The 121,896-nt window shown below is 41.2% G+C and overlaps 8 protein-coding genes and 1 long non-coding RNA gene across 22 annotated transcripts; 7 read left to right on the forward strand and 2 right to left on the reverse strand.

Annotated features, from left to right (window-relative positions):
* Nucleotides 1-8,712: 8,712 nt before the first annotated feature.
* LOC133161254 (uncharacterized) lies at nucleotides 8,713-15,208 on the forward strand. Of its 2 annotated transcripts, XR_009716034.1 has the most exons (4): nucleotides 8,713-8,808; nucleotides 12,987-13,181; nucleotides 13,512-13,594; nucleotides 14,800-15,208. It is a non-coding gene; the product is annotated as an uncharacterized LOC133161254 (long non-coding RNA). The 2 variants fall into 2 exon arrangements; XR_009716033.1 differs by having other exon boundaries at nucleotides 12,987-13,594.
* A 27,032-nt stretch (nucleotides 15,209-42,240) lies between these two features.
* Nucleotides 42,241-50,952, forward strand: LOC133161149 (diacylglycerol O-acyltransferase 1-like). Its single transcript, XM_061289418.1, has 17 exons — nucleotides 42,241-42,616; nucleotides 43,024-43,111; nucleotides 44,185-44,225; nucleotides 44,447-44,532; nucleotides 45,330-45,382; nucleotides 45,536-45,641; nucleotides 48,036-48,164; nucleotides 48,294-48,362; nucleotides 48,475-48,578; nucleotides 48,664-48,702; nucleotides 48,777-48,818; nucleotides 48,901-48,945; nucleotides 49,035-49,147; nucleotides 49,392-49,457; nucleotides 49,981-50,068; nucleotides 50,177-50,239; nucleotides 50,369-50,952. Exons 1-17 carry the CDS (start codon nucleotides 42,384-42,386, stop codon nucleotides 50,516-50,518), a joined length of 1,515 nt encoding a protein of 504 aa, XP_061145402.1. The 5' UTR covers nucleotides 42,241-42,383; the 3' UTR covers nucleotides 50,519-50,952.
* Nucleotides 50,953-53,903: 2,951 nt separating this feature from the next.
* On the forward strand, nucleotides 53,904-56,459 carry gpr20 (G protein-coupled receptor 20). Its single transcript, XM_061289664.1, has 6 exons — nucleotides 53,904-54,125; nucleotides 54,197-54,463; nucleotides 55,104-55,348; nucleotides 55,417-55,501; nucleotides 55,570-55,695; nucleotides 55,875-56,459. Exons 1-6 carry the CDS (start codon nucleotides 53,913-53,915, stop codon nucleotides 56,058-56,060), a joined length of 1,122 nt encoding a protein of 373 aa, XP_061145648.1. The 5' UTR covers nucleotides 53,904-53,912; the 3' UTR covers nucleotides 56,061-56,459.
* A 690-nt stretch (nucleotides 56,460-57,149) lies between these two features.
* Nucleotides 57,150-65,737, forward strand: slc45a4b (solute carrier family 45 member 4b). Of its 3 annotated transcripts, none has more exons than XM_061289609.1 (14): nucleotides 57,150-57,315; nucleotides 58,396-58,671; nucleotides 58,884-59,147; nucleotides 61,010-61,198; nucleotides 61,260-61,439; nucleotides 61,762-62,408; nucleotides 62,492-62,650; nucleotides 62,731-62,997; nucleotides 63,072-63,191; nucleotides 63,587-63,686; nucleotides 63,775-63,855; nucleotides 63,929-64,059; nucleotides 64,164-64,232; nucleotides 64,303-65,737. In XM_061289609.1, the coding sequence occupies exons 3-14, from the start codon at nucleotides 58,934-58,936 to the stop codon at nucleotides 64,576-64,578; spliced, it is 2,433 nt and encodes an 810-aa protein (XP_061145593.1). In that variant the 5' UTR covers nucleotides 57,150-57,315; nucleotides 58,396-58,671; nucleotides 58,884-58,933; the 3' UTR covers nucleotides 64,579-65,737. The 3 variants fall into 3 exon arrangements, with proteins under 3 accessions (XP_061145593.1, XP_061145595.1, XP_061145594.1); XM_061289611.1 differs by having other exon boundaries at nucleotides 62,749-62,997; XM_061289610.1 differs by having other exon boundaries at nucleotides 62,495-62,650.
* Nucleotides 65,738-66,385: 648 nt separating this feature from the next.
* Nucleotides 66,386-70,454, forward strand: tbrg4 (transforming growth factor beta regulator 4). 2 transcript variants are annotated; one of them, XM_061287998.1, is made up of 11 exons: nucleotides 66,386-66,467; nucleotides 66,961-67,449; nucleotides 67,511-67,831; nucleotides 67,987-68,161; nucleotides 68,262-68,419; nucleotides 68,489-68,599; nucleotides 68,764-68,908; nucleotides 68,979-69,212; nucleotides 69,290-69,401; nucleotides 69,481-69,595; nucleotides 69,930-70,454. In XM_061287998.1, exons 2-11 carry the CDS (start codon nucleotides 67,045-67,047, stop codon nucleotides 70,029-70,031), a joined length of 1,878 nt encoding a protein of 625 aa, XP_061143982.1. In that variant the 5' UTR covers nucleotides 66,386-66,467; nucleotides 66,961-67,044; the 3' UTR covers nucleotides 70,032-70,454. The 2 variants fall into 2 exon arrangements, with proteins under 2 accessions (XP_061143982.1, XP_061143981.1); XM_061287997.1 differs by having other exon boundaries at nucleotides 66,399-66,607.
* A 612-nt stretch (nucleotides 70,455-71,066) lies between these two features.
* On the forward strand, nucleotides 71,067-80,360 carry nacad (NAC alpha domain containing). Its single transcript, XM_061287996.1, has 10 exons — nucleotides 71,067-71,429; nucleotides 73,010-73,296; nucleotides 73,370-78,113; nucleotides 78,178-78,405; nucleotides 78,915-79,000; nucleotides 79,179-79,247; nucleotides 79,324-79,470; nucleotides 79,542-79,676; nucleotides 79,748-79,870; nucleotides 80,220-80,360. Exons 1-10 carry the CDS (start codon nucleotides 71,351-71,353, stop codon nucleotides 80,232-80,234), a joined length of 5,913 nt encoding a protein of 1,970 aa, XP_061143980.1. The 5' UTR covers nucleotides 71,067-71,350; the 3' UTR covers nucleotides 80,235-80,360.
* A 94-nt stretch (nucleotides 80,361-80,454) lies between these two features.
* glipr2l (GLI pathogenesis-related 2, like) lies at nucleotides 80,455-97,961 on the reverse strand. Of its 10 annotated transcripts, none has more exons than XM_061288003.1 (7): nucleotides 97,818-97,957; nucleotides 97,484-97,563; nucleotides 91,552-91,621; nucleotides 86,264-86,372; nucleotides 82,519-82,622; nucleotides 82,036-82,113; nucleotides 80,455-81,018 (listed from the first exon to the last, which is right to left on the reverse strand). In XM_061288003.1, the coding sequence occupies exons 1-7, from the start codon at nucleotides 97,843-97,845 to the stop codon at nucleotides 80,843-80,845; spliced, it is 645 nt and encodes a 214-aa protein (XP_061143987.1). In that variant the 5' UTR covers nucleotides 97,846-97,957; the 3' UTR covers nucleotides 80,455-80,842. The 10 variants fall into 10 exon arrangements, with proteins under 10 accessions (XP_061143987.1, XP_061143986.1, XP_061143991.1 ...); XM_061288002.1 differs by having other exon boundaries at nucleotides 86,264-86,420; XM_061288007.1 differs by lacking the exon at nucleotides 97,484-97,563 and having other exon boundaries at nucleotides 97,819-97,961.
* On the forward strand, nucleotides 97,075-104,131 carry LOC133160397 (metalloreductase STEAP4-like). The gene is made up of 10 exons (XM_061287999.1): nucleotides 97,075-97,375; nucleotides 97,898-98,005; nucleotides 98,921-98,991; nucleotides 99,054-99,141; nucleotides 100,303-100,581; nucleotides 100,657-100,751; nucleotides 100,814-100,924; nucleotides 101,584-101,626; nucleotides 101,712-101,876; nucleotides 103,525-104,131. The coding sequence occupies exons 1-10, from the start codon at nucleotides 97,169-97,171 to the stop codon at nucleotides 103,774-103,776; spliced, it is 1,419 nt and encodes a 472-aa protein (XP_061143983.1). The 5' UTR covers nucleotides 97,075-97,168; the 3' UTR covers nucleotides 103,777-104,131.
* Nucleotides 104,132-105,608: 1,477 nt separating this feature from the next.
* On the reverse strand, nucleotides 105,609-112,705 carry LOC133161581 (metalloreductase STEAP4-like). The gene is made up of 9 exons (XM_061290166.1): nucleotides 112,071-112,705; nucleotides 111,887-111,994; nucleotides 111,612-111,682; nucleotides 110,959-111,043; nucleotides 109,008-109,286; nucleotides 108,854-108,948; nucleotides 108,631-108,784; nucleotides 108,378-108,548; nucleotides 105,609-106,527 (listed from the first exon to the last, which is right to left on the reverse strand). Exons 1-9 carry the CDS (start codon nucleotides 112,305-112,307, stop codon nucleotides 106,267-106,269), a joined length of 1,461 nt encoding a protein of 486 aa, XP_061146150.1. The 5' UTR covers nucleotides 112,308-112,705; the 3' UTR covers nucleotides 105,609-106,266.
* Nucleotides 112,706-121,896: the final 9,191 nt, after the last annotated feature.

Genomic DNA, 121,896 nt, shown 5'->3' on the forward strand with positions numbered 1-121,896 from the left:
AGTGGAAATGCGGCTAATTATTTTTCCATTTTTTTTTGCAAAACAATTAAAATCCATTTTTCACTGCCTCCCTCCCTCCCTCTCGCCACGCTGAAGAAAATATAGACCGCTTAAATTCTGTTTTTGTTATTGGATTGAGTCGCTCGCCAGAGTGATTGTCTCGCCTTTGCGAGATGTACAAAGCTCCTGATAAGATGCTGACAAGCTGTGACGGATGCTTTTATTCCTCCTCATATTACGCTGACGTGCACTTTCTCTGCAAAGTATCATGCGTCTATTGCTCAACGCAAACTCGAGCAATCGGTAAACAGACACACAATCCCGCTGCATTCAAAGTGCCAATTTGTGCAATGTGTCCCTTTTTCCTCTCTTTTTCTTTTTTTGCAGGACTCTGCCTGTGTAACGCGCACATTAGGAGATGTTTTATGGAGCCCACTGGGCCTCTTTCTCTTTACAGCTCATAACTTCACTGTCTGGCAATATTATTATTTTTTTTTTTTTGCGACTCTAACAAATACCGGCAAAGTTTAAAAGAAAATACTGTATTGATGGATAAGTAGCTGACACTCCAGGCCACTAGAGGGCAGGATATTACTAGAGAATTCCAAAATCCATGCTATCTGTCACTAAAGAAGTGAGCAATTCATGATAATATACAATAATAATAATAATAATATTAATTTGAAATAAATATTATAAATAATCAATCAATAAATAAATAAAATAAAACAATTCAATCAACAAGCAAGTGTCTGATTTTGTGTCTGATTAAATAAAATACATTTTGGGTAAAATATTGAATTTTTTATTGATTTACTGCAACTCTACCTGGAAAGAAAACTTGTTGTCTCCATTGCATCAAATAAATGGCCTCAAGACAACACATGCACGCACATCTCGATGCCGGAAGCTCTCCTTATTGCCTCCGGGCTTCCTGTTCTGCTTGTCACCGCTCATCTCTTTTATATTTGATAGCGTTACTACCTTCCTGATGCATATTTTAAGAAGTTCAAACTCCTGCCATGTATATTCCTCACCGACTCGCTGTCTGCCACACACCCCACATCCCTTGTCTCTTTCCCTTTCCTCCATCCTTGTCATATTGCCGTGTTTATGGAGTTTAAATATGTCTACCTGGAGAGACGTTGGATCTCCTTGCACTCTTCTCCCGCCACCTGTGTCTCTTCTTAGCGACAGATGATTCAGAAGAGACGGGAGAGCCTGTCTCCATCTTTACGTGTGTGTGTTTGTGTGTTACAAATGTGTTGGTATTTTTACCCGCATTTGTGTTCTTGCTAATTTGATTAATGGGGGGAAGCAAGTTAAGCAAGTGGTAATGACAAGCAAGAAGCCTGCTGTTGTAGCCAGTGGGCTTCTTCTGCTGATTACTATCATCATGAAAATAAACCCATGGAGCTGTGGTGTTATGCGGTCAGTGATGCATATCCTTACAGTGTGTGTGTGTACGTGTGTGTGTGTTGCAGTCTCTAATCTTTAATAGCTCCCAAAGAATGACAATATGCACTGCGCAGACCTGACAAAAATCCCGCCATGAAAGAGTGACAGTAAACAAGCTCTCCATCTTGAGATCTCAAAATGTCACCGCACAGATGTGATGCTGCTTTTGCCAATTTTTTTTTTCTCCCCTTAAAATGGTGACGGAGTTATCACTGTTATCGGACGACAAACTGTGTCACGGGATGTTTTTTTTTTTTCCCCCCCTCCCAATATCCTCAGGCTCACTGATGCTCCATTTTCAGTTAACTCTGCTGAAAGATGAAGAAAGGATAGATTATTTTTTCATCAAGGTGGACTTGCTTGAGTTTCTGCAGCCTGTTGTCTTGAAATACCAAAATATATCATAATTTGGGTGGCAAAATATTTTGCATTTTAATATACCTATGTTGTGTTTCTGTGCGTTATAGCAGGTTCACAGTATTTTTTTAGCCAATCCTGTCCATAATAAGGCTTGGTTGCTAAGCAACCAAACAGGAAGTAGCCTGGTGCTTTCTCCAGCTGCAGAACGGCAACATGCGTTCGTTTCCGCGACAAGTTAAATGTCCTGAACATTTAATCTGGGAGTGCATGTCAACACGTACCTTGACAGGTGCTTCTGTTTTGGTTAGCAAATGGCTTCAAACATCTATTTAAGGGAGTGGTTTTCCTTCAATTCTAAATCGTCATACCTCACCACTGGATGTCTCCTGCCGAACCGTCAACATATGACATCATTTGAAGAAATGTTCGATTCGCCGTCATTCACCTCCCCGCTAATCTAATCAATAACAGGTGCCTGCATTCAAACTGTTGCTGAGCACTCTGCATGTATAACCTACTTAAGCAGTTTCATTGGCGGCGGACTCCAATTCTGACGAGTTCCACAATAAGCTCCTCCGCTCCCCTATCGGCTTTCTGCTCAGCATTTGTGTTCACGGGCGCCGGCGTGCACGCGTGCTACGTCCAAAAGGCAGCCATGAAAGCTGACAAGCAGGGATGCGAATAAACACTCGCGCACGCAGTCACACGTCGGCGCGCAAATACACACACACACACGTGCAGTTGGAATGCAACTGGGAGGCTGCTCCCTTGTCTTGCCTGGAGAGGGAAAAGCTTATTATGGAGCCTTATTGAAGGCTTCAAAGAGTTTAAATTAGGGTGGAGCGGAGGGATTAGAAGACAAGCAAGAGAAAGAGGAGGAAAGTGAGAAGAAAGAAAGGAGGCAGACGGAGCGAAGGAGGAAAGCGGTATGGATGAGGAAAAGAGGCCATGAGATGAGAGAAGAATGTGGAGGGCAGAGGAGGAGGACACAAAAAAGGGTTTGCTGGCTCAAATTGATCTGTGACTCGACCGCATTTGAAGGCTTCTCAGTGGTTAGTAAGCAAGTGGGAGGCGACACTTGTGGAGGAGAGACTTGAAATGAAACCAAAACAAAAAATGTTTTAGCCCCACAAATTCTTCACAAAAATCCTAATTACCATTCTGCAGGGGATGGGGGGAAAATGTGAATAAGAATTCCTGGGGAAAAAAATAAATACAAATAATAAATAAATACAAATAATAAATAAAAATAAATGCAAATAATAAATAAATCATAAATAAATCAATTCAAAAATTGCAATGAATAAATAAATAATTTCCCAATTATCTGGCTTGACACCTAGCGGGGTCTAAGTATATTTTGGGGGGGATCAGTGCCCCCGTACCCCCCCCCTAGTTCCGTCAGTGGGAAGGTGTTTACCTCACAGTGTCTACTTTTCAGCTTTCTTCAACCAAGTCTGTATTATTAATCCCCAAGACCAAGATGAAACAACCTTTACGCTCTGTTGTACTTCGATCAACACTGACCTTTCCCACATATAGCCAACATGTTTAAAAAGGCTTTGGAGCAGTGTCGGAATCCATCTTTTTTTTTTTCTTTAATTAATACAACTTTTGTAAATAAAACCGAGAACTGTGAGTTGGTTGTTTATCTTTTCAAACCAAATAGGGCACTGACAAAATGTTGATTGCAGAACTTAGAGGAAATAACATCCAATTTGCTCCTAACCTGACTGAACTGAAAACACTGTCGATTATGCACATTATTCATTTTTATGGAAATTCAGCGTCCTTGTTTGGGTTTTGTATCCAGATGAGCTGTGTTTTGTAATAGCACCAACTGCCTTGAACCAGAAAATGGGCGCAAAGCCTTGGAAGATTTCCTTATTCCTGGCACTGTACATTTAATTGATTTGTTTTAAATAAAGAAGAAAAAAATCCAGTTGCCAATTTGTGCTGATTGTTTCATGTGGGGGCCTGTGTGTGCTCTATGAGGACTTGGCAGCACACATCACTTGTCTTATCAGTGTCCCTGTTGGCCAGATGCATCACATTGTTATGAAACAGGATTGGCAATCAGCTCAGGGAGGAACAGAAATAGCAACTTGACTAGGAGGATGTTTGCAAAAGTAAAACATCATTGATGATGAGGTTTTGATTCATTTATCATACATGTGCTGATGCTTGTTGTTTTAACTTAATCATTGACCTGTAGAGAGTCCACATTTTCCATCCTAGTGCCTCGAGTAGCCTCATTTCCACATCGCTGAATATTAAACATTGATGTGATGGTATTGTAAAAGTTGCAATTTAAAATGTTCACAGTGAGTGACCCCGAAAAACTTGTGACTAACAACGCAAATTATAACGCGGACTTTGGAGGAACTTGCTGAGAGTACAGTAAATGATTTTCAGCTCTTTTAAAATGTTCCAGTCCTGTTTTAACATTGCAATACTGCTGGTTGATTTTTTTTTTTTTTTTTTTAGCTTTCAGTCGCTCAGCTTGACTCCTGTCAGACTTTGCATCTTGAGTTCCCAGCCTCACGATTGCTTCCCCATAACGGCGCAGAGGCCCTTTTCAGCCTATTTCTGGGATGATAAAGAATTCTTATCCACATTTTGATGATGCGGTGTGACATAAAGGTGATCTACACATCTCAGGCTGTTTGATTGAGAAGAATTTTGAGGAAAAAGGAAGACTGAGAAACAAAAAAAGTTGGGTACTAGCAAAAAAAACCTCCCAATAAGTTCGTGTCACTTCTCACACTGCACATGAGGACCTCCAGTTTCAGTCTGTCACATCCACATTTAAATCAGACTGCTGCAGTGGGACGATTTCATTGCATGGTAGGAGGGGGGGGGGGGATTAGAGGGGGGTTACCGAGGGAAAGATGGGGGGGGAAATAAGGAAAGGAGGAATGGAGGGGGAAGGCACAGGATAAGCAAGATGGAAGAGAGAAGACACCAAGGAACAGGACTAGTTTTTCTTGCCAGACACACTCAGCACAATCAAGTGTTGTTGTTTCACCATCAGACCGGTCCCCATGACAACTGTCCTGGATTCTGATTTGTGCCATCTCTTAAAACAACACACATCGACAATAAAGCAACTCCAAATCAGACATGGCATAAAACAGAGCAGTCCAAATCAAACGTGTCACATTCATAACACTGCGAGTAGATTTCCACTAGCCCGAAGCTGAAAAAATTCCACTTCATGGTTTCTGATTGTACGTGTTAAATTGGTGATTCTTAGAGAATAAAATAACACAGGAACCCGACTCGCCGTGTGTTCTGCCAAGTTCTCCTCACTCTGATTCCGTCTTACACTTAACACGTTTGTCTCCAACATAGTTGCAATATCCCCCGAAAGAAAATAACACAGACGCTACAGTCTGTCTATAGCCTCCAGCTATAATAGAGATCTAATATAATAATATTAGAAATGATGCCACTGCAAACTCCAATAACAACAATTTCGGTTCTTGTATGAGTTTTTTTTTTTTTGTAAATTCTTCCTAGTGACACATCCTAGAGACAGCAAGTGCCATGCATGATGCACATTCCATTCAGGTGATATCTCCTCCTTCATGATATGTGACATTTGCATTGTCTATGTGCGTTTGTACACTATGAGCGTGCGTAGGTGTCTGTCACATCCAACAAGCTTGCGCGTGGACTGGCCCCCCCCCTCTCAACTCGCCCGTGTCTGCCGCTCGCTCTCCGACTCTCTAACCAGTGGTGACGGCTGTTCTTTTTAAAGCGAAGCCGATCGCGATGCAGGCGGGAGTGGCGCTTAATTATGGATGGCCTGTTTATCCTCCCAGGAGCACCCAGGGAGGGAAAACATCCATTCCAACTTGGCCCTGTGACGCCTTCACGGAGCTGATACAGTATGACGAGAGTTCCCGCTCTTAACGCTGCCTGCTAACACCTCAAAGCAGGAGACCCATTGAGCATGGCTAATGCTACAAGGACGTTGGCACATCAACATGAACACAATTCCAACCGGAGTCAGTTCATTGCTAATGATGTTTGCAACTAGTAGACAGAACTGATACCCATAAAAAAGCACCAATACTGGACAACTGATACTATTTCATCAGCCTGACCAATAGACTTTATCAAGAAGCAATCCCTATCCACCAGACGATGTTAATCTTGCGACTCTTATTTTTTTTCTTTGCCTCTAATCAATGCACAACTTTTACATTATAAAGTGGACCTGAATTTATTGATTTATTTCTGTATTTATTTATTGAAAATATTGATTTATTTAACTATTTATTGATTTGTTTATTTATTTATCAATGACCTCGTTAGCAAACAAAAGTGGTTATATCATATCTTTTCTGCATTTATTTCGAAACTTTAAGAATGGGTCAATTTGACCCGCATAGAAAAAGGAGAATTGAATTGCAGAAAGAGCAGCGACAATGCTGCTGTCTTGCATCTCCAGCTGCCATTCAACCACTTGGCATTAAATAACGTGTCACAGAGTGCTTTAAAAAAAAAGAAAAAAAGAAAAAAGAAAGAGAAATCTTGCTTTGCCTTCTGAGAGAAATGTGTTTCCTGAGAGTGCCTATCACGTCCACAAAAGCCCAAACCAATCAAGTCAGTCCTCTGACGACTGAGGCTCAATTAGCTTTTTCCTGATTGGCTCTGGAGGTAAGAAAAGAGCTGAAATGGCCCCAGTGGGAGGTTAGAAGACGGCACTTTTCAACTTCTTTATATGTTTCTGTTAATGTCCTGAAACTCTTCAATGCGTACGAGTGTGTATGCGGCGAGAGCTTCTGTGAAGTTTTTAATTAGCAAATGCTGTGACACATTGTGGCAATGTGTGGTAGACAGAAAGCAGATGTTTATTGTTTTTAATAGTTTAATGGCGGGGATCTCCGTCGGTGCTGCACGTTGCCTACTGTGTTTGCGCTCTCAACTACACAAATGACGCATCTCCTTGCTTTTGCTCTCCACTGTGCCTAAGACACTTGAATTCATGTCCTTCTGCATACGACTTGAACTTATACACCACTAATTGCCTCGAGAAGATGCTATCGTATACTTGATTATACTGGTCATATTTCTTTACAGGCAGTGGCCAGTAAAGTGCAATTAAGCACAGCTAGCTGCCGCAGAATTATGAAAATAGTTGAACAAATCACGTTGGTGAACGTAAAACTTCTAACCGCTCGTTGGTGTATTCATCGTAACCAACTCGGTGTAAAATAGCGTTAGAGTGTCCATCTTGCATCTTTTTGCTTTACGTTTTGCGGAAGTACCGCGGAAATGTTCAGCGCTATGCTAGCTAGCACGACACCAATCTACGAACATTGGCTGGGAAGCTAATTTGACGAAACTGTCGTTTCATGATGAAAATAGTTTTTCTCCCCAGGTAGTTGTAATTCTTTCCACATCTCAAAAAATAAATACCTTAGCTTAATTAAAGTTTGTATACAAGTGTGTATTGTTTTTCTTTCGCTGATATTTGCCCAAAATTAGCCTTCAACTCACCATTTAAAGGCCGTTTAAAAAAAGCAATATATAATGAGAACATACTCCATCATCAGACAACAAATTATTTTGTTTGGGGCAGGTCATTTTGTATGTCGTTTTTACTTTGTCCTATTTGCAACAAGAGTTAGCAAAACACACACACACACGCACACCTTTAGGACACAGGAAGAAGAGCAGGATGTGGCTACAGGCGTTGGCCGGTCACTCTATAACAGCAGAACCACGGTAAGTTTGCCCACAATGCGCACACACAGACACACACACGCACATGGATTGTGTTGCCATAGCGCCTAGGGAGTTACACCAGTAGTGAAAGGACACTGGGAAGGACTGCACACACACAATCAGACACACACACGCACACACAGTTTCTCGCATACAGTACATTCATACACAGGGGAGCAGGATAAAAATACAGTGCTGACAAGTCAATTAATCAGATGTGAAGGTGCTGAGCAGAACAATCCTTTACAAGGCCGCACTTCAACACACACCGAGTGTGTACGCGGTTGAGAGGGACTCTGGTTTTAGTCGCACGCGCCATAAATTGTTGATTGAAAAAACATTTGAAAGTATATTTTATTGTGGTGTTGAAAGGGCGCTGAAAATGCGATCATAAATACCAAGTGCTCACGTGATGTCGTTGGCATGTGAAATTAATGAAATGTACACAATAAAGCAATTTTATTTTGCGTAGACTGACAGTTTATTATTATTATTATTATTCCGTTTGGTTTAAGGAGTACATTTTCACGAGGAAAGTTAACGACCACACAAACGGTGATCAATCATTTATTGAATTTTTCAAGTTCTCGATTACAGGCAAAAACAATGTAACCTGAGGCTTTTGGGGCTATAATTTCTCAAATTCCTTATAAATTGGGTCTGTTTACTGAAAGCATGAAGAAAATGCAGACTTATTTCAATATATTATTTAAGTATAATCCTCTTTGTGTTAACTTTGTGTAAAGAAATAAATAGCTTGAAGCAAGCACATGCCATTTATTTTTTTGGTTGAAGAACTGCCTGCTATCAGGCCAATATCGGATGTCGTAGTATCGGAGCATCTTTTTGAGTCAGAGTATAGGCCAGCCATATCTGTATCGTCTCAAGTTTGTGAACAAATGCACAATATATGTCTAACCCAAGTATTGGATGTCATTTTGAAGGATAATAAAGGTATTTATTTTGCAAAATTAAATATACGATTTCCTAATGATTAATTCAAACAAGTCTTAATTGATGCAGTATTACAGAGCTAAATTCTGCAACTGGTGGTATGTACCTTTTAGTTCATAGGTCATCGAACGTAACCGTGCTACAAACTGATGATTAAACAATAATAAAGTGCACTTAAGCGACACCAAGTGATTGCACCGAGTCAGTGTTTAGTCTTTGGTCTCCTGAGCACTTTTAAGAGCAGTCCAGGAGCTGGAATGACAGAGCTGTGTGCACTCCTTTGGGAAGAGCTGTCAGGTCAGTGGATCATTGCTACACTGACACACAAACACACGCACACACATGCATGCATGGTGAGACAATACACTGCTACTAAAATATGCGGTGCTTTTGCATGTGCACACAGTGTCAAACTCTCAGACAGTTGAGTGTTGACACACTGGTGTCGCTTCGGTACTGCTATTCATTATGGATCCTTTGCAGTGCATTGACACACAAATACAAACACTGCTAAAGTACTTCTTTGCATCTACTCAGCTGGATTAGAAGTGACACTGTATTTCAATAACATGAGAGAGAGAGAGAGAGAGAAAGTGAGAGACGATCTACAGTATGGGTCGTAACACTAGGCTGCGCACAACTGCAAGGAGAGAACAGCTTTTTACCATTTGATGGATGCTTCCTAATCCTGTTTGTTGCAGCATATTTGATGTGGACACTTTTCGCACGTTGGGTCCCCACACGACAACAGCGCTAATATGTTTTAAATTGGCTTGGGCCCTGGGGTAGGAAACTAGACTTGCACTGTTTGTTTGGGTTGGGGTGTGACAAAAGAACTATTTTGTGATAGAGGACTTTCGACCACACATCATATTGAATTCACGCATTTATGGCTAAAATGTTTACGGAAATGGAGGGGGGGGGGGGGGGAAACTTTATATATCAAATATTAAATATTACATAAATATAAATATTTAAAAATATATATATTTATAAACATGTTTAATCAAATACAATTATATATATATATATAATATATATATAATATGTTCAGAAAATTTTGAAAATTTGTGAAAATTAAATTTCAATATTCCAAGAAATAAATTCCAAGAAGTCCAGCTTTAAACGTAAACGCAGTTTGCTAGAGACCACCGAGACGAGCAAACAATCGGACAGGTTGGTACGACCTTTTCTGATGCCCTTTCATATCATCCGGGGAACATAGTTGTTTACGAACAAACAGAAAGCGTTCAGACTTGTTTACCAATTAAACAGTAGTGACAGATGTGTTTACAATCAACAAACGCTGCCATCCTCTGATGAGTTTAATATTCATATACCTGCTCTCCCTGGGGGGGAAAAAAATGTGTAGAGCAGCAAACTCACTTTGAATACTATGAGTATTATATATATATATTATTATACAAAATGAGTCTGGATTAGAAGACAATAGAGTCAATAATGTCATTTTTAGTCAAATGAAGAAGCGGTGAGGATAATCTCCTTCGTGTTCATCTTTAATTGTTAATTAGTTAATTTTCAGACACTTCAACAGAGCGCGCATGTCATTCTCATTGCATCGTTAATCAAAAATTGTGCATAAACAATGATCACACTCGCGGTGACACGCTAACAAAGACTACAACGTAGAGCGAGAGCATTCCCATTTTAAATGCAACGCCTCGTCTGTCTGTCACGGGCGCGTGTTTATGTGCGTGTGAGTAATTCAGTGTTGGCGCGCCGACTAAAGCGTGTTTGTCAGTTGCCGTTGTTTTTGTGTTGTTTTGTTTCGGCAGCAAACGCCTCAACGGGCTGTCTGTCTCTTTGGATGGAGCTTGGCATGACAAATTGACAGCTTCGCACACGCATAGAAATACTATATGAACCGCCGCCTGCGTGCTCGACATGCAGGTGGAGTGTTTAACAGACTGAGTGACAGTTTACTTTCAGAGGCGTGCACTTGATGCTCGAGGATGGAAAAAAAAAGAGAGTCCACTTTTGATACTGAACACGCGCACGCATGCCTGCGTCCAATGTTGCATTCAATGACGGAGCCGCTGCGAGTGTTGGGTAAACAAAAAAAAAATGAGCAAAGGGAGGTCACGGGACCGCAGCGGTTTGAGATGTGGATTCATCATGAAATAAACATACACTACATTGCCGAGCTTTGTCTAGACGTTCGTGTGGGCGCTTTGTGTTTTTCCGGTTTTTGTGCATGTGATGGGAATATTTGCAGAAGCATGTCTGGCTTCATTACCACGAGATGCTCTGTGCCTCCTTTAAGTTTCTTCTCATTAGGCTAAATATGATACACTGAGGCCTTGACTCATAACATCTCAAACCAGCTTTCTTAAAAAGAAAAAAAAAAAAAAATCTGTAGCATGTTTTAAATAGCAGTCACTTTATAAAATAAAAACAATAAAAATAAATAATAAATTAAATTGCTGAATGTTGGTGGACCATGATTTCCTGTACATAAACAAAATGCGTTGTGCTGCTCCTTATGGTGTGCACACCTTGGCCACCAGGAGGCGTTATAATACATCCAAAAACAGAAGAGGAAGTTTTTCAGAGGATAAAGAATATACGTATGCGTGTAAGTTTTGGTGCATGTGTTTTGCTTGAGTTTAAATATAAGTTGTTTTTCAGATTTATAATTACTGCATACGTGGAGTGGCGTGAATGACGCTTTTGCAAAGTAGCACAATCTCCGGATTGACCAGCCAAGTCTTTCAAAAGAGGAATAACCAAAACAGTTTCAGATCCTCCAAAGCCATTAAAACACAGCAACTCTAACCCGGCACATGATTGGATTGATTGTCATAGGAAAAGCATTTATCCCAAATTAATAGTTGGCGTTAAAAAAAAAAAAAAAGAAAATATAAAAAATGCAGCTTTGATCATGACTTTAATTTTAAAGCAGATCATTTGAATGGAATCGGGAACTCCAGGGGCAGAAAAGCGGTTAATTAAGATCAATAGAACCGGCAACATGTTCCAGTTTGTGAGCACGGAAAACACCGCAGTATCATTTCAATGAGCGAGGAAGAAGAAAACCCAATGGCTTTTTTTTTGCGGGCCCACACTGATGCTTTCTCTCAAGCTTTATGTGACGGTAGGTGGTCGACCTAATCCAATCTTTAGCGCGATGGCACACACTGGACTTTTTTGTTTGGAAGGAAGGAATTAAATACATTTGAAATCGTAGAACAAAAAGCCCACGTGGAGTAGAGAGCAGCGTGGTGGAATGGATAGCGGTAATTTCTTTTTTTTTATTGGGGCTGGATTAGTACGGAAGACGTCTCACGGTAATGGATAGTTTTCTTTCAATTTATTTCTTTAGGTTTTGTTATCATTAGGAACAAAGTGAACTAGAGTTTACCCCAGTTGACAAATTACCACTTGTTTATCACAGATAACTCAAATTTACAAATACAGTTTTGATATGTAGCCGACTTAAACGTCCCCCCCCCCCACATTCGAAATGGATGGCTGACTTCCCATTTTTCTACCGCACAAAACCAAGTGACCATGAACACCGGTGACAAGGCCTCGAAAATAAAACATCAGCACCGGAGAGCCGAGGTCTGAAAAGGTTCAGACAACAAAAACAATTGGATTCTCACAGCTGCCGACGCATTTACATTAGCTTGTCAAAAAAAAAGAAAAAAAGCCCGGCGCAACACGTCCTGACCTCCCGACGTGCCTTGCACACCGACCGCTCTTGCCTTGCCGACCTTGGATGAGAGAAGAAGAGCAAAGAGAAGAGCTGACTTGGAGCTTTTCTCTTGCTCTGCTGTGTCGTCTAGTGTTACAGAGGAAGGAGGATGGCGACCCGACCTTCAACCCGCACTCACGTCTGTCCCACCTTGGATGAAGGTTTCTCCAGGCTAGATGTCGTTTCCACTCTGCTTGGTTTCTCCCCCCCGTCTTTATTCCATCCCCCTTTTTTTTCCACCTCCTCAGGCTACGTATCACATACATTACCCTGCTTCTCCTCTAAACACACTTGCTCTCATCAACCCCCCCCCCCCCTCCCTTCCTCCATATGACCGCTTACCCTCCACGGTACTTTTTTTGCCTTCTCTGGCTCCTTCTCCTTCCAGCTTGTCCTCTATCTCACTCGCCCCCTCCCCCCCTCACTCGTTCCCAGTCCCAGGGCTCGTTTAACAATGTCCACATTCACCTTACATGATCCTCAGAGACGAGCCAATAAAGGTAACAGTACGCGCAAACCGTCGCAGGCTCGTATAAGATTGAATATTCACGGGATCCGCGGCTTTGGGAGATTAATAAGCGAGAGTAACAGACACACAGCGATGCGCACATATGGCGAAATGATTCATTTTTTACTTTATTGCAGGACTGTCGTGTTTCCCTGCAGATAAATTGTTATTCAAGCTGTTGGTCTCCAACAGTCACCAACTTTTCCCTTCACTCTCCTAATTCCTTTTTTGGGGTCTGTTTGTTTACAGATCTGTCGCAGCCATTTTTTTTTTCTTCTCTTCCCACTCTCCCGACTCTCACTCCGGCTGCTTTGAAGTCGGCTCATACCTGCTGTCACGTACCACCTGTTTCGTTCCCAGCCGGTCAGCGCCGGATTAAATGGACGCGGGACGGAGCTGAACTGAGCGGGACCGGCCTGGAGAGATGATGAAAATCTTATTGACGTGATTATTCTGTTTGGGTTCCTGGGGTGCGGAGAAACTGGATTCATGGGTTATAGGGGTAACTTTGGGTTCAGCTTCAGACTTTGTTAATAATAATAATAATAAAATAATAAATCTTGTTATGCCATATTTTGCTATGAGCCACATTTAAAATCATTTAATTACCTAAAAAATTGACAATGCACCTTATAATGCTCGGTTCTGATTCACCCTGACAGATAGTCATAATGAGAAAAAGTATATTTACAGAGATCTATCTATGATGCATAATATGTTTGATATATGATATAATGAATTCACATACAACTTTTTGTGTGTCCGTGTTCACAGGTTATTCTTTAAAAGTTCGCATCATCATTCATCCTATCTGACATCATTCGACTTCTCCTGCTTCCTCTGATCCAAAGCAATAGGTGAGTTGAAAGGTTAGTTCCTCCGTTGACCGGGACAACTCAAGAATCCTGAGCAGAAGCCATGAACATTGCAACACACTCAAGTAAAGGCCGGTGTGTGGATGTGTGTTTCCTCCCAGGTGATGGGGAGAAAGTGAGAAACTTGTTTGATCCTTAGAACAAAGCGAGATGGGGATGGAAGCGAAGGGAGCCAGCAGGAGAGCGGAGAAGAGAAAAAAGGGAAGAGCGTGATGGTTAGCTGAAAGATGGGCGAGAGACAGACAAGACACAGCGAGCGAGTGAGCAAAAGAGCGACGGAGATGGGTTGAGGGGGGATCAGGCCTTATGAGAAGAGCTTTGTTGAAGTGGCTGCGAAGATCACCCGTGGCTTTGTCAAACCAAGCGAGAAGGAAAGGAACAATCTGTGCCGTTAACTGGTGCCTGCAACGCGTGGCTTCTTTTTAGACCGCCGTTTGTTTTCAAAACAGACCTGCTAGCTCGTCTGTCCTTGAATAATCAGCCCATTAGACGAAGAGGCTTATGCAAACTAAGCCCTGGTTCCACAAGCGGAATGTTTGTCGTCCATCCTTGCGCTCAACTTTAGCTTCCGTAAGTGTATTCACAAAGTCACATTATTATTTTGTCCTGAACAATGTGACAAAAAGCTGACAACAGCATATCGTTTTGGAAGACGGGATTGAATTAATTCACTTAGATTGTACCGAGTAAGAAACGGTGATAGACGTTAATGCAGCAAAATATAAGCTAGGCTGTCTGCCGCCCCGAAGATAATTACAGGACACGGGTGCATTATGTTGTTTTTATAGAATGGAAATGCAACATATGCATAGCGCACGGTGGAGAGGAGGACTTATGGTGCATTCGAGACTATGGGGGAGTCCCACTATCCCCACTCGGAGTTCACGAGGGCAAATGAAAACAAAAAACATGGCTGACAAACGCCACTTTTTAAATACAGAGAAGATAAAGGGATCTTAGCTGCAAAGCAGGTTGTGTTAAATGAGTATAGCAATATAATTCAATATAATGTATGAAGTCTTAGTGTATCCCACTCTGGTATGATTTAATTTCAAAATGCATGTCCTCACGGGCCGTGGATGGGCCACGGGTTGTAGTTTTCCCACCCTTGCCTTTTTGTACTCTAAGACCCCATCTTTGTTTCTATTTCCAAAGCTTGTAATTGCAAATTGCTTATCTTTTTTCAGAGGCGACTGACTACAAACTGTCCACCTGCAGGCCTCCTATGCGGAATAAGCAGTTTGGATAATGGATGGATGCGTACTTGCATAATAATGAATGTATCACACAACTATTATTCGCAGTTGTCATCAATCATGCCGCGTGACGACCGCGTTGGATTCTTTCATTCCCGCAACACAGTGCGCATGACATTTTACTGATGCAAGTGAAATCATTTTACACGGAGGTCTGCGATCAGCAGGTCCCGCTGTGAAAAGCTCTCCAAAAGTGCTGAAACAAATAAAAGGAGGCAGCCGGAGGAGACGAGAAGGCGGGAAAGCGAAGGAATCGGAAAGCTCGAGGTCGAAGCGGCGAGCTAAAAACAATCTTTAATCTTTGTAAAGCGCAATTACATTGGTCTTCTTGAACCTGCTGTCTGGATTTTTTCTAAACATCACAGGCTGTTTATGTGACTCGGAAACCTTTTTTTTAATGGTATCATCAAATGTTGATTGAATTCTTAGCTAGCAAAGAATTTTAGTCCAGTGATGATCATAAAAAAAAGTCCAATTTGAGTTTGGTGATTTTCTCAAACTTGTTGCTCTAAAAGAAAAATTTCCAAAGTAGCTGACATTCAACACCAGACATATACGAAATGAATCGCTAGGCCGATCACTTTAAACTGCTTAATCCATCCAGCTTTATAAAAATGTCATTTCTTTTAATAAGAAAAATATAAGAACATTTTTCTTGTCAGACTCGACTCATCTGAGCTTAAAAATTCCCCCGTCCTCGTTATTCTTTTTTTCTTTTTTTTGAAACTTCCTTTGAGAAGCAAGATTGCATCACCGTATTCAAACAAGCAATCCCGCTGCTATTAATTCTGCGGCCTTGCGCTGCTTTCTGCTGTCTAGACTGGTTGTCTGCCTATAGTTCAATCTTTAATTGGGTTTTCTGGTCCAGAATGCTTTGGTCAGCCCAAAAAGACAGAAATATTGTGTTATTATTTTTGTAATTAGCATATGTTGCATCATCACAACAAGGCTTGGCGTTTGGGAATAAACTGCAGGATGAAGCAGATCAGTTTTAAAAGCAACTCAGAATAATCGAGCACCTCGAGGAGGTCACATGTCCAGTCTGATGCCTTCAAGAGAAGATCTGAGCCACATTATGAGCTGAAGTCGAACGAGCACAATTCCATGTCTTGAGCGTTTTACATAAAGTTCAGTTCAGCATGATACCGCTCCAGTGATTGTGACCCCGTGGTGCCAAAGTATGTAAGGAGAACAAAAGCAAGATGATCATTAGAAGGGGCTTCCATCAGCGACTGGGACAGCGTTGCCTCCCTGTCAGACAAGAGCAGTCGAGTGCGGAATACGATCCGGGAGCGTGGTGAGTCAGCCACCGGCTTTACATTTAACACATGCCAATGCTAGCGGGACTGAACAGTAGCGCGGCGGGAGGGCGTTCCTTCCCGCGCCGTCTCTGCCGGCTTCTCTCCTCTCACTACCATTCGCCGCTTCTTATTTCAACCAATTACACATTACCCCCCCTCCCTCACAAACGACCCCCCCCCTCGTCCTTGTTCCCGCTCTGAAGTCTCCCAGTGGTCTTGCTGAGGGGCATATGCTGTTGCACAGAGGGGGGAGGGGGGGGGGGGAAGGGATGTCAGCTCGGATTTCAGCACTGTCACAACAGGGGGAACACACGTGCACATAAACACACAGTGGCAAAGGAAGCAAATGGCCGTTATTAAATACTCGCTCACGCACGCACGCGCACACAAGTGCACAGTCGCAAACACGAGCGTGAACATGAATCACGCGGCCACTTGTACAAGGCGAACGAACACATACTGAGAAAAGAGGCTCTCCGGGGTGTAAAACGATGCTTCTCGGTAAACTGCCGGACAGGCAGAAAAAGAGTCCTTTTCAAAGAGGGGAGGAAATTGGGGAGAGGGAAATGGAAAGAGGGCCTTTTTGACCTTTAACAAACACTTGATTGGTTCTATTTTGGTTGAAAAGGAAGTCATAGAGTCAGTAAGTACACATTTGTAGACCCCTTTGCTCCTTTACATTAGGGATGGAGAGCGAGGGGGGGGAGCCTTTTAACAAACACTTGGAAATAAAGCTTTTAAGGAATGAAAAACTGATGAGGTTTTACGTTTTGAGTCCACTGGGAGTCGATTTTTTTCCTGAAAATAAGAACCATATAGAAAGTTTATGAGTGGTGCTATTCAAAATCGAAAAAAAGATCTCCCATTGTGTCGAATAAAAAGGAAAAAATGATGATTTGACGTCATCCCTTAAGAGATCATTAAAGGTAGGCAGTAATTTAAAAACCGAGAAGTGCTCTTGTAAGTTTTAACAGGAGTTCTTTGAAGGGTAAAAGGAACAACAAGTGATGAGAAAAGAAAACGGATAACCCCTTGTGAGTGCCAAAGAGTTCTAATTAGATCCGTTACAGAAGAACCAAAAAGTTTTGCTCAGATGCAAGACAATATCCCCCCCGTATGAAATAATGAAACGAGAAATAATCGTGTTCCAAGGTCAAACTATCACTGTCAATTTTAATGAAAAGGCCAAGCGGTACCGGGAAAAAGATTCCCAGAATATTTCTACCTGTTTGACAGAATAAATTAAAGCCTGTCAAGATTATGACATCAGAAATAGCATTTCACATCAATTATGGATAAACAACACACAAAAAATAGCAGCTGTGTTTTTCTCCTTCTGCCTTCGACATCCAAATCCCGCCGCTATTCGCAGACATGCTAACAATGACCTTAGCCCAGTGCGGCGCGGTCACATGGGCCTGAGCCGAATCCCATTACTGACACCCTTCATGTGTAACATTACATCTCCGACTATGCGTAGGACGCCGCTTGTATACATGCGTGACATTGCCCTTCCCGCCATTATTACAAAAAATGCAAAGAAGACCAGCGCAAACAATTTCAATTGACACAGTACGGAAACAAACCACACACACACGTACACAAACCGGTTGCGGAATTACTCTGTCGTTATTGTTAATCCCTAACATCTTTTTTTCCACTTTTCCATCTGGGAACAAAGCTGATTAAAACAGCACTTGTGTGGGTATATTTGGGTGGGGAGACGAGGGGGGGGGGGGGCAGCCTCTGAAGCAATCTGCAGCCTGAGTTGAAAGCGGCGCTAATATTTTTATGAAGTATGTATTTCTGTCTTCCATCACACATGAGGTTTTAAAACCCACAGATGGAAGTGCAATAACAACATTTGCTGTAGTTTAAATGCGTTTATTGCCGACGAGTGGCTTCTGCTCTGAGGTCACTCGGGGGGGCGGCGGCGGCTTGACTCCTTGCATTGGAATGATGAATTATGTTAATCAATAGTTTGCTATTGCCTTTTGCATCAATTTTACCCCCCACCTCCCAAAAACATATAAATTATATTTTTTTTAATCGGAAGACTGCTTTGTAACCGCTGCTATGTTATTTTCTACGTGGGATGATGATAATTGAACAAATTGTGCTCGTTCCGCATTTTAGTCCAAATAAGTTTTCACGGTGGGTGTAATGAACTTTGCGTTGATAATAAAGTTAACCGGGAAGCTGAAATATTTAAATATCATACGCCGACACGTTTATTAGAATGATGTACGACCACGTCAAGAGACTTAATGACTGCGACGTTGACTTTAATAGAAGAATGATTGTGATTTTATAAGCTGCTGAGGAAAACCTGAATCAGCCCTATGACGGCCATCTGCGTTGTTTTATAGGGCCAGACGCGACGATGATTTAGTTTGTGGGAAGAAAATTCAGATGGTAACAATGAAAGTGAACACTGGGGTTGTGATGAAGAACATAAAGTCTAACAGGGAAGATAAATATATATATACATATGACAAGGTCATCCAGAATTTGTTTTTTTCTCAAAGGATGTTTCCACTTTAGTAAATTCAATATATTACATTTTATTTGACTCATCAGGACAAATAGAACTAACGTGCAGAGCTAGCTTCCGTCAATTCGCAATCAAAATAATTACACTCATCAGGAAAAAATAAGCGCCGAAACAAGCAAGTCTCTGTTTGTCTTTATCGCTAGTGCTGAAGAACAGCGACGCAAATTTGTCCTCTGTGTGTCTAATGGGGAAAAAAAAAATATTTGTGCTGAATGTTTTGTTTTCACTATTAATAGGCTTATAATGGGCCAAATGTTGGACATTGATAGAAAGTACTCACAGAAAGTAAGACGTGGGCAAACAACTCTTCCAAGGACTAATTCATCCCAGAGTTTGTTCAATGTTTGTTCTGAATTTAAGAGGGAAGGATACAATCATTTTTGTGTTGTCATTTTATAGTAATATTGAACATCAAATGTTGCATTTCCTTCAAATATTTACGCATATCTAAAATAAATGAGAACTATTTGCATCGGGATATATTTGAAAGTTGAATGTTAAGCGTCATGTTTCAAGACAAGAAAATAAAGGCAACTTCAAAAAGAAGTGAGCCAAAAAGCAACAGTGGAATGGATAGATGAAGCAAAAACACAGAAGCAGAGGGGAGGGAGGGGGGGCGTCGCCAGTTGGACAGGGAGGGCGCAGAAAGGTGTGATGAAAGACCCACGATGAGTCTCTAATGAGTTTTTTCAGCTCAAACTTTCAGTGGCTCACAGTGACCTTAATAAACCGATGGGATACACACACACACAGCACAGCACAGTATGATGAAAGTGTTACCTCAGCATTTTCCCGCTAAATGTACTCATTAGCCTAGTTGCACATGGCTGCCTGGGAAAACAACAAAGTCAGCTGCAGAGAGCAGCGAGCATTCATCTGAGAGGCTGTCAGAGATTGTGACAGAGAGCAGAGGTCTCATGGCTGCATTATTTTTTTTCTCCAAGACTGACTTGTGTAAAAGAAAAAACAATCACTCATGAAGACAGCAACTTTACAGTTGACATGCTACGTATGCATCCGCAAGCTAACATCTACATATGAATTGATTGTGGATTTTTTATTTTTTTTATTTCAGCTCGTATAGTTAATGCAATTAGATTCCGCCAGCGCATTTAATGAAGTGGTCAATGAGTTTGGATATAAATAACGAGCCGTTGGATTTCAACTAAATGACTCACGCTCGGCAATTAACAATTAGCCCCAGCTTACTGCAGTGTTAGTGTAGCCGAGTGCAAGCTTATAATGAGGGTTGCGCTTGTTGACCTCAAGGCAAAGTCGCACTTTAAGCAGGAAGTGACCCGAGCAGCACGATGATTACAGTTCATTTCGAGTAAGGACCTCAGGGAACAAGCCCGTCCAATTCTAATGCTTGCTAGTTGAATCAGCAATGTCACGTAGATAACAGATAATGTCCACTATGTGCACCTTGGAAAGTAAATGTCGATGTATCTCAATGTATATACATATATTTTTTTTATAATAAGTAAAATGGTCAATTGAGGTTTTGCATCAGCAGTCTAGTTTACTGAGTGATGATATCACTTATCTTTAACATCACTGTGTACATCGCTCATTACAAATCTAAGATGTTTTAAACTTCACAGCAAGCAGAAGTTTGACAGATTGTTAAAAATTCTTCAGAATTTTTTTTTTCTGGAACAGATTAATGGCATTTCAATTCATTTCAATAGGAAAAAGTGATTTGATGATATGATTTTTTTTTTTTATCCCAATGGAATTTGGGAGTAAAAAACAATATCAAATGTAAAAAATATTTGGGGTTGTAAATATTTAGATAAAAAATTATAAAATATAAGCATAAGCATTTTTATATAAAATATAAAACAACTAGGTGTTTTTTAAATAATTTTATGAGGACCAAAAACACAAACAGCCAGGTACCCTTTAACACCTCAAACAGACATCTTTGTTGATCTTTGTATGTCACTCGAAGGAGATACTATTGCAGCATGTCCCGCTCCGAGGCGTAGTACGTATGAACTAACCCAGCAAAGCCGTTTGAACTGCCCTCTCCCTGCAATGTGTCATCCACTCCCCCAAGTCCAAAGGGCACAGAGAAGATGACAAAATCAAAGGCAGAATCGAGAGGGTGGAGATCTTCATGAGATTCCCCCTTCTCCAAGCTTCGGGCTCGCGTGAGGAGTCACGACCCTCGCGCTTTCAAAGGAGACAGAAAGCGAAAACACAGGAGAGACAAAGATGGTGTTCGCCGAGAAGCTTCGTTATATCGGCTGCGGTTTCACCCGCTCGGAGTGAAGGTGCAGTAGAGCATCGCATGACAGCAAATGAGGTCCTGGGAGATGCGTCGTCCTTCAGTGTGTTAGCGAAAGGCTGATTTGGGCAACAGGGGGGTTCTCTCATCCAACTAGTGGCTGAAGGCTTCAATGACTTTAGGGCTGGACCGCTTCGACTGTATTCTGGGAACACTTACAGGTAGACTTTGAAAAGTTGAAATCCTCCGGGGACCAACGCAAACATAATTCAGCTTCACAGCGAGACACTTTTGATGTAAAAATAGGAGGAGGAAGAGAGGCGAGTGCAACACAAACTGGCCTGGAAGTGAAGACAGACATACTGTGTAATCACTTTGGCTGCTTGTTTTTGTCTGCAACCTGCTCGCCTTCTGTTTCCACACAGCCTCCTCCACAAATATTTCCAGTCACGCTACGTTACACTTTGGTAAATCCATTTTTGCCAGTTTTATTGTAATTAAAAAGGGACTTGAATCATTTGGGGAATGTGGGAATTGTATTTTTAGGATCAAAAGTTAAAACAAGAAAATAGTTTTCTGATTTAATCGAAATATTTTGAGCCATAAATTTTTATTGAATACCCAGAAAAAGATAATTGACAAAAACATTGTATTTTTACATATTTAAAGTGTCTGTTTTTTATACATAATATTTTGATGCATATAATATACAATCCAATATATTGTCAGATTATAAACGTAATAATTAACTTTTTAGCTTAATGCACGATTAGTGCGCAATGAAAGATCATCATTAGTGCCACGGGGAAGAATCGAGTTTCAGAAAACTATTCTTCAATACCATATAAGTATATTTGCTCATCTAGCTACACTCAGACAATGTGCCAGTCAGAAAATCAGTAAATAAACCATCTCCAACACTTGTTGCATTGTTTATGCTATTGTCATTCTCATCATATGGGGTGACATTGAACGATAAGAGTGAGAGATACATTTGTACGTTTTTCTCTGCGACTGTGGAGCCAAAAGGACATTTTCAGACTCGGAAAAGAATTCAGAAGTTTCGTTTATACATATTCATTTTGTCATAATGTGCTGTATATATCATCTATGAGAGCTGGAGATACAAACAAGCTCCTTGTGAATTTCTTTTTTTTAATTGGCTCGTCCCATTTCCATTTCAATAAGATAGCCCCTCCCCTTTCGTCGTAACTTCTACCTCCCTTGCTGTCCCCTCCGCCGTTCTCATGCATTCCAGTGCCATATTTGACATGCCTCTTTTATCTCTTTACATCACGGGGACCATTAACTTGAGGATTTGAATCTACATCTGTGAAGACATCTTTACATATGAAGACATCACAGATGGCACACACACATGCAGAAAGAGAAAGTGAGAGCACAAGGACAAAAAAAGAAAGCTGGCAAAGCAGCAAAAGTTGCTCCACAGCTTCATAATAGGAATGCAAGTTGATTCAAATCAGGAATCAGGTCTGATCCCAAAGTGATCGTTCATATTAGTGCAAAGACGGAGAGGAAAAACCAAACAGATGATTTTAAGTTTGACTCCATTCCTGTCATTATCAGTCCTGTCTCACTTTGTTTACCCCGCGAATGTTGTTCTGCGACGCTCTACCTGTCCCCTGCTCCCTCGTCGCCCTACCTCCTATTCGTACCTTCTATCTAGCTCTCTTTCGTTACATTTTCTCTCTCCCACTCCCCGCTTCATTCTTTCCCCCTTGTCTTTGTTCGCCTTTGTGCGCTCTGCCACTCTCCGTGGCGCCCCAGGCTCCGACATATGGCGCTCTCCTCTCTGCTATTGTCATCCATTAACACCGTTGTCAGTGGGAATTACCCACACATAGCGCAACATGCGAGCCTTCGCTCTGGCTTCTGATGTCAGACAGAAGAGAGAACAAGGCGGAGTATTAAAAAAAAAAAAAATGAGTGTGCCGTCTGAAAAAGGGGGGCAAAAAAAAAAAAAGAGCCGCACGTTGCGTATTACCTCAGACAAGAGTTTCCTTTCAAAATCTGTGGTGAGGAATTAGGATTACATAATTTTCATGCATATACTGGGCCCTTTTTCGGGGATTTTTTTTCCTCCGCTCTTCTTTAACACTGGGTGGGAAATCGCACAAACACATGCATGCAAACTTCTGCTGTGTTCTAATTAAAGTGGTTGTGATGACGGAGATTTGAGTGTGTGTGTGTGTGTGTGTTAGTGCAAGACAGAGATAACAGCTCTATAATAATCAGTCCACGGGGACTTGCAGAGCAGGCGACTGTGACAGCTTGTCCGCCAATAAAGCGTCAGCTACACAAACCCATCAGCGCTGATCAAACCTCATTGTGATCCAACCTTAAAAAGCACTATTTTTAGATTTTTTTTTTTTTCTTTTCCCCTGCACTATTGTTGCCGTGCAATGGGAAGTCACGCGGATAGTGTGCGAATGAAGAGAGGCATTTGATGACACGACAACAAGACGAGGCTAATCAAAGATTGCAGCGGTTGCAGACGTGAGGATGATGATGCGGGATAAATGCAGGAAAAAGAAATTCACCGTAGATGTAAAGACAGATTGACAGTCAGCTATGGAGGCAGACATCCTGCCCGAGGTGGTACATTTGCATCTTTCCTTCACCGTCTGCACGTTCGGATTCTGTTTGAAGTTCCCTTTTTCAGCGATGGGTTTTGTTAAGTCTTTTCAAGTTTGTTCTCCCTTTTTTCTCACTTGTCAAGACAAGATTTCTTTAATCTTCTCTACCCACTATCGGCAAGGGAGAAATATAACTGTTCTTTCAGATAACGGCAAATTGGGGAAGGTAGAAGTGCATTGCAGTAATGTGAGTTTGCGTCGATTGGATCGTTTGGAATTGGAGACAAAAAAAATTGGGTTCATTCTTTGACCAGCAAAATGGAGAAGGGCTTTCTCAGGAATAGGTCCAACTCTAAATTGAGGGTGATTGGTGTGTCTCTGCATGTCAGTGACAGGAGATCAGTCCAGGATGCGGCCTGCCTTTCACCCCAAGACAGCTGGGATAGGCTCCAAACCTCCTGACCCTCATCCAGTATGGAAAATGGATAGATGCACTAAGAGTAGATAACCAATAAAACAACCTTTCCTGAACCCGCCTACAGCTCCAATTAAAAAAAAAAAATTAAAAAAAAATCAGGAATTAAAATTGTGATGGGGGATATTGCACCGTTTACTCAAGTTTGACGAAACCTGTTTTTAATCTTCACCGACTTTGCCGAGGAGATCTCGGAATCCTTGACCATTCGAGTTAATCTCATAATAATGGAGGTCGATTTACCAGCTCGTGCTTTGCTGACGGAGGGGAATCATCACGCTGGGGGGAAACCAAGCATTGACATCGAATTAGCGCTGCACGCATCACACACAGGAATAAACGATATGAAAATAAAACTAATGTCGCGAGCACGAACAAGGAAGACGTTTTCCCGCCAAGACTTATTATCACCCGATAGTAGTCAAACATAAATGACACAGCAAATGGAGCCGCATGATCACTAATTGATCAATTGCCTTTTAAGAAGTCATGAAATAAATGGAAATCCTTTCCGTACAGCTAAAATCCGATGATAGTGTAAAATTAATATTGCAAGCGCTGAAGGCTGACAAATTAAAAAAAGGTTCCAATCTGTGCTTCACAAAAGAAATAATCTACTTTTGATTCATATTGACAGGGGGAAAAAAAAAGTCTACACTTCTTCTGATTACTAATTATGAAGTGTTATGTTGACCAATCACGATACAGTATTCCTGATATCACCAATCAGACATTAAGCCACCATTGGTTTTTTTTAATGTCCGTGCTCTGATTTGCTTTCTATTTCCCGGACTCTATTCATCTGGAACGTGTTCACTGATTAGACAGTAAAGGGTGAACATTTCCAACAGCCAACGATAGCACATTAATTTACGTGTATGCCGGGAGAAGCGGGAAAAGGCAGTGCAAATGCTCTATAAGTCTATTAGACTTTAGAGAGCTTCTTAGTCAAGGTCAGTCTATGCATTTGGGCGTCTGTGCATATGCATGTACCGAATGTGTGTGTGCGTGTGTGTGCGTGTGTGTGAATGTCAAATACAATACTGCAGCCACACCACAGCACAGTAAAACCATTAAGCTTCAGACAGAAGTGCTGACTGGAGATTAGCGGTGCTAAATCTCAGTCGGGCGGAAGAAGTCACTGTGCTTTCTAAACAACATACGGGACATGTCAATGTCTGGGACTTATAATGCGGCAACCATTTTTATTTATTTATTTTTACAAAAAGTGCAACCTGTTGATTTTTTTTAATTATTATTATTTAAATTTTTTTTACATCATTTTTATATCATTTTTTTTAATTATTATTTTTATTTTTCTACATTAGTCAGAGAGGCAAAGATGTGTCGATTACAATCAATCTATTTTAAGTCCTTAATTGACTAGTCCCCTCGTATATAGTTTCACACGAGAATCTGTGGCAGTGGTTCAAACTCTCGGGCTCAACACATCCGGCCTGGCAATTTTCTGTTAGTGATCAGATGTTTGGCGGGATCGTTCATCTCGAGTTCCCCGCGACAGCTCAGCCAGGAGGGAAGGAAGACGAGCAAGACAAAAGAGAGAGTGAAGGAGCAAGTTGGAAGGCATTTGGGGAGAAAGCGGCAGATAAGCAGCCTGCGTGAGCTTCCTAACCACCAGCTGACATTCTTCATCTGGAGTTGCCGCGCCTGTTTCGCCATCGGAGTACTGTGGGTTTGTCTGACGACATGAAAAAAATAAAAAAGCCAGGAGAGGAAACAAAGCATTTCCTTAGAGCGCCGCCGCCGCCCCCATCGGCTTTCTGTCTGACTTTCTCTCATTTCTCTCAGTGTAATATTATTTCCCTGCTCTGTCCTGCTTTCATCAGCCCCACCAACTCCCGAACATCATCAGCAGGAGCCAACAAGCACACACCCAACAGTTTCTGTCTCGTTCGCAGATGCAGAGTTGGGAGCAAAAGGCAGGAGACAGACAAGATAAAAGATGCTTCCTGATTCTTCAGCTCTCAGCTACTCCGCTGTCAACCGAGAAGACAGCTAGGTAAGACACAGAATTTCCTGCCCAAAGTATCCCGCGCTGGAGCTGTCGCTAACAGGCACGGATAGGGGGGTGGGGGGGGGAATGGCGATGGAGAGATGGACAGGTAAGCACATACATGATAAGTACAGAGAGAAGGAAGATAATCCTGCATGTCATCCTGAACCTTTGGGCACAGCATGATTATTGGAAGGCCTCAAAGGGGATTTCAACTTGCACACCGCATAGAGAAACAAACCAGACACATCCAAAGAACCTGTATGATGAACTTCTTGAGCATGCCTGGCTCATGGGCACCTTGACAGAAAGTACATGTGCATTGGGATTTAAACAGTTCCAAAACTATTTTTTTGCATCATGACAGAATTTAGTAGGATTTGATATGTCATCGAATACTGATACCATGTACCCATATCACAAAAACTTATGAGCCAATAACAGAGTAGTACACCAAACCTTGAAATACTTGAAATCTCAATACTTGCCCATTTCTACAGTAGACAAATTCAATAATTCTGGATTTAGCTTCATTTCTGACTAAAAAAAATAAAAATAAATAAAAATTGTTTTTCAGAGTCTCTATTGTAAATGGTTCCAAAATACCGTTTCAGCACGCTAGGCACCGGTTGCATTGTTATGAATAGCTTGGGTATAGCGGTACTAAACATTCTGCTCTCCGTTGATTGGTCAACAGAGAATTGAAATAAAAATATGCTCGTGGAATACTTCCTAAGCACATTAAATTCCATTCTCAACCGCTTATTTATTGATACACGTATACTGCAGTTGTTTTATGGTAGATAAAATGGCGGGATTCACAACACACACTGCTGCAATTACTCTGCTCAGGTTTATTGCCTGTTGTTGTAAATACACACCTCGATATTTTTGGAAGCATTGCCCAATAACAACGGATATTTATTACCCAATGAACCAATGTCACACTTACGAACACTCTTCCATATCATCTTCGGAGGACGTGTCACAGCTTGCGGCGTATTGCCCTGCCAATTGCCTTATTTAGAAAAAGTGTCTCCTTGCAGACATCAAGCAGATTGTCAAGTGTTGATCTTTATTAGCTGATGCGGCGGCAAATATTCACAAAGCCAGACACCAGACGGGTGGTCTCATGGCTGTCTGGCTGAAATGTCACTACCTCGCTTTCATACCAGAAACATCACTTGTAGCATCAATTTCTACTGACTCTCCCTGAGGGTCAATTTCTTTATGTATGAAAATGTTGGACACTGTAACGTTCCCAGACATAAGGTCAATCATACTAACCCATTAGAATCATGCCAAATAAATGAATTAATTAAGTTTGTATTTTAGAAGCAACATGCATCTCGTGAGATACGCTGAATAAAGCCGCCTGCCTAGCCTTGGTAACACAACTGAGTACACACGTAGTCCGTCTGTCGCACAATCAAACACACCACGTCACGCACTGAGCTGCAAAATCCACTACCAACATGAGTCCCTGTCATTGTTCAGCCAAAAGAGCCTCAGTTTGATCATGTATGGGTTGGGTGGTGTGCTTTACTATGGGCTACTCCTGGGGTGTCAAACATGTGGCTCGGGTGCTATTTTCTGGTCCGCAGGATATTTTGTGGCCCCTCCAAGTTGACCTTTTTTTTTTTTTTTTTTTTATAAACAAATATTAATTTTGCATAACGAGGACAATAACACAAAACAAACAACTGATATTATAAAAACTCCCAAACACTAAAACACACCCAAGTGTCGGGGCAAGGACACCAAAAATTATAGTAAGAGACGCTACATCTCGTTTTGAGCCTAAATCCATTTCCTTCAAGATTTTTTTAACATCTATGCAAAAGGAAAACCAAAACAAGCATGTCAGAGTCCGACTGCAAATCAAAAATGACATTCATCAGACAAATTTAACATTCACTGACATCACAGTTTAATAACGTGGCCCCCATGTTTTTTGAGGTGGGCATTTTGTGCTTTTGCTTTTCTTTTTCAATCGCCCGTGTTACGATAGCTCAAGGTCATGCCATTTTTCGAATCGACACCATTCTTCCTCTTCTTTCTACTCCACATCAACATCATTTGTTTCATTTGATGTGATCCTCCTGGCTGAGGAACATCTCTCCCTGCATCACTCGTCCAAGCCTTCAGGAAGCGGCCTCTGGAATGATGTTGCAATGTGTGTCCATCCTAAACCCCACGAGGCTCGTATAGGAGCCCGGGCCCTCTGCTGTTGTTGCGCCAGCTTTTTTTTTTTTTTTTGCCTCTGAGCCTTCCGCGAGTATGCATGAGCATGTGTGCGCCATAGGTGAGTTTGTGCATGTGTTAATTGTGACTACGTGCAGCTTCCTCGTGCCAAAACTCGGCTTCTGCCTGTGTTGGTCTATTGTGTCTGCTCCGGTGTTTGGTGGCTTGTGGGCATCTGGCCGCTTTAGAGGACAATGCGGAGCGAGACAATGCTTGGAGAATTGATGAGATACTCTGCAGTACACAGGGATGAGGCAGCTAGCATGGACTTAAAGCTCCACGACTCTGAAAATCTGCAAGGCTTTGTGCCGTTTTGCATTGTGCAAGAGATGTGAGCTCTTTGTTGAGACATGAAGCTGCGTAGTTCACCCGAGTGCTGAAATAGCAACAGATCCCAATCTCGGCAGCACAAGCAATCCCGCGACGGGATACGTCCGGCTAATTCCCACTGACCTCCTCCATTCAACAGGAGCCAGCTGGCAACTTGTGGTACCCAAAATCTATTAGTCATTCTTTCTTTGTCACTCCATCCATCTTTACGTCTACGTGAGCCATCAGTGTTTTTGGTCGGGATCCAAATCAATCCGGTTCTGACACATGACCTGAATCATTCATCTCTCCCCCGCTGTCTCTCTCTATCTTTTTCACCTCTCTAACTGTAGGAGTGTGTAGCCAGCTGCCAGCCAGCATCAGTCACATTGTCAGTGCCTGCCTGGCTTTGGGGCAGCTCTTGGCTTAGAGGGCAAGCTCCGACTCAAAACTTTGCCTCAGAGTCCGACCCCAAACTGCCGAGATTGCAGCTACGACGTTTAGCATATTTAGCCTTGTCACATTTGCGGAGCAAGTTGACTACTTGCTGTGCATTACTGTATGAATCGACCGCTATACCAGAATACAAACTTGGTGGAAATTTGGAAAATATGACGTAATATTTATCCAAATAGAGAAGTATTAATAAGTGTTAAATGTTAAAAGATATGGTTCCTTACCCGAATGAAATACAAAATAAATAAATGATTACGCAACATAAAAATACAGAATTATAGAAAAATATATATTTATTCACAGAAAATTCATGACTTCCGCCCAAACTCCTAAAAACAATTATTAAAAAAATATGATAGTGATCTAACTCTAAAATAATCTAAGCAAGTCAAATTTATTTTTAATCATTCAGCCATTATTCATCAGCTGCATCTTCCTTGCAACTATTTTATTTTGACAGTCAAATCTGTGTGTTAATTCATAGATCAACATCCCTGTGAGAAGTTGATGTAGTATTTTACTTGATATTCTGAAATATATTCATAAATGATTTTCCGAGCTTTGGTCAAGCCTCCGTTTAGCCTCGGGAGAGAAAAAAAAATCCTGGCACCTTGTAGTCATATAACAACGTTTCGACTTTTCGTTAATAATCGAACTATCGCAAACTGTTTAATGTTACCAATGTGTGAAAAGGTCACCCAAAGCTAGCATAACTTTCGATACATTTGTTGGCATGAGCGAGAAACAAAGTCTAATCATGGTTGTGCAGGGTGTTGCTTCAACGTGGATGCTGTCTAATTAAGAGTATCCTCTCCTCGGTGCGACGGGTTCCCAAAGCCCCGGCAGCCATGATTAAAAGACAAGCTCTCAAAGGACTTCCAATCCGCTGCGGATACTTCCTGGATGGCATCCATATGCAATCAACCATCTCATCTTGACCAGAACGGACGCTCTTTCAACTCTGCGTCTCTCTCCGGGTCCTTCTCAAGTGTGCTGGCTTTTCTCTCTCGTTTCCTTCATCTGTTTACAGCCTTTTTTTTTTTTTGTTCACCCCCCCGCGCTCTCTCCCTCTCTCAACTCTACTTCTCCCCCAAACAGCCGTTCGCTTCCCTCCCCTTTTCACTTCTCCCAACCCTTCGTCTGCCAAGGCTTCACATCAAAGCCACTGATTGGTTTCTGACTGTTCAGAAGGCAGCATTTAATCCCGCTTTGTGTGGAAAAAAAAAAAAAAAAAAGACCAAAAATAATCAGCATGAATATGGAAAAAGCTGCTTCGGTGGTAATATCCAGCCCGGTAATATCCATATCAGTCAAACTAACTTGGCTTCATTTGACTTGCATACAAAAGGGAAGGCCGTACTTTCCGCCAAAGTCACATTGTGTGGGATAAATATAGCAAGTTGACAAGGTTGTTGATTCAGGGCTGACATTGAGTCATGCTCGCAAAGCAACAATTTAATACTTTAATTCTCTTGTTTCCTTGCTACTATCTCCACCTTCTGATGTACAGTCCCTTCACCTTGGCTTGACTGCGCCGTACAACATTGTTGCCCAAGGTTGTTTAGCGCTTTGGGAGTTTTCATTAAAAACTTTAACTCGTTAGCGCTTTGAGTTTGAACTCCAGGAAAAAAGATATTTAAAGACAATTAGTGGCAGACAAAGTTATTTCATGTAAAAAGATATATTACTGTAGAGTTAAGAGGAGTATAAAATATTACGTCCGATTTGTGTTGAGGTCATTCTTTAGTGGGATTTGAATTTCACTTTGGATGTTTATGAGAATTTTTTTCTTTTTAAACTAAAAGCAGCTTAATTTGAACATGAAGCAACTGGTGGACTCGTCGATTTTCTTCACTGAAAATTATTTGCCTCCACAAAAAAATTATTTTTGCAGAATTGTGCAAAGCAAACAAAACAAATGAGATCACCAATTGGAAATTTCACTTCTATGTCTGCATAAAACTGCCTATACGAGTGTCTAAAAATAAACGCGTAAATGATTGTAACACAATGCTGTACAATATATTTGGCCAAAGGCCACTGTAACAATGGGAAAAAAAATAATGCCACCCAATTTTGCTGAGGTCTGGCTGACATTCTTCCTAATTATCTCCGCGGTTTGTCAACATCTGCCGCATTGTCCATTTCCTGTTGCTGGTGAACTGAATGAAAGCTTTTTATCAATCGTATAATAGAAGATTCGCAGAAAGACTTTTACATATTGAGGGAGGACAAGGGGGAGGGTGCTAAATAGATTTCCCTCTCAAAGATTGATAAAAGAGAGATATTTCTGTAACTCCGGGCTAATTCTGCAAGTAGCGCCAGATCTCGCCAGGGATTTACAAGGCTGGCTTCAAAACAATTAGTTGGAGAATGGGAGCCATTTAAAAGACAAGGAGACAGATCTTAATACAGCTGTGGGCATTTCCCCGCGGAGGACTCATTTTTACAACCTCCTTACTGAATCTCTCTCTCCCTCTCTCTAGCGCTAATACTCCAAGCCAATCTCCTCCGTCTCATTTCACACAGAAGACCATTTGATGAAAGTTACCATTGGAGGAAACAAAGAGGAAAAGGGGAGAGGGGGGAGGACAGAAAAAGAGTCAAGGAAGTTTTACAGACAAAAGCAATAGAGAGAAAGAAAAAAAAAAAAACACGCTCAACAATGCGGTCAACAACACAAAAGAGACACGGGGCCAAACACACATCGAGGGAGCCGCAAGATATTAAACATCCATCTCTCTTTATGAGGACTGTCTGCCGGCTGCCCTGTGTATAGCGAGGACCAATCAGCGAGTCCACGTGTCCACGGGGACCAATCAGTGTTCAGAGAAGGACTTACTCAGCATGTCTTGGTATGCAGGTAAACGACACTGTTAAGCCTTCCTGGGTCTACGCAGGCGCTCAAAGGAGAGGCAACAACCCGGTTCTTGTTAATTAATGTGCTTTGTCAAGCCTGAATTGAATTTTGGACGAATATTACGCTCATTAAGAGGCTTTTCAGGGAGCGCCGATCCGGACGTGACATCGTTCACATTGCATTACATTGTCTCACAAGAACGTTATTGGAAGTAAGACTGAACTCATCGTGTGCTCTCAGTAGAAATGGCAGATATGCTGACGAAAACTATATGTATATGCAGAAAACTATAGGTGTGGAAAAAAAAATATTTTTTTAGAACTCCTAATAGTTTTCAGTATCAACAATTTCCTTCTTTAGCTTTGACACATTCATATCATCACCTTCCTAAAACATTTTTTTCACAGAACATACAAAAACTGCACCAAATGGTGATCAGATATTTAGATTTTTTTTTTCAATTCATTTCCTTTTTTTTTTAATATTTCTTATCAGGATAAATTTTTAATCAAATTCAGCAATCCTGCACAATAGGAAAAATCATTCTGCAAACTCATCAAACTAACCCTACATTATACTAATAATGTATAGATTTTTATGAAAACCGCGGCTAATAATGAGAATTACAGTATTTAAAATATATATTCTTCAATTGGGATGAACTCAACAGCGCCCCTGTTGCAATTGCAGAGTACTGCACTCCATTTTGACTCAGTTGATGAGAGATGGACATCATCAACAGACCCACTTCTTAGCAATCAATCATTCGACTGTTAAACCCTTGCCTATGAAATAAAATGCCTTCCTAATGGTATATAATCCTCCAAAATTCTCCCCATAATAGGCTTGCCCATTAATGTTAACTATTTTCCCGAAAGGCTTGCGATCCAAAGCTCACAGCAGACTCATCAACATACCTGCCATTTGTCGAGTCCCACTTAAAAGCTCGGATGTCACTTGTGCTATCAGCCTGCGGAAAATTGAAAAGTCGAAGCAAAGAGGGGCTGCAGTTGTCAACTACTCACAAATGCCCCATTCAAGACTCTCTGTATTGGGATTTTAATTCAGAATTTCTGTATTATTTGCATGTTAAGGTGTCTTTTACACTGGGGAGCAATTAAATGATAAAGCGCCGCCGTTGCAGGTTTATGTAAATTCCCTCTGCTCCAGGCTTGTATTGAGAGAAGGCTCGGAATTACAGCAAAGCAAATAACTTCAGGTAATGCACATTATTTTTTGCTTTTAATTCTTTTCTTCATTTCAGCCTTTATTTTTTAGTCGGTGCCGCGCAAGCAAACATTATAAATAAATAATTAAAGCAATATCGACGCAAGGTACAAGAAGAAAACAAAACAATTTCACAGGTACGCGCATACTCAGAATGGATTGAGGCAATGATAAAATATTTGAAACAAAAGTAATCAAGGCATCCACCTGAAATTGTAAAAAAATGAATTATGTAATTTTTAAAATTTATTTTATTTGTTCTAAATTCATCTGGAACAGTTAGGATATTTAGAGCTAAGGCATCTTTATATTTGTTCTACGTCTTTAGTTTCCTAATTGGGCCTTGTTTATCTGCAACAAAATTAAAGATTTTTTTTTTTTTAAAGCTACATTACGATTCGGGGAAGCAGTTAATTATGAAGGGCGCGTCTCATTTCTGGTTTAATGTAATGTTGATCAGTTGATATTTCCTGCAGAATGTTTTGGTGTCAGTCAATAAACACCATTCAAGTCTTTGGGATATTATGCAACATACTTTTTGGAAACATACAAATTTGCATTTACGTGAGGGAATAACAGTTACAATAGCAGACCAAGTGTCAAACCGGTGTGAAATATATCGCCTGTGACACAAATGTCGAAGCACTTGCGCTACCGGTGGGCACTTTTCTCACACTCACCCTGTGAAGGCCCTCATGTGCGCTTTCAACCTTCATCTTTCCAGCTCATCAACTCCGATAGGAGGGCTTGGTATTTCGCTTTCAAGTCACCTCTGAAACACAAATGAGAAAGAAGGTGATGTGCATGAAAACGGAGGGGTGGCGGTGGCGGCGGCGGTGTTCTCTGACAACTTTAAACTGGCTTAAGATCAATAATGCAACCCCGAGCTACAGTGGAGCTGACAGCGCTGACTGACTTAATTGCTTTGGACTGTCATGGCACACTCTGTAGCCGTCCTACAGGTTTGTCCTCTGTTCTTCACGTTACACTGCTTATTAGTAACTTGGTAAGAAGTATCAATTCATATGTACTCTCGTACTGTAGAAGCTGCGAGAATTGTTATGCTTGTGACTAATATTGATCATGAAAAATCTTTTTTTCCTTACCTGGCAAATCAATTTTCCCAATTTGCTAGGAAATTCTATTGTGGAGCTATTCAATGGTGCTCGCAAGATTACCGATACATGCTGGAGAGAAGCTTTATATACTGAAAGAATAATAGGCGTCAAATCAAGAAGTGGATCTGCCCTAGGCTGTACTACTGCTATCAATGATAAGAGTGAAAAAGATGCGCCCCCCCCATTTAAATCAATGGCAACTATACGATGAGCGTCAAGGCAGGAATTAAAGTAATAGGAATCTATTTTCCATCACACACTCCTTCACATGAGAAATGTCGCATACCTCTTAGTCAAATGACCCTGAGGTTGAACAATGTGGAATTTGAGCCACAATTTTGTGAAAATACTCCTAAAATTGGACAGAAGGTTAAATGTATAGCAATTAAAGGATTAACTCCATAAGTAAGACTACAAATAATTTGTTTTCCTCATTACAGCCACTGGCAGAGCTAGAGGGGGGTTCATGGGGGCACTGGTCCCACCTTGGAATATGCTTTGTGAATTTTCCCATTTTTTTTCTGGATTTTATTTTGAACATTTCCACTTGTCCCCCCCATAGGAAACATATTGATTTTTTTTAATTAGTGTCTCTGAATAATTTTGGTTTGTTTGTAAATTTATTTTGTTTTGTGGACCACTTGCAATATCCTTGGACCGGCGCCGGAGGAAAGAAATCCTAGCTCCGCCAATCATTACAGCCTCCTAGAGGACTGGAGTAGAACTAAGTCCAACTCTTCAACTCTTCAACTTTACGTTCAAGTCTTTATCTGGTTGACACCTGTCTGAGTTGTTCACTTATAAATCATTCAGGTGACACCTTCACAGCGGTATGTGCTCTCTTCTGTTTATATTGCTGTCATTGACACAGGCTTTGTTTTTTTTTACACAGAAGGCATTAACAGGCAAATGGAGTCCGGCTGCTTAACATTCAGACAGTCGGTAATCCCAATGTTTTAACAACTGTTGACACGCTCTTTAAAATATGCGCATCTGTGTATGTGTGTCTCGAGCTGTGAAGGAAGTTAGAGGAAACAGTTGGCACCACTGCGTCAACACCCAGCAGTCAAGTATTGATTTTTTTTTGCTTCACTAGAGCTTTTCTTTTTTCTCTATCATCAGTTTATATTTCACTCGTCCTGCCTTGTCCACCCAATGGTTTGATTTTCACACCTCTGCCCAAAGCTAATGTTTTAGTTTGTGTAAAAAATAAGAAATATAATCCCCAAAAGAACAACCCATTAAATTTGGGAGACCATCCAGAATGTTTTGTTTATTTCTTCGGAGGATTTTGCAAAAGCTTCTTAACTGTACAATACAGCATTCTACAAAAAAATAAAAAAAAATGAATGGGAAGGCCATGGGCCGTGAAAGTTGTATCTCCTGCATTGCAACAAATGTTCAACAACGAGCTACAGTTGTTTCCTCACGTTGGAGCAACAGAGTGAGAAAACAAAACTCAATACCGCCACCCTCAGGTGATGACATGATTTTACTCACAGCATGACGAATAAAAACCGTACGTACTATACAAAGATGGATACATCATTCTGCTCCATAAGCTAGTTTGGTAACCTTGGGAAAAGGAGGAGGGAAGAGGAAGAAAGTGTATGCGTGTGAAACCGACAGAGGGCAGGGGGGCAGGAAACAAACGAGAACGTGTGTGTTGTCAGTCTTATTGCCGTTTCAGCATCTTGCTTGTCAGCTTGTGTCTGCTAAAATGTTGAAATTGACATCTGGGCCAGCAACAAAGACAAAGAGACCCATATAAGAGAATAAATAAAACTACAATGAGAGAGCGACAATAGCAAGTTAGCTAGAAAATGAGCTATTGCGTTAAATTAATTGAACGACTCCTAGCATAACAGCTAGCATAATAGCATTTAGGAGTCACTTCTGGCAAACATGGCGGTTAAAATAAACGGACCCGTTTACGTCATGTGACTTTCCAAAGCAATTAAAATGAGTGTCATGTGTCACCAACATTATTCAGAACCAGTGTTTACTTTCCCTTAGTCTGATTTGACTAACACAGTATCCACAAATCCCCTTTGGTGCTGATTTAATTGGCAATTTAAAGATGATGAAAATCATTTTCTCAAATAATTCCTGCAAATTTGAGGCCGTTAGCAACAAAACCTCTCTGATCAAGTTGCCCCTCATAAAAACAAACAGCAAATAATCTCTGGAAGCTTTGCTTTAAGCTGCACACACACACACGTACACACACGCGTGGATATATTTTGAATAGCGAAGCAGAAACAAACATGTGCATAACGTTCACACATGAGGCGAGGTGTCTGCGCACGTACCTTTTCTGGCAGACGATCAACAAATGAATGTGTGTGTGCGTGTGTACAAAGTAAAAAGAACAGCTTCTTGGACAAATCCAGTCTAAATAATCATCCCGTCCTGGCTGTTCAGATCCCAACACTGTGTCCCATGTGGCTTCATTACTGTTGCTGCTAATTAAGCAGCTCCAAATAAACACCATCTTCAGCCTTCATTACCACAAACACAGCAGCAGCGAGCGGCAGCAGCAGCAGCAGCATCAACACATGCTTCAACTGGATAGCTCTGTCCATGCTGGCATGGATAAATATGCAAATGCATTATATATTGTTGAAAAGGCAGAACATAAATATATAATTCATTGCAGACTGATACTCTGGGTATTATATTCATACTGTTACTTGAATGGCTCTGTTGATGTGAACTTGTTGAATAGATTTTTTATTACAGGGAACATTTTTCTATTGCATTAAAAACTTAGCAAAGGTGAAATCTTAGCTGTTATTAAATTTAAGAAAAAAAATGTTATGTTATTTTAAAATTTTGTTTCTTTTTTTCTAAAGTATGGAACTACCCAAGTGTGGAAAAAAATGTTTGACTGGAAAATGGGTTCAAACGTACTTGCGTAATTCCTTTAAAATGAATTTCACTGAGTTGAAGTCTTGCAAGCTTTGCGGAAATCTTACATGAGAACCTCTTCAAAATGTAACTATTGTAGGATTCTATTCCACGAGAATTTAGTCACTTTCTAAAACTGTTTGATGATCAACAATATCTGCGCTTCTTGAACCGTGTCAATAACAAATAACGATTTCGTAGCAGCTGGCAACAACGCGGTCGACAACAAAGATCTGCTTTCATTAATTGCAATCTGCAGTTTAAGTGTAATTACAAAAGCGCAGACTTTACATTCGAATTATAGAAAGCAAAATGCTTTGAAGTCCCCGGAAATACAACACACACATTCTTTTCAAAACGCGTTTGCCAACATGTGTCTGTGTGTGAAATAATGAGCAACGTATAAAAACATAAATCGTATGCGGAAATGCCAGAAACTTCAATTTATTCCTCCATTACGACTCGGAGTTCAACACATAGTCGAGCTGGGGGGAGCTTTTGATTATGAAGCTGTTAAAAAGTGGAGCACAGTGTAAACAACAGGAGCTCCGCCAAACTGAACTTGTACATTTGCCTCCATCAAAACAGAATTGATTCTAGATGTGCATACAAAGAGAGTCGGGGCTACAAAATGCTCGGGGATGTGAAAACGTTTGAAGACTGCAGTATGGCAATTTTTGCAACCGGGGTTTAGCTTTCACAAGGCGGGAAAGGAAGATAATGTCGGAGGAGATTTGATAAAATGCTGCATAACCTTGTGGCTTAAAGGACACAACACCTCTTTTTCCGGTTACGCTTCAAAAGGCAATCTTACCACATCTTTCTTTTTTTCTTTTTTGCAGTCTCCTTGAGCGAGCACCCACTGAAATACAAAAAAAAGACAAACTCTTATTTGCAGTCACGGTCTGATCTGACCAGTGTGTTTGAGATTTAAAAAAAAAAACAACAACAACATGACATTCTCTGCAAAGGTCAGGTCCAAATCTATTTTAAATTCTCCTTTTTAAATTCTCCACCCTAATTATGTGAAATTAAAATCCACCAGGTGTTAGGAAATAAAAAAAGTTTCAGTGACGAAAATATTTGAGCCCTCGGCTTGATTGTATTGTGGGTGTGTGCTGCGTAATAAACTTAATTAAATTTGAAATTAACTATAGGCGTCAAAGATATTAACTGGGTTGACAGTGAATGAGTTAATTTTTTTTTAAATATATTCTTCTTCTTCTTAAGCCAGTGGAAAACCAAAGTTGGTCTCTCAAATTGTGTGGCACCCACGCATGATGACGGGCAGTTCAACTTTAGAGAAGTTTCGGACGATGACCATTTTGACATTGGGTTAAAGACGGGGCCTGTAAATGCAACACGGATGAAAAGCTTCTCTGTGGAGCTCAGTGCAAAGTCATTTACCTCCTACATCCCAAAATTCAGTGAGAGAGTAGTGAAGGACATTTCCCCAGGCCTGCTCTTGGCTTGACACGCAAAATAAAAGCATGTGCATGGAAACACATGCAGCTCTCTCTCATGCCCTTTTATATTCCCAACCAAGTCAAACTATTTTCGGTGCTCTTCAATTCCACTTGCTGCTTAAATTGCCATAGGTCTCCAGGGGACATGACAACATTACCGCGAGGCTTTCAACATGAGATGATAATCTATGAGTTCAATATTTTGTCACCTTTGTACTTGAAAATGACCACACAGAGGCAAACGAGGTAATGAGGCAAGAGTTTAGACGGGGGGGAGAATGCCATGTGACAAGTTTGATTCATACTCAGGATGACAACATTGTCAACGTGTAGCATGTGGTTGCAGCCAATGTGACACAAACATTTAGCGTCAAAATGCACCGTGCATGACAGTAAAAGGTTCACATTGGCAGGCACTGTGATGACCTTTTTCTCACTTTTAAAATGAGCAACTAAATAATATAATATCATATAATCAAAAAATATGTTTACATATTCTTGCATGTTTGTGAAATCTTTTCAAGAGCAATTTCTTACTAAGTTTGCACACATCCTGGCACCCAGCCACTCCCGCCATCTCCCATTTGGACATCCTGTTACTTACTTGAGCTCAGTCAGAGAAAGCGTATCTGCCCCTCTCGCTTTCCCTGGGTGAAAGATGGATGCAGGAGTCCTTGGCTGAACTGTAAAAGTGCTGATGTGGCGCCAGGCCCAATAACAGCATGATGACGTCTCTATCTGTCTCCCCATGACATACCCCGCCTCACGGAATCTGAGGAAAAATATAGACATTTTACTGTACAATGGTCACCAGCTCAGCAGTTTTCAGAGTTTGGTCATGTGACATTACAAGCTGAGCCCTCATTGGTCGCAACTGTGATGTCATTTTCAGGCTAATGACAAAATGGCCGCCCCTAAAATTGCTGAACAGGTGGATTTAGCTACTGAACGCCAAAACTCAACACCACCGTGTTTAGACTGGTGGGACTGTATAAAACACGGATGATTCATATAAATATAAATATATTGTGCGTGTATTTTTGTAATTACTCGAGTTCAGTTGTTTGAAGACTTGCACTGAAGTGAATCAGCCACGGACGCATAATTGACATAAATATGGCGCTGTCCAATTCCCATTCCGTATATAAGTGATACATTTTTGGCTGCTTACTTGGGCCAGCAATGATTGTCGTAACTTTTCTTTAGTTTAAGAGGAAAAAAAGCGAGTGCTTACCATCCGTGCGTTGATGCGTTTGTTAGCTTTGGCGCCAGGTTTGTTTATGGGAGGCCAAAAAGCTGCGGTGAGGGGGTGTGGTCACTATCTATTGCGCATGTGCAGTTCACTGTGATTGCCTCCCAATAGGCTTACCTGTCTGTCAATCAAAAACGATGAGATGGATTATAGAAAAAAATATATATATTTATACATTTATATATATTTATATTTATTTAATATATATATAATATTTTTTTTTTTTTAAATATCATGTGATCGACCAGTAGTAGCGATCGATGTAATGAGCACCCCTGGTATCGATCATATAAATAAAAGGTTTGGTTTTGATCTACCAAGATGAATATTTATAAATTTTTCAAGGTGGCAGAATGACCAAGTAACGCCATTCATGTTACAGCATGATCGTCATCTATCACACACTGCTTATCCTGCAGCATCTTTATTACTCCATCAAGTCTCCCATATAATCAGCATCTGTCTCAGTTGTCCCTCACACTAACACTAACCAATACCAACCACCAGCAAGCCATCACTGACTCAAACACACACGTTCTGGCTCAGATTCACCCCCACGCACAAACACAAGTTCATGCAACATCACTCGGCTGACCTGAATGATGTTGGAGTGTGGAGTTCTCCTGCGCCCGTGTTCAAGTGACTCATCTATCCTGCCGCTGCTTCATTACAGCCTGCAAGGGCAAACGCTATCTCCCGCTCCTTCTGCCGCCCCAGCTGGAGGCAGAGAGATGGAGATATACAGTAGGTAGAAAGTGTGATATCGCTCTGTCTTCCGTATCGGCTCCTCCACCTTCATCTTGCTTTTCTCTATATTTATCTCCTGTCTGCACATCTATTGCTTTCTATCTATGTTTTCAATCACGCTCACTGCCCTCTTTCAACAAATACTTTGAGTGAGCGTTGGGATGTTTCGCTAGCTAAATGTCAATAGTTTAACCCCCTAAAAAGTTGCAGACTTGACGGCAACGCAAAAGGCTTTTTGGAGTGGCACTGCCTCACTGCCCTATATTTCTGCTTTAGCCGAGGAGGATCTAAATCCCCCTCCCAAAATGTGGAGGGGAGGTTTCCAAGAAAGATGTAAGCCACAACTAGACGGGTTTTTAATCTGTTAGGGATGACATGAGTATAGCTTAACGAAGAGATGAAAGGTGAATGGATACAATAAGAATGATATTTTCCAAAAGGCAGAGAGCGAGATTGTGTTCTGCTCAGAGGCACAGCTTCTTTTTTTTTTGGCGTCTTTTGAGGCCCTGGGGTAAGGCATAAATAATGGATTGCTAAAAACCTCTTATTCTCTCAATTTTATATGGCTAGCTGTTATCAAAAATAACCGGATCGGTGGCGCGTTAGCAGACTTGCACGCAACAGAGTGGTTTCTAGTCTGAGGGGCTTATTGGGCTAAAGTACAACTTGCTAACTTTTTCTGTTGTCATTGTGCAATGCTTTCACAAAAACTATGCCAGCAAGAGCAACACACTTGGTCTCAAAGTCACACAGAAACTTGAAGGTCAAATAATCTTTGGGCCGAGACATCAGCCTATTACTTGAGACTTTAGCAAATCTTGTGAGAGCTCAGCTCAGATGCATTGAGGACTGAAGGGATTAACACTAAGTATATTTTACATTTTCTTTTGGCTATTTTCAGAAAGAGGAAAAGTGTGATAAACATCCAGCATTTTTTGGGGTCAAAATCTGAACAGGTTAGGATACAGTGGTTGGAGAAATGAATGGATAAAGCTATGAACAAGTTAGACTGAGGTCAACCAAGATGCTGAAATTGTATGTTGCAGAAGTTACACTTTAAAGAGTTGCATGTACGATAAGTTAAAGTTTTAATCGATCTATGATCTTGGTTCTCTTATCCCAACAACCACAGGCACCCAAAGCTCATTACTCTTAAAGACAACCGTTTCGACAGAGAGGACTGATAAAGCTGAATCAATGCCAGTGATCACTTGCCACCATGATATGTAAAAGGGTACTGAAAGAAGAAACGACAAAAGGGGTCAGTCTCATTGAAGGAACTCTTAAGTAGTTTCATCATGATAAGGACGATAATGGAAATCGAAGTGCAACTTTTCAGTTGGAATGGTCATTAAATTAAAAGATATGCAAATTTGTATCCAGAGAGCTACGGTAAATTAATAATAACGTATTATTATTATTATTATTATTATTATTATTATTATTATTATTATTATTATTATTATTATTATTATTATTATTATTATTATTATTATTATTATTATTATTATTATTATTTACAGCGTCAGATTACAGCGCGGCCTTCTGCGTCACTATTCGTGACGTCACGACCCCCTACCTGTTTCGTGACTGTGCGGAAATGCGACTTTTGGGCGGATTTGTTTGACAACTTCCCGTTTCCGTTTGGATTACACACCCACGGGACTCAATTCAGCATCAACTATGCTAATTCTCGAAGTGAACAAGCGAAGCGAACTTTATTCTTAAACTTTTGTTTTTTTCCCGGCCACCATGGGGGATACGGACACTACCGGGGCCTTCGCTCGCAAACGAAGGAGTGCGTTCGCGGCGGGGAAAGGAGCGAGTCTACAGCCGATGCATAAGAAGTGTATGTCGGGCACTCAGCTCTTGTTGGCCGCCGACAGCAAAAAGGCAAACAGCGATCCAAGCAAAGTTGACCGCTTGTGGCCCACAACAAAGGGGGACAAAAAGAAAAGAAGAAATGATATAAATGACAGTTTAAGGTAAGTTATATAGCAGAAAAAAAACTTTCTAAGTATGTTAAATTGTTTATGATCGAGCGCGCCTATGACGTCACTAGGCTGGAAGTTTATGTACGTGTTCGCTACAGTTGGTATACATATATATACATGTTTGAGAAGATGAACGTGTTTAAAATTTAAGCGTGTAAACCGCATTGTAATTCAAAATGTGCACTGTGAATATTGATTCGTTCCAATCAATTTTCACTGTAAACATTATCTCAGCGATGTGGCATTCAAGAACTTAAGTAAACTACAACTATCGCCTCCCCGCTGTTTGAACAGTCAGAGTTTGCCAGAAGTTGCAATCAAAGTGTGTCATAGTTCTAGTGAAACCACAAATAACATCTCATTCATCCAAGTGTCGTTTTTATTCTTACCTCATCAAGCTGTCACAAGACACAAGAGTCCCTGCTGACGTCATCCAGTGGTTTCAATAACTACAGGGGGATTCTAAACTGGTGTGTGATCATGCTGGTAAGATCATCCTGCACGTCGTGGAGACATTTATGGACATGAGTCTTCAATTTTGCTTGACTTGAGGTTGCAGTGATTTTTTTGGTGAAAGTCACACCTATGGACAATTTAGTGCAGGCATGTCCCTGTTCCTGTTTGGTCCTGCCTGTTTCCCATGTCTCCCTGCTGCAAGCTTCTTCAGGTGTGTTGCAGCAGAAAGACATGGGAAAAAAACAACGGCTCTTCAGGACGAGTTTGGATTTCAATGAGGAAAATTTAAAAAAAAAAAAGATAGTGCAACAATTATAAACAAATTTCCACCATTGAATTCCTTTACTAACCATGTTCAGGTGAATGAGTTTGGTTTGTATTTTAAGTTTAAAATGATTACACCCTGAGTGATTTAAAAAAGGAAGGAAATAAACACTCACATTGTCCTTTTCATTGTCAGAATTGATCTTTTGCCAACTTCAACACTATAAATATACATCTTGGCAAGGTGTTGTGTTTTCAATCGATAGTCCCCTTAATGTGCTGTGAGTACATTTGACAGTGTGGTCAAATCCACCTCGGTCAAAATAAAATGCACTTTATGTACTCTCAACCCAGATTATTTCCAGGTATAGCAAAATGTTATTATAACTCATTTGACCAATTTCTGTTTTCTCTGATGGAATAAGGGACTGAATGTGTGAGAATAGAAACAGGGATGCGGCTATAGCAAAGCCTGCCTGCTGCTAATCCAGCCTTTGAACACAAAAATCGTTGTGTTCATCACAAGAGGTTTTCCCCTTCTTTCCTACTGAACTTCTGTCCCATCCCCAGGCATGGAATGGAGCCTTTGTGTGGGGTAATGAGATATCACCATCCATTCACAAATACAGAGAGTGAGCCAGAGAAAGATATATAAGAAAATAAATGATGAGAGAAAAGTATGATGAAGTAAAAGAAAAAGTAGGTGAGGAAGAATGGTGAAGAAAATGGAGGATTTATCCCATAAATAGAAAAAAAGTGACCTAGAGCAAGTAAAAAGTGACATTATGCCAAAGAAACACATGTAACTATCCTGTAACTCTTTTTTGTTGTTGTCGCAGGTACTTAGTAATACTCGACTCTTCTTAGAAAACCTGTTGAGGTGAGCAAGATTTACTTTTAAATTCCGTCAGTATTACTTTTACTATAATATTTTTATTTTATTACAGCTATCTATTTTACTGGGTCATTGAATGAAATGTATTATGCAATAGTTTTTTTTGTTTTGTTTTTTAAGAAACTGCTATGCTAAGCACTTTAATCCGACTCTTAATGTTATTTTATTATTATATATATATTTTTTTTATTCTTTTTTTTCCACAGATACGGGATTCTGGTTGACCCTATTCAAGTAATTTCCTTATTCTTGAAGGACCCCTATAGTTGGCCAGCAATGTGCCTGATAATTGGTAAGCACTATAAATGTACAGCTGAAGGCAAAAATCATTGTGAAATACTTAAAAGGATGTCCTCAAAATATGAACCCTGATTCAGTCCATTTATTAGCATGGGCTATTACACATAGGGAAATTTAGCTTTGTGTAATTATTAAATGAGCTGGTAACACAACCAGTGACCATGAGAAAGAAGCACAGTGGCACATGTATATTTTTTTTGTCATAGGTGAAAGTCCGCAGCGGTGCAGCTCAATTTGTCTCCTGCAGTTTTGCCCACTTGGCCTATATACTGATATACCGCATAGGTATTGTGCTGCAAAAAAAAAAGCAACATACGCTGCTTTTGAACTATCCTGACTCAACTTTATTTTCTAGTCGTCATCACTCCAATTCCCCAAGTGTAGCAAGAAAAAAACAAATACTATAACACATCTTTATATACTTTTAAGTCTTTAAGGATTTCAACCTCATGGTATCCATCCAAGACTGATGTATCGTTTATTATTAGAAATGTCAGCCTTTAATAAACCCTCTGCAGTCGAGCAAAACAAAAGAAATTAATTCCTTGTAATACATGTAGATGTAGCATGGCAGGCAACCCCGACGCACGGTCTGTTAGTGCGAGCTCATTTCTTTTGGCAGGATTGCCGTTAAATTGAGTGTGATCGTGTCTGTGAAACCAAAGCCAAGAGACTTTGTGTGCTTGATTTAAGCGAGGGTCATTCGGTTGGAAAAATTCTGGGGAAAAAAAATCTTAAAAAATTAGTTTGGCTACAATGTTGCTGAAATGTACATGTTGTTTTCAACAGTGTCCAATGTGTTTATCGTGGTGGCTCTTTATACAGAGAGACAGTTGTCAAAGGTAAGTGCCCAAAAAAATATCCTGCTATATTTTCATTATTTTTCTCAGACATCATTGCTATAATCTAATAACGCAATTTTTGACATCGCCAGCATTTTTCTTACAACTAACTGCGCTGACCCTGTGTCTGTTTTTGTTCCTGCTCCTGCTTAGGGTTCATTCAGTGAGCGTGTCGGCTTTCTTATCCATACTGTTAATTTCTCTGTTATGCTGACATTCCCTGCCGCAGTGGTCCTCCTGGTGCCCTCCACAACCCCAGGTAAAAAAAAAAAAAAAAAATCTTTTACATGCAATTGAAAATGATGTCATTGCAGTAAAGATTAAGAGAGCATTCCTACAGTATCTTTGTCCTTCAAAGACGCAGTCGTCCCATTTGATTGTGCACTAAAAGACGTCTCCTATAAACCTGTCATAATTGGAGTCGGTTAGTGCTAATGGAGCAGTTGGTCATATCTGGATCGAATCCAGCTGGCGGAGGAAGAGAAGGCGAGTGTTGTCAAAGTGTGTATGGTTGGCAAGACGGGGTCATCACGGGTTCACAGTCTTCCTGGGAGCAACTCACTGCAAAACACAAGGCTCTAGAACAGGGGTCACCAAACTACGGCCCGCGGGCCGGATACGGCCCGCGGGACCGTTTAATCTGGCCCGCCAACCCTGAATAAATTGTATTATTAAACTTTTTTTTTTTTTTTTGCTCATTTTGCCTGCAATGACTGCGTTTCCCCAGTAGATGGGGAAGCGCTCGCCTGCGCATTTACTACCGGAAGCCGTGTCAGAAAGCTCGGTGCACACTCACAAGTGCGTGTACGGACATGGCGCACTCGCGCTCTATTTGTATCAGTCCCGAATTTAGAGCGTGGGCTGTGACGACAGCATTCTTGTAATTTGCGCGCTGAGCTTTCAGATGCAGTTTTGCGCTAAAGCCACCCACAAACCTTCCCCTGGAATCCTTCCGTTAAAATGTCGCCCAAGTAAAGCAGTGCCGAGCGTTTAAAAGAGTTGCCAATTTGGCTCGACGTACGCGACGTGACGTTCAGCCACATGAACGTCAACATCTACCCGTCACAGATCGAGGTAAACGGACCAACACCTCGGATCTCGCCTAAGAATTGCCACAACAAATTTTACTCCAGACTATGACGCACTATCAAACTTTAACAAAAAAGACAGCAGTGTCTACAAGCCTACTGGAACCTACAAAAGGATTATAAGGAAGGAACACAAGAACTTTAAGAGACTGCTCATATGTGTCAGAGAGGTTCTGCTCTGACAACTGAGCTGAACTTTTATCTGTTAAGATTGTGCATGGCACAACAGAAAGTTAATGTTCCATGTTTTTTTTTCTATGAAGAACCCAGAGAGAGTTATTTAGTTATTTATTTCCTGTTTTTTCTGTGAAGAACTCAGAGAGGGTTTAGTTATTATTTATTTCATTAATAGTGTTATTATTTGTTTCCTGACTTTTTTTCTGTAAAGAACCTGGAAAGGGTTATTAAATAACCGTTATTTGGTTATGTGTGGCTTTCTGGAAAACAATAATTTTTTTAAGCTCCCCTACGATCGTCACACTTTTTCTGTTACAAACTGCCACCGGCCCGCCATCAGAGAAGGGAAAGGTTATGTGGCCCTCACAGGAAAAAGTTTGGGGACCCCTGCTCTAGAATATTCTTCAGGCAGCTTTTCAAGTTGTTTTGCCCTTCACCATAATCAGTAAATAAAATCCCAATCAAGGTCACTGTTGTCACTTAACCCCCAAAAGTTTCACATCATTAACATAATACAGTCCGGTGAGTGCAGATTCTTGGCATGGCTTCTGTCTTTTAGTCATCCGTCTAGTTCAGCCATGTATAATTTTATGAGACATATTATGAGGCTGATAATGGGTTTCTTGCAAATGCATGGTAATTTACTCCGGCTATTGCATGTATTACGCTGAGATGTTGACTTGGCATTGAGATGAGTTGGATGTCCAAACATCATAAAAGGGGAAAAAAAGTGTCACTTTTGCTTTTTGTAATTTCCCCTTCCCCTCCCCTCTGGTCCTGTCCTCTCCTCTTACTGGGAGGTGAATGAGGAAAGGAGTCAGCCCATCTGTCCATTCTCCTCCCCAGCTCGGCTGTTCACACCGGAAGGGCAGTACGAGAGGGCAGGTGTGTGCGTGTATACAAGACCACCAAGTGTGTATACACACAAACCGGACTCCACAGTGGCCAATAAAAAAAAACAAAAAAAAACTGCGGTTTTTTTTGCTATCCCATCCACCCCAACATTTCATAAGTTCCTTTTTAACTTACTATTAGTCGTTGGGTTATGGACAGACATCGAGCTAATTAAGTGCAGAATTATTATTATTTGTTAAAATAGGGACGTGTCAGAGAAAATGTTTGTGAGCTCAATGGCAGTTTTATGACTTGGATAGAAAGTCACTCTGATCACCGGTAGCTGTCTGGAGGCTACATTAGCCAGAGAGACAGATGGCATATGAATAGGATGGGCTGTGATTTGACGCCAGGTGCTCCGACCTGCACCTTACCCCTGCTGGCACAACAGTCTTTATTTGTGCGTGCAATTGTATCCGTGCGTTTAAGTGTATCAGTATCACGACATGCTTGTCTCTGCAATTCACCTGCCATCGTGTCTTCCTCTCTTTCAGTCGGAGGTGCGTTTGCACTCGGTTCGTACACTATTCTCTTCCTCAAGCTTTACTCCTATAAGGACGTCAACATGTGGTGTCGGGAGCTGAGCGTCATTAAGGCTAAGAAACTGGCAAGGTCACTGTCATGTAAGTTGCACACTCAAACGGCTGGTTCTATTCTCTGCTCGTGTTCTTACAGTGACATCTATAGGCAAGCGTATGTTACTGCAGCATGTGATGGCTCTGGGATTTTATTTATTTTTTTGGTGTCCACAGGTCCATCATCAAAGTACTTCAATGGAGATGACCAAAAAGTGTGTTACCCTGGCAACCTCACAATCAGAGGTACTTAACTTTATTTATTTTTATTGTTGTGAACATTGCTGTTGTTTTCCCCCTCTTTGTGTAAAATACTATTCCGAACATCACATGAAGCGCCTTCATTGTGTTTGCGTAGACCTGTACTACTTTGCTTTTGCGCCGACTCTATGCTACGAGCTCAACTTTCCTCGCTCGCCTAAGATCCGCATGAGTTTCCTCCTAAGGAGACTTTTTGAGATGGTAAGATTTTTCATCCATCAGCAAATAGTATTCATTACTCAACTTCAAGTATGATTCTCAGCGTGTTTTAACTGTTTATTTTTAGCTCTTCCTCATCCAGATGTTAGTGGGCCTCACTCAACAGGTACACTTCAGTGTCTCCCTTCATGGTGCATATCTGAGAATATCCTCCCACTGTTTTTATCATCTCTCTTCTAGTGGATGATTCCCATTATTCAAAGCTCCATGAAGCCACTCGAGGTGAGCGTGGAGCATGTCAAGCAGGTTTAAAATTGTTTTGAGTGTGTCATGGTTTTCTCCTCTTTACACTCTTGTATTGTAGGACATGGATCTATCTCGGATGACTGAGAGACTCTTAAGACTGGCTGTGAGTGAAAAATCTAAAATGCTTTGCTGATAACAGATGGCAAGCTATTCATTTTGATGGTATTTCATTCTTCTCATGTCTCTCCATAGGTTCCCAACCATTTGCTTTGGTTGATGTTTTTCTACTGGTTCTTCCACTCATCTTTGAACTTCACAGCAGAGCTTCTGCGCTTCGGAGACCGGCAGTTCTACAAAGACTGGTGGTAAATGTTTGTTTCTTGGAGTCTTTTTATTTTTTGAAGGTTTTCCTTGGACTGGTTACTGTAATTCGTGGCTGTGAATGCGGTGAGTGACAGTTGATCATTATGAAAAGCCTAGCGGGTGTGAGAGGGTATTAAAAGTGTCTGATAGAGTTTTCCATCAGTATTAATGAAAGTGTCATACCCAGTGATCCATTATTTAGACTCTGTAAAGCCTCTGTGTCGATTTTCCTGACTCATCTTTCAGGAACTCGGAGTCGGTGACATATTTTTGGCAGAATTGGAACATCCCCGTTCACAAGTGGTGTCTCCGGTGAGTTATTCACACACTTAAAGTTGGAGACAGAGCAGGGAAATTTCTCGACGTAAACTCCGGGGGAGCGTTTGGTTTGATGCGAGCACACTGTACCTGACACTGTGACGTGTGTTTGGAAAATGACTCGAAAGAGAAGTCCAAAACATGAAGCAAGAAAATCAAACTCAGCAAATTTAAGATATGAGCATTCTAGTCAAACTAGAAATGATACGTTGTGGATTTAAACCAACCGCATAGTTTGGCTAATAAGTCTGTTTAGCTTAATGCTAACAAATAATGAGAAATCAATGTCATTGTGTTATAATCCTTTAAGCAATGGATTTTTGAACACACACGGTGGAGCAACACATGGAGACAGATAAAATACCAATATTTGCAGATATATATATATATATATATATATATATGTATTATTTTTTCTCTCTGAAAAAAGGTCTGCACCATGATAATTAAAATAAATAAAATGAGTTAGTCTTTTTTTTTTTTTCTTCATTTAACATGTCCCATGTTCTTCTTCCAGGCACTTTTACAAGCCGTTGCTAAGGAGAGGTTTTAGTAAGATAGTCAGCCAGTCCGCAGTCTTCTTCTTGTCGGCGTTCTTTCACGAGGTACAGCTGAGCCCTTGAAACGAACCCTCTGCTCATACAGACTTTTAGAAAAAGATATCATGCCATCTGTTGTTGTTCTTGTTTTTTTTCTCCCAATCTCTATGTTAGTATCTGGTGAGTGTTCCTCTGAGGATGTTCCGACTGTGGGCCTTTACGGGCATGATGGCTCAGGTAAGCTGATTTGGAAAAGTATTTATATATATTTTGTGATGTTTAAAAATAATCCTAAAATAATCATTTATTATTACAAATATGCGTTCCTAATAAACATCAGTGTTGTTTTTTTCTGTTCTTCATTAGCTTCCATTAGCCTGGTTCGTTGGCCATTACCTGCGTGGTAACTACGGCAACGCCGCAGTGTGGATGTCACTCATAATTGGTCAACCAACCGCCGTCCTGATGTACGTCCATGACTACTACGTTTTGCATTACAGACAAGAAACAGACTAATATTTATATGTTGCTTTATCTGCCGGGGGAATGACTATTAGTTTCTTGTCTTGAAAAAATAGGAATTATTATTTGAAAATATTTCCAGGTGACTTTTTTTTGCCAGTATCCTCATGCAACTTGGTACAAATAGGATTTTTTTTAAATTTTATTTTTAGTACTGCAAACCTCAAAGTATCCTGCACTAAAACACTATATTTTGCAAGAAAAACAGTTTTTGATTCCGTCGATACACTTTCGCAATTCATTTTTTTTTAAAAAGTGCCTTCATAGTGTTCTTGTCATCCAGCTTTATCAAAATGTTACTGTGAAATAAGCGCAGGGGGGGAAAAAAACATGCTGTTGAGATTTTTGTTATTTTTTAATCATGTTTATACTAAAGTCATCTTGCCGTGCTGTCAAGCGTTAAGGAAATAAATGTGAATTTGACTTGAGCAACAGTCTAAGGTTGTTTCTTCTGTTTTTACCATTTGCTCCGACTTCACGAATGCACAGCACGTTACGTTGTAAACCAACCAGAGTTTGGAAAAAATCAATACCAACCTCAAAAAGTTCAACCAACTTTGTACGTGTTCACATCACCATGACAGGAAGACAAGCCTGCTTTCCTTTACGGTGACATTGAATTAAATAGAACACCTTCAGGAATCACAATACGATTTCTTTTTAATGTTAGATTAAATAATATGCAAAAAGAACAAACATCTAAACATTCCGTCAAACTTGCAAAAAAACAAAATATCATCATGCTGCAAAATGAGACAAGTGAAGGACAGACACATCCATATATCCTCTTCTCATCCATGACAAATGTATCACGTCATGCATCATGAAAACGGATGGAGCGACATAAAAGGTGCCGAAACTTTGCCGTCTGTCGTCCATCATCTGCTTCATCCTGACGTGAACAGTCTTTCACTTCTCCTTGCTTGACTCACACCCTGGAACGTCATGAGTGACCCTAACACTCCCGCACAAAAACACATCATACTCTCATCCACCTGTCATTTCTGTGTTCATACATACAAACACAATCATAGTCTTCATTTCTCGCTCCGACTTTATTTTGTCCCCCTTCGCTTCTTTTCTGTCTACCGTGTCCTGCGTCTTTTCTCCGTGTCCTTTCTCAGTAACAGGTTGATCCATGGCCTCTTGTCCAGACATCCGTTTTTCCCGGATGTTTCCGAGGAACGTTGCCAAGCTGTGAGTGATGATGATCCTCTCAACAGGAAACCAGGAGACAAAAACCTGTCTTCAGTTTGTCAGATGGGACGTAGCAGAGACCTTGAGGTCAGGCTTAAAAAGACTCTGCACATTTTTTAAATCAGTACATGTTAGCTGTTTAAAGGAAAATATGCTAATGCTAATTAGTATTTGGGATTTAAGTTAGCATAAATTGCCTTCATGTCCTTGATTATTTTTGTCTTTGCCATTAATTCAAAAATGTCCTCCATAAGTGGGGTGGCCACGGCCACCGCTGGCCACCGGCTAGCTCCGCCTCTGAAGACCGACGCCCAGATTTGAACCCCCAACCTCAGAACTATGTGACCAGTGTGTGGGTGTGTGAGTTGTGCTATTAGCATACGATTCACATGGGCACGCATGTCTGATCAAAATGTAAACAGATTCTCAGACTTCCTGTCTGAGGGTCAAACGGCGGAGGGGATAGTGGCCACCGAGTGAAAGGGAGGGAGGGATGAGAAGTTAATAGGTGGAGAAAGACAGAAGAGAGAAGGAGAAAAAGAAAAGCAATTGAGGCCTTTGGTGAATTGAGGAACCATGCATGGAGAAAAGAAGCTACAGGGACACAAAATGATAATGATGATGATGACACTTTGTGTGAAATTTTGTAGGGCAAGGTGAATCAGGACAATGAATGCAAAGCCCTGCGTGGAAAACATCACTGCATCAAGGATTTGAAGCCTCCTTAGGGACTGCGTGAATCTCCTGTTGGGCTATTTTGGTTTTCTCTCAAGGTAAGAAATACTCTCATGGCCTGAGCGATGCAATTACTGATTTTTATATTGCAGCACAATCGTCACTTTGGGATCCAAAGTGGGATTTATTTGAGTGTTTACAAAAATATATACTATTGAGCATCACTCCCTTTGCTATAGTCCTCACAAGCTTATAGAGACTCCCACGCTGCTAGAATTTATTTGCGATGTGCCTCTGAATCCCTCCGGACTCCTCGCCGAGACTCTTTGCAGTCGTTGCATCAGCTCTATATTTGATGTATTATATATACAGCAAGATGCTGACAGTATGCATTGATGTATTGGTTAGAAATATGTACTTAATAAATGTAGAGAGTCCATTAGGGCGACCACACAAGTATGTTTGTAAAAAAAAGAGAATATATTGACTCAGAGAGTGTGTCTAATGGTTAAACTGTGGTGGGATCACCAAAAAAAAAAAAGTAAATTAGCAAATTTTTCACTGGCTGTGGAAAAACATTGTAGATCTTAACAAATAGTGGAGCTGCTTAGGATGGCTGCAAAAATAATGTCTTGTAGGTGGCCACTTTTTTTTATACTGTGCAATAGGTAAAGGTCGCCATGATGTATTACTTATGGTTGTTATTGCTCGCTGAACATTGTTTCTCCTTTTTACAATGAAGGAGTACACAGCCCGGTAGAGATGAAAAAATTCAATTTAGACAAGAAGTAAATGTCATTGTTGCATTTTTTTTCTTCAGCTGGCACATTAGGTTGCTTCGAAAGAAAAATGCGTGTAATCCTTTTAGTTTTGCGGAGCAGGGAATATATCCACATAAATTGGCTAGACGGATGATAGATGGATAAGAATTTTTTTTTTAAATCCACTAAAAGCAGACAACTATTAAAATACGCAGGCAGTGTAAACACAAATTGAGACATGTTGGATATATAAGCTCATATCAAAAAAGTTTATCTTGATGAGAATGAATAAATTGTATTTATATTCCCTTTGCGCTGTGGCAATAAATAACATTATAAATAGATAGCGTAAATAAACTGAAGATGTGGTTTCATTATTTTGGTTGTTGTTGTAGTCATGCCAGCATAAACAGCTGAGATTGTGCCAGACATAGTAGTAGTTTCAATTTATGTTTAATTAGGCAAGTGTTTACATTTAGTTAGCTTTTTTTTTTTTTTTTTTTAAAGTGCCCTCCTATTTATTTATTGTATTTATTTATTTTTGTTTATTATTATTATTATCATTTTTTTGGTCACCACCAGCACAGCTATTATATCTCATGTTCACAATAAATATATTCTGCACGATCCATTCGTTAAGCAGATTTCGAAATTAGACCCTCGATAAATGTAAGAAAAAAAAAATCACACTGTCTGCATGTATTCTTTAACCTATGTACTGTTAAATTTGCATTCTGCTGCCATCATCAGCATCCATGTCCGTCATGATCACCGTGAGTGCAAACAGCACGCCAGCCTGGACTGTTAGCAACACTTCCCTTGTCAGCCACTCGGACATATCCAGTGTCAGCAACACAAGTGGCATGGAAGCCTATCTTCAGAAAATAGCTCATTTGGACGAAGGCCTTTACAAGGACTTCTATGGACTTTGGATCGCGCTCATGGTCATAAACTTCCTCATTTTCCTGGTATGTAAATGTAATTTCTGAATTAGCATGTTTGCTGATTGTATTGTTGATGAGAGCGTCTCCAATTTCAGGTGGGCATGGTGCTCAACACGTTGGCTCTTTATGTGTTCTGTTTCCGCACCAAGCAAAAAAGCTCCTCGGTGATCTTCACCATCAATTTGGCCGTGACTGACCTGTTGGTCAACCTCTCCCTGCCGACACGCATCCTGCTTTACTACAGCGGAGGGGCTTGCCTCACCTGCTCCTACTTGCACGTCTTCAGCTACTTTGTCAACATGTACTGCAGCATCCTTTTCCTCACCTGCATATGTGTGGACCGATACCTCGCCATAGTGCAGGTGAGTTTGCCGACAAAAGCCGTAGTTGGGGGAAAGAATTCCCCTGAAATGTTAAATATATGATAATAAAAATGACATTTTTTGTTTTCTTAATTGAGCTTTAATTGCTTCTTCTGAAAGGATTTTTCGGTATCAAAAATCGAATTCCAGGTAAAACATTTCATCTTTTTTTTTGTGCTCACAATAACCAAATGTCAAAATGATCGTGGCTTACAATAACACTGGTCCAGATTTTTTTTTTTTTTTTTTTTAAATCAGAGACAAGTAAAGGTTAGTTAAGTGGATCTTTTTCTGAAACACCATAATAGTAAATCACACAAAAAAAAGAAAATATCTCAAAAACCTGATGTGTAAAAAAATAAAATTAAACATTTGTTTGTTTTGTTTAGATCAGCATTAAAAATTAAATTTAGGGACACTTATAGCCATCTCTGATTAAAAAAAATATGTTAACTAATGCAATGAATAGACTTTTAAGCAACAAAAAATTGGTGTCATGTTTGAACACTTAGGCCTAGTACGTCACTGTACAATATATTAAACCGGCATTTGTGAGGTGATAATTGATCTGAATTGTTTAAGAATCCGATTTATTCTAATGATCTGCTTAATAAAAGCAGTAACTGTCCTGTCCTTGCAGGTTGAAGCATCCCGTCGGTGGCGCAACTGCGGCGTGGCTAAATGCGTGTGTGTCTGCGTGTGGCTTTTCGCCATCGTGGTCACTTACTCCTTCCTGTCCACGGCCTTCCAACATACAGGCTGCTTCTTCTCCAAGCTCCTCTTCCTCACCTTCACCGAGTTCTTTCTCCCCCTCGTCGTCATCGTTGTGTTCACCTTGCGGATCGTATGGGCGCTTGCCGATCAACGCCTGATGCAGCAAAGCAGGTACAATTCAAATTCTGCCTCCATTTTGTTCACATAAAACGTCAGTAGATTGTGTCGTATCCGTGCAGGAAGACACGAAGGAGGGCCATCCAGCTGCTGACCACGGTGCTGATCATCTTCACCCTCTGCTTCACACCATTCCACGTACGACAGGTAGAGCTGGCACGCTCTTATCGATTTCAAAAGTCCAACAGATATTGAATTGTGTGTCTGTCACGTAGGTGGTGGTGCATTTCTACCCCGATATGCCTCACCAAGCCATCGTCTACCATTTGACCGTCACACTCAGCAGTCTGAATAGTTGCATGGATCCCGTGGTCTACTGCTTTGTGACAAACAACTTCCAGGTATATGGATTTGAAACCTTTTTTTTATCATTATCAATATGAGATGGAAAGTAAAAAAATTAAAGATGGAAATAATGTGCTTGCATAATTTTGCACACCCCAGGACAGGATTCCCCCCAAAATTAAAGCAGTCTTTATAGAGTAATTTAGTTATAACTGAGTTTTACTTTCCTGCGCAGGCGACGATGAGGAATATTTTCCGCCGTGCCGAGGCCGAGCAAAGCAGCGGTGATATCATCAGCATGCAGCACAGCTCCAAGGCCTCAGGAGGGGAGGCCGCCACCGCCGTCCCTAATAATGTGATCATGATGAGCACCATTCCCCCTTCACCACTGAAAGGCACTGAGGGGATTCACAAATTGTAAATCACATGAGGAATTTACAGCATCAACTGTGGGACAGCTAGCATATTGGACATCATTGAACAGAATTGATAAAACGAATACAATTCATCATTGAGATGATAAGGATTCGCTTCTGGCTTGACATTTTACGTTGCAGAAGGAAGCAAAGCGGAGGACTTTAATGGTCACAAATCAAATGTTGCCATTAACAAAGGAGCTCGATGGGAATGAGAAAGAGGGAGGAAATACAGGAATTTTAAAATGAGACAGACTACACCTGTCACTGTTTGGATAAATAATTTTATGGCTTGGATTACCTCAGAAGAGTTCAAGACAGCGCCAAGGAACAATGATGCTTTTTGTACAGCAGAGGGCAGCATTGCTGGGAGAAACATTCTGTAGAGCTTTTGATATATTGTTTGGTGCAACACTTTTAACAAACTACCTGTCATAAACGCCACATAAAGGCTCCATTCAGCATTAAACAGCACTTTGATGTGGACTTTTTTTGATTCCAATGATGTTTTACCGTTTTGGACAGGGATGAGGGTTAAAATACCCAAATCTGACACACTGGGCTTCTTTGAGAAGTCAGAAATGAATGAAGCAAACGTTGAACCTAACCCAAGTGAATAAATTAATACGATTTGACGTCTTATCTCGGAAAAAATGATGGACTACAAATCGTAAAATATTGCAATATTAACATGAACATGATCTCAACAAAAATTAATACAGTATCAACATGTAATATTGATCAAATTGATAATTCATAAAAAAAAAAAAAAAAAAAACCTAACTATATATTTGCTCAAATGAATTTAGCATGAGAAATAATTTACATATGGGTGTGTTTTAGATCTCGGCCACTAATTAAGATAGCATCATTGGTTTAACCGCATATATTTAAAACACTATACGTGATTCTATTTTTATATTACACCATTTTTTTAATTAAATACATTTTCAATGGCCCAAATAGTAATGATTGATATACATTTAATTCGTTGATTTTTATTATGTCGTCATCTTCCGGCAATAAAACGTATGATGACGCAACTCGCTCGCTTTTCTAGCCACGCCTCTCTTTGTTACTGTGGAAACCGGTGAGATTGAGGGGGCCGTACTGTAGTTGCAAGTGAAGCGTTAAAACCTCCTGCTTTAGCTGCCAAAGGTTAGCCAAGCCCGCTAGCCCAAACTGAGCGCTTCGCTGTCCGCGGTATCCAAGACAATTCGCGACGAACAACCGCTGTGTTTATGGAATAACATCCCTCAGGTATAGTTTGTGCATCGTGATTCATTTCCAAAAGTCCGATTACTTGAGTTACCGTTTAACCACAGGTTAGCGTTTCTAGCCATCAAATCGTTCAGTGCAGCCGGATTTGACGTATAGATTATTTTTGCTCTACCTGACAACTGCTCGTGTTAAATGAAAAGTAAAGACAGCCTACTAAAAACATGTCCCGACTGGCTCAACAATTTCCACTAATACCATTCATTCCAAGGTGGGGGTAACATTCATTTAGGAGGTGCTATCTACGTAGATATTGTTCTTTTCACGTGAATGTATGATTCTTTAAAAAAAGGTTGCATCTGTTTGGATGCTGACAAAGCCAAGTTGATTTATGTTGATTGCTCATCATTTTGCCGGAGTTCATCATCAAAGTTTGGTGAGTCAGACGTGGTGTCATCATTTTTGGCATAAAGTCCAATTCCTGTGAAGTTTTCTCAAAGCATTTGCATCAAACGTTGAATAAGCAGAAAAAGTGATGACGGTAGATTAAAATCCACACCACATAAAGTGAGGCTTAATCTTGAGCTTTAGTTCCAAATCCATTCAAATTATTATTGTGTTAAGATATATTTTTCCATAGCCTTCTGAATTGTTGACACTACTGATGACAAATGTTGCTTCATCAGAAGATCTTCGCATCATCAAATTGCTTCTCATCCCAATGTTCAAAGCTCCTCGGGGGGGGGGGGGGGGGCATACTTGCGTGGTTATCTTGGGATAAACTATATTATGATGCCGGCGTTGCATGAATTCACTTTTCTTCTGTTTATTAACTGCATCATTGAGCAGTCACACGTGAGTGTAGTGGTGATCAAAACATGATATACTGTAACGTGGAGGCTCCAGATCAGCTCGGGTTCTTTACAAATGCTATTCTATCTTCTCCCTTTTATTTGCCTGAAGGTTGATTGTTAGTCCAGATAAATTTGATTTGCAATCTCGCCTTAAACACATCACGTGTCAGTGCGCTTACAAAAAAAAAAAACGTTCTGCATGTGGAGGATGAGTTCAAATCAATACAGGTAGTCGATGCAATCCTGTTTTTGCCCTGTTTCTCTGCAGGTTGCCGTATTTATCGAGGAACCCGCATGCATTTTGACCCCGAGCAGCCTTTGCTTCTGCCTGGACACGCTCTGCTGACAAATCTTGCACAATCCAAAAGCTTCCACTACCCCATGCTGCCGCTGTTACTGCAGTTAGTGTAACTCCAAACCTTTACCCAGCTTTCAGGTTTTTTATCATACTGAGGAACATTGCCGCTTCCCTGCTGAGTTACGTGATCAAACCTTCAGAAAACGGGATGGACAGGATGGGATTTTCCTCATCAGCCATTTGTAGGTAAGTGGTGGAGGTAATGCAAAGAAGCAAAATATTTATTTTTTAAATATATAATATATAATAAAGATTTTATATATATATGTATATAATATATACATTTAAATTCAATATTTTAATATATATATAAAATATAAATTTGTTTTATTTTAATTTTATTTTTATATTTATATATATTGAGGGATATTTCAGCTAGTGACCTCTCTCGATTTTAGAATAACAACCGCAATTTAACTCGACAAAGAAGCACGTAGCAAAAGCAGCAATGGGAGAACTGTCCCCCTCCGAGCTCGACAAGAAGAGGAGGCCGACGGAAGACGGCAACGAAAGTGAGCCGGAGGATGCAGAGGAAGCATCGGGGCGAGGCATGCAGCAGATCCCCCTCCACCGCTGGGTCATGCACGGAGCCGTGATGTTTGGTCGAGAATTCTGCTACGCTATGGAAACTGCCTTGGTCACACCTGTTTTGCTTCAGATAGGTAAGAAAACATTTCAGCAGTGATAAAGATCATCTACCGTACCGCACTTGTTAAGCTATTTGAATGAGTTTTCTGGCAATTTTATTGCTAACAACAATAAACTAGTTTAATGATTTAAGATTTGAGAGTCAAATATTAACATGATCGAGTTGATGGATGATATTCCCTCATGGAAAACAAACACTTAACAGAACAGAACAAGCCAGTGCGAGAGTTTCCTTATGTTGCCGTTTTCAACTGTTACAAAAGCCGAACTCTCATTATAAGGTTCTTAAGTAAACACTCTAACGGCCCTTACTGTATTTACTTTAGCTTCAAATCCTCTGTTTGCCCCGCTAACTTAGTTAAAGTCATAAAACGGCAAAGCCTCGCTTTTCCATTTCACCAAGCGTAAACCTTTTATTGCACTCGCTGCTTTTTAGCAATGCCCATCTTCAAATTCCCTGCGACGGGAACGGGCAAACAGTTTTTTGGGAAGCGGGTCGGCATTTGGGACGCGTTGCAGCATAGTGTCACGTAACCCGCGTGCCCGGCCGCCAATAGCTCTCAGCAATGTCAATGGCAAACGGAACAAAGGCATGTTTTCCTGGTATGTCAAGAATGTCCAGCGCAGCACATTTCAGCTTCACCGTCTTTCTCCGCGTTTGCGATATTGAGAGAAAGATTAGCTTTACGAGCCTATTCAGGGCCTTCTGGAGGTATTTGCATTTTCGAAGCGTCCCGCTTTGCTGCGCTGTTTCCCAATCGCTTGAAAATGCAGATGCGGTTAGTTTTGTTGTGTTTTTCTACCAGTTGTGTTATTTGCCGGTTTGGTTATACGATTTCCCAGTGCTAAAAATGCATTTGCAAACAGACAAACAGGTCAGAAATATTTTTTTTCTCTATCACAACTTTGCGTCGGCGATGTCACAATGGCTTCGTTTGAGAGCAATAGCACCTCTGCTGGTTGCAGTCAAGTACTACGCGCCATTTTCTTTAATCGCCTTCTGATATACGTTTTAAAACAATCCAACGGCAGGAAATTTGCTTTCCGATATGTTGTCCGACAATATGTATTTTGGCGAGATGAACTTTGAACTTGTTTTTTTACGCAATAAAAACATTTGAATTGACTCACAGAAAAGCGGAACATATTTTGTCACTTTTCCATCTAAAGTCTAAATCCTCACCTATTTAAAAAAAAAAATCTAATTTTCCTAAACTGCTGAATGTATACTAACTCCCCCCCCCCCCCCTCCCTTGCATGCTTTGCAACTGTAGCCGCAATTGTGTTGACTTAAGAGGGTATTGAAAACCTCAGCAGAGGAAGGCGGCGTGGGTAACATGTTCTTCCCGTGAGAACCGGCCAGCTGACTGGCTCGGAATCCAATGGAGACGAAAACAAAGCTCTACTTCTCTACAAGGGATGGAAAAATCTCAGCCGTTGTTATGAAGGCCGACCAACATGAATGCGTGTACTTCAAACTAACCAAATGTGTGCAGGTCACAAGTTCACCTGGAAGTCTTATTGTGGTTGGTAAGTTGTGTGCTTTAATAATAATAGTCATCGGTTAGCGCAAGCTAACTCGAAACTAAGAGACACAACGTCAATGCATGAGAAAAATATGAATGCTGTCATTTAAGAGCATTCGTTCCAAAACGGGCAGCACAAAGCTGCCTCATAAAGAACCAATTCATGGCAGTGAATCATTTTACAAACGATCACAACTCTCGACTGTGCTGGAGACTAAAGTTAGAAGGTTCTTTTGTCAAAGGGAACCGTTGAGTGTCCCGTGACCTCTCCTTGAGTCGAAAATTTCTTTCGAATGAATTGATTCTATTGTGTGTGTGTGTGAATATGTGTGTTTGTTTGTGTGTCCTAGGTTTGCCTGAGCAATATTACAGTCTCACTTGGTTCCTCAGTCCTGTCCTCGGTCTCATCCTCACACCTGTGATGGGCTCGGCCAGCGACCGCTGTACGCTGCGATGGGGCCGGAGGAGGCCATTCATACTGGCGTTGTGTGTCGGCGTGCTGCTCGGCATGGCCTTGTTCCTGAACGGATCGTTAATCGGTGAGGTCAAGAGGTTATTGTTAAAAAGAATGAGAGTTCACCAAAGGACATTGCGTTTCAGGCCTTTCCATCGGCGATAGCCCAAGTAGCCAGCCCATGGGCATCGTCCTCACCATTTTGGGAGTGGTGGTGCTGGACTTTTGCGCCGATGCGTGCGACGGACCCATCAGAGCGTACCTACTCGATGTTGCCGACACGGAGGAGCAAGATATGGCGCTAAATATCCACGCCTTCTCAGCAGGTAACCATTCCCACGTCTTCCCGTGTGTGGGAACATGTTTCCGAAGGACCCATCCCTCAGTTTGGATTATTTCAATAATCCATTAATTATTTTGTCGATTAATTAATCAGATTTTTTGGAAGAGCATGTTTATTCAAAAACAAGACTAATACATAAATAATAATAATGATGATGATAATAATAAAAATAATACAAATAAATCATAAAAATTGGATCATACCTGTTGAGAAGCTGAAATTTCAATCATTTAGACAATTTTAGATTTTAAAAGAAGTATCAAAAATATTTTTGGATTATTGTACTAATTTGCGTGTCGCTACAGGTCTTGGCGGTGCTTTGGGCTACATGCTAGGCGGTCTCGACTGGACCGGCACAGCTCTGGGCCAAGCCTTCAAGTCCCAGCAACAAGTGCTTTTCCTTTTCGCTGCCATCATCTTCATCGTCTCCGTCATCCTGCACATGTTCAGCATCCCGGAGAAGCAGTTTGTGCCAACTCAGTATCTCAACAACGCGGCGAGAAGAGATTCCACCAGTCAGTCGTCTTTCCGACTTGTTAGTCAGACGCCGCTGCTTCTTGAAGCTATCGTAGAAGAGGACCCTCCTTGCCGAGAGAACCAGAAATCGGAACACGAGGCCAAGGAAATGGACTTTCTGGTCATGGAGCGAATGCGGAGTAAAAGCGACTCAGTCTTAGCCATGCCAGACACCAAAATCAAGCTGGATCCTGACCTTGACCTCCAACTTTTCCTACCAGAGGTACAGCAGGCTTTACCTGAAATCCAGGTAGGGCTGGAAGACTGCTTCAAGCCTTCAAACCAGAATATTGGGTCATTGAGTCCCGGGGAACCGCCCAAATTTACAGATGGAGTTGTGGAATGTGGAGATTCTGCCTTATCTGAAGTTAATGGCCTGTTGAATGGTCCTCATGAAGTTAGTCCTGCCTCTGAAGGCCCACATCTGAAACCAAAGGTAAAGTACAGCTTCTATTAGATGATTATTTTTCCCAAAGAGCTGTAAGACTTTTATTTTTGTATTTGATGTTTTTTGTGAAGCAGACCAAGCAAGCTAACGGGGTTTCCGCCGTCAACACTGGCTTGTCCCCCGCCGAGAACTGCAACGCCAACAGAAACCACCCCTGCAACAAAGCCGGTACTCGACTCCTCAGCGCCACCGCTTCCCCACGGCCGCACAAACATACCTTCTACCGACAAGTAAAACGCATTCCCGAATGTCTCCCGTGAAGAATTGTGAGTGCCAAAGCAAAAAAAAAAAGCCTGTGGTTCCAAATTAGTTGTCCCTGTTTCTTCAGCCTTCCTTCACATTTTCCTATTACGGGCGAGTGAGATGCCAGCGTCAGCGACTCCGACGGGCAACCACCTCAAGCCCCGTGCCCATCGCCACGTCCCGCAGCCTGAATGATCTGAGTGACCTGCAGCTGCACGCCTACAGGCGGGAGTTTCAGTTATCCGAAAACAGTTTGTCTTCAGAAGGCTCCAGCAGCGATGACGGACCCAGCAGGGGCACCACCGTACGACTGCTCTGGTTGTCCATGCTGAAGGTGAAGGACCATTGCAGTATTTCTTTATTTGAAATGACGATGTCACGGTCTCTTCTGCTTTTTACACTGTGCAGATGCCAAAGCCGCTGTGGAGGTTGTGTGTCTGTCACCTGGTCACATGGTTTTCCTACATAGCGCAAGCCATCTTCTACACAGATTTCATGGGACAAGTCATCTTCAATGGTGACCCCAAGGTACACACGTACACCCACACCTTCCTTTGTTGTTGTAGAAAACCAATTTAATAAAGTGATGTCACTATATTTTCCCAATCCATTATAAAATATTAAATTTGTATTTAAAAATTTATGCAAAATATAATTCCATTTTTAAAAAAAAGTTCTTTTATTTAAAATGTTCAATATTTTTATTTAAAATTTATTTTAACATTTTAAATACAATTTTATTTTGCATGAATGAAAAAGGATACTTTAAGATGAGATTGGCTTGTTAAAAAAAAAATAAAAAATACACAAGCGCACTAATTCAATGTAATGCGTTTGGGAATGTGGCACTCAAATCATCAGTCTATTTGAAACACTTGTAAAGATTTTCCTCAATTCATCTCTTTATAATATTGTTTTTCTAGGCACCGGCCAATACCACAGAGTTTCAGAATTATAACAGCGGGGTCCAGATGGGGTGTTGGGGGCTGGTGGTCAATGCGGCAACTGCAGCTCTCTGCTCAGGTACGAAGACTCAATTTCTCCAAAATGGACTGCCGTAATGCTCCAATAATAACCCTTTTCTCCCACGTGTGTTCTATTTTCACACCAGCCGTCCTTCAGAAGTACCTGGATAACTTTGACCTGAGCATCAAGGTCATCTACATTATGGGCACTTTGTGTTTTGCAGCAGGTAAAGGATGCGGGACAAAACCGACAGCAGCTACGTATGTCATGTTTACAATTTTGCCTTTCTACCCTTTTAGGAACCGCGGTGATGGCTCTCTTTCCTAATGTGTACGTCGCCATGGTGATGATCAGCAGCATGGGCATCATCTCCATGAGCATGTCCTACTGTCCTTATGCCTTACTTGGACAATATCATGAAATTAAAGAGGTACGGATTTGTCAAAATTGAATTTCTTGGCATTAAAAATTGGAGAAAAAAACAAATTTGTATTTATGTTAGATTCTCTGCTTTTTTTTTTTTGCTTTTCTCAGTTCATCCACCACAGCCCGGCCAACACAAGAAGAGGTTTTGGCATTGATTGTGCAATCTTATCATGCCAAGTGAGTCAGCATCCTTATTTCATCTTTGATGGAAAATGGATGGATGTCTCATTTTTTTGTATCTTTCCAGGTTTACATCAGCCAGATTCTGGTGGCATCGGCGCTGGGAGCAGTCGTCGAAGCCGTCGGCAGCGTGCGAGTCGTTCCCATGGTGGCTTCCGGCAGTTCCTTCCTCGCCTTCCTGGCCGCCAGTTTCCTCGTTATTTACCCCGACGAAGAACCCGAGGGCTCGGACGAGGATTCCAGAGACCGGGAATTGGCCCGTTTGTCGGTTGAGCTTGACCACAATGGAGAAGATGGTGATGAGAAGCTGAGAGAAGGCCTACGGAACACTCCGATCGCCTGAGCCTAAATGAAACACAAGAGGAAGAAATGAGGCAGAGATGGAAACGTATGAAAAGCGTGATGGTGGAAGTCGGATTTGCACATATAGGTCTCCTTTGTGTTCTGCACATCCCATTGCTACCTCAACTCAAACAAGGTAAAGCGGACTAGACGGACTGAATGCGTGTGACGAAAAGCATTTCTAGCACTTTGTGTCTCATTCCTAGATTAATAATGCTGCAGTAATACCTACCAACTACTTCAATAATGATCCTGTTTAATTGTCACCTCTCCTACATTTCAGCTCAGGAGGAAAATACGTTTGTGTTCCTGTTTTGTTTTCCAAATAGCTAACCTTTAGACTTCACTCAGCAGCAGGTTTGACTCTTGATCTTAATTCACTGCAATCACATTGATTTACATAACCAGTTTCTGTTTTTGTGATGGGAGTGTCATGCTCTCTTATGATGTGACCCCAAGTGGCATTGTGAAATGATACTTTATGCCAGTTTTGCTCAACTACAATTTTTTTTTTTTTTTTTTATGACTACGCTCATTGTTCATTTCCCAGCTCACAAGTACCTACTTGGAAGTCAACTAGGATGAGTGACTTTTAGTTCATAAGGGCCTTTTTTTGACCTCCCATTGTGACTTTTAATTATATTTTCGGATTAGTATAAGCTAACCTTGGGCAGCGTAAATATGCAATTTTTTTTTCAGGAGTTTTAATTCAACTATGCAGGCTGATAAGTTACTGTTAAGTGCCTCTTAGTGCAGAAGGGTCAATGTAGGCAAAGCAGTTTTCAAGTCATGATTTGGGTTATGCAACGTTTAACTCAGCAAGCCTCAGGACGTGACGTTGATTAATATTTAAAAAAGAAAATTCCTTGCTGTGAACTACCAAAGGACTTTTGTTTATCTTACCGATACGGATGGTACGTTGAAGCCTGAAGCAGGGTGTGTTTATTTTTTCTGTGAGTGAAAGTATATTGGATTTTATGTACATGTCAAGAACTTTTAAGATTTGTACTTGGATTCTGTCCCGTTTTGAGTTGAAAGGTCATCACCACTGTTTGGGGTGGTTTTGTTTTTTTTGCTGCTGTACAGATTTTTATATCAAAGATTTAAACTGTTTTCAAAAACCAATGCTTTGAAGAAAAGAAGGCTACATCCACCAACAATTGTCATTTGTCATTTTTTTCAGCACCTCCCATCTGCACACATTTTGAGCACTTAGAAAAGCCCGCCCCTGGCGGTCAATTAGGGAACAGCGTGAAATTTTATTACATCGTTTATTCACCCGAGTTGTTTCCAAATGCGGATCGAAAAGTTTTTCATCAGGTAAATGACTTGATATCTTGTCAAACGTTTGATGAAGAGGTGAGTGATGCACTTTTTTATTTGCTATGTCAAAATTGGGTTATAATGCGTCTTATTTGTACCGTCACGTGTCAAATATGCACCAAAAACTATTATTATAATCGTAAAATATTCTAATTTAGACATTTTTCTGATAAGTAGTAATGTGAAAAACAAATTACACGATTATTTTAAGACTTTAAAGCAGGATTAGGAAGGGCAATTGTATCTGGTTGTACACTCAATGTATTATTTATTCATTTCTTACTATATATTACAAGCTGAATAGTTAGTACTCAATATATCCTGATTAACGTATTCAACAACAATTATATGATGTACACGTGCGTTATTTGTATATTTTCTAAACTTTAATTTTTAAATTCCATATTGAAAACATTTGACAATAAATTACTAAAATAACATGTACGAGAAAATTCAAACGGGATTATCCGGATGTGACGTAAATCCGGTCCGTATGGCCTCTGACGTAATTTTCCTGCGACCGGCGTCTGCATCATGAATCTCCATGTGAAGCTCCAGTTCCATTAAGTATATAATACAATTTGTGTTGTGCGTTGTTTATGACAATCATTGGTGCTGCGATACATGCCGGGCTACTTCCTTTTGCAAAGAGACCCGTGAGAGGAGAAGAAACTACTGATTGAGTCCTCTTTCGTCTCCGCGACAAGGTCATTATTTCACTTTTCTCGATAGCTAGATCACCGCTGCCTTTGCACGCACGTCCTGTCTCTCGGTACTACTTGTCAATTGCGCTTACTAGTTGACTTGTTAGGCTAGTAGCAAAATAGAGACTCATGACTTGTGTGAGAGGTGACGATAGTACTCACACGCTGTACTTATGTAATATTAACCTGTGTAGAAATAAGGGGTTCGTAAAAGGTGAAGTTCTGAAATCATTTACTGATTTAAAAAAAATGAGCTTTCCTGTTTTGTCCACTTTGTTACATCGCATGTGGTCATAACATAACACAAAGTCATCGTCTGTGTGTAAGACTCACTATGTTGTCCAATGTCATTTTAGGACAAATGTGGAATGGTGGACTTGGCTGCTGATAACTGAGATTATATTCTCCTCTTTCTGCTGTGGCCTCACCTCCGGAGCCCAATGGCCACTCGTTTCTTGGGCAGATATGTCCCTCTGCTATGCGGGGCCTCCTCTCGAACCTCATCCGCTCGCCTGCCTCCATCAGTCACCGGCCTGGCTCACGTGCAGAGGAATCGTTGTCGGCCGTGGACTATGGAGAGGTCGCTATGCGAGAGGCGGGTGCTGAGAAAAGACGTGGTGTATTTAAGCATGCCGACTCGCACCCAGCTGGATGAGATTCTGGAAAAGGCTGCGGTGCCCGAGGAGATCCTCGTTGCCTGGGAACAACATGGAGGAAATGGTAATCAAGCAGCTTCTACTCTGTTGGCGTGGACGAGGATGATGCAGAAGACGCAGGCTAATACTCACCAACTGCATACCAAGGACCCGAGGCTGCGGGACATCATGGACACTATAACTCGGCAGGTGAGGAATCTGCCAGATGTCAAAACCGAGAGGACGACTGACCCATTTCTGTATCTTCCAGATATCAACTGTGTGGAACGGCAGTCTTGTGTCCATCTTGCGGGCTCTTTGGGTGATGGGCGGCCCTGGCACAGATCCGGTGTTGGCTTCTATACAAACGGAGGTCTTGTGGCGAATCCGCCGATTCAGCTACAAACAGTTGGCCTTCCTGGCTGAGTGGGGGAGCGGCAGAAAGGCGCCGCAGGACGTAGCCATTGTGACGGCAGCGCTAAAACAGCTGGAACTGCGCTGGACGGAAATCTCCGATGCCAAAACTGTCTGTGCGCTCATTTCCAAAGGACAACACCTGTCGCCTGTCCTAATGGACAGACTGGAAGACAAGGTACGTTGAGGTCTATATTATTAAATGTGTCATTTGTATTCTTTTTAGATTGCCATGACTGTATTATGCTGCCTCCTAGTGGCAAGTCTGAAAATGTACACACTGCGCAGTTCAGTAAATTATACTCAGCTTTTTTTTTTTTTCCCTTCTCGAAGGCTTTGGAGCTCGTCGAAGTCTTTTCAGCTGAAGAAATTCTCAAAGTGTCCGTGTCTTTAGCTGTGCTGGGCCGCAGATCCGTGCCCCTCCTCAGGGCGCTGTCCTACCATCTCCTGCAGAAACCGTCGGCAGAGTTCACCACTCCGCTTATACTCCATATGGCCTTTGCGTTTGGTAGTAACACTTTTTATGTCTGCTCTCACATCAGTACTTTTAGTTTTAGTTTGATTACATTTTAAAAGTTGGTGCTTCTTTCATCATTGTGCTTCTCCAGGTAAGCTGAGTTTCCACCAATCGCAAGTGTTTCAGCGAATGGCATCCGAGTTGCTGCCGAGAGTGTCTGTACTGACCTCCGGCGACATTATGCGCTTTGCAAAATCAATGGGCTTCCTCAAATGGCTCCACATCCCGCTCTTTGAGGCCTTTGCCGAGGTCAGTCCTTCTTGCTGTCTTGTTCAGATGATTTCTTTTATTTTTTTAACCTTTGTTTTTGTTCCCCAGCACTATGTGGAGCACAGTGACAAATACAGCACTCTGCAGCTGTGTAACATGCTCATGACGTTTGCCAGACTGAACTTTCAGCCGAGCAAAGGAGACGAGTTCTATGCAAAAGTAAGATGATGCTACCACCTCATCACAGGTTTTTAAAGTGCGGCAGCAACTTGTGTGTGTGTGTGTGTGTGTGTGTGTGTGTGAGCCAGAAAGTAATAAAATCCATTTGTAACTGTTTCTACCCTCAAATATTTACTAATACTGTTTGTATGTGTTGCGTTCAGGTTCATCCCGTGCTGGAGAGCTCCCTCTCGGACATGGAGCCTTTTCTTCGGACGGATGTCGCATGGTCCCTGTGCGTGCTCCAGCAGGCCAAGCCTCACTATCTCAGCCCGCTCATCCAGCCGGAACACGTCGCCAAGTTGTCAAGTGAGAAACACGTCTCCAGCGCGAGTAGTCCCGAAACATATCGATCGTATTTGCCCTCACCCCACCGCAGATGCCAGTCCGGTTCGAGTGGAGAACTACCGACTAAAACTGCTCCATGTCGCCGCCACGCTGCACCTGGAGCATCCTGAATTATCCTCATCCCGCACGGACGTTCCGCCTGTCCCGGCCAGTACCTCCACACTCTCCCCACTGCAGAGCAACCTGAGAGAGACTTTGGATATTTTGGTGAACAGGCCGGAGATGCTTCGCACGGGCGTCAGCACTGTGTATGGATGGACTATTGGTAAGGCGGCCGATTGTGGTCACACAGAAGGCGTGACTAGTTTATAAGACCACTGCGAATCTCTTTCCACTCTTCAGAGGGTGAAGTGGTCGTGGATAGTGACAACAAGCCCATCGACTTATCCCAGCTGAGAGCTCCTCATCTTCCGAACGGTGGCGGGAAGCAGGCGTTACCTGAAGGGGCACGGCGGTGAGTTAGGGAAAATAGTATTTTTGTGTCCATGTCTTTCTTTGCTAAAGTTGTTGTGCTTCCCGGTGTTGTGTTGAAGGATGGCTTTTCTGGCGTGGGATTTCCCCAACTTTGGCTCCAAGAGTAAAGACCTTCTGGGGCGCTTCATCATGATGAAGCGACACTTGCAACTTGCCGGCTTCATCTTAGTTGACGTAAGAAAAGTTTAAATAATTAACCCGTGTCTCTCAATTATTATATTTTAGGACACTGAATCTAAAAAATTGAAATTGTTTTCAATGCGCAGGAGCCGCCGTTTTTTTAATTGTTTTTTTTATGATTTTGAAATTTCTACAACTGATCTGCTCACTATTAACTTTGGTGACGCGCTGGCAAACCAGCAGGGGGAGCTCTGCTGTGATTTTCATTCATGATTGTTTTTCACCTTGATTGCTACAAGTTCTGGTTCTATGATAATCATCACACTTTTCCTTTGTCCAACCAATCTGGCAGCTCGGCAAAATATCGAAATGCGCGTTCCTGTTTCAGGTTCCTTATTACGAGTGGTTGGAGCTGAAGACGGAGCATCAGAAGTTGTCCTATTTAAAGGACAAGATGGGCAAGGCTGTAGCCGAGGACATGGCCAAGTGAACCGGCTCACCTCGATCACAATTGCAAACTCGGCTCAATCAGAAGCTTTCCCTCACAAACGGAACACCGGGGAATGCAGTAAACAAACACACACATACATTAAAGAGTGCAGCATTGCAGAGGAGTGTGTGTGCACCGAAAACAAACCCAACTAAATATCATATATAGATTGACTGTTGTTCCCGTGGCAACGTGTTTGGGGGCTTTCCCTGTTTCCATGGAGATGCTGAGCAAGAGTTCCGGAGTCAGAAAAACCAGCAGCAAGGTCTTCACTTGTTCTCAGCTCCGAGTTGCAGCATCTGTAAGGAATACAGAACATTTAGCTAAGATGTGATCTATGAAAGCATTCAATTGATGGTAATAATTTATCAATGTGTTTGAGTCATCATGTGATGGAATTAAAAAATGTTTTATTGTTAATTACTTCTGCTGTCGTGCGGACACTGCTTCACGTTGGAGTCCAAAGCCCCCCCCCCAAAAAAATCATTATTTGGACACTCTAGTCATGTCAGGAAGGATTATGCAATTCACTCAATTTAAACTAGCCATTAGACCCATTTGTATGTTCGTCATGACTTCTGCTCTGCTCCGTAACACTTAACAGTGCCGTGGGAAGTTTTGGGTTGCCATAGAAACTGCCCTTGCTGATCATGCGGCTGAGCTTTGCAGCCTCCTATGTCTTTCTCTTTCCATTAGCGCCTATGCATTCACTTATCTGCCAAAATATGAAAAGGAGGAGGCAGATACTGTAAGGGGGGGGGTTGAACAGATGCTCTCACTGGCCTGAGGGGGGCTCATTAGGGATACGATCCTTGCACGAGGCAGAAAGGATGTAATTGGACACATTTAGTTGGCTCCTTGTGAGTTTCTCTTTCCTCTTCTTTTAGATTCCACTTGGTTGTCTTGTTTTTGCAATATCTTTCCTTGCAGTTGAGGGCAGCACTGAGAGGGATGCATGAAAATCTGCTGACATCATCTCCCCAAGATCCAGTCAGAGCTTGGCTGGCAGAGAAGCGGATAGAGAGGGAGGGAGGGAGGGAGGAGAGGAAGAATTGCACATGCGACTGCGGATTCCACATGCATATAAACAGGCGGATACTAGACGGTTAGTTTGAGTTTAACACACCAAAGCAGCATCAAAAAAAAAAAAATCAGACATCCACAAACATGTGCTGCAAGGAAGAAGCGGGTCGCTAAGTACTCCGCTCCCCCCTCCTCCTCCTCTTCCTCCATCGCCATCCCTCCTCCCCTTGTTCACCTTGTCTCTTCTGGCTTTTAGTGTTGCGTCAGAGCCAAAGAGAGGCAGCCACGAGACAAGCATGCCGGGGGAGAGCGCTCACAGATCCGTCAACGAGCATCCGGGGCTGGGAGAGGATGATACCGGACTCCCTGGACCAGGTAGGACCTCTGGGGCTTTTCAATACACCAGGAGGCTGTGATCGGGTATAAAAATACAATGTTGACTATTTGCTAATAAGAGCTCTTATTCCGTGATGCACTTGCTTGGCATCACTAAACCGGATGATAGTTACGGTTAGAAACTCCCCCGCCCTTAACCCCGTGACTTGCAGAAATGATGTTTTTTGGGGGGGCCCCTTCCGGAACCCTGGCCTCGGTGCACCGCCTCATCCTCTGCGCCATGTCTTCATGCGCATGCAGTTTCATCCTCATGCAGTATGCAGTTTTGGGAACTGTCCGATGAGCTATGGCTCCGCCCTTCCCTCCCTGAGTACTTTAGCTGGATCATGACACAGCAGCATGGCAGAAATCAAATGTGCACAATGGCAAGAACAGGCTTGGCTGCTGGATGTTAAAACTTTGTGATGTTATGGAAGGTTGACAAACTGTTGACAATAGTTACACCCAGGGGCGTAGCCAGAAAAAAATCTGGGGTGGCCAGGGTGGCACCGCCTCACTTAGGGGTGGCATTCTTATATCTCTCTCTGTAACTTAGAAGTCATTGTTTATCATACCAGCCACAATCAGGGTTTGATTAAATAAAATGCACATATTAGGAACTCACTCATAATACAGGCAGGTCTAAATAAATATTGTTATATTTTGATGTTGTGCTTTACTGGAACAATTTATTTTTAGTTTCCTTTTAGACCAATTGAACTACTACTACTATTATTTATTATTATTACTATTATTATTACCATCATTATGATCATTATTATGATCATTATTATTAATAATATAAAATAAACAATTGTAGAAGGGTACCAAGGGGTCTAAGAAGACTATATCCATGTCAAAATGGTTGTGGAAGTGGCCCAGAGGGTGGCCACAGAGTGACAAGTGGTGGCTGTGTTAAAGAATGAAAGTCAATTGTTGTTGTTTTTTCTATTCTTCGTCAGAGCACTAGCTAACTCCCCTCAGGCCCGTCGAGGAAGCGCTGCAGCCTCAGTGATTCTGCTCCACTTATTGTTTCACTGCCTTCCCCCAAAGGAGCAGCATACAGCTATTTAAGAAACTGCTGCTGAGATACGCTAGCTAGCTAACATTTAGGCTACAGTTACCTCGTTTCCTTTTAGTAAGCATTCATTGTCCTGTGTTAACGGAGTTGTGATTATGCTTAGCAGGGTCAAGGCATGACTCAGCTCAAACACAAACACACTTCAGAGCTTATTGTTGGGGTGGAGATCAAGCGGAGATGCTAAGCGCTGATGCTTGCACTCGCTACAGCTACGAGCGATAGTGAGGAAACACGGTGACAGTGATAAGCGGCAGGGTGACGCATGTGTGTGTGTGTGTGTGTGTGTGTGTGTCGGTGGCTGGCACGGAACTGTGCCACTTGTGTGTCAAAATGGCCAATCAGCATGCGGATTGAGGTCACGGTGGCAACGGCCTAGTTAAAATGAAGCCTCTGTTCCTTCTGTGTCACGGAGAGAGACTCACTCCAGTTGAATCTTCTTGACAAAGATTGTTACGAAGCAAAGCTTTTAAGCATGTCAATTGATTTTGATACTTTCCAGGCAAAAGCAGACACCCATCCACAGCGTCCACGCCCAGCGACTGTGGCTCTTCTCCTTCCGAAAGCGGTTCAAGCCCTTCTCCAAGCACCCCTCAGAAGCTTCTACCGTCACACACATCCCCGTTTGGACCCCGACTATTTCATGCGACATCAAACTCCAGTGGGACTCCAAGACCTCAACCTGAAGGGTCTGACCATCGGCAGAACAACCTGCCGAGATTATCCGTAAAGTTAGGCGGTCATGGACCTTGTGGCCGCCTTGTCCCTGTTAAAATGGAGAGAATCAAAGTCCGTGTTAGGCTTGTGAGATATATTCTTCTTATGATAATGATATGATATTAATATGCGTGTATCGCCCTAGGTTCTGACCGGTTCCGAGGTGGAGAGTGATTATCCAGACGCACAGACCATGGACACTCGAGTGGTGATGGGTCAGGAGACCCTCCTTAAACCGTCAGAGATCCTGAAAGGGGCACGGTCTCATAGCCGCCGCGATCAAGCTAGCCCGTCATCAGTTAGCAAAAGCTTTTCGGAAGCTGAGCCAAAAGTAAATAAGACCCAAATGGAAACGCGCAATGAAGAGTGCAAAATGAAAAAGCCAGACAAAGAAGATAAACAAACAGAACAGGCTCCGCCCCCAGCCAAGAGTCTCGCATTACATTCCTCGTGTTTGGAGCCTGAATTCACAAATGAGCATTTGATGATCAAAAAAGAGGATCAAAGCTTTGCTAGTGTTGAAGTGCCTTCCCAGTCCGTCCACGAGCAGGCCTGTCCTGTGACTCTCTCCTTTTCCGAGCCGACTTATTCGGTAGACCCGCTCCGAGTGGGCGTGCCCTCGTCCCTGGACCCCGACTTGTACTACACCGCCCCTTCCACTCCCATCAAGATGGCGTCACGCTCCTCACATCTTAAACATCATTCCTATCCCGGCTCTCCCGCTTTCTCCCCGTCACCGGGCTTACCCTCAGACAGCGATGACCTCTGCTCCCCAGTGACCTCCCCTTCTGGCTCTTATATGACAGCTGAGGGTGGAAGCTGGACCTCCTCCTATGCATCCTCGGCCTCGCCCTCTACTTCCCCCAACCCTCTGCTCGCAGAAGACGCACAGGAGGCCCGCGCTTGCTTCGTTGGCTCTTTATCCGAGATTGGAGATGAAGTTGGCGAGGATAAAATTAGTCCAGAACGGGAGAAGGTAGGCCAATTTCCCGAGGATACCATCAATCCTCGGCTTGGGATAACAGGTACAACAATTCTTGAAGAGGAAGAGGCTCAAATTGAAGAAGATGAGAGCAGGATTGCTGGAGAAAGTCGTTCTTGTTGGGTGAGGAGCAGTAGCGGCCACACCAGTGACTCCCAGGAGGATGGCGGAGAGTCTGAAAGGTCCCTCTGTCCATTAGAGGGGGCTAGCGAGCATTCACCTCTCAAACTGGACCCAAGCGCATCTGACAAAAGTGATCGAGAAGAAACGGCGGCGGTTAATCCTGCTCGATCTTCATCTAACCCGAATCGTGACCCCCCTGTCCTTCTCCGTAACTCTCTCAGTTCCGAAGCCTTTGCTCAGCTTTGCTCCGCCGGTTCTTTTATGTTCTCTCCGGCAACTTGCGCTGAGGATATGTCAGAAGAAGAAAGGATGATCCCCGTCTCCCTCATCCCATTTCCTCCTCACACCAGCCTCATCTTTAAAGCCGATTCCTTTGAAATCACTCTTTTCCCGACAGAGGATGACAACGAAGTAGCCGTGGACAGAAACGAAGGCGAGGACGTTGACGCGTACGCGGCCGGAGAGGAGGAAGCGGATGTTGAAGATGATGACGACGATGACGATGACGAAGACGACGACTACGCCGTCAATGGTCCAAAAATTGCAGAGGATGACGACGATTTGGACGACAGCCGTGAGGTGGTTGAGGAAGCTAACGTGGAAGTCAAAGTCGTCGAGGAGGAAGAAGATGAAGAAGAGCAGGATGATGAAGAGGGAGAGCACGTCAGGGAGGCCGCCAGCGCCGGCGACGAGGAAAGCTCAGGCTCGTTTCTTCATACGCTCTCAGAGACATCGATAAATGACGGTCTGGATGACTTCTTCTGCTACCAAGATGATACGGATGACTCATTAGATTCCGCTTCCTATAACGGCGAGGAAGACGAACGCCTGTACAGCACCGAGAGGCACGCACAGTCGTTAGAACCAACGCTCGACTCTACCGAGAAGCAATCAGAACCGCAGCAGAATTCTGCCACTGGTCAAACGGAAACTTCTCCCACCCGGCAAAGTCCGATGACGGATCGCCTAGACACAATTTGTCTTTCTGCAGAGAAATCCGCCGAGACCCATGAACTAGAACGCAAACCTCCAGAAGACGCAGAATGTTCTGGTCCATTAGACCAAACAAAAGATGAGATCTCGGCAAAACAATGTACAACGTTTCTCCAGGAATCCAAACACGAGCCATCTCCCCAATCCACGTCTTTTGGGATACCAGAAATGACCAACCCAGGTAACCTGGTTCTTCAAAACCAATCAACAGATGAAGAACTTCTGAACGACGTCAGTCCCAAACAGCCCGACGAAACCAGAGAAGATTCCATTCCAGAAAGGGATTCTTACAAACTGCTTATTAAGCCGAGTCGTTATGTGTCGGGGAGCGATGTGGATGGCGGGGCGAGGAGAATTTTATCATCGCATTGGTCCTCTGATAAGGCTGAACGAGAAGATCGGAACAAGAAGAATGAAAATGGCAGAGGAGAGATTGTCCATTGCAGAGTCACCGATTTGGCTTCCTTGACCACGGCTACTAATGACCTGAACAAAGGTGTCCTTCCTCTCTCCAATCCTAAAGACCCGAGTCCCAACCCCAGTAACATCCCAATCTCCACATCTCCAGAAGTTATTCTTGGCCTTGCGGACAATCTGACTCTGACTCCTGAACATTGTCCCGGTGACTCCGGTCAGGAGAACCTAAGTACCGACGAGAGGGTACTCGGAGCGTCTGGATCGCCTCACTCTCCTCTTGCCATCTCGCCCAAAAGGGAGAACTCAGAAACAGATACCAGACGGGGAAATGATCCTGAAGTCGGGATTTGGTGTATTGATAAAACAGAATTACATTCTGGATCCGTGTCTGAATTTGAGGTTTGGGGAGCAGGGGAGTCGCTTTCCTTGTCTCTCGGGAAGAAGTATGACTTTGAGGCTGACAGCGTACTCGTGTGTGACTCACGAGGACCAAGGACGGAGACTCTCAACGTGAGTAGTGAAGCGTATCAAAACTATGGTGATGCTTTTGGTCATGTTCTGGAAGTGAAAGATAACAGAATGGATGGAAAAAGCCATCGGGAAGAAGAGAATGAACTCCAGGGGACGTCCGTGTCCAATTTGGTTGCTTGGAAGTCCATTGAGGAGCTCTCAGAAGCAGGTGGAGGCGAAAGAAGATTCCTGAATGACGATGTCAGCAATTTAAATCATGATAACGCAGACACACCAGAACAAGTAACATGGATGGATTCCAACAATAATAACGACGCTACTTTTGATTGCCTGCAATTAGGAATGCCCGAAGGACTGAATGCTCTGTCTGAAGACGCCAGACCCGATTGTGTGAGTGTCAAAGTCAGAGAATCTGTTTCTAATATTCCACTTGAGGAGATGCCGTTTGGGGACAAACAAGTAGCGGAAGACGCGTCTGGATCGCACGCCGACGTGGGCAAACCTGCAGCAAGCCAGCATCTGAAAAGAAGTCAAGACGATCAGACAATCACCCCGGATCATAACATAACGCTAACCTTACTGGACGGCTACTTTGGTTACTTTCACCCAAGATGTAAATCGAATGCAGATGAAGGTGCAAAAAAAGTTTTGCAATCCGAATCAGACGAGAAGTGGATGGAGCCTGAAACTAGAAGCCAAAAAGCCATGGATGCTAGTTCTGTGACTGACAAACTTGCCGATGAACCAAAGATTCAAGATGCCTTGACGGGACAGCTGTGTGATCGTTTGAACTCAGGGATAGAAGAAAATACTAAGAAATTAAAGAAGAGATGTGCAAAGAATGATAAAAAGATCACAGAAAGTCCCTCCTCTCCACAGACTACCTTGGATAGTTTTGCACAAGACGATACGGAAGGAGCACTTTGCACAGAGAAAGTTGGCGCCAGTAAGAAAAGCCGAAGACGGAAACAAAACAAGGCCTTGAAGGTGACCGCGAATTTGGACTCCGGCCTTGACGTTCTTGATGAAGAAATAATTCCCCTTGCTTCCAAAGACGCAAGCTCAAATGCGTCTGACGGCCTTTCGGTTACAAATAAGAGCAAAAACAAGAAAACTTCGTCAGTCCAGTGTCAACAGAAGAAAGACAAAACCGGATCACAGGTTCAAAAGAGTCGCAACTGTGACACCAACACTCCAATCAACCTCAAAGCTCCAATAGAAACCAATAAAGAACAAGATGGCCGACAGGAAGTGCTCGACAACAGACAGGAAGTGCTTGGCGACAGACAGGAAGTGCTTGGCAACAGACAGGAAGTGCTTGATGACAGACAGGAAGTGCTTGGCGACAGACCAGAAGTGCTCAACAACAGACAGGAAGTGCTTGGCGACGGACCAGAAGTGCTCAACAACAGACAGGAAGTGCTCGACAACAGACAGGAAGTTCTCGACAACAGACAGGAAGTGCTCGACAACAGACGGGAAGTGCTCGAATACCGACCGCCGACAAGCGGTGAGAGAAGAATCCGAGTGGACATTAACGACAACAACATCGACCATGACCAGAATCCCCCACCGGAGGCTATCGCACTATGCACTTCATTTTCCTCCCCCCTCCTTCAAACTTCCAAAGAGCCACCACGTGACCTTCCCACACCTGTGCAAGAATCCCAACCTACTCACCAACTCCCTCCCCTCATCACATCCTCTCCAGCCGCCACAAATTCCTCCCAGCAAGTACTTTCCCGCCGATTTCCTCCCGATAACAAAAGCGCCACCCATCCGACGACTCAATCGGACTCAAGCGTTGCTTCACCATCTTTTGCCGTATCCAAGCCAACCCAGGAATCATCTTCCATCTCTTCACACCATTCCACCAAACAAGGCAGCACAAACATGTCCGAAGGTAAGAATCACATATTTTACACTCCCATCGCAAAATCTTGACCTTTTAGTGTATTCCCACTAAGATTCCAGTTTAGTGGGGAGAAGGACAGACAGTGAGGAGGATTGCGGACTCCCCAGATGTGTTCAAGAGTCTGTGGTCAAAGCAGCGGCAAACCCAAGTGGATCCACGGAAAGAAGTGCCACGTCTGATCAAAAGGAAAGCAACCCGTTTGCTTCTCATCGGCTAAACGACAAAGAATGGGGCTATTCAGTCAAGCGCAACCACGCAATTTCTGAAGACTTCAAAAACAGCTGAGTTTTTCCAACACCCCTCCATTTCATTCGATTGCACCATTATATTTCTCATTCTGTTTGTAGTCTTACTATACATCAGACAAGCTCTCGAGAGCTTAAATAATAAGGTAAGGCATTAAGATTTCTTGATTGCTGCCTGCCAATGACGCCTTACCCGTGAAACTCTCTATGCTTTTGAAACATTGACCTAGATTTTTTTTTTTTGTCGTGATTGGTCAGTTCTCCTTTGGAGGATGATGATTTAAAAATGCAGAATTTGAATAAGTTACTCCAGCAATTTCAACTAAGTGCATCCGGCAAAAAATAAAAAAATAAAAAATAAAATAAAATAAAATAAAATAAAATAAAATAAAATAAAATAAAATAAAATAAAATAAAATAAAATAAAATAAAATAAAATAAAATAAAATAAAATAAAATAAAATAAAATAAAATAAAATAAATTAAGATTCACAAAAATACACCAAATTTACTCTTTGCGTGTTTTGTGCGTGTGCTTGTCCAGGTTCTCTAGTGTCCTGTAACGAGTCCGATAGTGAGGGCTCGGTCCTTGAGCTGGAGGAGGAGCCAGTGAGACCTCCTCAACCGCAGGTGATTCTGGATGTTATTTTTGCCTCTACTGATTCTTCTGTGCAAATATAACTTGCCCTACTTTACAGCTAATTACTTTGGTTGAGTAGTTTTAAGCTAACATCCGAAGGAGATTTTGCTGGTTTTGGTGCCACGTTTCTTAAAATAGTCTCACAATACCAACTGGCTTCCCCTGCAGTCCTTCTCCTCAGCAGACGAAGGCCCGAACAGAACCAAACAGAGCCGCAGTGAGAAAAAGGCCCGCAAGGTCAGACAAGCAATATTTCCTTTAAAAATATAAACGCCATTATCTTATGAAATTTCTTCCGCTGCTCTGCATGTAGGCCATGTCGAAATTGGGTCTGAAGCCGGTCCACGGTGTGACCAGAATAACCATCAAGAAGTCCAAGAGTATCCTGTTTGTCATTAGCCGACCAGATGTGTTCAAAAGCCCTGCGTCGGATATTTATATTGTATTTGGGGAGGCCAAGGTAAGTCTCATCTGTGATGCGGATTTCCAATGATTGCATCATTTCTGATTCCTCTCCTCTCCCTCTGCCAGATTGAGGATCTTTCTCAACAGGCTCACAAAGCTGCTGCAGAGAAATTCAAGGTGCCTGTGACCTCTACTCCCTTGGCGCCCCCTGTCCCACCCAGCCTGAGCATCAAGGAGGAGAGCGAAGAGGAGGAAGAGGAGGTATAGAGGGAAAGGGGGCGTGGCTTAAGGCACTTTTTGAACCCACGGCGACCCACATGCTGTCTTTGCAGGTGGACAACGGGGGTCTGGAGCAGAGGGACATCGAGCTGGTGATGGCTCAGGCCAACGTGTCTCGAGCCAAGGCAGTGCGTGCGCTGAAACATAACAAGAATGACATCGTGAACGCGATCATGGTGAGGATGGCAGATGGGTAATAAATTAATGAGTCACAGAGAGAGAGAGCGAGAGGAAGGTGAAACAATGAAGGTCAAGTTGAGTCTCTCCCCAGTAACTTCTCTGATTACCGCTAGATGGCAGTATAAGCTAAGCACTGAGAAACAGAGTACAAACTTTCTGCAGTCATTGAAGCACCTCAAAAGGTTTTTAATTCCATAAAGATGCTCCAAGGTGATGGTTAAGCACTACTTTTATCGAAATTAAACTCCTGATTTCACTTTCAGCATAATTCCTCTGCATCAAGATGCCACAAGGTGGCAGCAAAGCACCTTTTAACCTTGAATCTCTTTTTATCTTTCCATCCAGGAGCTGACCATGTGAGTGATGTGGGTCGTTTGAAGCTTGACCTCCTCCTCGTCAACCTAAAGCCCAAACACAACCCCGTATTGCTGCTACTGTATGTTGCGTGTCCAATACCTGCTGAATAAATAGCCTTTTAGGATGCAAGCTCCGGGCTTTTTGTGTCCTTTGTCGACATGTTTAAAAATAATATTTCACATGCAAATCAAACAATATGGTCTAAACCAGGCAAAGCCAATGATAGTTTTCTGGTTAAATTTAATTGACAAATTACAACAAACTGACAATGTTTCACTTTAATTATATAATACTAGTAAACAGACACACACAAGATTCTCAGCCGATATGAGAAAAAATGTAAAAAATATAAAACAGGTTGAATCGCGGCTGGAAGTTAAACACGGATCGCTTCCGACCATTAATTTGTTCCCAAATACAGAGCACATGGGGTGCCTGTGTGTTAGCAAACAGTAGCATCTCTTCCATCACTGTACCATTTATAAATCCTTTTCCAAGGAGGAAGTGGTTCCTTACAGTAATTCCAACGCAGGTTGGCACTACAAGGCAATAAGTGGTGTTCCCCTGAGAACTCACTGATACTTTGGGCTTAAGTGGAGTCCCTGGTGTCTTTAGGAGGGCGAGCCTGGAGCCTTAGCGGGTAGGACGTTGCAGTCAAAGTGCCCTTGGTTGGTGATATTGCCAGCTGGAAAGTATCTGGCCACCACGAAGGAAGAACCATCTGATGCAATGGCCTTCCCCACGCCCAGTGTCTTGCTGTTCTTCCAAACCATTGCGGTGAAATGGCCTATTGGTGGAAGGTAAGAGAAATCAATTCACACACAAAGTTTAATGCTATTCATACTTACAGAAAACTATTTGATATTCCTTATTTTCTTTTTTTGTATTCTATTTTATATGAGAAGTTTTGCAGGATGAGAAAAATGTATGCCTGGTGGGTTTTATTAAAGGGTAGCAACCAGCAGAGGACGCAATTGATCCATGACTGCTGCCAATACAATTTGAAACTACAATATACTATTGTTTTATATCTTAAAATTAAAAAAATATATATTTAATTAAAAAATAGTTTTAAATTTTCTTTACCTTTTTACACTTGAGTAAAACCTGTATTAAACATATTTAATGACACTGACAGTTGAGCCTTGAACGAAGTCTCTTCATTTTTTGCCTCATTTTAGATTGCCTTTGAAGAGAATGTCACGAGACTGTGTTCTTACAATATGTCGACATACTCAGATTTCCCAACAGAAATGAATGGGCCAAAGTTCCTCTTTTTTTTTTTTTTTTTTTTTAATTAAAGCTCACTTGACCATTTGAATGTAAGAGTAACTCTGACCAACTTTGTTGTTGACAGGACCAAGCCTTTTACTTCAACTATAAAGCAAATGGAAGTTCTTTCAAATATTTACACACATAGGAATCCTAACCTTGGTCTGTCTTGGTTTATCCTTCCCCCCATTACTTGAGCATGAATTGACATACCAGGAGCGTCAAATCAACTGCAGTCAAGTCATGTAAGCCAAAGTCTACAAAAAAAAAACAACACCCGGGACAATTGCGCCACACTGAAACTGACACAAAGGCTAGGAATGTGATTTATCTAAAACTATTGACTGTCTGAGGCAGATGCTAATTGAGGCGTGACATCAGCATGACAACAACCTCACGCGTGCCTCGGCTAATGGATGAGAAATTTATAGGTAAAATGAAAGGTTGCAAATAAAAAAAAAAAATCGACTTAGACATCAGTATGTAAATTGGCGCCTTTGGTTTTGTTAAGAATGATGGATGCGCTCCTCACCGGTGCCGGAGGAGAATCCAGGAGAACTGAAGTTGTACTGTTTCACTTCATTGTACCAGCGGTCGGCCACGTCCTTTCCTGCACGCAGAGTAACCTCAATTTAGGCGCCATCAAATCACTCGTCTGTCACACACCGTAATCACAATGACAGCATTGTCATGGAATCCTTTTTTGATCAGCACAAATCCCTACGGGCGACATTTTTATTTACAATGCTGCACTTTTGGTCACCCCCGTCCAATGGAGATACTTTATGACTCACACTGACGCATTTTTCCGGCACTGAATCACGCGTTCTAAGATCCAAAATGGAAGAGAAGAAAAAGGATTCAAGGTTCTCAATAGAAGAATGTGCTTCAAATGTTGTCACGCTCAACAGTTGCAAACGGATGACAGGAAATATTGGAAGGCCGCTTCTGATTCATCAGCAGGAATTAGCGAGACCTTGTTTGGTTACATCATATTAGCTCATATTTAATGTACCTGATTGGTCATAGGAAGCCCACGCCAGGTTCTCGCCACAGCTCCCCCTACTTGACTCCTCGCTGTGTTTTAGGATGCGTGTGCTAGCCAAACTCTCAGCATAACTGGAGAAGGACAAAGACAATTGAGCATACCTTGAAATTATTAAACAAAAGTGCTAGTCAAACTCTGAGCTTAACTAAAGAAGAACAAAGACAGCCAATAATATCTTGAAACTATTGAAACACTCGACACAACAAGCAAAACAAGTTAGGGTTGGGCCTAGGGTTAAGGTTAAGATTGGGGCTTGGGTTAGGGTTGGGGTTATCCAATATATCTACTGCAATTTCACATTAGATTGCTGGTTTGAAATGTACTTTTATTATTTTAAGAAACATTAAAATCTGTTAAAACTTGTCTGGTGTTTTATTCCTTGTTTTTATTTTTTTGGGCATGAAAACAAAAATCTGACATTTGGTTAACTGCTTTATATAACAATATGTATGTGTTTTACATTGTGTAACGTGTTGGTGTCCCCCAAAATAAAGAGCAAGTAGTCAACTACACATTCTTGACACGTACAAAAAATGCATATATAGTCTGTGTGACGTCACAGATCAAACAGCCAATCAGAAAGTGGGGGTGAGGGCAGGTGTGGCACTTTTCACTTTCACTTAAGCGTTGGCCATGATTTTTCCCTAATCAACTGGCCTGTTATTAGGTACACTTGAAAATGGCGGTGTACCTAATAGACTGTCCAAGTGACGTCATAGATCAAACAGCCAATCAAAAAGTGGGGGTGAGGGCGGGTGTGGCACTTTTCACTTTCACTTAAGCTTTGGCCATGATTTTTTCCCTAATGAACTGGCCTGTTATTAGGTACACCTAAAAATGGTGGTGTACCTAATGGAGTGTCCAAGTGACGTCATAGATCAAACAGCCAATCAGAAAGTGGGGGTGAGGGCGGGTGTGGCACTTTTCACTTTCACTTAAGCGTTGGCCATGATTTTTCCCTAATGAACTGGCCTGTTATTAGGTACACTTGAAAATGGCGGTGTACCTAATAGACTGTCCAAGTGACGTCATAGATCAAACAGCCAATCAAAAAGTGGGGGTGAGGGCGGGTGTGGCACTTTTCACTTTCACTTAAGCTTTGGCCATGATTTTTCCCTAATGAACTGGCCTGTTATTAGGTACACCTAAAAATGGCGGTGTACCTAATGGAGTGTCCAAGTGACGTCATAGATCAAACAGCCAATCAGAAAGTGGGGGTGAGGGCGGGTGTGGCACTTTTCACTTTCACTTAAGCGTTGGCCATGATTTTTTCCCTAATGAATTGGCCTGTTATTAGGTACACTTGAAAATGGCGGTGTACCTAATAGACTGTCCAAGTGACGTCATAGATCAAACAGCCAATCAAAAAGTGGGGGTGAGGGCGGGTGTGGCACTTTTCACTTTCACTTAAGCTTTGGCCATGATTTTTCCCTAATGAACTGGCCTGTTATTAGGTACACCTAAAAATGGCGGTGTACCTAATGGAGTGTCCAAGTGACGTCATAGATCAAACAGCCAATCAGAAAGTGGGGGTGAGGGCGGGTGTGGCACTTTTCACTTTCACTTAAGCGTTGGCCATGATTTTTTCCCTAATGAATTGGCCTGTTATTAGGTACACTTGAAAATGGCGGTGTACCTAATAGACTGTCCAAGTGACGTCATAGATCAAACAGCCAATCAAAAAGTGGGGGTGAGGGCGGGTGTGGCACTTTTCACTTTCACTTAAGCTTTGGCCATGATTTTTCGCTAATGAACTGGCCTGTTATTAGGTACACCTAAAAATGGCGGTGCCACCCCCACTTTCTGATTGGCTGGTTGTTCTGTGACATCACTCGGACACTCTATTAGGTACACCGCCATTTTTAGGTGTAACTAATAACAGGCCAGTTCATTAGGGAAAAATCATCAAAGGTTTTGTGGATCAGCACATGAGCAACTGTGTTGCAAATCTTTCCATGATAAAACATTTTAGGTCCCATGGGGATTTGAACTCAAGTCACTGGTGTTTGAGGCCAGAACATTAACCACTACACTATGAAGCCCTGTCGTATAACATGCGAAATTGTACCAAGGTATGGTTTCATAGAGCACCTCACAAAAGTACAGATCAGTGGTCCCCAACCTTTTTTATGTATCAGCACACGAGTAACTGTGTTGCAAATTTTCCCAAGATAAAATATTTTAGGTGCCATTAGGATTTGAACTCAGATTGCTGCGGTGAGAGTCCAGAGCACTAACCACTACACCATAGAGCTCTGGCTGTTACTGTATGAAATAGTACCAAGGTATGGTTTTATGGAGGAGCTCACAAAGTAGTAACCCTAACCTTAATCCTAACCCTAGGCCCAACCCTAACCCTAACCCTAACCCTAACCCTAGGCCCAACCCTAACCCTAACGCCAACCCTAGGCCCAAGCCTAACCCTAACCCTAGGCCCAACCCTAACCCTGTGCCCAACCCTAACCCTAACTCCAACCCCAACCCTAACCCTAACCCCAACCCTAGGCCCGACCCAACCCAACCCGACCCCACCCCACCCCACCCGACCCGACCCAACTCAACCCTGACCCCAACCCTAACCCCAGGCCTGACCCTAACCCTAGCCCCAACCCTGACCCTAGGCCCAACCTAACCCTCGGCCCTAACCCTGGCCTAACCCTAGATCCAACCCTAACCCTAGGCCCAACCCTAACCCTGGATCCAACCCTAACCCTAGGCCCAACACTAACCGTAACCCTAACCCTAGATAAAACTCTAACCCTAACCCCAACCCTACCTCTAGCCCTCACCCAAGGCCTAAACCTTCGGGAGGTGTATGGATCAGCACACGAGAAACTGTGTTGCAAATTATTCCTAATAAAATAACTTGACCTAAGTTTGACCATGGGGATTTGAACTCACGTTGCTGGTGTTTGAGGCCAGAGAATTAACCACTACACTATGGAGCCCTGTCCTGCAACATGTGAAATTGTACCAAGGTATGGTTTTATGGAGCAGCTCACAAGACTAGTATAGATCAGTGGTCCCCAACCTTTTTTATGGATCAGCACAAGAGCAACTGTGTTGCAAATGTTTCCATGAAAAAATATTTTAGGTTACACTGGGACTTGAACTCAGGTCACTGAGGTGAAAGACCAGAGCACTAACCACTACACTATGGAGCCCAGGATTGAAGCATGTGACATTGTAGCAATGTTTTATGGAGCATCTTAAGTCCCAACCTGAATTAATTGATCGTCAATGAAATTGTTTTTTTTTCTTGTGTGGCTTGGCAGCCTGGTACCAAGTGACCCACGGACCGGTACCGGTCCGCAGCCCGGTGGTTGGGGACCACTGCTCTATATCACATTGTTCATCTTTTCTTATTTTGTTATTTATGATTGCATCCCATTCTACAAACGTTTTATTTTGCAACCTGGACTCAATTATGTGTTGAGCGTGACAATCTAGTCCTTGTTCCATAAAAGTGCCTATCATTAAAAGTTATTTATATGGTTCTGGATGTCGCTTGAGCAGGATGTGGTGGTTTCTGCAAAGATATAATGCAGATGAATCACCAGTCTGCTCTGTTTTTTTTTTTGAATCTCCATAGTTACAACACAAACTTCAGAGATACAAAGGATATTTCACAAGAGTTTGTTGGTATTGCATATGTCGATAGTTCCAAATTAGTTTGACACTTTTCCCGTTGCGTGTAACCGTTTGGACGCACCGTGCAGCCTCTCTGCTCAGCTTGCTGCTCAATTTGAGTGCGGGAGCTTGGTGCTTCTTCCTGTAGTCGTTATGGCACTGCAGCACCTCCTCTGCAAATTGCTTGGAGGCTGAGAGACACATCAAGGAGAGACAGCAGGGAATGTCAGACATCAGCCCTGGCAAAACGGAGACACAACTATTGAGCACCGAGTTCAATAAATGTTATTGCACAATCCATACCGGAGCTCAAGTGTGGTCGTTTAAAGGCCAGACGGAGATTACCAGTGATTGTCGCCAAAGTGTGGTGCCATCACTCACTGCTCTTTTCAATGCTACTCCAACACAATGGGCACATTCATGCAGTAATGCCAGTGCTGCCTCACAGTCAGCATTGACTCCAAAAGCAAACAAGTAATTTGATTTACGTCTTTGCAGAGTTTGGCGAGGTTTGGTTCTTACCTGACTTCCCCATCTTGCCAACACAGGAAATGTTCAGTTGGTCCACAAACAGACTTCCTACTGGTGAAAAAGAATTCTTTTGTGCTGCTGCCTTGATGCAGCTGTTTCTAATGCAAATATTCCAAAAAGCAGCTGCCTCAAGTTTCAAGTCCAGCCAGGCTTTCAGTCTAATGTCGGTCCTCCTTAAATTCTGCTGGTATGCAAATTTGCCCTCGAGCTGTTGATCTGGTTGAAACACCTTCCTGTAAACTGTGCATAACTTCACATGGCTGTTTGTCAAGTTGTGGACATCTGCCTTGAGTGTGTCTTTTGTGGCCTGGGAAAACACACCCACTGCCTGCCCCCGCATTGATAGGGACATGACACTTCATGACATCATCACTAGGAGTCATGCCCATTTAAGGTGCTAAGATTTTTTTGGGCCCGGATACTAAAACATCTGTAAGATGTGAAATCCAGATCCAGAAAGGTAAAAAAAAATCCTGCCACAATTTGGTGCTTCTAATCTAATCAAGTAAATATTTTTTTTAAGTTTTGCAATTTCTTCCTCAAATAAGCAACATTAGATTTTAAAAATTGAACCTTCATGGATATTTAATATGAAAAATATCAAGTCGATTTGAAATTCTGTCAAAAACCATCATAGGTATTATAAAATAATGAAATCATGTTGCCTTCAGGGCACTGTACTTTCCAACATCAGAGAAGTCTTGTTTCCAGCTGTTAGAATGCCGCCAGTTGAAGGTTGTTAGCATATTCATATGTTCTGGCTTGCCCTCCGAGACCTTCTAGACATCGAATTCCTAATGAAGTCATCACAGCACGGTGCTGCCCATCTCAAGTGTGCGCAGCATGACTTAACCTTAATGTGAGTATTGGTGCAAAGGTAAAAAAAAAAAAAAATCCATTTGACTTAAATCACATAAATGCATATCTGGTTTAACTATAAATTACATGTATAGACAAATAATTATGTTGTTACCAAATCTAAGATAAGTGGATCAATTTTCACTGAAAAAGCATAACTAACATCACAGCACAATAATTATTTGTCTGGTGAAGCTGATTTTTACAGAAAAAAAAAAAACATTTAATTGTAATTGTATCTAGGATTTGAAAGCATTTCAACTAATTGTCATATATTGAACTCACAGTTCCATTCTGGGTTTTGGCTTCCCTATGTGACGTCTCAGAACAAATGGCTTCTTCCCACATTCCAAAAATATCTTTTGACGACTCTCCTTCATTGTCTTTATTGTCGCAGTGCCTCCATTGAGCGCTAGATGGGGCTAGTTGCAAATAGACTCAAGAAGAAAGCAATCACGAGTCCCCCCTCTAAGCCTCACTAATGACATCTTGGTGTCCACCCATTGAGCAGACATGATGGTCTGCATGTGAACAGTTAAGCTTCTTCATTTCTCATTAGCGGCGTGACGCTATTGTAGTACATTTGTTAGCCCCCAGCCACCCTCCATTACGCATAGTGCAAAGTGATTAGACTGGACATTTTATAATCGGACATACGCTTTAATTAAGGTGATTGTGATGCGTTTGCGGACACAATCATGGATCTGCGAACATATCTTCACATTTTCACTCACTTCTTTCCTCCCATCCCATCTATGCTGCCTCACCATCTATTTTCATTTTCTTTTGTCCTAAAGCCTTTAATGAAAATCCCCCAGCAATATACCAGAGGAGGGAGAGGCGGGGTGCAACCCAGAAAATATTTTCTCCTGCTGCGATCACTGCGAAAGAATGTGGATTTATAGTGACAGAAATGTGAAGTAACTCCTAACAGCGCACTTAGTTGCATATAATTCCTCTTTAGCAGTCCCGGGAGGAAGGTGAAGACTTTTTAATAACTCTTTTCGTTCCTCCATCCTTATTCCGAGGTCCAGATGAGTGAAAATGGAAAGTGGTGAGGCGCCATTTCTTTTTCATCCCCCACCCCCCTGAACAAAATGTTAGAAGCTCTTTCTCGAGAACTTGACACATCAACCGAAACCCGAGCGCCGCCATTATCGTGAACGAGACGAAGGATTCTTACGGGTTAAGAGGAGTTAATCACCTGTCAATCAAATTTCATCAAGTTGTCTCCACTGATGAAGAGTATTAAGATACAAAATCTCATTATATTTACTACACAGCTTTCAATTAAAGACATCCGGGAAAGGATGGATGAAGAAAGAGAGGGAGAGGAAACATAATGCCTTAAAAGGCCACACAGTCAATAAAGTTCCTAATGTGTTGAAAGTAATTAGCGAGTCCAGGGAAGAGCAGAGTGCATGCAGGGATATTAACCCCGGCAACCTTCTTTATCGGCTCCGTAATTAAATTATCCTCACATGCTTTTTCAAACGCACGCAACCGCATTTCTTCGGCAAGTACAAACGGCAATTTTGTGGAAAATTATAGTCAGCATGTATGACATCATGTGAAATTTTAGTGTTGTAATGATTAAGAGGAAAAATGTGATGATAACCATAGAACAGGGAATGGCAGCAAGCAATTTCCCATGGTCATCATTCTCTCATAATTTTTCAAAGAAATCTCAAGGGACAATCATTTCCTCTATTTTAAATTGATTTATTAATATTTCATCTTCCAAACTGGTCTCATAGCTTACCGCAGACAATCCTCCATTTTTCTCTCCATGTTGCATTTTTTAACATGAATTGTTATGTTCAAGCGGCATAACTAAGAAGCACTTCGAGACCATTTAATGCCGTTTAATAGACGTCAGACTAAATGTTCTGTGCGGAGCCACTGAGAAGTCTTGACATCGCATAGGCTAATTATCGCTTCTGAAAATGGCTAATCAGCCCTGAACATTATGCGGGGCAAACCCTTTAAGCATTTTTGGTCCAAAAAATATTCAGTAAGTGTTTTTTGATGTGGCAGATTGCCTCTTTTGGGTCGAAAATAAAATCCATGTTAGTTTTTCAACAATGTGAACCCAAAAACAAACGCACAGGGACGACAGCCGTATATTCCGTCACAACATAAGACGACGATTGCTGCTTAAGCAGTACTGATTTGCCTCAAACTGAATTTATGATGAAATAAGCCAACAAACCCAAGTCAGAGGAGAAAAGAAAATCCAGTTAAAACTTCAACCAGCTCATTTCTGCAAATCAATGTGATTAAATTGCAAATTTCAAGCAAGTCCATTCCATTTGGACGTTTTTAAGAGGCTAGTCATCTAAACTTTTATTGAGTGTGTTTTTTTTTCTTTCTGGTGTTGCTGCAAGCAAGCTTCACAGATTTAGTGGGAGCACAACTTCATCTTGGCCTATGGGAATTCTTGGCTTTTTTTTTTTATTATTGTAGAAGATAAATGTTAGTCTCGAGCATTGAGGGGGGGAAAATGTTTGTTGGTGCCACATTCATTTGGCTGGGAGTGAAGTTGAAGGTTTGGACATTTTAGTATGGTTGCTGTTTCTAGTTTGGAATCACAAGATTTACTTGGTGCAGGGAATAAAAAGCAGCTTAGACTATTCTGCTATGAAACATATGCAGCGGTCATATTTGAAAAGATATTAAATAACATTTGGACAAAGTGGAACATACTGTTGTTATGTAAGTCGTCGGTGCTTCGGATGCAGCTTGTCGTTTTCTCACCCGGCTGAGCAATTTGAACAAGCATCCTGCCTCTTCGTGGCATGAGACATAATTAAGTAGGCAGTGGAATTGAATGGAAAAAAAAAAAAAAAAAAAAGTCATGTTAACAGCCTGCTAATTCCATTTATGGGGTGTCAAACTCATTTTTTTCACAGGCCGCATTGTAGTCATAGCTTCTTTGGGAGGGCAATTATGACCCAAGGATCCCGGGCCTTGGGTTTGACACCTGTGGCCTAGGGTTAGGGTCGGGGATAGTTAATATTGAATGAATTCAGGTTTTTAATATCGGCTTGATATTAAAAATTAAAATAATCTTGTATTGGATCTCATCGCACTTGCAAGGCTGTAACATTGTGCCCGATAGTTTTATTTCATGTAAATTCAACTAAAGTTATGGTTGAAAAAAAACAAAAAAAAAAAAACAGCACAATTGTTTGAGAAGTCCTGCCAAGCTCCACTAAGCAGGCCTCTGCTCCTAATATCCATTTTATTCCATTCACTTCTATTCCTCCAGTCATGGATCAGAGGTGGCCGGTGATAAACACCCAAAAAAAAAAAAAAAAAGTAATAATTTGAAGCAGAAAATGCATGACCGCAGCCTTCGGGGTGCAGAAGGACAGCGGTGTAAGAGAGGCAGCGTGTGTGCCAAATCAACTATTCCTCTCCGAGACAAAATGAGGTCGGGGAATTGGACAGAGATGAAAAACGCTGGGAAGAAAAGCCAGCCAGTGCAAAGTCCTGCAGTATGAGAAACGAAAAAAAAAAAAAAAAGCGGCCATCTAATGGGGAATCAATGGAAAAAGACTTTCATGCTGAAGTTGAGCTCCAACACCAGCTTAAACTTGAGTCGAGTAACTTCCTCACTTTGTCTGATGGGACTTGGCGGAAGTGATTCGAGTTAAACACAGATATTCTTCCTTAAGCCCGCCGTGTTTGAGCAGCAAAAGGGCGCCCCCCCCCTCGCCCTCACACACTCGCAGACCGAGGTTGTAGACAGTCATTGCGGAGATGGATGGAGGCGGTAAATAGGGGTGTCACGGCACTTTGATGGAATGAGGCAGAGGAGAATTCATCCTGTGCTTCCTCCAGCTCCAGCCCTCCCGCTGACAGCATCTGGAAATAAGGCCCTCTGTGTCTGTATATACACAACAGTGTGTGTGTGCGTGAGTGTGTGTATCACTTCTTCCACCTATTCGCGTGTGTGTGTGTAGTTGTCTAACTTGCCTTTGTGCCTTTCTCCCTCCCAGTGTTGTGCGTCTCCTCGCTTGTGGGAATTGGATGAAAGCGCCCCAATCTGGAGAGAGAAATAGCGATAAGAGCGAGACAGCAAGAAAGAGGAGAAAACATCGCTCTTGTTCAGCTTTATGGTCACATCAGCTCTGAAATAAAATCCTAGCCAGGCGGTGGTCAGACAAACAGTGTTAGATCCTGCTGGGAACCGAACAAGAGGATTCTTCTGTGAGGAACTACTGATTGTTGTTAATGGCCCCTCACACCTTCTCCACAATTGCACAACATGTTTTTGTCAATGGAATTGTCTGGAAAAAGCAGCATGAGAACATAAATACAACTCAATTGAAAGAAAATAAATGTAAAAAATCATTGTGATAGGGAAAATAAAAATTAGCATCTGAAATGATGTGGTTGCAAAAGTGCGCACACCCTTCTGTAACTAGCATTTAAACTTAAACCAGATTCGGCACACCCTTTTATAGTTACTCAGATGCACCCCAAAATAAATTTTGGCTGTTCTAGTCTTTCAATTGAAACATTTTCCCGGAATAATAATTTTATTTTCTGAAGGTCGTGTACAGTCTACAGTAGAGCCACTTATTCCTCAAGTTGTGTCATTATTTTTCTATCTAAAACGGAGGAGTGAGGTCTGGTTTCAACAAAGAATAATCCAAACACTATTCTATTGCAAAAAGTGCATTTAAATGCAACACGCTTTTCAAGTAACTGTCCGTCGCTCAAGCTGACTTTTCCTCTCCATTAAAAATGAATGCGTCCGTCTGCTCTGTCACTTGTGGGGTTGCTCCCTGTTTTTCACTGCGATGCCTCCCGTCAATAAAGCTTCTTTATTTTCTGCAGGTCACCTCTATCCATCACCTCTATACAACACACACACAATCGTGTGTGCATGTGATAGACAATATACATGCCCTGATCCAGTCTTCCCTTCTCTCTCTTATCAACCTCTCTATGACCCACCTTCCGGTTTTCCCTTTCTTATCCCAAAAATATATTTCATCAAAGGCTCTCTCACAGGTAAAACTCCCGATGATCTCATTAGGCGTCGCTAAGCACGCAATACTTGAGTGTGCTTTTCAAACACACACACAAAGTAACACACTACGCTCACTCGCACGGCTAACTGTAGTTTAAGACAAGAACATCAAAAGAGAGGATCCCCGAAAAAGGCTCATGGATAATTCCTGAAACAGATTTTTTATTTTTTGCATACTGTAATAATATCAGTAAGAAGTCTCAGCTATGGGCCTCTATGTGTGTGTGTGTGTGTGTTTGCCTCCTCTCTGTCTCTGTCCTGTTAGTAGCTGTATTAACCTGGGGTCTCCCTACTCTCCTGATCAGTGTAACCCCATTAACTCCCATTAAGTCTCATTACCACCCTCATGAGGATCATTACTGCTTGCTTTATCTCATTTCTGAAACACCACAGTTTCTGTTCACGGCGGACAAGTGCGGCGGCGTAACCTCGATTGAAAAGCCCTTGACATTGGAATTTAGTGTTTAGAATTCGAAGAAAAGTCGCACAATTCAAGCGGGGTTGTCGTCATGCGTGGCATCCCGTAAAATCCCGTCTAATGGAAGAATTGGATCGTAATTAAAGAACAAAGAGGCAAATAAGGTCCCCAACTGGACTCCGATAAAAGTTATTGTTCCTGCAGAGCAGAGAGAATACCCCAGTGACTATTATTGTAGATTTATTGCATCGTGTGTGTGTGTGCAAGTAGCATAGCCACCCCGATAAATAAATAAAGATACAAATAAATAAATAAAGAAATATCCATCAATTTGGATGAATAAATAAATAAATGAATAAATAAATTTGTGTAATGGAAATAGATTTGGTAAAAAAAGAGATCAATATCCAACGTGCATCAATTTGGATGAATAAATAAATAAATAAATAAATAAATATCCACCAATTTGGATAAATAAATAAATAAATAAATAAATAAATAAATAAATAAATAAATAAATAAATAAATAAATAAATAAATAAATAAATAAATAAATAAATAAATAAATAAATAAATAAATAAATAAATAAATTTGTGTAATGGAAATAGATTTGGAAAAAAAAAAGATCAATATCTAACGTGCTGCTCTAATAGCTTCAGTTTTACAGCCGCTTGGAGCAGAACCCATGTAAGACCGAAATCTAATTTCTCGAAGCTCCACTTTTACAGTCAGAGTTGCGATTTGTGTGTCTGTGTGTGTGTTTGTGTGTGTGTGGCTGGAGGTGTCTTATAAGGATCGATTGTACCTGACCCATTAACTTTACAGCCCCCTCATTGAATAGCGTTGTAGTGGGCGTCGGTCAGAAGATCTCACTGTAAAGCCTTAAAAAGCATCACGGTGATATACTGCAAGTGGAGGGGAGAGGGGTGGGGGGTTAAATTGAACAGTAGCATGCCTCCTTCCTGTCGGGAAAGCACAGATTGCAACACTGTTCTCAAAGCTTGTCCAAAGCCAACAAAGTCGAGGACATCATGTGCTGCCAAGCTGCCAGCTGGACTTTATTTTCTTTTGTAATCCATTTAAAGCGCTCAACAAGAAGAGTCCCCACTTCCCTCCCTCTCACTACATTAACATTTTTAGAACAAACGAAGTGTGGAAAGAGGTTCTGTTTTATTCACCTACTTTGGGTAAAAAAGATTTTGCACGTGAAATCCAACCTTGAGAAGATAGCTGGAGGGGCGTTGACACAAGAGGTGTCACTTAGGGCTCTGTCTCAGCTTTATCTTTGTTTTCTCCCTGCGGTGCTCCTGCTCGGTCTCACCGAAGAACCACTAATCCACTGTAACAAAGTGTAAGAAGCATGCAAGGTTTGTGATGGTGCATTTGGAAAAACCGAGCAATAAAGAAACACTTGGATACTATGAGCAAATATTTTCAGTAATATTTATTAAATATTTGTTCGTTTAATTTTCTAAATATATTTTTTTAATTTGAATCACGAGTCTATATAAAATATTTTATGAATAAACAGAGAAAAAAACATCGGAGAAATTAATTACATTTAGTTTTTAGTAAAAAAAAAAAAAAAAGATATTGGAATACACATTTCTGTCCATATCCCAGCTCTACATTTTTAGTAAATAATGCAAAGAGAATAGCAACACAGCATTTTACTATACATGTAGAAAAAGTTGCAGTCTATTCCTCACTATATGTCCACCCTGTCTCAATTTCTGGCGGACTTTGACATGATGGTGCTTCCCCGGCCGTTGCATGAAAATTCTGAACGGCTTACTGGCAGATGCCTTATGAATAGGCAGCCAACAAAAAGATTTACTTGGGTGTTGAATTTCACGCTAGACGGGCAGGCTTGCATTCCAGAGAGAGCCACCAAGCAATTAAAATGTCAATATTCCATTATGTGTCCCCTTGAAGTTGTAGAAAAGAAAAAAAAAAAGCTCAGAGTTTGAAATTGCAGCGTGTCAGCTAAGATCCACCAATTATTTATTTATTTATGCATTTCTTTATCTATTTATTTATTTATTTGGGTGCCATTCATACTCAAAAAGTTAACATGAACAGCAGTTATTTTTATTTGTATTTTTTTTAAATTTGTTTTTATTTTTATTTTATTTTATCTGCTACACTTGAGAGACTGTTAGATGAAAGTTTTATTTTATTTTTATTACTACACTGTTAGATGAAATTTACAATGTTTTCTAATACAGTGCTAGCATGGTTATAAAAAAATGCTCCATGTCCAGTTTGATTCTGGAATCGCTTATTTCCACATCCATTATTCCTCATGCAAGACAACCGTTCCCAAATGCGAATGTTATTGGACCTTTGAGATTCCACGTTGAATTTCTCATGGTTTGAGGCCTGAATTTCCTGACTTGACGATTAACCGGGAATGCAGCACAACCCCCCCCCCCCCCTTTCTTTTTGACATCAAATCATACTCTGCTGCACATTATTTCATTGTCGTCTATGAATATTTAAAAGCTCTGCCTATGCTCTCCAATGAATAATTGCTAGAATTTTCCATGTATTTGATAGCACATTTATCTCAGGAGCATGTGCCCTGTTAGGCCTGGCATCATGGAGAACTTTTCATCATTGCACCTCACAGCATTTTTCAGCATATTACCGAACGTCATTTGATGACCTCGTTGCCATGGTAACAAGTGCGGCGCTAATGCATATGTCCTTTTGCAATACGATCAGTGTAGTCGGATGGATGATCAAGTTGTCACCGCATTTTTTTTTTCCAATCACTTCATTTTAAACGGAAAGCCATTTGAGGATGATTTCGAGGTGAACTGATCTTTGAACTTAACTTGAGAGGGGGTACAACAACAAGACAATTTGAACCAATCAAGTGAGAAGCTGGTCTAGGAAAATAACCACAAAGCAACGAGATAATTACATGGCAACAACACAGCATAATGTTCCATTTTGGTGTTGTTTGCTCTAAATGGCTGATGCAACGTTTGAACTTTGCTTTTTTTTATTCAATATTTTTAACGAATATTTGGACTGATACAGCAGATTCGGTAGCATCGTTTTTTTTTTTTAATTTTATGATCCAGCAATTTTAAAATATATCAATACATGGTCATTTTATTTTTTTCCTCTGGCTGTTTCCATTTATTTGTGCAGGAGGTGTAATATATGACTACAATTCTCTTGCTTAATAGCCAGTTAATTGCTGTTCAGGTCTCAGGATAATTGCAGTGCAGGAAAGCACATCAGCAATAATTTTAATCCACACTCACACACACACACACACGCCAATGCACACCTTTGCTAAAGCGGCAGCAGAGCGGAGGGAGTAATTACAGTGTAGGACAGGTCACAAGGTCAGCCTTTCACCTTAACTCTAAAACACTTTTGAACCGCTTGGGAAATAAAAAAAAGCCATATTCAGCGTTGAGAGTAAGAACATCATCTATTAGGGGGGGGGGGCAAATATAAAAATTCTAATTAACCTGCAAATTTGAGGTTTTAAGTGCAAAGTATTAATTTAGGGAGGATTTGCTTGGCCTCTGCTTCTTAAGTGTTATTTCCTTTGCCTACATGTGGTAAAGTAGTTGTGTTATGTGTGAGTGTGTGTGTGGGGGGGGCGAGGGGCGGGGCTCACTGGACGAGAAGAGGGGGTTGGGAGCATTCCAGTTAGCATGCATGTTAGACTAGTTTGCGAACGGTCAGGATGACCCGCTTTCGGAGAGTTGCCCATATGGGGCAATTTCAAAACCACAGAGTGATAAGAACAGTTTATGGGAAGGAAATCAATTTTTTTTGTGATTTCGCAAAATATAAAAATCCCAGAATACAGGGAACTAAGATTTTTGTTTTCCCAGAAGCAGTTTGAAACCTCCCACCTTTTTGCCTCTCAGTTGGGAAAGACTTTACCCATAGCCCATCCTGAAATGGGAGGGGGGGGGGGAGAAAAACAAATACATAAACTCCCTCACGAAAAAGTCAACAGTGTGATGTGGTAGAAGACTTTCACAGACACCACAGATAGATCGGATCCACCCAGAGGAGAAACGATTTTTTGGAGGATAATTGTGTTTATTTTTGCTTTAAAAGCTCACCTCGGACTTGATCGGAATTTATACACGCTGGGTCAATGTCAAAAGAGGTCAAGCCAGTGAGCATGTCTATGCATCCTCTGGGAGGAAGAACAGAGGTCACCTCCGACCAAGAGCCCTTGTGCGTTTTTGGGACGGGAGACATGGGACGCTCTCTGGGCCAGCGCCTGCTGCAGACGGGCTACAAGGTCACGTACGGGAGCCGCAGACCTCACGGCTGTGGCCCCGTGCCTCAAGGAGCTCAGGTAATGTGGTCTGTAAGCACCGTGTTGGTTCTGGAGTTAAAAAAAAAAAGTCAGTTGAAATTATGCCCTGTCTCGTAGGCGGGGGGGGGAGAAACATAAAAGTGAAACCTTATCAGTCGAGTTGAAGGTCGCTGATGAAACCAGTGTTTGTCTGCGTGTCTCCTGCTTCAAGAGTATTTTGTTTTCATCCCGGTGTTGACAAATGGTTGTTGAACCGAAGAGGAGTTACAAAAAAACAACTTTTGATTGAACTGATATCAGCAGGATTTAGTTTCTCACCTACACATGAAAACAAAGACACGTGACTTTGATGCAAAAAGCATGTTATAAACATAAAATAGTATTTTGAGATCAACACGAAAAAGAAATGAGGTGAGATTTTAGATTTGATGTCGTGTAATCAAATAAACTGAAAAATAAATGAGTCCATTTTTTTAGCTTACCATGGCATTGCAGAAGTTCTGGATCATGTGACCTGGACAAGAAGTTTTTCAGAGATGATCTTGATTGTGTGTGTTGTAGGTGATGAGCTATGCAGACGCGGCCCACTCGGCCAACGTGGTCTTCGTGTGTGTACACAGGGAACATTATGGCTTCATGGAGAAACTCGCCTCACAACTGAAGGGGAAGGTAATTTATCGTGACTCATGTGCGTCTGCTTTAAAAAGAGGAACATTATTACAGAAGAAACTATATTTTTTGAAAACATCCATTCTTCTTCTTAGAATAATACATTTATGTACACTTGAACTGTCGGATGCCCTTTTACAAAAGGCTTTTAGTGAATACAACTACTGAAGTAAAGGCAAAAATCATATTTTTCCCATCAAAATTCTGAAGATATATTTTGAAACTCAAAGAGAAGAGTATAAAAAGATTAAGGACGTTCAATATAGTGAGTGGCTTTTAGTGAATACAGCTGCTGAAGTAAAGGCAAAAATCATATTTTTCCCATCAAAATTCTGAAGATATATTTTGAAACTCAAAGAGAAGAGTTTAAAAAGATTAAGGACGTTCAATATAACTTTTGTTTTTCTTTCAGACTGATAACAGTGCTCAATTCTCGAGTAGTCACGATACCGATACCAAGTACCGATTACACAAGTCCTTTTTTATACGTAAAATTTTCTCCTAAAACAGTATCAGAATTTTTTTAAAGAAAGACCTACTGTATGGATCCCAATATTACGTTTTTTTTTTTTTCTTTTACACGACAATAATGGCAAGTTTCTATTCTCGTTATCTCAAATTTCTAGTTCCTGATCATAAAATGGTCACATGACTCATATCAGTACAGACTGCCGTCACCAGTACCGATACCTTGAATTAAGGCTGGTATCGTTACTGATACCAAAATAAATAAATAAAAATAAAAAAAGCGATATTTAATTTGTGGTGTTTTGTTGGCCTTCCTTACTAATTTCAATTCATTATAAAAAAATACAAATAAATAATGATAGAACAAGCATGATTCCGTGCTATTTTCCTTCATAGTTGTTACCTCATCATATTTTCTTCATTTCCACCCTCACTTTTGGTCCACAGGTGCTGGTGGATGTCAGCAACAACCCTGAGCAGAATCTGTATCCGGAGGCCAACGCTGCATATCTGCAGAAGTGAGCGCCACATCGACAATTATTGATGCATTCCGCAATCATCAACAATATTTACTTTGCAGACTACTTCCTGGATCTCATGTGGTGAAAGCTTTCAACACCTTGTCTGCTTGGGCTATTCAGAATGGGCCCGCCGACGCTTGTAGACAGGTAAAAAAAAAATCAGAAATGTTCAAAGCGGTATTGTGATTTTTTTTTTTTCTTAAGTTTTCACAGCAAGGTGAAAGGAATCAATATTCTTCTACGTTTTTTAGACGTTTTAAAATGTTAACCGTATTGATTTATTCAGTCATTTTTTTTTTTGCAGAGCTACAAGCCTTTGGCAAATGTCTGATGTGTTCCCCGCAGTGGGGCGCTGACCAACAAGTTAAAAATAATGGAAAGAATCTCAGTCCAAATTATATTATTAACTCATTTTGAAGCTGGGATCAAACCGATTCCGCCCGACGGCGGCCAAATTCGATGAGTCGGCCTTGTGTTTTTTCGACGAGAGCCACGTCTGATGTATCCTTGAATCAATTAACTCAAAGTCACTCTTGGATCTGAGTATCCCATCACACGTTTGGCTTTATCCCTCTGTACTGCAAAACGGCAGCATATGTGGCTATTTTATTTTTGTTTCATTTTAATCCGTTTGAACTCTCCCAGAGGAGCGCAAAGCACATATGCGCGTGTGTATGTGTGCGTACGCGTGTGTGTGTTTGTTAGGATATTTGGAGTAGCATTGGCCGATTGCTGTTCATTAATTGGCTTTCTTCAACAAATCCTTGAAGATGTATAAATGAATTTATGTTGGGTTCGAAAAGGAAACAAGATTATAATTAAACATTATATTATTGTACAAAGCACACATTAGGAACAACAAGAACAAAGCTAGCAAAAAAACAAATTACGAGGAAAAAAATAACTATGTTCCAAATATTTTCTTGTGTACTAATTATTTTCATATAATAATGACATCATTATTAATTTGAGCTTTACACAGTGTGGAAGAAGACTAGCGCTTAAATTGTTCTCTACTGCTTTTAATTTATAGCTAGGACATTTCAGAACAAAAAAAAAGGATTCCACCTGTTGCTGAACCTAACTCTTAATTTAAGAATATTACAATTACTATAGTTTAGATTATATTATAGTTATATTTTATGTTATTGCTTTAATTACGAAAACATATGATGTGAAAAACATGATTTTGAAATTAAATTTAAAAGTTAATATTTTACCAGTCATTATTAGAAGAAGCTTTATTCTGATCAATTTATCTTTTTTTTTCTTTTTCTTTGATTATCATTGTCAATTGTGACATCATAGGTCTACTTGTGCGGCAACGACGCAGAGGCCAAGCAGGCTGTCTCCGAGGTGGCCACCAAGATGGGCTTGACAGTTTTGGACAGGGGGTCTCTGTCATCAGCCCAGGAACTGGAGGACTTCCCCCTTCAGCTCTTCCCCGAATGGAAGCTGCCACTCCAAATTGCCGTCGCCCTTACCGCCTTTTTCTTCTTCTACGTGCTCATCAGAGATGTTGTTTACGCTTACGTGGTTCAGGGCAAAGACATCTCCTTCAGAATCATGGTGTCACTAGCCAACAAGGTCTACTTTTTTTTTTTAGATGGATCTTTCGAGTGCAAAACTGATGTGTGGTTGTGTGCATGGCTTATCCTTTAGGTGTTTCCAATTGTGTCGCTCATCATGTTAGCGTTGTGCTACCTGCCTGGTGTCATGGCTGCCTTTCTTCAGCTCTACAGAGGAACCAAGTACAAGTAAGACAGGATTGAAATGATTATTTTTCCAAAATTGGACCACAGCTACATGTGTTTTTCAGGCGCTTCCCTAATTGGCTGGACCGCTGGATGCTGTGTAGGAAACAGCTGGGACTGTTGGCGCTCGCTTTCGCCTTTTTACACGTGCTCTACACGCTGGTCATCCCGATAAGGTGCTTTAATATTATCATGATATCTTTCAGATGGCCCTATTTAACAGTGTCCTCAAAAAATAAAAGAAAAAAAATCTGAAAATTTATAAATAATGACTCAGGCTTTTTGGATAATTATGTAATATTGTGTAATCATATCAATGGAAAAAAATGTGTACTGCAAATTAGTGACTTGCGGATCAATACTGAAATAGCGATACTGCAGAGACCCGATCTTTCCAATATAGAATTTACTTTAATAAAAACAAATACTTTACTAATTCATTCTTAAATTGCTTATACAGTTTTTTGGGGAAAAAAAAGATTTGATCAAAAATGTTATGTAAGCGATGAAGCCCTGACAACTGTGAGATGTACTAGCAAAAATAGATTAAAAAAAGACATCTAATCTATAAAATAAGTCAATTATTAGTCACAAAAAATCGATTTTCTTTCACTATTAAATGATTATTTTAAAATGGCCTTAATTCATTTAATTAAATGTTTACTGCCCAGTGTTTAAAATGATCAAGTGTCTGACTACTACCTAAATACACTTTTGAGTTTAAAATAAATAATTCCTCTAATATCTTTATAAAGCTTTTGGTTGTGCAATACTACTTCAAGATATCACTTATTTGTGGGAATAATAAATAATTCATCCTTTTGAAAATTTACAGATACTATGTAAGATTCAAGACATGGGAATACGTTATCACACAGGTAAGATATATTTTTGAAGCCTGGTTGTGAGAAGCATCATCAGATTTTTTTTTTTTTTTCTCAGCTTGTGCTTTTTCTCATTTAGATCAAGGAGAACCAAACGATTAAATTCGATACAACCGTGGCCTGGCGGACTGACTCCTACTACTCCGTAGGCATTCTGGGATTTGCCTTGTACCTTCTGCTGGGAATTACATCCTTGCCTTCCGTTAGCAACGCGCTCAGCTGGAGAGAATTCAGCTTTGTGCAGGTAGTCACTTAGCGTGTGCATTTAAATGTTTGTTGACTCTCAATACAAAGGTCCAGTGTGTGTACTGGTGCTGTGCGAGCGTCGGGCCAAATCCCTGCGTCTTGTTTACCTTAAACATTGGCAGTCATAACTGGAGGAATATGTCTGTGGATTTTTCCCGACCAAACTCAAGCTGTTACTTCGCTCAGCAAGCTCCCCAACAGACTTCTCGTTATGCAACTGTTTGTGCCTGCATGTGTGTGTGCGTGGGTGGGTGTGTGTGTATCAACATAATCTCATATTGTGCGTCTGCCAGTCCAACGTGAGCTTTCCTCATGAATCAAACAGGTCTTAAAGGCTAACGCGTGTCATTTCATTAGACACGCATTGACTCATGAAACTCATGGAAATACGTGTCAAATTAATATGGTTCCAATTTGTGATTTTTTTAATTTGAAATATAATAAATAGATTATATTATAATAATAATTAGAAATATTTCATAATTTATTTGAATTTTATATATTTTTACAACCTTATTAATATTTATTTATTGATGCTTTAGAGTAGTAATTGATAATTAGTGGATTGTAATCTACTCTTGCCATCATGGCTCTCTTCTGATGGTTTACTGATTTTTGTCACTTTGCTTTTGTATCTTTTTTTTATATGAACCACTTTGTGCCACAATTTCTGTATGAAAAGCTCTCTGCCTGAAACTTGAAAAAGTTTAATCGGTCGACAGACAGTCGGGCCTTTCAGGGAAACCACTTACCTTATGAAGTGCCACAGAGGCCTTGCTCCACTTAAATTTGCAGTGACTTATTATAAAAAATGAAGCAGACAATATGCTTCACATCTTTCTGCAGCCAACAGAATTGGCAGTCACCGAGGATGAAATAGAGTCGGGTAGAACAATTTAGTGGAATGCTACGTGAGCCAGCTTGGACCTGCACCTTGGAAAACTGCGAGCCACAACAAGCCTGATGATTCATAATTAAAAATGGGGCAGTTTGAATTTGCTTGTTATTTTACAGCGCGGCTAAAAAAAAACACATCTATATTGATACGATTAGTATACATGCTATTCGGGCTGAGGTTCTCATGATGTGGAAAATTAGAGAAACTATTGAACTTCCAAGAACTTGTAGGACAAAACTTGTACTCCATACTAATGACTTCTGTCAGTAAACTAAGAATTTGAATTAAAAACCCAAGTTAGTTTTACAAAGTAAAACTTCCATTAGCATTCCAAAACAACACTTTGAGGCTTTTTTATTTTTTATCCCGAGCTATTTGGCCTTTTCCAACTTTGATCAATGTAAAATATAATCCGCCTCACTAGCATTCATAAATGTAACTGGGTCATGTGAAGCTCATCTTCACATTCCACACCCTTTCTCTTTACTCCAGCACAAATTAGAAGCGTAGTTTAAATGTTAATGGTATTCATCAAATATAATTTAGAGGCAACGGCTTATCTTATCCAACGGCTTGGATCTACAAGCACATTGTGTGTGTGTGTGTGTTACCATTTCAGGTATCTACTATATGTACAGTAAATATACAGACAAGAAATCAAAGGTTAAGAGGTTGGTGTTTAACACCGTAGCCCATTGACCTCATAAATCTGCTTCTGTGTGTGCTAACCCATGTTCTTGTTTTCCAGTCAAAGCTGGGCCACGTGACTTTGTTCCTGTGTACCCTTCACACTTACCTGTACGGCTGGGACCGGTTTTTGCGGGCCTCCACGTACAAGTGGTACACACCTCCAGGGTTCATGCTCAGCCTGGTGGTACCGTCGGTGGTGCTGGGGCTAAAGCTGCTGCTCCTCCTGCCTTGCGTGGACCGGCGCGTCACTCGGATCCGACGGGGCTGGGAGAGGAAGGAACATGATGAGGAGAAAACACTTCTAACATAGATGTTGATTGGAATTAACGGGCATATAACAGATTGAGCTCCTGGCTAATTTGTTGGAGGGGCAAGTGGGGCAGTGCCCCGCCAGTTTTTTTCGTATGTATTTTTTGGTACAAAAATCCCGCGAGGTTTATACTAGCTTGCACTATTGAGCCATACAGTATTTAGTTGACAAGATCAAAGTCTATTTTTACTTGTACTTTTGTTTTCAGTATACCCTACAACTATAATGTTCTATTGTTTTTATTCAGGTCTATACATTTATGCTCTCAGATTTGACTTTGTCTTTTATTCTTCCGGCGTTCTCAAAGGAACTGAACCACCAATGCTTCCAATTAAAAGCTACACCAGTAATAGAATTGCATTGCCGTGTCTTCCATATTACCGTGACTCCTGTCCGTGAACTCTCAAAACCTCCCCGAAGAGTCTCGTGCGCGTCAGATCCTTCTCCAGAGTTCGTCTGAAGTCTTTCTCTGGGAAACATTTGCTCAGAATTGCAGACTTCTCCTCCTCTTGCATTTTTAGACTTTTACATCACATCTTAGCGTGTGAAGTGCTTCATCAGAGGAAGACCCCAGGAAATGTTATATTACTTGTGAGAGTATAGACGGAATAGATTCTTGGGAAGCAAAACTATCGTGGTAGAACTTCAATATATATGCACAGCAGGTGTATGCATTTTGCAACCATCAAACTAGCGCAATGAACGGAAATATCGATGACCTCGGAAAACATAAAAGATTTAAATGGAAAGTCAGACATTGGTCTTTTCGAGGAAATTGAGTTTTTCTAAATTACATTTTTAAATGGTTTTGTAATGAGAAGAAGGGGACGCTTTTGCTAACATTGTTAGCAAGCTACAGCTAACAGGGTGTTTATACTTCTGAAAACAAATGTGTGAAAATATTTTTTGTGGATTTTACATTTCACAGATTAGCCCACGTGGATTTCTTCATGACAATACATGATGTGTATCTTTACCCACGATGCAGCAGTTTATTTACTTTTCCTAGCGAGACATAGATAATCGTGTTAGGCGTATCGCAGTCGTCTAGGTGTGTGAAATTTCAACTCGAGTGGAAATTACAATCCGCAAACCAGCTTGTTTCACAGTTTCTCTGTGCATTATTAGATTCATCGCTTCCCGGGGCAATATTTGAATCTCGTTTAAATCTCAGCACACACGCGCACGCCAACACGGAATCCAAAGGAGGCTAAAATCAACATCAGTTCTTTGGTAAAGTGAGGATAATACAAGAGTGGGCGTACGAGAGATTACAGATTGCGCGAGCAGATAATGCTATTAGATGCCGGATAACAAAGTTTTTTTTTTTTTTTGCATAAATGTTCTGCTCGAGGGCCAACGAGAATCTGATCATGACAGCTGCTGTTTTTGCCACCAAGGCTTCGGTTATCCGATTAACTTCCCTTGCCTGTCACTCTTCACCTGGCCACCAGCTGTCACTGCTGAGCACACCACGCTGAGAAAATTGCTCGATCAAATCGCCCGCTGATTCGACTCATCTGCTCTTATCAGCCTTTTTTTTTTTTTATTAGCCAGACACTCACATAATAGTTGCTAGAAAGTATTTTATCAGTGAAGACGGGATGACGTGTGAATGCGGAATGTTATGGAAATTCCGGAATTTTAACTAATTAGTATTTAATGATTTATCATCACCATCATCATATTAAAATATATATATTTTTTACAATTAAATCAAGTTGGCACTGAGGAAAAATTTGTAATTTTTGGAATTTTAAAGGGGACACGTGATGGAATATTACCTTTTTCATTTTGAGAATTGTTTCTTTATTTTTGCTCACAATTCTGCTAATTTACATCATCATGAGTTTTACAGTCCTCCTCCTACCCAACAAGATTAGGAGCTCAAATAAAATTAACAAATAGCTTAGTGATAACACATTCTTTCCATAATTGAATGCCATGAAATTTAGATTGCGGGAAGATAGCCGACACATGAATATTTGTTGTTTAGGTTCCATTACATGCAGCCTGGAGATATTTATGACATCAATGAGAAAAGATGACAGGGGACAGCATTTGGTAAACACTTAACTCCAGCCGCACTGATTCGTATAACCACAACACAGCGGAATGTTTTCACGCTCTGTTTGCTAAACCCGTCTCTCCTTGTAGCACCAATTTAGACTGGTTGAAGTGTGTTTAATCAAACCTGCTGAGGGAGAGCGCTACACCACGGCGACCACTTTATTCTAATTTGATGCGTGCGTTGCCCTTGAGAGGGAGGAAGATTTGAGAACGAAGCAGCTTCGGGGGCTGCTCCATTTGGGAAGGACGAGGGGGGGAATGATTGCCTCAGTTTATCAAAACAATGTTTGTCGTCGAGGGATGTAAGTCTACTTTTTGACACATTTTGGTGAACGAGGAACAACAAGCACATAAAAAAAGAATGACTCAAATCCTTAGTGTTCTCCAACTCTGATGGTTCACCTCAGATGAATCCAGTGTTCACATATTGGTGGCGTTGCCATGGCCCGTCTCCACGTTCGGGGTTCTCTCCCAGCCCTGGCGGATCCGGGTGAGAGTTCGATCCACGCATGGTAGCAAGATGAGCATTTTGAGAACCAGCACCACCGAGGGGATGATCAGACACAGCATGTAGCCTGGAGGTGTGTACCACTTGTACGTTGAAGGCCGGAGGAATTTGTTCCAGCCGTAAATGTAGCCGTGGGCCGTGCATATGAAAAGGGTCAGGTGGCCCAATTTGGACTGGGAAAAAAAAATGGGCATTTCATTAGAAAAGAAAAAAAAAAACTGGTGCTAAATTAGCCACACACTACACAAAAATCAAGAAAAGTAATAGTTAAACTTTTCACCATTGAGTTTTACGTTTTTCTCAGTATTTGCACATTTTCAGTAATTATATTTATATATATATATACTTTAAATTTCATATTGCAGAGTTTCTGAATTATTTGAACACAATATTCGATCATTTAAAAAAAAATCTCGTGGCCGATACCACTAGTATGTTTATTACAAAAGGCCCCCCCCAAAAACATTTTTAATCATTTTATTTCCTTGAATATAGTAAATTTCTGGCATTTTTATAATAATATTATTTCCAAGTTCCTGATTGAAAAATGACCACAAAGGCGACTGATACCAGTATGAAATAAAACTGATATTATCACCCATCCCTATTATGATAATTCGGAATATTACAGAAAAAACCTGCCTGTATAGTCGGCCTCGAGTTATTTTCGATGTAGAAAATACTCAGGAGCTTTGAACAAATTGATTGTCAACATTTGAAGCCAAACTGACTAACTGGAGTTTTGGGACAAAAAGCTCACAAGCAAACCATTTTTACTCAAGGAGTGAAAATCTCAGGCATTCATTTGTGCAAATAATGTACACGGGGCAAATGTGGCTCATCACTTGTGTTTTTGTCGATGGATAAAACGACTCCCCTGCTGACTCCATGAATAGAAATTGTCACATTAAGTTTTATAGTGAAAACACTCTCGAAAGGTTTCTTTTTTTTTTTTTTTTCCACAGCTGTTACAGAATAATTGTTTTCGGGACCCCCGTGTCCTCCCGTCGTTCGGTTATTGTTAATCACTTAATCGAGAGCATTTCCAACACGACGTTGGCTGGATTCTTGTACAGTTGAATCTTCAGATGAGAATATTAAAGGATTTTATTGTTAATCACAACTGAGAGCCTCAAAGCCTTTTTGCGCCATGGATATTAAAATCCGACGGGTTCCCTTGTTGACAAGCGCGATCACGACGGTAATCTATGCAAATAGGACTCGGTTGTGTCATCTCTTTCTTCCTTACTCAAAGGATCAATTATCTTGACCTTCATCGCCAAATATCTTTTCCCATCAGTACGCCTTTTTTTTTTTTTTTTACACACGCACCCTTGACCTGTATTAGCAAATCTACTCATGTGGGATTTATACCTGCTACCATAATTCAGTTTAATGAATATCTTAACATTTAAAATGCTGAGCCATAGCAAGCAGTCATCCATTGTGTGGGGCCCCTGTGTTAGGGAGTTACTTAACTAGTCACTTGGGAGGAAAGTGCCCGTGACGCATTGCTTTTACAGCACTTTAATAACTCCGATAAAAACTTGGAAATAATTGCGCTTTATCAAAAAAAAAAAAAAAAAAAAACGCCCTAAAAAGAGATTTTACTGATAGGAAGCACAGGAAGAGAACAATGATAACGAGGTACCCTAAAAAATAAAAAATTAGCAGTTTTATTCTCAGTAGATACTGCATTGTCTTTTATAATGGGAAAAAAGAAGATAAAAAAAAGTATGTTATCTTTATATCTTACTGCTTGGTGTGTCCGTAAAAGATTAGATTATTAAGCGTCATGTCTGACAATGTTCTTGTTATGTATACTAATGTAACGTATACTATAAATAGAATTTTTGTTTTGGTGGTCTTGTCGTTTGGTTTTCAGTGGCTTGGAAAGACACTTAAATAAATTAAATAATAATAATAATGATAAATCAATAAAATAATAAGATAATAAAATAAACAAACCCTCAGCTCACTCCTTCCCTCTATTACCATAAAAGACACGCAAGTGTGTTCTGACCTGAACGAAGCTGAACTCCCTCCAGCTGAGCGAGCCTCCCACGGAGGGCAGTGACGTCAGGCCGAGTAGAACGTAAAGAAAGAAGCCCAGGATGCCCAGGACGTAGAACGAGTCCGTTCCCCATGCTTCTGTATAATTAAAATCAAAGGGGGTGGTTTTGTTGTTCTTCATCTAAAACGACAAAGTTGGGAGAGAACAACTTTAACATCCAGGAACAGATTTCTCGTAAATGCGCAGGTCAACTTTACCGTACCTCGTCCACCACACGGGAGATGAGTTTATGTCTCACATTGTAGCGAATAGGAATAATAAACGTATAGATGACGTGGAGAAAAGCAAAGCCCAAAGCAAGCAGGCCCATTTGCTTCCTACACAGCATCCAACGATCCAGCCAGTTTGGGAATCGCCTACAAAACGAGAAATTGAACATGAAGCAATGTGGCGAGTCGTTTCCTTCAAATGATTTGATACCCTACTTGTACTTGGTTCCTCTGTAGAGCTGAAAGAAAGCAGCAACAACTCCGGGCAGGTAGCACAGCGCCAACATGATAAGCGACACGATGGGAAACACCTGGAAAGTGGCAGAAGATAAAAAAAAAAGCACATCACGGTGAACTCAAAAGTCTTCACCTTGTTGGCTAGGGACACCATGATTCTATAGGAGATGTCCTTCCTCTGCTCGACGTAAGCGTAAATGACGTCTCTGATGAGGAGATAGAAATAGAAGAAGGCGGAGAGGCCCAAAGCAATTTGAAGAGGCAGCTTCCACTCGGGGAACAGCCTCAGGGGGAAGTCCTCCAGCTCTTGGGCAGCGGACAGAGACCCCCTGTCCAAAATTGTTAGCCCCAGCTTGGTGGCCACCTCAGCGACGGCCTGCTTTGCCTCTGCGCTGTTGCCGCAAAGGTAAACCTGGCGAGAGATTTGATTCCATAATAAGAAAAAAAGGTAATAATGGCGTGTTATTTTGTTACAATGAAGTGTGCTTCAAATGACTCAGTTCGGTCTTTTATAAAGTCAAATTGATTTTTAAATTGACACAGAACAGTTATTGTTGCCATTTTTTTTTTTTTGGACTTGTAAAGAGGGATCGGACTGACTCAAAGTAGTTTTTTTATGTTAGCTACTAATAATAAGGTGATTACTTCTGTTTCATTTTATTGATTTAAAGGGACAGTGCAGGGTGATGAACGTCAAGTGCGAAAATGTAAACAAGCCAGATTGTATTCAGAGGCTAAAATGTATTTTAGAAAAAAAAACAAATTGTTGTCTCCCCAGTGTTATTGATGATAACGCTCGAGTATACCAATACCAAATACCGATACCACAAATATTTGCACTCTATCGTCAAGGTTTGAGTGCAAAAATATATATTTTTATTATTGTTTTGTATCGTGGAGTTTATTATCAAACCTGTGATAAGGTGATTAAAAACAAGTGTGTGTGTGTGCGTGCGTGTGTGTGTTGGAGGCCGAGAGGCAAGTTTGACAGGCAAGTCAACTGAACAGTTTTCCCCCAGGTGTGTGTAAGTGGACCGGGCAGCCAGCCATGTCTCCTTACATTACTGCGCCGTAACAGCGGGGGACAGCCGACAGACTAAATCTCCATCGGAATATAAATGTGACACAATCACACACACACGCTAAAAAAAAAAAAAAAGAACAGAAAGTGTGCATTTGCACAGCTATTACTTACTCTTAAAGTGTTAATACCGGCACATCATCAACATCTGCATAATTATTCTTTAGACGATTAATTGTCGAATGGTGTTTATAGCAATTAAGAAAAAATAGGCTGCGGTGTTTGCTTCCGACCAGCAGAGGCGCTGTTGAATCAGTTTCAAATCCAGGCGGTTTGCTATCATCCGTTTTATTGCTACGCTTATTCTGCATGCGAATTTAAGAAAATGAGGTGAGACGCTTCCGTTAGTCAGGAAATCAAGTCGGCTGTGTTCACTCCCACAACGGCGCAGATGCCCCTCCCTACCACACAAAAGCGAACTCTACTGCTCACATTTAGACACACTTATTGCATAGATCACAAAAAATAAAAAATGATGACATGATTGACTCATCCGCCATAAACTATAGTTGCACTGGTGCAAGGTGACCACTTTTTTTTTTTATTTTGAAAGAAAATGGAGCACCGCAGTAGTATCAGCAAGTCGAAGGATATTTGTGGATGTGTGTGTGTGCATGCGGGTTGTTTATGTTGCGAAGGATTTGAGGCAGATTCAGGTTTGGTCTCCAGAGGTTCCCACATGTTTGTGTTTTTCCTTTGTAGCTGCGAAGCGAAAGCTGAAATAAACACAGGTCTTTCAACTTTGTAACATGCTAAAGTGTGTTAGCTCGTGTGTTTTTACAAGTGGCGCCCCCGTCTTTGCTCGCATTGATACGGAAAGACGGAAAAATCAAGAACCTTTTCTTTCTATTGGCTTCTTAGATGCTATAGGAGAATTTTGGGCTTCATGAAAAGAGATTGGACTGGAACACACCAAGCTTCTTTATTTTTTGCTCTGTTTTAAGGGCTTGCCGCTAATGTCGTGAATAGTATCGACCTTGATTTTCTCTCTTTCCCCACTCACCTGTTTTCCTGTCAGAAGACCATTCTGCAGAGTCCAGGCCGACAATGTGTTAAGACCTTTCACCACACTTGCTCCAGGGACCAGTCTGGAGAACACACAGCAAAGACTTTATAGCTGACATTTTTTTTTTTCAACACCCCTCTGAAAAAGAGAAAGGGGTGAAAAAAAAATAGAACTGGAAAGGGTGTGAACGTCACAGATCAATGTCTCCACTTTGACTGGATCGAAACTCGGCGGGCTGTCCCGTCGAAGGTTTCGTTTCTTTTTAAACGGGCTCGCGGGACATTTCTGACATGAAATGTTTTTCACAAATACACAAAGAGTTATTTATATCACTTCTTGTAGGTTCTGTGTAGAGGATTTTATGATTTTGTTGTAAAAAAAACTGCATGAAGTATTAAAGTAAGTGTTGTTAGCTTATTGAATATAGATATACAATTTTGAATCCAGAACAGATGGCAGACAATAACACAATACATTATTCAAAAGCATTCCTAGCACACCTACCGGCACCATCACTGTAAACAACAGTGGCTAACGCAATAGTCGTGAAATGGCGCGCTTACAGTATATAACCGTACATTCACCTCTGGACACCCCCCCGAAAAAAATAAAATAAATTTTAGAATGCCAGACAGAAAATATACACTGACCTCTGCAAGTAGGCAGCGTTGGCTTCTGCATACATGTCTTTTTTCAAATTATTACTGAGATCCACCAAAACCTGAGAATGAGGAAAAAGAAATCCATGATTTAATTTGATTTATTTATTTATTTAATATATACCTCACACTGACTGTATCCCGAATGCAGTAAATGAGCCACAAATCATTTCTATTATTTATGTAAAACGTGCTGTGCAGCTGCTAAGTCAATGTTATCAATAATACGCACGTGGCAATGATTACATAACACACCATCAATTTACCTTTCCTTCCAAATAAGGTGCCAACGTCTCCATGAATGTGTAATGCTCTCTGTGAACACAAATGAAGATGAGTCGAGCTGCCTTAGCTGCCGCCTCATGGCTCATCACCTGCGTGGCACAAACATTCACCGAGGTAAATCACAATCATTCCTTCTTGGTGAGCAAAGCGCTTGGTGAGTTTCACCTGAGCTCCTTGAGGCAAGGGGCCGCAGCTGTGAGGTCTTCGGCTGCCGTATACAACCCTGAATCCCGTCTGGAGCATTCTCAGGCCCAGGGAGCGTCCCAAATCTCCCGTCCCAAAAATACACAGCGGCGGTTCCTGCTCTTGGGGCAAAGCCATTTGTGCCCCACTTCCTCCAAGAGCATGCAAGGATACGCTCTCGATTTTGGAATCTTCAGTTAGACCGCTCGTCACTGTCATGTTGAAGCACTATTTGGTTGTCTCCCGGGTTGTTATATAATGCAACATGGACTTGCCTCACCCTTTTTGGTCTCGTCAACATGTGACCATCGAGTCGTGATAAAGGTTGAGCTCGGAGTTTATTACACCACTAATCAACATCTCCCATCACGTGTATTGTAGTGAGCATGTGTTATCTCATTTGGTGTGACTCAACACTCGGATTTACAATCTATGCGTTTAAGTTTGTTTTAATTGACGCTGAGGGATGTTTTTTATTTGGCCAGACTTTGAACGGCAATCAGATGGAACGGAAACGTCGTCATGGACTTTTATACGCTAATTATGCTGTTGCAAAGATAAGAAGGGAAATACGAGAGGGACAATCCTTTACTCAAGTTTATATTTGTTATTTGTCAAATACATTTGCTTTTTGTATCCGAGAATATTATTGAAGAACATTAAATATAGATCTAAACATCTATGATGAGAGTTTCTTAAACATGAAGAAGCCAAATTAGCTTCTGATGATCTAATAATTCATAATATATTTGAAAATATGGCAATTTCTGGGTCTTGTGAACATCCTTGAAAGAATTCCCTGATGTCGTAAAGAATGACAGGCTAATTAAAAACTACTGTCAGAGTCTTTCATATTTAAAAACAATCCTCCCGTGTGGTTAATTATATTCGCCGTTGACCCTGTCAAAGAATTGCACGTTTAATTAGATTGGTGTGTTGTTTTTTTTATGCGGTTGTAGGTTGCGCATGATAAAACCTTAACGTTGAAATGATACATTACATTTGTGTCACTGGAAAAAAATTATTAATTCATGAGGGTGAATGTATTTCGGTCCTTTTTTACACAGTCACTTGTACTTTATGTGAATATAAGTCATTTTAAAATAAATCTTCCCATCTTGCAAAAAAAAAAAAAGAATTATTCCGGTTTCCAGTGCCGCCTTTTTCTAGTCCCACAACTCTCGACACGTTGGAGATCTTGGTCCGCAGATTCATTATCATTTCAAAACCCATTCTTCCAGCCAAGGAGCTGAGCAAAAAAAAAAAAAAAAAAGAATTTGTGCAAATTTAGTACTCGTGTCCCCACGGCGAGCGCATTTGCAAAGTTGTGACACGACACAGATGCAGCGGTGCAGAAATGAAGCGTGGCACATATGTAACTACTTCGTGTGAACACATCGCTTTACTCGACTGTGCGTGTGTGTGTGTGTGTTTACACATATGCCCTAAAATGGGCCAAACGATTGAAGCCTAAAAGTGTTGCATAACATCACCTTCCCTGACAATTTGCTCCTTCCATTCAAAACACAAAGCTCCATTTGCATACTAAGCTAAATTTACAGCACGCCGCCGAGTGTGCATTACCTCGGGAGCTTTGCCACTGAAGTCCATAACCAAAACGTTAATGTCTACCTGAGGGCGGATCGTAGCAAAATGGGAAATCATTTAATGTTGAACCTTCAAGGCATTCGTTGGCTTGTCGCGCTGTTCCAATAGAAGTGATAGATAGAAGATTCACTTGACTCTTCCTTAGGGCCATCTTTCTTTTTCTTCACTTAGTCTTTCCTAAAAAAAAAAAAAATCTTATCTTGTGTGTTCTTTTGGGTTTTTTTCAGGCCACTCTTCTGTAAATGAAAAGACTTTCAATTCGCTGAGCAAACTCAAGTGAAGTTGAAACATAAAGCATACAGCAATTCTAGCCTCAAGGGTCGGATGTAATTCTGAAAATTGGGCCCGGCACTATGGTAACGAGATAATTGCGACTGCTGCACTAAAGTGGATTGACGGATGGATGGATGGATGGATGGATGGATGCGTAGATAAGAAAGAAAGAAAAATAAGAAAGAAAAAAGATCGATCGATATAGATAGATAGATAGATAGATAGATAGATAGATAGATAGATAGATAGATAGATAGATAGATAGATAGATAGATAGATAGATAGATAGATAGATAGATAGATAGATAGATAGATAGATAGATAGATAGATAGATAGATAGATAGATAGATAGATAGATAGATAGATAGATAGATAGATAGATAGATAGATAGATAGATAGATAGATAGATAGATAGATAGATAGATAGATAGATAGATAGATAGATAGATAGATAGATTTGCTTTTAGGAGGTTGCCGATGGATGGATGGATGGATGGATGGATGGATGGATGGATGGTATAAGAAAGAAAGAAAGAAAGAAAGAAAGAAAAATAGAAAGAAAAATAACAGAAATATAAGAAAGAAATCTAAGAAAAACAAGAAAGAAAGTTAATAAAGAAAAAGGAAAGAAAAAAAGAAAACGACAGACAGACAGATAGATAGATAGATAATGTTGCTAGCTAGGCAAATAGAATGAATTTGATTGAAACATCATTATTGTACTGCCCCTGGTTAAACCGTTGTGACAATAATTGCTCCCATTTTCCCCCCTCAAGTTTGTTGCCAGGGTGAGTTCATAAAACCGATAAGAAAACGACATTTACTTTTTTTTGTCTAGGTTGTTTGAAAGGCCAATTAGTGTCTCATTCCAATACGCCCATGGACAGAGTCTGTAGGAACAGCAAAATGCACAGACCACTGTGAGGATGATTAGACTGTATTTATCAATTTGGATGGCTACTCTGTATTAATTACGAAATACATTTTTGTCTTCTGCAATATGCTAGTTGTGTTTACAAGGAATTTCGACTTAGCGCTTCTTCCAGTTCTGTCATGCCTGCTTGTTATGATGATCCGATTGATCTTGATGCTATTAAGTGTGGCTTAATAGGCTTCTGTACTGAGAAAATGGATAAACAATCAACAGAAGAGAAACATCAATATCTTTGTGTAAGGATACAAAGACCATTTTCTCTCTCTCGTCTGCTCACACACACACATACACACATACACACACACACACACACTGCTCTTCAAGATATGAATCCTCTGAAGAGTTCCCCAAGAAATCCAGGGAGAGTTTTTAAACCAACTGAGTATTTTGCGCTTACCTGCAGACATCTTGCGACATTTAAAAGGGGGATGTGCAGTGGGAGGGAATCGCGTCTAACACGAGCTCGTGCTCTCATTTTGAAAATGTCAAAACGAATTTGCACATGTGAAAAGTTCTTCCAAAGCGATGTCGAATCTTCCCGCAGTAATGGAAGATGACACCTAAGCGCAACTAAACTGACTAACAAGTCTTCTTTGTGACCTTTACTGCAATGGAGGAACTATGCAAACATTCTAGGAGTATCCAATTAGCAGATTAAAAAAAAAAAAAAACACAAATGGGATTCTCATTATTTACTGATTTTCGGAAGGGGAATGTGAGAAGAAAAATTCCAGAAAAAAAACAATTATCTGGCCTGGCACCTTAAGTATATTTCATGATGGGTGGCAGTGCCCCCACAGCCCCACCCTCTAGCTGCGCCACTGATTTCAGTTCAAAAACACTATACAGATCATTTTTGTTGCTATTTCTCATGGGAAGAATTTCTAAAATAAATAAAGACTAAATGTAGGTCGACCAGCACACCATATTGCGTTTGACTTTGGAGGTTCGTCTTTCAGACAATGGCCTTCTGCTCTCTTCTGGAAACAGGCCTTGATTGTCTACTCGCCTCCTCACTTCCTTTGGCTTCCAGCTCATGACGTTCTTTTTACCTCCCGATGAATGCGAGCGAACAAAAGGTATTTTGGCCGCCGCGCCGACAGATTAGAGATTAAAATCTGCCATGTATCCATGTCATTGCGTATAATCGTATCCTTGACAAACAGCTGTGGTGTGCAAACGGGCGAGCGTCCACACCGCTCATCTCCCCCTGTGACTGCGGGGTAATCGTCAGCCCCATTACGAGGCTGAATGGGCCTACAGGATTTTTCGCTCCGTCTCCTCAGCCTTACCTTCGCTGGAGCGAAAGAGCTGACGCCAGGAGAAAGCGCTGACGCAGAAGTGCAAGGCGACCCGAATGAGAACCTCATGGCAGGTGAGATTTCTTTCTGCTGGTGGAGGGGGAAACGTGTTTGGATGATTGACGGTGATTTGGGAAATGTCTATCGCCCGTTTCTTTATTATAAAGTTAACAAGGCCCAAATGTGCTAATGAGCGGATGGCATTTGATCTCATTAAAAGGGCCCAGTGGGAGACAATGCCCCGACGTGGACTACAGATTGTTGAAAGATAATGACGTGCCAGCAGGGCTCTTAGATCAGCATCATGGTTACAAGGGTGAACTCGGGCATGGCTCGGGTTGCCGAGTTGGTCACAATGATCATAATTGTCACGTTCAAAAAATCAAATGGAGTCAAGGTCTTGGCGAACTTACAGTGGAGTCAAGTTTTCAAAGTTTTTTTTTTTTCTTTTTTTACTGAGAATTTAGCCAAGCAATTATTCAGAAGACCACTTTTATTTTTTTTAAATTTATTATCATTATTTTATTTTTAGAACCAGTTATTCTCTCGATTATTCCATCGATTAATCGAATAATTAGATAATAGTATTTTGTATTAAGCTATATTATGAAAAACTTTTAACCAATTCATTTAGTGATAAAAAAAAACATCCAAACAATAATTAAGAAGTATCACACGAGTGGGATTGATTTTGTACTCATCAGCCTTGTTGAAAATAATTGAATCACTGGCTCAATTTACTGGCCTTGTTGAAATTAATTAAATTACTGGCTCCATAGTTGTAAGCAGATTTTTGCAAATGTATTTTTTTATCAAAACACAAAAGATAATCAGTCGGCTGTCATGAAGAAATCTGAGAATTATTAAAAGGCAGAACACCGAGGATTTCAACGGCTCAAAACAATTAATTGATTATTTTGAGAATCATATAATTAATTTGACAGCTCTTATTCTTTTACTTAACTACAATTTGTGGCTACTCTCCCCAATTCAGTAAAATGCTATCCTCTGATTAGCTTGCAACCTAATTAGACCTAACCTTGCAACATAATTAGAAAAATCCAGCAACTCGGAACCATTCTCCAATTCTTTGTCTTGCGTTCCTCAGAAGAGAACACGAGGATACATCCTGTCAGAGCTGATAAGACGCGTTACTGTAGGTTTATAATAGGAAAAAGAATTATTCATTGTCTCCTACGCTAATCTCTCATGTCTGTAAAGCAAGAAAAAAAAAACACCGCTGTTTGCTATTCCGTGGGATTCTATTATGTATTATAATTTCTGTAAAGCAAGAAAAAAAAAACACCGCTGTTTGCTATTCCGATTCTATTATGTATTATAATTTCCAAATGTGTATATTATGAAACATTGAGAAAAAAAAATTGATTTGCTGCTGTCACACACACACACAAAACGAGGGGGAGGAGTGACTTAAGTGACTCGACTCAAATCCATGGTGAACCTTCACGCTCGTTTACAATCGCACCCAATTTCAAATGTGGGAGGAGCTTAAGTACAACGTTCAAGAGTTCCAAACCTCTTGTGTTGCTTTACTTTTACGTCATCTGAATGTAAGTGGGTGCGCGTGCATGTGAACGTGTCAGCATATTTGAAAGACTGATGGAAAAATGCAAGCGAGTAAGCATATGCAATGTCGTCCCGGAAGGTGCAAATAATTGATGGCTTGCAGATATCACATATTAGAATTTCATTTTTCGTGTGTGTGTGTGTGTGTGCACATGACACAATGAAGAAAGCAGTTCATGCACACTTGCAGAAGCTGCAATAGGATTACAAAAAAAAAATCACACCGTAAATAATGTGTGTTACGTGAACAGTCCGTAAAGGATACTAACATTTCTATGATTTATCGAATGGCGCTTTTTTAGAGTCTCTATTGTTGCGTTTGTTTGGTTCATTTTATTTGAATAAACAGGAAAAATAGTCCAATTGCTACAACTGACCTTGTAAAGGGCAAAGGAGTAAAATAGCCCATGTACATCAATTGCACTTCATGAATGTGTGTATGAGATATTTGAATGTGTGTGTGTGTGTGTGTGTGTGTGTATGAGCGAGTGTTTTTTCCTTAGAGTGCGCGAAGGTTAATTGCTATGTGACCAAACCGAGAGCAGCGACCTCTGACCTATCGAGGGTAGAGTACGGCCTTGCAGAAGAGAAAAATGAATAATTACATTGCACGTCCTTGCTGATGTCCTTCAACTTGAGCAGAGGGAAGGATCCTGCATCTACTGTCGTGTGGGATGATATTTGAGAAAAAAAACAAAAACAAATAGGACTTGACGGAAATTTATGTATAATCCATTTTAGGACTTGAAGTGATTCGATTGTGGAGAATGAAGTTGGACAAAATATGTTTTGAGATTGCTTTGGTGAGATGGAGCCCAACAAACGTATGTGTGATGTAAGTGTTGGCAAGTCAGTAGCTTAGTGAAGTGAAGTGAGGACGACGTGTGTGTGTGTGTGTGTGCGCTTCATATAGTGAACACAAATCCTCTCTGGCATTGGCCTGGTCACGTATTCTGCCAGGTCGCCTTGGAAATTCCACGAAATAGCCAGACCAATGTCAGAGAGTGTAATTAGTTCATGAGTTACTCTGCCATGGGTTGACATTTAAGTGTCGCTAATGCACAACTCTCTGTGTGTGTGTCTTAATACACATTCCTCTTTACACACGACTCTTAAGCTTGCCACAGACCACAGCAGAACGCGAACAAATTACAGTCAGCGACTCTTATCTGCATATGTTGGGATCGAACCTCGTAAATGGGAAAAACAGCAATCCCTGGTGTTCTTATCGGCAGAGGAAGTTTTCACGCGCCACATGTTTTATTGAACCACACAGCATGGCGTGATTGCCAAGAAAGAAGTGGATTGCCCTGGCCCGTTTAGTTGTATTGTAGTAATTGAAAGAGAAGAAAGGTGAGAGTGGGCATATTTTCAGAGACTGAGCTTTTGCAACAGAGACTCTCCACGCCACCCTTGGATGAAAAAAAAATATATATAGTATATATATGTATATAAGTAAAATAAATAATAAATAAATAAATATAGTAATATAAATATAATATATATTTTTTTATCCAAGCGTGGCATGGAAAGTCTCTGTGTATATATATATATAGATATATATATATATAGATATATATATATATCTATATATATATACACAGAGACTTTATACACGCACACACAAACACACACACATAAACAAAGTAGGTGTGTTGTTGTGCTTTTGTGCACCTTTCACAATGTTAGCACCACGGAGGATTGTGTGAAAGCTGTCATAGAACATCATGGTCCGAAAATAGACAATTCCCAAAAGGGGGCGGGGGGGGGGGCATATGCTGAGCGAAAGATGGTTGAGTAAGCTCACAAAACGCTGCAATTCTTTAATCGATTAATTATCTATTAGCGCTTACAGTAAAAATGCACACATGCATGCACGCAGAAACCCTGGCACGCATCAACATTCATTTTACACAATCTCTTTACAATATTGTGAAAAGAACATCTGCCAAAGAGTGGGTGGAAAAAAAAGTCCTTGAACCAAGTTATCGGCATTAGAATAATTGGACCACAACACCTGAACTGTAGAATGTAAAATATCAACTTTCTATTTTCTTCGTGTGACTCTATCTTGTATCCACACCTACTTTTTCCAGCAACTGCACCAAAAATCAACTTTATCAAAGAAAGTAGTCCTTTTTACTTTTGAGTGACAGATGGATCAAATTCTTCTCAAACTCTCCGCCCCCGTCTCGCCTTCCACTTCCTGGCCCTGTGACACCATTCCTAACGGAGCCGTTTTTAATCCCTCGCCGGTTCCCTTGCGCTCACTTCACTTATTCGGAATTCTCCTCTCGCTCTGTCAGTGTACAGCAACTTCTGGCTGCGGGGTGTGTGTGAGTGTGTACGTGTGCATGAGCAGAGAGAGCGAGACCTACGAGAGCTTTCCTAAATCCCAGGTAAGTGCAAAGCTTTTCTGTGGGAGAATTTCATTTCATCACCTCTCATCCTGCACACAGAGAAGAGGGATAGGAGTTTCCTAGTTATGAATCCAATAAGCAGTGTGTGTGTGTGTGTGTGCGCATTTGTATGAATGTGTGTTTGAGTGTGTGAATGAGAAAGAGCGAGAAGGAGCCTCGTGGGCTGTTTATGAGAGTGAAGGTTACTTCAATAAATTCAAACTGAAGGTTAAATAGAAAAGTGTGTGTGTGAGTTGTATGTGTGTATGTGTGTGTGTGTGTGTGTGTGTATATGTATGTGTGTGTGTGTATGCGTGCGTGTCCGTGCGTGTGTGTGTGTATGTGTGTACATGAGTGTATAAGCGCATGTGTATGTGTGTACATGAGTGTATAAGCGTATGTGTGTACTTTAGTGTATAAGCGTATATGTGTGTGTATATGTGTGTGTGAGAGCGTGTTGTGTGTGTATATCTCTGAAAGGCAAAGTCAAGGTGGGACCGTGTCCCACGATCACATTTATCGTATCTATGCATAACATGCTTGTATTGACATGCTTGCTCCTTGACACGCTTTTTTATACTGTACACACACACACACACACACACACACACACACACACACACACTGCATTGAGCCGGAGTGCTGAGGTCAGCCGCAAATCATTTCAAGTCACCAAGATGAGCAGATTAAATGAAAAGGCCTGCTTGCTAGCCAGCCAGCCAGCCAGCCTCAGCCATGCACATTAAAACAGGAACCAACACACACATGCACATTAACAGACCAAATGGTTTCTCGAGAAGACAGTAGGACCAGAAGTAAACGTTGAATGTAAACAAAAGAGGAGAGCAGACGGTCCAGAAAGCAGCCGTTGGGAAGCAGCTGAGACTGATTCAATTAAAGTGGTCATTGCGCTGCTTTTCCGGCTCCATAGTCTGCCGCCACGAAGAAGATAGGCACCATTGGAGTCTGGCTTCGGATTAATTCACGGCCAACGTGACTTTGTTGGAATATAAACATGTCGATGTGGGCGGTAAAATGGAAAGAAGATATCAAGTCTCCATTTGATGATCGTGAGGATGTCAAGTCTTGTTATGTCATCCATGCAGTCCATGTTTTCAGATGGTATTTCAGATGACGTGAGAAGGATAGAGAAGAAAAATGGGTGCATCAGTTGAGATCCTCGCGACTCTCGGGATGACTAAAGGTTGAGCCAGGACAAGCCTGTAATCCTTCACTATACGATTCACCAGAAAGGAACTGTTCGACCCTTGACGAAAATCCTCTGGACTGTGTCGAGAAGATGATTCCACAGGAGAAGAGCCTGGTAGCTAAAGGCTTGGACTTCCATTTTACTTTAGAAAAAATCAAAATTTGGAATCATAAGTAAATGTAAGCTCTGGGTGAGGAGTGTTTTAATCGGTTGATAATCCAACAGAAGCTCTTTAAGGTACGATGGTGCCTGGTCATGGAGAGCTTCGTATTTAAGAAGAAGGATTTTAAATATAGTAACTTAATTTTATACATAATTTAAAATTCTAGCCGGTACAGAAAATTCTCCTGGGAGGAACTGTTATTTTGTGGGATCCCTCAAGGCTCAATCCTTGGACCCTTTATTTTTTTTCTTCAACCTTTGTATGTTAATCCTTCAGAACACGATTGTCGGATATGCAAATGACACACAGCTATATTTATCAATGACCCCAA

Source organism: Syngnathus typhle, linkage group LG10, assembly GCF_033458585.1.
Source record: "Syngnathus typhle isolate RoL2023-S1 ecotype Sweden linkage group LG10, RoL_Styp_1.0, whole genome shotgun sequence".
Lineage (NCBI taxonomy): Eukaryota > Metazoa > Chordata > Actinopteri > Syngnathiformes > Syngnathidae > Syngnathus > Syngnathus typhle.

Coding starts and splice junctions, on each gene's coding strand:
- LOC133161149 (XM_061289418.1), top strand. CDS start 42,384: ATGGGGGATACGGACACTACCGGGGCCTTCGCTCGCAAACGAAGGAGT. Junction 50,069..50,176: donor TGTCGGCGTTCTTTCACGAG/GTACAGCTGAGC, acceptor TCTCTATGTTAG/TATCTGGTGAGTGTTCCTCT. Junction 50,240..50,368: donor TTACGGGCATGATGGCTCAG/GTAAGCTGATTT, acceptor GTTCTTCATTAG/CTTCCATTAGCCTGGTTCGT.
- gpr20 (XM_061289664.1), top strand. CDS start 53,913: ATGTCCGTCATGATCACCGTGAGTGCAAACAGCACGCCAGCCTGGACT. Junction 54,126..54,196: donor TAAACTTCCTCATTTTCCTG/GTATGTAAATGT, acceptor CTCCAATTTCAG/GTGGGCATGGTGCTCAACAC. Junction 55,696..55,874: donor TTGTGACAAACAACTTCCAG/GTATATGGATTT, acceptor TTTCCTGCGCAG/GCGACGATGAGGAATATTTT.
- slc45a4b (XM_061289609.1), top strand. CDS start 58,934: ATGGGAGAACTGTCCCCCTCCGAGCTCGACAAGAAGAGGAGGCCGACG. Junction 63,687..63,774: donor AACTGCAGCTCTCTGCTCAG/GTACGAAGACTC, acceptor TTTTCACACCAG/CCGTCCTTCAGAAGTACCTG. Junction 64,233..64,302: donor GTGCAATCTTATCATGCCAA/GTGAGTCAGCAT, acceptor GTATCTTTCCAG/GTTTACATCAGCCAGATTCT.
- tbrg4 (XM_061287998.1), top strand. CDS start 67,045: ATGGCCACTCGTTTCTTGGGCAGATATGTCCCTCTGCTATGCGGGGCC. Junction 67,832..67,986: donor TGGACAGACTGGAAGACAAG/GTACGTTGAGGT, acceptor CCCTTCTCGAAG/GCTTTGGAGCTCGTCGAAGT. Junction 68,909..68,978: donor ACACGTCGCCAAGTTGTCAA/GTGAGAAACACG, acceptor ACCCCACCGCAG/ATGCCAGTCCGGTTCGAGTG.
- nacad (XM_061287996.1), top strand. CDS start 71,351: ATGCCGGGGGAGAGCGCTCACAGATCCGTCAACGAGCATCCGGGGCTG. Junction 78,406..78,914: donor TTCTGAAGACTTCAAAAACA/GCTGAGTTTTTC, acceptor GTGCTTGTCCAG/GTTCTCTAGTGTCCTGTAAC. Junction 79,248..79,323: donor GTGAGAAAAAGGCCCGCAAG/GTCAGACAAGCA, acceptor CTCTGCATGTAG/GCCATGTCGAAATTGGGTCT.
- LOC133160397 (XM_061287999.1), top strand. CDS start 97,169: ATGTCAAAAGAGGTCAAGCCAGTGAGCATGTCTATGCATCCTCTGGGA. Junction 99,142..100,302: donor CCGCCGACGCTTGTAGACAG/GTAAAAAAAAAA, acceptor GTGACATCATAG/GTCTACTTGTGCGGCAACGA. Junction 101,877..103,524: donor GAGAATTCAGCTTTGTGCAG/GTAGTCACTTAG, acceptor CTTGTTTTCCAG/TCAAAGCTGGGCCACGTGAC.
- glipr2l (XM_061288002.1), bottom strand. CDS start 97,845: ATGATCCAGAACTTCTGCAATGCCATGG. Junction 91,622..97,483: donor CCTTCAACTCGACTGATAAG/GTTTCACTTTTA, acceptor TTCTCTCTCCAG/ATTGGGGCGCTTTCATCCAA. Junction 81,019..82,035: donor TGGATTCTCCTCCGGCACCG/GTGAGGAGCGCA, acceptor TTCCACCAATAG/GCCATTTCACCGCAATGGTT.
- LOC133161581 (XM_061290166.1), bottom strand. CDS start 112,307: ATGACAGTGACGAGCGGTCTAACTGAAGATTCCAAAATCGAGAGCGTA. Junction 111,995..112,070: donor CCTTGCCTCAAGGAGCTCAG/GTGAAACTCACC, acceptor TGTGCCACGCAG/GTGATGAGCCATGAGGCGGC. Junction 108,549..108,630: donor TCTCCCGTGTGGTGGACGAG/GTACGGTAAAGT, acceptor TTGTCGTTTTAG/ATGAAGAACAACAAAACCAC.